The 144,179-nt window shown below is 43.4% G+C and overlaps 2 protein-coding genes and 2 long non-coding RNA genes across 4 annotated transcripts; 2 read left to right on the top strand and 2 right to left on the bottom strand.

Annotated features, from left to right (window-relative positions):
• Positions 1–18,974: 18,974 nt before the first annotated feature.
• Positions 18,975–71,829, top strand: CCDC152 (coiled-coil domain containing 152). The gene is made up of 9 exons (XM_044283202.1): positions 18,975–19,055; positions 26,516–26,621; positions 27,714–27,782; positions 29,508–29,572; positions 42,994–43,179; positions 46,304–46,406; positions 53,039–53,166; positions 56,629–56,715; positions 71,707–71,829. Exons 1-9 carry the CDS (start codon positions 18,975–18,977, stop codon positions 71,827–71,829), a joined length of 948 nt encoding a protein of 315 aa, XP_044139137.1.
• LOC122936318 lies at positions 36,827–38,746 on the bottom strand. Its single transcript, XR_006388911.1, has 2 exons — positions 38,703–38,746; positions 36,827–37,270 (listed from the first exon to the last, which is right to left on the bottom strand). It is a non-coding gene; the product is annotated as an uncharacterized LOC122936318 (long non-coding RNA).
• A 1,037-nt stretch (positions 71,830–72,866) lies between the features above and the next one.
• Positions 72,867–82,720, bottom strand: LOC122924771 (selenoprotein P). The gene is made up of 5 exons (XM_044276193.1): positions 82,574–82,720; positions 79,342–79,557; positions 78,456–78,668; positions 75,400–75,517; positions 72,867–74,540 (listed from the first exon to the last, which is right to left on the bottom strand). Exons 2-5 carry the CDS (start codon positions 79,542–79,544, stop codon positions 74,211–74,213), a joined length of 864 nt encoding a protein of 287 aa, XP_044132128.1. The 5' UTR covers positions 79,545–79,557; positions 82,574–82,720; the 3' UTR covers positions 72,867–74,210.
• Positions 82,721–102,294: 19,574 nt separating this feature from the next.
• On the top strand, positions 102,295–103,219 carry LOC122936325. The gene is made up of 3 exons (XR_006388914.1): positions 102,295–102,423; positions 102,507–102,642; positions 103,100–103,219. It is a non-coding gene; the product is annotated as an uncharacterized LOC122936325 (long non-coding RNA).
• Positions 103,220–144,179: the final 40,960 nt, after the last annotated feature.

Here is a 144,179-nt window from a genome sequence, read left to right on the forward strand (position 1 = left end):
ACTTACGAGAACCCAAAGAAATAATCACCGGTACTAATACTTTCTTATTACCCACTTCTGGGAGTACCTTAACCTTCAAGATGTCCGGCCTTGATGATCTTAGGGAGAGAGGGGTCTTATGGCATTGTCGTACCCAGTGGTCAGATTCTCAGCAAAAAAAAGCAGGCACCCCTTAAATGTCTCTGATCCTTTCTGGTCATTCCGAGCTGCATGGGTTCTATAGTATAATTCTCTAACTTGACTTCCATGTGAAAGGAGTCTGGCTTGACCACCACCTGTAGAAAGGTCAGATGTTCTCGTTGTCTTCCCTAATACGTTGGTCCAGCCTAACAGCCAGAGTCATAGTCTGCTCTAAGGTGTCAGGGCAGGGATAGCTGATCAACATATCCTTAAGGTTTTCAGAGAGCCCTGACCTAAACTGGCACTTAAGCGCTGGCTCATTCCAGAGGGAACACACCACTTCCGGAACTGAGAGCATTATTCCTTTGCCGGTCCGTCCCCCTGAGTGAGAGCCTTCAACTGAGATTCTGCCACAGTCGACTTGTCAGGTTCATCATAAAGTACCCCCAAGGCCTGAAAAAATGATTCCACAGAAGCTATACAAGGGAAGTCCGTGCAATAAAGAGATAATTATTCCTACTCTTTGCTGTTCGGAACCTGAGGAATGAGGGCGTAAACGAAAATACAACTTTCCTTAAATGTCAGAAAAACACCTGCGATCCCCGAAAAAATGGTCAGGCAGTTTAACACGAGGTTCGAGATTTTGAGCGGAGGAGGCCGCTACAGGTGGAGCCTGATGCAATTCCTGCTGCTGTAGCTTCTCCGCAAAATCCTGCACCATATGGGCGAGATTGTGTACCTGGTCGCATAGGGTCCATGGTATAGGTAAGGCCTGTGATTCTGTTACGACAGAGGGTAGGGATAAGTGCAGCCCTAAACTCCACCCCACCTCTGTCCCTGCCTACTTGCACAGCCCGTCCTAACAGATGGCGTACAACTTGGTGGTAGCCCCCCGCTTAGACACACGTGCAGGGGCCTAAGAAGATAAAGAAGTACCGTAACAGAGTCAGGAAAGCCAAGGTCAAAGCCAGGAGGTCACGCAGGTACACAGGGAGCAATATAATACCGAGGTCAAAACACAATCCGGAGTCAGAAGCCAAGAGGTCACGTCAATTCCAGGGAGGTCACAAGGTCGAGGTCAAAAACAGAGCCGAGGTCCAAACACACACAGAAAGGCGCAATACAAAATGCTGGTGAGGGTAGCAAGACCAATCACAGGCAACCCGTGGCCAGCAGGCTGCCTGTTGAAATAACCCCTACTGGTGAGTTATGTAGTGTCCCACTAGGTAGGGGTGGGCACTACACAAGGGTCAATTGGTGCGCGCGTTACTCCTACTCACAAGGAACAGAAATGTCATGTTTAATTGTGCATTTAATGTATGTTCTAATGTGTTTTTACATGCAATGTACCCCTGTATGAAGCAACAGCAGGCCTAGTTGGGTGTAGTTAGACATCCCAGACACTAGAGGGAGATAGGGAGCCCCTAGTATAAATGTCCAGGCCCAGACAGGGAAGTGTTAGTTCATTCCAGGGGACTAGAGGAGTCACTTCGTCCACCTGAAGCTCCTGAGGCTAGGATTAGCTCAGTAGAGACACCCCAGTTGCAGGACCCAACCTCCTGGGAGAAAACCCACAGTTATCCACCTTACAAGAGAAGGCGATCCAGGGTAAGCTAAGTAACCCTGATGGGCAGAGGACATTAGAAAGTGTAGCAAGAATCTAATACCTGAGGAAGAAAGTAACCAAGGATTTAAGCCACCCTTTTAGGCATCCGGGCCTTGGGAGATTAAAGCCAGAGCAGGAGTTCTAGAAAGGACAGTGTACATTGATTCTGAGGAAAGGTACAACCTGCTGCTGAGTGCTTGTGAAGTTTACCCTCTGCGTATCTTGCATGAATATTACCTGCCATTTTGTGAATAAGCCTCCTTGTGGAACTGTGTTTGAAAGACTGTACTACTACCTGCTGAACAAAGTTGGATTGTTCTGTAAAGTTACGTTTGGTTCACTATATACTTGTGTACCTCCATCATTCCAACCACCAACCGGCGTGCCACCGTCCAAAGGCACTGGCGTCACGAATACCACAGGGACCTTGCCCCAGGCACACAAAATACCTGTAACATCCAGGGCACCTCATCCACCATCAGGCCTGGTCCCTATCTACAGAGCGTGCCCCAGAGGAACCGTGTCTACCTCTCCTTCACTGCCACGCACCTGCCCAGGGTTCTTCAAAATATAGTGAGTACCCTCGATTGCCCATAACCGTGACCTCACTTCGTCATACCCTGCAGGTCTGGCGTGTTGCAGTTACATGACGTGGCCAGCGTCACGTGACTCTGATTGCTCATAACTCAGCTGAGCACTGATTCATTAACATCGGCGCTCAGATCCCCTGCTGTTGTCTATGGGACGGAGGATGTCAGCCACGTTGAGGAGGTGTGCGCGGCCAGTTCCTCCCCTCCCCCTGGTCCCAATGAAGACTAGCGTCTTCAATCCTTTGTATGCTCGGGATGCCGGCAGCACTGCGAATGAAGAGCGTGCCGGCTCGGCTCCCCATTACATTAACTATATTAATTTCCTTGCCACGGATGCAGTGCAAGTGTACCTCCCCAAAAATGGGTATATGTCACCCACCAAACTAACAGATTAACTATATTAATTTCCCTGTCACATATAAAGTGCATGTGTATCTCACTCCAAAAATGGGTATATGTCACCCACCGAACTAACAGACAGATTAACTATTATATTTTTGTGTAAGGGGTGCAAAGATGGTGTATTGCACCCACAAAAAATCACTATAGGTCACCCACAGAATAAATAGCCAGATGCAATTCCAAACACTCTCCCTCACTTCAGCTGCCTGCTTCCTGTTCCTGCACTACTCAGAGCTGATGGGCGGTGCTACATGTGATCCAGCTTGTATAGAGGCTGGATGACATGATGCACTGGCCAATCCCAGGCATGCCCTTACTAGGCATGGCTGTGATGGCTTCTAAGTGCCCACAGCTTAACCCCTTGAGGATCCTGAGATTTTCCATTTTTGCGTTTTTGTTTTTCACTCCCCACCTTCCCATAGTCCTAACTTATTTTTTGCCGGACAAGTTGTTCTTTCTAATGGCACCATTTGCAGTTGCATACCATGTAATAGGAAGCGGCAAAAAAAATCTAAATGGGGTAGAATTGGGGAAAAACGAAATTCTGCTAAAGGTATTTATTTATTTATTTTTACACTGTACACTATGCGGTAAAATTGACCTGTTATATTTATTCTCCAGGACAGTACCGTTACAACGATACCACACTTGTATACTTTTTCTTGCGTTTTAATACTGAAAAAAACGACTGGCGGACGGTGATGTTTCCAGGGCCCCTAGCCTGGCTTAGGTGGCAGTACACACAAGGATGCTGTGCCTGTACCCGCAGTGGCGCCGCCGGCGATTCTGGCTTCTGGTGAGTACCAATATGTGGGAGCATGGGGAGCGGGAGGTTTCAATGCGGGTTTAGAGTCTTTATTAAAATCGTTGCTGGATAGGTTGCCCGTGGTTTCCCCTGATCCCCCTGCGGTTTCGGTGGTCAGGCTGGCGGAGGCGCCAGTGGTGGCTTCTTCACAGGTGGCGAAGGCCTCCGCGGTTTTGGCAGGGATCCATAAGGATTCATGTTTTTGTGGTGTCAGTCCTTTGGGGGCTCATTTAGAGGAGTCAGTTAGGGAGAAAATCTGGTCCCACCAATACGTGGACATATGGTCCTTGGTGTCGGTGGATCAGCATGGGGCGGATAAAGAGAAGCGTTTTGTGGATAAGCCCTATGATAAGGGGTTTAAGGTAGCCAGAACTATGAATAATTGGTTGCAGGCTTTTGTGGATAACAGGATTGCTGATGCCCTCTCTCGTTTCCATTGGCAGGTTTTTCGGGACCTTCTTCCGGAGGCGGAGCTGGATGGAATGGCGTGCCCGGGTTTCCTGTGGCGTCTAGGGGACAACAATTGATGACGCTGGTCAGCTCTTCTGTGGCTCCGGCCACGTGGCAGGCGCATGGTAAGGCCTGGGCTGAGTGGTTGGCGCTAAGGGGTAATAGGGAAGTGGCGACACGAGATGATTTGCGTTTGGAGGTCACAGTGGAGTGGATGCTAAGGCTGCGTGGTCAAGGGGTTTCGGCTCCGGTTGCGCGGCGTAAATTGGCGGGGGTAGGCTTTTATTTTAAATTGTGCGGGTGGCCAGATGTCACTAAAAAACTTTTGGTCCGTCAGGCCATGAAGGAGTGGCAGAAGGAATATGTGGTGCGTGATAGTAGGCGGACGATTTCGTTTAGTTTGCTGGGCAGATTGGTGGAAGGGTGTCAGGTTGTGTGTTCATCGGGGTTCGAGCAGGCTTTAGTTGCGGCGTGTTTTAGCTTTGCCTTTTTCGCGGCTCTACGGGTGGGGGAGTTGGTAGCGCCTTCAGGCTCGCGTCAGGGTGGTTTGTTGGTGTCGGATGTGATTCTCAGTAATAATGCGCTGCGGGTTCGGATTTGTCGCTCAAAAACCGATCAGTTTGGGAACGGGGTGTGGCTACCTATCCACTCGGTTTCGGGTGGGGCTTGCCCTATTAGATTGGTATCTGATTACCAGGCGGTACGGATTAGTGGGGGAAATTTTTTCGCACATGCTGACAGGTCCCCCTTGACGAAATTTCAGTTTTCCTCGGTGTTGCGTAAATGTTTGGTGCATCTGGAGTTAGATCCGAGGGAATTCGGCACTCGCTCCTTTAGAATAGGCGCGGCGACAGAGGCGGCTAGGGCAGGGTTGCCGGAAGCGGATGTCATGCGGATTGGTCATTGGAGGTCGGCCTGCTTTGCGCGGTACGTAAGGCCAGATTTATTGGTGGGTTAGGTATATAAAAAAAGAAATAAAAAAAAATGGAGGTGGTTACATGTGAGACAGATTTGTTGGTGTTTTTACTAATTCTGTTTCTTTTCAGGGGTCGTTCGTCCGGTGATCTGGCTGCTTGGGCATTCCTACATCTTCTGGGCGGCGCAGAGGGCTGAATGCAGGCCTGGAGGTCGCAGCCTGGGATTCAGGGAAGTTGAGGTGTACTGGAGGGGGCTTCGGGGGCTGAGATGGTCCCAGGTGTTGCCGGAGGTGGTGGAGATTGGACGTCAATCGGTGGGACCAGTGATACTGGTCTTACACGCGGGCGGGAATGACCTGTGTTCCCAGAGGATGTTGGAATTAATGGAGTTGATGAGGTCTGATTTGGAGTGCTTCCCTGTGTTCTTCCCGGAACTGGTTATAGTGTGGTCAGAGGTAGTGCCAAGGGTAGCACAAAGTATAAAAGTTCCGTAGGCATCGCTCACCTGGTCAGTCTTGCAGTGGATGCACGGACGGTGCTTGGAAGGGGCACCAGTTGCAAACTGTATGAAAATAAGACGGGATGTCCAGCTTTCCAAAAAAGATGTTGTTCTTTATTCCAAAATAACACAGGATAAAAGACAATCCAACACGGCAGGTCTACATGTTTCGGATGCTCTAATACTGATGCTTATTCATGACACGGGTAGTTTGGCATGGCGCCAGGGACGGGGAGGCTATGGAAAAGTGCAGGAGGACACTGACTGCTCGAATGTCCCGTTTTGTGCGTTCCAAAGGAGGGGTGGTTGTCTGGCACTGGCAGTTAGAGGGCGATAATAGATCTTTGATGAGGCCTGACGGTGTGCACCTCACAGAGATTGGATTGGATATCTTTTTGTCTAGTTTGCAGGATGGCATCGAATAGGCTTTTAGTTTGCTGGGTGGTGGTCGGAGCCCCGTTTAAGATACGGTCTTCCTCCGTGGCGGCATTTGAAAAGGAAAGTTCGTGGTGAAGAATTATTGGCGTACGTACACCCTGGGGGAGCCAGGGTGGTATACCACATCGGAGGAATGGTTCGTGGAGGAGGTGGTGTTTTTGATACCGTTTTGTTAAAGGAAAAAATTAGCTGTGGCCGATCATCACCCAGTAAAGGATTGGTTGGAAAAAAAAAAAAATAAGTTGTTGGTGTCTTTTTTGTGAGTTTGAAGGGGCCCGGAGGGCCAGCAGTCCGACTTCCGCTTTCGAACTGATCAGATGCTGTGGTCACATTTGAAATGTAAGAGATCAGCCTTATTTTAAATAGCAGAGACCCGGCAGCTATGGCACCCGCTGCACATGCGAGCTGGCGCCATGTTTAGGGAGGAGGTCCTTAACCACTTCAGCCCCGCTAGGTGAAACCCCCTTCATGACCAGGCCACTTTTTACACTTCGGCACTACACTCCTTTCACCGTTTATCGCTCGGTCATGCAACTTACCACCCAAATGAATTTTACCTCCTTTTCTTCTCACTAATAGAGCTTTCATTTGGTGGTATTTTATTGCTGCTGACATTTTTACTTTTTTTGTTATTAATCAAAATGTAACGATTTTTTTGCAAAAAAATGACATTTTTCACTTTCAGCTGTGAAATTTTGCAAAAAAAACGACATCCATATATAAATTTTTCGCTAAATTTATAGTTCTACATGTCTTTGATTAAAAAAAAATGTTTGGGCAAAAAAAAAAATATGGTTTGGGTAAAAGTTATAGCGTTTACAAACTATGGTACAAAAATGTGAATTTCCGCTTTTTGAAACGGCTCTGATTTTCTGAGCACCTGTCATGTTTCCTGAGGTTCTACAATGCCCAAACAGTAGAAAAACCCCACAAATGACCCCATTTCGGAAAGAAGACACCCTAAGGTATTCGCTGATGGGCATAGTGAGTTCATAGAACTTTTTATTTTTTGTCACAAGTTAGCGGAAAATGATGATTTTAATTTTAATTTTTTTTTTTCTTACAAAGTCTCATATTCCACTAACTTGCGACAAAAAATAAAAAATTCTAGGAACTCACCATGCCCCTCACAGAATACCTTGGGGTGTCTTCTTTCCAAAATGGGGTCACTTGTGGGGTAGTTATACTGCCCTGGCAATTTAGGGGCCCAAATGTGTGAGAAGAACTTTGCAATCAAAATGTGTAAAAAATGACCGGTGAAATCCGAAAGGTGCACTTTGGAATATGTGCCCCTTTGCCCACCTTGGCAGCAAAAAAGTGTCACACATGTGGTATCGCCGTACTCAGGAGAAGTTGGGGAATGTGTTTTGGGGTGTCATTTTACATATACCCATGCTGGGTGAGAGAAATATCTTGGCAAAAGACAACTTTTCCCATTTTTTTATACAAAGTTGGCATTTGACCAAGATATTTTTCTCACCCAGCATGGGTATATGTAAAATGACACCCCAAAACACATTCCCCAACTTCTCCTGAGTACGGCGATACCACATGTGTGACACTTTATTGCAGCCTAGGTGGGCAAAGGGGCACATATTCCAAAGTGCACCTTTCGGGTTTCGCCGGTCATTTTTTACACATTTTGATTGCAAGGTACTTCTCACACATTTGGGCCCCTAAATTGCCAGGGCAGTATAACTACCCCACAAGTGACCCCATTTTGGAAAGAAGACACCCCAAGGTATTCCGTGAGGGGCACTGCGAGTTCCTAGAATTTTTTTTTTTTTGTCACAAGTTAGCGGAAAATTATGATTTTTTTTTTTTTTCTCTTTTTTCCTTACAAAGTCTCATATTCCACTAACTTGCGACAAAAAAGAAAAAATTCTAGGAACTCGCCATGCCCCTCACGGAATACCTTGGGGTGTCTTCTTTCCAAAATGGGGTCACTTGTGGCGTAGTTATACTGCCCTGGCAATTTAGGGGCCCATATGTGTGAGAAGTACTTTGCAATCAAAATCTGTAAAAAATGACCGGTGAAATCCGAAAGGTGCACTTTGGAATATGCGCCCCTTTGCCCACCTTGGCATCAAAAAAGTGTCACACATCTGGTATCGCCGTACTCAGGAGAAGTTGGGGAATGTGTTTTGTGGTGTCATTTTACATATACCCATGCTGGGTGAGAGAAATATCTTGGCAAACGACAACTTTTCCCATTTTTTTATACAAAGTTGGCATTTGACCAAGATATTTTTCTCACCCAGCATGGGTATATGTAAAATGACACCCCAAAACACATTCCCCAACTTCTCCTGAGTACGGCGATATCAGATGTGTCACACTTTTTTGCTGCCAAGGTGGGCAAAGGGGCACATATTCCAAAGTGCACCTTTCGGATTTTGGAGGCCATTTTTTACACATTTTGATTGCAAAGTTCTTCTCACACATTTGGGCCCCTAAATTGCCAGGGCAGTATAAATACCCCACAAGTGACCCCATTTTGGAAAGAAGACACCCTAAGGTATTCCGTGAGGGGCACTGCGAGTTCCTAGAATTTTTTTTTTTTTGTCACTTTGTCACAAGTTAGCGGAAAATGATGATGGTTTTTTTTTTTTTTTCTTACAAAGTCTCATATTGCACTAACTTGCGACAAAAAATAAAAAATTCTAGGAACTCGCAGTGCCCCTCACAGAATACCTTGGGGTGTCTTCTTTCCAAAATGGGGTCACTTGTGGCGTAGTTATACTGCCCTGGCAATTTAGGGGCCCATATGTGTGAGAAGTACTTTGCAATCAAAATGTGTAAAAAATGGCCTGCAAAATCCGAAAGGTGCACTTTGGAATATGTGCCCCTTTGCCCACCTTGGCATCAAAAAAGTGTGACACATCTGGTATCGCCGTACTCAGGAGAAGTTGGGGAATGTGTTTTGGGGTGCCATTTTACATATACCCATGCTGGGTGAGAGAAATATGTTGGCAAAAGACAACTTTTCCCATTTTTTTTATACAAAGTTGGCATTTGACCAAGATATTTATCTCACCCAGCATGGGTATATGTAAAATGACACCCCAAAACACATTCCCCAACTTCTCCTGAGTACGGCGATACCACATGTGTGACACTTTTTTGCAGCCTAGATGCGCAAAGGTGCCCAAATTCCTTTTAGGAGGGCATTTTTAGACATTTGGATCCCAGACTTCTTCTCACGCTTTAGGGCCCCTAAAAAGCCAGGGCAGTATAAATACCCCACATGTGACCCCACTTTGGAAAGAAGACACCCCAAGGTATCCAATGAGGGGCCTGGCAAGTTCATAGAAATTTTTATTTTTTTCGCATAAGTTAGCGGAAATTGATTTTTTTTTGTTTTTTCTCACAAAGTCTCACTTTCCGCTAACTTCGGACAAAAATTTAAATCTTTCATGGACTCAATATGCCCCTCAGCAAATACCTTGGGGTGTCTTCTTTCCAAAATGGGGTCAGTTGTGGGGTGTTTGTACTGCCCTGGCATTGGAGGGTCTCCGCAATCATTACATGTATGGCCAGCATTAGGAGTTTTTGCTATTCTCCTTATATTGAGCATACAGGTAATGAGATTTTTTTTTCCGTTTAGCCTCTGGGCTGAAAGAAAAAAATGAACGGCACAGATTTCTTCATTCGCATCGATCAATGTGGATGAAAAAATCTCTGCCAAAAAAAAAAAATGGAGGGGAAAGGCGTCTGCCAGGACATAGGAGTTCCGCCCTACATCCATACCCACTTAGCTCGTATGCCCTGGCAAACCAGATTTCTCCATTCGCATCAATCGATGTGGATGAATAAATCATTGCCGGGATTTTTTTTTTTATATATATATACAAAGTGTTTGCCAAAGCATAGGAACGCCGCCTCCTCCTCAGCTCGTGTGCCTCGGCAAACATATCTGTCACTGCAGAGGAGAAAATCCCGTCTTGCAGCGCCGCATACACCGACTTGCGTGTAATCTGACAGCAGCGCAATGCTTCTGTCAGAATGCACATCGGTGCTGCAGCTAGTAGATCGGTTGGTCCACCTGGAAGGTAAAAAAAAAAAAAAAAAAGAAAAAACCAGGCCACAACGCAATAATTTTATTAACTTTGGAACAGAACATGTAACTTTAACTTTTGGAACTAAACATTAACCTGTTTGCGTACTGGTGTTTTTTTTTGTTTTTTTTTTTGTTTTTTTACCTTTATAGAACAAACCTCTCCTTCCCCATGGGTCAATGTGCAAAGCGCAAATCGCCCAAAGATGTGGCGAAGTGCGTTATGCACTTTGTCCCATGTGAAAGGAGACGTTTGCAGCAGCTGTGAGTGAATGGGCCCTAATAGCCCTGTGTGCCTATCCTGGTGAGATGATCCCTATGCTAGGTGTACCTGTGTGTGGTACTTTCGGAAACACTCCCCTAAGCATAGGGCAGGGTGGTCGGGACAGTCAGGACAGAAATAGCGGGTGTCACGCCTTATTCCACTCCTGCTACAGACACGACATTTTTTTCGGGGTGGCGGTCGGTTTGAGGTACCAGCAACGACACTGGGGAAGTGTCGCTCGTGTAGACGGCTAACTACACTGGTGGATGGGGCCACGGAACCTCCTGGATACAGGAGGTTCGCGATGATCTCTTCCTGAAATTTGAGGAAGGATCCAGTTCTCCCAGCCTTACTGTAGAGAACAAAACTATTGTACAGAGCCAATTGAATTAAATATAAAGACACCTTCTTATACCAGCGTCTGGTGCGTCGGGAAACTAAATACGGAGCCAACATCTGGTCATTGAAGTCGACCCCTCCCATGTGGAGGTTATAGTCGTGGACTGAGAGGGGCTTTTCAATGACACGGGTTGCTCGCTCAATTTGTATTGTCGTGTCTGCGTGAATGGAGGAGAGCATGTAAACGTCACGCTTGTCTCTCCATTTCACCGCGAGCAGTTCTTCGTTACACAGTGCGGCCCTCTGCCCCCTTGCAAGACGGGTGCTAACGAGCCGTTGGGGGAAGCCCGCGCGACTAGTTCGCGCGGTACCACAGGCGCCAATCCGTTCTAGAAACAAATGCCTAAAGAGGGCCACACTTGTGTAGAAATTGTCCACATAAAGATGGTACCCCTTGCCGAATAAGGGTGACACCAAGTCCCAAACTGTCTTCCCACTGCTCCCCAGGTAGTCAGGGCAACCGACCGGCTCCAGGGTCTGATCTTTTCCCTCATAGACCCGAAATTTGTGGGTATAGCCTGTGGCCCTTTCACAGAGCTTATACAATTTGACCCCATACCGGGCGCGCTTGCTTGGGATGTATTGTTTGAAGCCAAGGCGCCCGGTAAAATGTATCAGGGACTCGTCTATGCAGATGTTTTGCTCAGGGGTATACAAATCTGCAAATTTCAGGTTGAAATGGTCTATGAGGGGCCGAATTTTGTGGAGCCGGTCAAAAGCAGGGTGGCCCCTGGGACGGGAGGCGGTGTTGTCACTAAAGTGCAGGAAACGCAGGATGACCTCAAATCGTGTCCTGGACATAGCAGCAGAGAACATGGGCATGTGATGAATCGGGTTCGTGGACCAATATGACCGCAATTCATGCTTTTTTGTCAGGCCCATGTTGAGGAGGAGGCCCAGAAAAGTTTTAAGTTCAGAAACTTGGACTGGTTTCCACCGGAAAGGCTGGGCATAAAAGCTTCCCGGGTTAGCGGTGATAAATTGTGTGGCATACCGGTTTGTCTCTGCCACGACTAAGTCTAAAAGCTCCGCAGTCAAGAACAGCTCAAAAAATCCCAGGGCCGAATCGATCTGAGCTGTCTCAACCCGAACTCCAGACTGGGCGGTGAAAGGGAAAACTACGGGTGCGGCTGAAGTTGGGGACTGCCAATCAGGGTTTGCCAGCACCTCTGGGATTCTAGGGGCTCTACGGGCACGTCTTTGCGGTGGCTGCGACGGGGTCACTACTGCACGTGCCACCGTACCAGCTTCAACTGCCCTTCTGGTGCTCGCTACTTCACCAGGTTGTACGGCAGTGCTGGTACTAGGTCCAGGAAGGGCTGGGCTGCTGGTGTATGCCTCACCACGTAATCCGACAGCACCAGCCCCACTCTGCTGCTCTTGAAGCGGATCCTGCGCAACCTGCGGTCTAGCGACACGGGGCCGGGTACGCCTGGTGCTATCAGGGACCTCAGCCTCCTCGTCCGAACTTTGGGTCAGAGAGCCACTGCTTTCTACAGGTTCGTATTCTGACCCGCTGGATTCATCAGATGAGGGTTCCCACTCCTCATCCGACTGGGTCAGAAGCCTGTAGGCCTCTTCAGAAGAATATCCCCTGTTAGACATGTGGGCAACTAAATTTAGGGGTATTCCCTGAGACTACCCAAGAAAAAAAAAAGCAAGCCTGTCTTACAAATGGGAGGCTAGCGAAGTACCGGAGGCTGCTGCGGTTGATAAAAAATATCAAAACTGATTTTTTTATCGCCGCAGTGCGTGTAAAGTGAATGTGCAGTGATCAAAAAAAAATTTTTTTTTGTCACTGCGGTGGGGCGGGCGTGGGTGAACGCACGTGTGGGCGACCGATCAGGCCTGATCGGGCAAACACTGCGTTTTGGGTGGAGGGAGAACTAAAGTGACACTAGTACTATTATAGATCTGACCGTGATCAGTTTTGATCACTTCCAGATACTATAAAAGTACAAATGCTGATTAGCGATACGCTAATCAGCGAATAACGGACTGCGGTGCGGTGGGCTGGGCGCTAACCGATCCCTAAACTACCTAACCAAGGGGCCTAAACTATACTGAAACCTAACGGTCAATACCAGTGAAAAAAAAAAGTGACAGTTTGCACTGATCACTTTTTTCCTTTCACTAGTGATTGACAGGGGCGATCAAAGGGGTGATCAAAGGGTTAATTGGGGTGATCTGGGGGCTAAGTGTGGTGTAGTGGGTACTCACAGTAATGATGTGCTCCTCTGCTCCTCTGCTGGAACCAACCGACCAAAAGAAGGAGCAGAGGAGCACAGCAGCCATATAACCCCATCATATTTACTAATATGTGGGGTTAAATGGCTGCTGATTGGATTTTTTAAAAATCAGCAACCTGCCAGCCAATGATCGTGGCCGGCAGGCTGCTGACGAAATACTGTGCTTCGAAATGCCGGCCCGCGATGCGCATGCGCGGGCCGGCTGTGACGTAATCTCGCGTCTCGCGAGATGACGCGCCGATGCGTCCAGGAGGAACAAATCAACCACCTCCCGGACGCATCGGTGCGTACAGCGGTCGGGAGGTGGTTAAGGGGTTTTAAAAGCTTGTTGATTGGCTTTCAACAAGCTTTATTAAGTTCCCGAACACCGAACTTGAACCCAAACTTTTGCGTCAAAGTTCGGGTTCGGGTCCGAGCAGCAAACTAGATGTAACATAAACAAATATGCGGGGAAAATGGACCTGCGCAGAATTTATGCTGCGGATTTCTAGTGTGTAGCAATGCGGCTTTCCTGTGAAAACATTGCAAGGGTATAAATTCACAGCATAAAATCTGCGCCATCTGGCTGTACCCTTAACCCCTTCCCGACTGCCCACTGACTATATACGTCCTATGTGCACATACCTCGTGCAGATGGCATGTATATAAACAGTCAGGCAGCGCTTTAATCCCAGCACTGCAATCTAGCAGGAGCAGGTCAGGTCCTGGCTGCCAGGCACAGCGGGGACCCTGAGGAGAAGACTGGAGCGGGTTTTGTGAGTTTGCACAGGGTCACTAAACCAGCACAAGTGCAAAATCACAAAAAAAAAATTGGACATTCAGGCCTTTTTTTAGGCCTGGTCATGAAAGGGTTAATAATAGAGAACCGACCCCTATGACATCCTCCAATAAGACATAGCGATAAGGGATATTATAAGATTTTTTAGTTTGTAAAAAATGTCATGAAATGAATGCATTTTTTTAGAAGTGTTTTTTTAGTCACACATACTTGCATTTTTAAGGCCTAGAAAAAAAAATTGCATGCTGTGATTTTTAAAAATGCCAAGGGACAGAATAATATCAGAAAACGCCACCGCAAACAAATAAAAAAGTGTTTGTAGGGCATTTTAAAATTTCCTATTGGCCAATATATAACATGTCTGTGGTGTTTTTTGCTCCTAAAAAAAGGCTGGGTTTTATTGTAAAATAACCTACATGTGCACCTGGCTTTACATCGGGATCTGTGACCCATTTTCATCCCTCTATAAATGAACCCCACACGCTGGATCCAAGGGGATCTATGGAGCATGGATTGTACCATGATATAATGAAGCGTAGGGGTGCACTGCATCTACACATGAACATGTCCTCATGTATAAATCTACTGGGTTAGCGACCAATCAGATCGCTTGTTTCATGTGTTGACTTGCAGCTGCAGTGTAAAGAGAGCTGTCCTCTGATTGGTTATCCCTTCCTTCATGTGCTAACCTGCAGGGGAAAATGAAAGCTGTTATCTGATTGGTTGCTATGGGCAACACTTCTAATTTTTCCTGTGTACTGTTTGCATGAGGAAGGCCTAGTGTCTCCTGTCAGCCTGAGGTCTGAGTACAGTTCCCTTCATACCATATATACCCCCCACCCCCAGAAGTCAATGGGGGAAAGACATAAAAACACTTGAGGGACAGGGCAAAACACTGCCTTATTTCTGGACATGTTTAACCCCTTCAAGACCATGACAATTTTGGAGGAAACATTTTTGTTTTTTCTTCTGTGCCCCACAAGAGCCATTTGACGCTTTTATATTTCCATCGACACAGCCATATGAGGGCTTTTTTTTTTTTTTTGCAGTATTTATTGGCATCATTTACCGTAATATTCTGTATAATGAGGAACGTTTAAAAAATTATTTGTGGGGTGGAATGAGAAAAATGCTATTCCAACATGGTTTTCTGGATTTCGTTCTTATGGCATTCACTGTGTGGTAAAAATGACGTAACACAGTTGTGCAGTGTATCAGATAAGGCGGGGGTCCGACTCCTGACACCCCCCGATCAGCTGATAGTGCTCGTGCAAGCGCCGCATCCTCTTCAATGTTTACGTGCGTGCCGTCTAGATTATAGCAGAATTGCAATCTAATTACAACTGCTCTGCCCGTACAAGTGTAATTACAGCGCGACACCGCTACAAGCTGCATAGTGAGCAGTTGAACATTGAAGAGGACGCAGCGCTCAGACAAGCACCGTGACCCCTACAAATGTCTGACAGACCCTCACCAATCTGATATTGATGACTTATCCTGAAACAGCACAACCCCTTTGAAGAGCATCTGTCAGCAGTTTTGTACCTATGAAACTGGTAGAAATGTTACATGTGCACTTGGCAGCTGAAGACATCTGTGGTGGTCCCATGTTCATATGTGCCCGCGTTGCTGAGAAAAATGATGTTTTAATATATGCAAATGAGCCTCTAGGAGCGCCTCCATTGCTGTACATGTACATGGCAATTCATTTACACAATAAAAGATACAGGCAGCATGAAATTGCACACACTGGATGGAGCACTTTTTTTCCATTTGCGGGCCGTTTTTTGCATTCCGTATATGTAACCATTTATTTCAATGGTTCTGCAAAAAAAACGGAATGTACTCCGTATGCATTCCGTTTCCGTATTTCAGTTTTTCCGTTCCGTTGAAAGATAGAACATGTCCTATTATTGCCCGCAAATCACGTTCCGTGGCTCCATTCAAGTCAATGGGTCAGCAAAAAATACGGAACACATACAGAATGTACTCTGTTTGTCTTCCGTATCCGTTCTGTTTTTGCGGAACCATCCATTGAAAATGTTATGCCCAGCCCAATTTTTTCTATGTAATTACTGTATACTGTATATGCCATATGGAAAAACAGAACAGAAAAATGAAACGGAAACATAATGGAAACAAAAAAAGGAACAACAGATCTGTGAAAAACGGCCCGCAAAATACTGAAAAAAGCCATACGGTAGTGTGAAAGGGGCCTTACAAACACATCACCTATTTTCAGTAAATAAAGAGATAATTGCAGTGTTGTCTAAGCCCACAGTCCAGTGCTTTTTCTCCTCAAAAGACGCTTCTGACATAGTCTCTGGGTCATGAGTGGCTTGACTCAAGGAATGTGACAGTTGTAGCCCATGTCCTGCATACGTATGTGTGTGGTGGCTCCTGAAGCACTGAATCACAGTCCACTCCTTGTGAATCTCCCCCAAATACTTGAATTATCTTTTCTTGAGAAAACTTTCAAGGCTGTGTTTATCACTGCTACTTGTGTACTCTGTGAACAGCCAGCTTAGAAATGACCTTTTGTGGCTTTTGTGGAGGGTGCCAATGACTGTCTTCTGGACAACTGTCAAGTCGGTAGTCTTCTTCATGATTGTGTAGCCTACTGAACCAAACTGAAGGACCATGCAATCCAAATTTTTACATTTTTCTGCTTTTGCACAATAAAACCATTTTTAAAGAACAACATTTTTTTGCATCCCAAGATTTATAACTTTGTATTTTTCTTTCTAAGGAGCTGTTTGATGGCTTGATTTTTGAGGGATGCCTTGTAGTCTTCATTGGTTTCATTTTGGGCTACATAACACTTTTTATTCTGTTCTTTGGTGACGAATAAGCAAAAAGCAGCAATTCTGGCATTTTTTTGTTCTTTTTACGGTGTTCACCACACGGGATAATTTACATGATATTTGTGTAGTGAAAATCATTACAGATGGTGGTGATACCATATATGAGGAGGAGATTTTATTTTTGGAAGCGTATTTTTTTATTGGAATTTTTCTTTATTTAACCACTTTCAGACCAAGCCATTTACCCCCTTCCTGATCAGGCCTAATTTTGCAAATGTGTCACTTTATGTGGTAATAACTTTGGAACTCTTTTACTTCTCCAAGCCATTCAGAAATTGTTTTCTTGTGACACATTGTACTTCATGTTAATGGTAAATATGAGTCAATACGTTTTACCTTTATTTATTAAAAGATCCAAAGGTTAACGAAAATTTGAAAAAATTCACTGTTTTCTAAATTTGAATCTCTCTGCTTTTAAGACAGATAGTGATGCCCCATAAAATATTCATTAATTAATATTCCCCATATATCTACTTTATGTGGGCATCATTTTAGCAATGTAATTTTTTTTTTTTAGGACGTTAGAAGGTTTAGAATTTTTTAAGCAATTTTTGAAATTTTTAAGAAAATTTCCAAAGTCAACTTTTTTAAGGACCAGTTTAGTTCTGAAGTCACTTTGTGGGGCTTATATAGTTGAAACTCCCCATAAATGACCCTATAGTAGAAACTACACCCCTGAAAACTGATTTTATAAACTTTGTTAACCGCTTAGGTGTTCCACAAGAATTAAAGGAAAATGGAGATGACATTTCTAAATTTTAACTTTTTTTGGCAGATTTTGCATTTTAATCCATTTTTTTTCTTTAACACATCAAGGGTTAACAGCCAAATAAAACTTAATATTTATAACCCTGATTCTGCGGTTTTCATAAACACCCCACATGTGGTTCGTAAAAACTGATGTAGGGGCACACGGCAGGGCGCAGAAGAAAAGGAATAAAATATGTTTTTTAGGATGGCAGATTTTGCTGAACTGATTTTTAGATGCCATGTCCCATTTGAAGCCCCCCTGATGCACCCTACAGTAGAAACTCCCAAAAAGTGACCCCATTTTGGAAACTAGGGGATAAGGTGCCAGTTTTATTAGTACGATTTTGGGGTACATATTATTTTTAATTACCCTATATAACTTTTTTCTTAACGTCATATTTTTTTATTTTTCTGCTGATCTTTCTGTGCAAGGGCTCGTTTTTTGCAGGAAGAGTTGACATTTTAATTGGTACCATTTTTGTGTGCATATGATTTTTTTGATCATTCATTATTACACTTATAGGGCAAGGTGACCAACCAAAAAATTGGTTGTTTTAGCACAGTTTTTATTTATTTATTTTTACAGCATTCGCCTGAGGGGTTAGGTCATGTGACATTTTTATAGAGCAGATTGTTACAGACATGGCAATACCTAATATGTATACTATATGTTTATTCCATGTGTATGTATACTAATATGTATTCCAGAACGTCCATTCAGAGATAAACAACCGCCTATAGGACGTTTATAGTCAATGGGCAGTAAGGAAGTGGTTAATAATGGTTTTTTTTTTTTACTTTGTTAATCATTTAATAGTCCCACAAGACAAGAGGATTATAAACAGGCAATCGTATGATCTCTATTAAAATACATTGCAGTATTCCTATAGTGCTGTGCATTTTAACATCAGAGCCTCTCTAACGCAGCCTGCTGGAAAGGCATCAGCACCCCGCGATCTCAATTGTGGGGTGCCGATGGAATATAGAGGGAGTCCACTCCCTCTGTAACCGCTAACATGCAGCAGGAGCCATTACCCGCTGCCTGTCAGGGTTTAAACTGCCACCATCTATGCTCCAGGCTGTTAGGGTAGTAGCATGGCACTCATGTGACAGTCAAGCCCCCGCTCTGCGCTCTGTGTCCAGTGCAGCTCTTAGATTAGGCTGCCATAAAAAGGCTGTGGCCCAGCCTAAGGCCCGTTATTGACCGCTGTAAAAAGACATATGGGTGGTCACTAGGGTTGAAGGCTTTGCAGGTGTTTTGTGAAGATTTTCTTATTAGACTATGACACCATGAGTCTATAATATTTAACTTTTTCACAATATTCTAATTTTCTGAGATACTGACTTTTGGGTTTTCATTAGCTGTAAGCCATAATCATCAACATTAAAAGAAATAAACTCTTAAAAAAGATAGCTCTGTGTGTAATGAATCTATAGAAGATATGAGTTTCACTTTCTGAATTGAATTACTGAAATAAATTAACTTTTTGATGATATTCTGATTTATTGAGATGCATCTGTATGTACTGTACAGGGATAATGGTTATAGATATAGCAATCACTCCCAGCCTCTGCCACATTAGAAGTCACCAGTATTATAAATGGGACATGGCAGGCAGAGGGCCCTGTTACTGTACATTGGGGTCCAGGTTCAAATGACCTCCCTTAGAGTGAGCACATGGGGCTACATAAGAAGTAATCTGTGCATGCTCAGATTTATGAGGCTACTTAGTCTAATATGTCTTATTTATTATCCCATATAGATAGACTTTACTGAATGAAACAATGTATGACAATGCAATCCTGAAGAAACCCTGTTGTTTGAATCTTGATAAACTTCTTGAGGATTTTTCACAGATAGAGAAGGTAAATACTGGGTAAACTCAAATTTGTCTAAACTTTTAAGGATGCTGCTTGTTTTTGGTCTCTGGATGAAGTATTCTCTTCATCTAGACAGCATAACTTCATTTTTTCATAGCTGTATGAAGTCGTATTTTCTGTGGGACAAGTTGTAGTTTTCAAGGGCACCATTTTGGGGTGGTTCAGATAATATATTAATTAACTTACAGCAGTTATATTATTATTTTGAAGGGATAAATGAAATTACAGCATTTTTATTTTATTATACAGGTCCTTACCAAATGTAAATTTGCAAAAAAAATGTGGTTTTTTTTTTCATTTTATTTTGCGCAATAAGTGTTTTTTTCATATAAATTATTTTTATTTTTATTTCATTTTTGTCTCGTTAGGACAGCATTTACTTCTATAACACATTGCAGTCTTGACAGGTAACCTTCTAGGCACATACAGTACAGACCAAAAGTTTGGACACACCTTCTCATTCAAAGAGTTTTCTTTATTTTCATGACTATGAAAATTGTAGATTCACACTGAAGGCATCAAAACTATGAATTAACACATGTGGAATTATATACATAACAAAAAAGTGTGAAACAATTGAAAATATGTCATATTCTAGGTTCTTCAAAGTAGCCACTGTGACGAACTGCGACCGCCGCGGCCACAATACGTCACGAAACCGCCACAGCGCCCCTAGTGGTCAATCCGCAAACAGGCCTCCCAGCCACTTTCAGCACACCGACAGTCTAACTTGAGTCCGTACAGTCGATAGGCTGAAAGCGCAGGGAGTGGACCGCCGACTGACCGCAAGTAAGCGTGTGACGAACTGGACCGGAACCACACATAGGGTAGTTTAACTGCCACCACCTTGCAATTTATGGGAGCAAGGAACCCACTATCTAGATAACAGAACCGAGTAGCTTTCTCTTCGGAGAGGCTAGGGTAAGTTTTTGCAGTGTTTGAAAACAGGCATATGGCTAGAGAAATGACTTGGAGGTCATTTATCATACATCTATATACAATACAAATTATCACGATGCACAGTAATTATAACACAATAATCAAGGAAAGTATAGTCCAATAAACAAAAGGGAGAAAAGAAAGAAAATACTTAGTTTCCGCAGAAAAGATGTCTGTTGGTGAAATGGTCCGTTGCAGGGATAAAGTCCAAGAAGCCGTTGTCCAGTGTAATATGCCTACAGCCCACGGGTTCTCTGGCTGAGGCCCTCTTCAGGTGTTGTTAAAAGTGGAGAACTCCTTTAGCAGATTCTAGGTCTTTGTTATAAAGGGATCCCAGAATCAAGGCGGGGAATTGAGAGTCCGCCTGCTGGGCAGGCTGTATTCCTGAGGTGAATGTCAGTTCTGAAATATGGCATGTGCCATATCGTGGGATGTCTCCGCTGTACACAAGTAACAAGCACATATTCACATTCCCCACAAAATATGGAGTTCAGGGATACCAAATCTGACTATTATAACTGGTTCTCTGATGGGGTAACACCATAACTTTATCTGGGCATCTCCTAGAGTTATATTTGTCATATGTACATATCCAGTGAATTCTGAGTGACACGATGATGTAATTTTTACGTTCGTAAGATGCATGGTCTCTCTTAAAAAAGTAAAAATCATATCTCAGATTCATGTTGCAATCTGGGAAACCTTGGTGCCGGCCTGTCTGCAGCAAGCTAGCTTACAGACCCTTATGGCAGCGACACCAAATGGCTCCCCCCAGGTGTTGTCTTCACATCTAGCTGTGATATCTCTGCAGAAAGGGGAGCTCTTTTGTCAACCTAAGGAAGCCAGCTGTAATTGCGTTATCTGCTGGGCATCTATTGACTGACTTGAACAAAAGGACTATGTTGTTCTCTGGGTACACAAAAGAAGACGCTCTGAGTAATCAAATTGTAGATTCTGGGGCCTAGGAAAATAATTACTGTTTAATAGACCTACTGCTCAATAAGGGAGACTAATATTGATAATATTGGGAGGACAGTTCAATATTCTCGCGGATCATCCGTGACAGCCACCTTTTGCTTTGATTACTGCTTTGCACACTCTTGGCATTCTCTTGATGAGCTTCAAGAGGTAGTCACCTGAAATGGTCTTCCAACAGTCTTGGAGGAGTTTCCAGAGATGCTTAGCACTTGTTGGCCCTTTTGCCTTCACTCTGCGGTCCAGCTCACCCCAAACCATCTTGATTAGGTTCAGGTCCGGTGACTGTGGAGGCCAGGTCATCTGGCGCAGCACCCCATCACTCTCCTTCATGGTCAAATAGCCCTTACACAGCCTGGATGTGTGTTTGGGGTCATTGTCCTGTTGAAAAATAAATGATGGTCCAACTAAATGCAAACCGCTGTGGTAGCCATGCTGGTTCAGTATGCCTTCAATTTTGAATAAATCCCAACAGTGTCGCCAGCAAAGCACCGCCACACCATCACACCTCCTCCTCCATGCTTCACAGGTGGGAACCAGGCATGTAGAGTCCATCCGTTCACCTTTTCTGCGTCGCACAAAGACACAGTGGTTGGAACCAAAGATCTCAAATTTGGACTCATCAGACCAAAGCACAGATTTCCACTGGTCTAATGTCCATTCCTTGTGTTCTTTAGCCAAACAAGTCTCTTCTGCTTGTTGCCTGTCCTTAGCAGTGGTTTCCTAGCAGATATTCGACCATGAAGGCCTGATTCACACAGTCTCCTCTTAACAGTTGTTCTAGAGATGTGTCTGCTGCTAGAACTCTGTGTGGCATTGACCTGGTCTCTAATCTGAGCTGCTGTTAACCTGCGATTTCTGAGGCTGGTGACTCGGATGAACTTATCCTCAGCAGCAGAGGTAACTCTTGGTCTTCCTTTCCTGGGCCGGTCCGCATGTGAGCCAGTTTCTTTGTAGCGCTTGATGGTTTTTGTGACTGCACTTAGGGACACTTTCAAAGTTTTCCCAATTTTTCGGACTGACTGACCTTCATTTCTTAAAGTAATGATGGCCACTTGTTTTTCTTTACTTAGCTGCTTTTTTCTTGCCATAATACAAATTCTAACAGTCTATTCAGTAGGACCATCAGCTGTGTATCCACCTGACTTCTCCACAACGCAACTGATGGTCCCAACCCCATTTATAAGGCAAGAAATCCCACTTATTACACCTGGCAGGGCACACCTGTGAAGTGAAAACCATTTCAGGTGACTATCTCTTGAAGCTCATCAAGAGAATGCCAAGAGTATGCAAAGCAGTAATCAAAGCAAAAGGTGGCTACTTTGAAGAACCTAGAATGACATATTTCAGTTGTTTCACACTTTTTTGTTATGTATATAATTCCACATGTGTTAATTCATAGTTTTGATGCCTTCAGTGTGAATCTACAATTTTCATAGTCGTGAAAATAAAGAAAACTTTTGGTCTGTACTGTATGCATATGGCAAGCCTAAAGACCATAGTTAGTCGCACCATGGCAGCTCATAGACACCTCAGTATCACATACAGACGTGGACAAAATTGTTGGTACCCTTTGGTCAATGAAAGAAAAAGTCACAATGGTCACAGAAATAACTTTAATCTGACAAAAGTAATAATAAATTAAAATTCTATAAATGTTAACCAATGAAAGTCAGACATTGTTTTTCAACCATGCTTCAACAGAATTATGTAAAAAAATAAACTCATGAAACAGGCATGGACAAAAATGATGGTACCCCTAACTTAATATTTTGTTGCGCAACCTTTTGAGGCAATCACTGCAATCAAACGCTTCCTGTAACTGTCAATGAGACATCTGCACCTCTCAGCAGGTATTTTGGCCCACTCCTCATGAGCAAACTGCTCCAGTTGTGTCCGGTTTGAAGGGTGCCTTTTCCAGACTGCATGTTTCAGCTCCTTCCAAAGATGCTCAATAGGATTGAGGTCAGGGCTCATAGAAGGCCACTTTAGAATAGTCCAATTTTTTCCTCTTAGCCATTCTTGGGTGTTTTTAGCGGTGTGTTTTGGGTCATTGTCCTGTTGCAAGACCCATGACCTGCGACTGAGACCAAGCTTTCTGACACTGGCTAGTACATTTCTCTCTAGAATTCCTTGATAGTCTTGAGATTTCATTGTACCCTGCACAGATTCAAGACACCCTGTGCCAGACGCAGCAAAGCAGCCCCAGAACATAACAGAGCCTCCTCCATGTTTCACAGTAGGGACAGTGTTCTTTTCTTGATATGCTTCATTTTTTCGTCTGTGAACATACAGCTGATGTGCCTTGGCAAAAACTTCGATTTTTGTCTCATCTGTCCACAGGACATTCTCCCAGAAGCTTTGTGGCTTGTCAACATGTAGTTTGGCATATTCCAGTCTTGCTTTTTTATGATTCGTTTTCAACAATGGTGTCCTCCTTGGTCGTCTCCCATGTAGTCCACTTTGGCTCAAACAACGACGGATGGTGCGATCTGACACTGATGTTCCTTGAGCATGAAGTTCACCTTGAATCTCTTTAGAAGTCTTTCTAGGCTCTTTTGTTACCATTCGGATTATCCGTCTCTTAGATTTGTCATCAATTTTCCTCCTGCGGCCACGTCCAGGGAGGTTGGCTACAGTCCCATGGATCTTAAACTTATGAATAATATGTGCAACTGTACTCACAGGAACATCTAGTTGCTTGGAGATGGTCTTATAGCCTTTACCTTTAACATGCTTGTCTATAATTTTCTTTCTGATCTCTTGAGACAGCTCTTTCCTTTGCTTCCTCTGCTTCCTCTGGTCCATGTCGAGTGTGGTACACACCATATCACCAAACAACACAGTGATTACCTGGAGCCATATATATAGGCCCAATGGCTGATTACAAGGTTGTAGACACCTGTGATGCTAATTAGTGGACACACCTTGAATTAACATGTCCCTTTGGTCACATTATGTTCTGTGTTTTCTAGGGGTACCATCATTTTTGTCCATGCCTGTTTCATGAGTTTATTTTTTTACATAATTCTGTTGAAGCATGGTTGAAAAACAATGTCTGACTTTCATTGGTTAACATTTATAGAATTTTAATTTATTATTACTTTTGTCAGATTAAAGTTATTTCTGTGACCATTGTGACTTTTTCTTTCATTGACCAAAGGGTACCAACAATTTTGTCCACGTCTGTAGCAGGCGGACCAATAGGGTGACGCTGGAAGTTCCCTCCTCCTGTCAGGTGCCACAGTGGGTATTCAGCGTAATATATTAGGAATGGAGTTATCTCTGCTCCCAAGTGTTAGAAGGGCTTGTTGACTCTTAGTTCCACCATTACAAAGATATAACAGTTTTGGCAGTATGTCATTTTTGAATTTCATATTATTATTATCATTATTATTATTTCTGCGCACCAGCCTGCAGGGGGAGGCACGGCGATGGAGAAGCTGGAGTGGAGAGTAGTATGATTCTTGGATGAATCTTCTCTTTGAAAGGGAATAAATAGATGTATGAAGGCCCACTCACATCTGGTGTTGCGTGGACTAAAAATAGATGTAAACCAATTGTAAAAAAAAAATTATATATAGGGGCACAGAGATGGACAATGTATTGTAAAAGGATAAACTTTTATTTAACAATAGTAATACTAAAATACCTATTGATCAAAAATATAATAAAATAAAATATACAATTAAAAGTATGCAAATAAGATAAGGAGGGCCCTCCTTTGATTGTATGCAGCATGTGTATATGCACTGGATGCTAAACCTTGGATGCTATGTACAAGCCATATACATAAAGTGCCTGGTGCCAGCTGATTACATGAAAGTGCTGGGTGCAAGCTGAGTACACAAAGGTATATTGCACGCTGAGTACACAGGATGTAATAATTCAATATTGCATATATCAATAAATCAAATGCTGGATATGAGCTGAGTACATGAAGTGCCAGGTGCTTGCTGAATACACAAAAGTTGAGTGCACGCTGAGTACACAAAAACTGATGTTTCAATATTTGATGCACGTTACAGTTTGATGCACGCTGAATACTCCAAAGTAAAATGCACGCAGGATACGCTATAGTTAGTATTTTAGTGCTTAGTCACTGAGTTAGTAGTTCAGTACTTAGTTACTGTGCATGTCAGGCTATGTTTCTCTCAAATGTCCATGCTGTAGGAGTATGCAGTTGGAGTGTATAGGAATTCTTACGATCATTGATACTTAAAACATTATGTTGTATCACAATTGGGGGTTCAGTACTTTACCACTCCACACTGCTTTAATCGTCCGAATCGCATGTTGTTTCTTTGCCCTGCAAGGACCTACGCGGCGTTCCACATGGTCAGTCGCACCTCCACGTGGCATCCCACGTGACAGAGGCGGGGCAGTACATCACTCACTAAAAGAGTTGTCATTCGTTCTCTAATAGTGAGTGACGTACCACCCCGCCTCTGTCACGTGGGACGCCACGTGGAGGTGCGACTGACCATGTGGGACGCCGCATAGGTCCTTGCAGGGCAAAGAAACAACTTACGATCCGGACGATAAAAGCGGCGTGGAGTAGTAAAGTACTGAGGCAACCTCTGGCACTCCAGGTGTTGTAAAAACTGCAACTCCCAGCATGCATACTTAGGCCTCATGCACACGACCGTTGTGTGCATCCGTGGCCGTTGTGCCGTTTTCCGTTTTTTTTCACTGACCCATTGACTTTCAATGGGTTCGTGGAAAAAAAATCGGAAAATGCACCGTTTGGCAGCCGCATCCGTGATCCGTGTTTCCTGGCCGTGAAAAAAATATGACCTGTCCTATTTTTTTCACGGCCAACGGTTCACGGACCCATTCAAGTCAATGGGTCCGTGAAAAATCACGGATGCACACAAGATTGTCATCCGTGTCCGTGATCCGTGTCCGTTTTTTCCTATCATGTCAATGGCAAACTTGACTTAGATTTTTTTTTCATTTTTCATGTCCGTGGATCCTCCAAAAAACAAGGAAGACCCACGGACGAAAAAACGGTCACGGATCACGGACCTATGGACCCCATTTTGCGGACCTTAAAAAAAAAACGGTCGTGTGCATGAGGCCTAACTCTGTTCTTCTCCAAACCCCCATAGAAATGAATAGAGCATGCTGGGAATTGTAGTTTCACAGCAGCTGGAGTGCCGAAGGTTGCCGACCCCTGGTTTAGGGCTACAGCAGCACACGTTAAACAGGTTTTCTCTTTGGCTTGATAGCTACAAGACTCACTAACCAAAGGGGTGGGGCCAGCCCATTATATGGAGGATAACGCTAAGAACCGCCAGTTAACTATTTCTTACCCATATGTACAGCCTTTTGGAATACATAGTGCATAGATAAGACACTTTAACCATTTGTACCATTGACAGTGTATAGTTGACATTTCAGTAAACAATCTGAAAACTTTAGAAAAGAACCATAGTGTTAACCCTTTAGCGGGGAACCAGCGGGTCACTGCATATGCATAAGCATGTGCACCAATGTCTTCTATAACAGAATGTTTTCTGTTTGGACAGAAATTTGCTGAGATTAATGGAAAGAATAACCTGCTTGAAATCCAGCTGGAGAAATGGAGTCGAATGTGGAAAATTAGTCAGACAAAACAGTTGAGCTTCAGACAAGGTTTGATGATGATCATTGAGCTGTAGTGTCCTGGAAAATTGGTGTTCCTAGTACTTTAGCAGTATTTATTTGATTAGTCTTCAACATTTAGGAGTACCCATCACATGTGCACACTAGCATGTGATTAGTCTGGGAATAAGGGGCCAGTAAATTACTTCTCAGATTTTCTGACAAATCTGTTGAACGTTGAGTACAATGTGTTTAAGTGCACATGCTCATTAGTGCACTCCCTTCTTAGAATGAGAAAATTGGCCTCTGGTACTCCTTGCCAATCTCTGGGATAAAAAGAACAATGTCTTTTTGTCTTTTATCCTGTAGTGTAGCATTCAGGTCCAACCATTGTGCATGAAACTGCAGCACAGGCCCTGTCAAAACAACTGCCTTTAAGCAACACCGGTCAATCAGGTTCACAAACTTCTAGAGATCAGCTGCTAGAGCTGGTGAAGATGTGGCTAAGTTTACATTTCCACCACTGTAACGCATGCATGGGCTTAAAGGGGTCTTCCGATATGAGTCGAATACCAATGGCAAAGAGAAGTGTGTTTAAAAAATAAAATGACACCCTCACAAACCTTTTTAAAACTCCCTTCTTTTCTGTGCCATGGCTCATGTGGTCCACCAGAAAATTGGGATGACAGCTATTGAAGGTATATAGCCACTTTTAATCTGCCAAAGAGAGAGATGCTCTGTAGTGGGGCTTGCAGCTCTGGCTAATAAAGGAGTATTGTAAACTGGAGGCCTCTTCTTACGGCATCCATACTGGATTGGAACGTGAGATGGGTGGGAGTGTTTGTCCCTCTGGCAGCCATCATGATACATTTGAGGGACTAAGGGTTTGGGAGTACATTCTAAATCTTCTGTCTTGGCCTCCAAGACAGCTTGTCCTGCTCTTGCATCCATGTGTGGTAGTAGGGCATATGGAATACCCTTTAAGACCTTGCTTGCTGAGTCATTTACATTATGTGGGAATAATGTAGGAAAACTGGAAGCTGTATACTTCAGGTTTAGTGTTTTTTAGGTTTTCTATGTGATTCATACTGAAAAATCTGACTGCATGAAATTTACGTCATAATTCTGTTTATTAACGTGCAGAGTACACCGCATTACAAGGGGTCATCAAGGGTCTGCAAGAAACTATTGAGTTACAATGTAACATGAGAGGTAATCCACTGAATTGTCTAATATTTTCTTTATCATCTAATACAGTGGTTATAGGAAAATTAATGCAATTATTCATATAATAAAATACATTATTTTATTGTGCTTCGCTATAAAACACAACATAAATCCTTTAAAGGCTATGGACACCTTAGGGGGCAATTTTTTTCATTATTTATTCATTTTTATTTATTTTATGCATTTATATAGAGCTACTATATTCAGCAGCACTTTACAGACATTAGCATCCAACTGTCCCCAATAGGGCTCACAATCTAAGGTCCCTATCAGTATGTCTTTGGAGTGTGGGAGGAAACCGGAGTACCCAGAGGAAACCCACGCAAACACGGGGAGAACATACAAACTCCATGCAGATGTTGCCCTTGGTCAGATTCAACCCTAGGACCCCAGCGCTGCTAGGCACCAATGCTAACCACTGAGCCACCATGCTGCCCTATTGTATTTTACTCATGTTGAGCTTAAAATATTTTTTCAATTTTTTTTTATTAAAAATGTTGAGCCCCTTTCTCTGTACAGCCTTGAGATTCTCTAGTAGAAGGCTCTGTTTTTTTACTGTGTTTTGTCAATTCAGCTTACGGCTTCTAATCTCTGACCTTATAAACACTCATTAAAGCTTAATTATTATTTTACTGAAAAGAATGTGACTTAAGTGTTTTTGAGTTATTAGTCATTTAGAGATTAGGGTTATTAGATGACCAACAGAAAGTATGATTCTCACAGCTAGGCAGAAATTAACCCTTTATGACAAAGCTTCTGAATATTTTTAATAAAGACCAATTGAAAAAAATATTTTAAGTTGAAAACAAATAAAATGCAGCCATAGTGAAATTGCCCTTGAAGGTGATTTTATATTGAATTATAGTAGATAATTATTTCTTAACGAATTGCAGTATTAAAGGGGTTGTCCACTCCTTTACTACTGAAGGCCTCTCTTCAGGATAGGTCATCAATATTTGATGGGGGTTTGTTCCAACACTCTACACCCCACCAATTAGTTGTTGTGCACTGGGGCTACACAATGCTGTGTAGCATTGTGCTGTGTATAGAGCTGGTTACTGTAGCACTGCTCAGTGCTCCAGCCATCAACTCTACCAAAAACATGCTGTCTTTGGGATAAAAAAAAAATGCCAGGGACAAAAAAGTCAAAAATTGACGAAGGACAGGGTTTGGAATCAGAAAAAGTATACTTCTCACTTCTATATCCACTCAGAAAACTGCATCAAACATTGCATGTTTTAGATTCGAAGAAATATATATCCGGGAGACATATCAGGCATATATTTGTTAATACCTGTGGCTTTTGGATTGCTCACAATAACTACTAAGGAGTCTGAAAGATTCCCTCCCCTAACACCACCCTCGAATGCAGAAGGCCTATCTCTTCCTCTGGACATTGTAAGATGACGGAATTATGTCAACTGGTGCACCATCCTATGCCAAAGGAAGCAGGAGCAGCATGAATGCAGAGTGATTTGGGTCCGCCCTCAGTGCACATAACTGCTCATTTGCGTATGAATTTAAATGACTTTTTCACCAGAACGAATCAATGGATTGCCAAGTGAAAATTATCATTCAGCTGAGCTGGCCCTACGATGCATTGTAACTGGTTTATCAGTGAATTTCTTGATCACAGACTCCCTTTAACACGATGCTTGATGTGTCTACATGGCAAATGTGACTCATTCGTACCTTTATGTTTGCATTTAGATGAAAATGGCAACCTTAAGAAGAAAATAAGTACCTTAGAAGAAAAGCTTCAAGATGTTACAGAGGTAACATAGTAACATAGTACATAAGGCTGAAAAAAGACATCTGTCCATCCAGTTCAGCCTGTTATCCTGCAAGTTGATCCAGAGGAAGGCAAAAAAAAAAAAACTGAGGTACAAGCCAATTTTCCTCACTTAGGGGAAAAATTTCTTTCCGACTCAAATCAGGCAATCAGAATAACTCCCTGGATCAACAACTTATCTCTAGTAGCTATAGCCCAGTGGTGGCGAACCTATGGCACGGGTGCCAGAGGCGGCACTCAGAGCCCTCTCCGTGGGCACCCTGGAAAAAGTCTATGGTGTACCGATAGATAGGGCGCACTATGAACAGCACAGGCAGCGCACTGAATGTAGGCAGGCTATTATAGCTAAATGATAAAGTACATGGAAGATATACTATAGTGGACTGTACAATTTAAAACAAAGCAGAGGTCACCTGCATGTATAAACCTCGAAGCATGGACAGATCCCGGACCCGGATGAATCAACTTGAAAAGGAAAAGTAAAGTCCAGCTTCTAAAATTATTGATCCTTTATTTAATGCGGTTAAAAAAAATCTGTTTCCAAACAACACGGGTTACGCGGTCATGAGTAAGGACCAGGATTGTAGGGTCCGAAACGCGTAGACCGCGTACTCAGTGTTGTTTGGAAACAGATTTTTTTAACCGCATTAAATAAAGGATCAATAATTTTAGAAGCTGGACTTTACTTTTCCTATACTGGACTGTAGTATTCAGGGTAAATTACTGTGTTGGCACTTTGCGATAAATAAGTGGGTTTTGGGTTGCAGTTTAGGCACTCTGCTTCTAAAAGGTTCACCATCACTGCTATAGCCTGTAATATTATTATATTCCAGAAATACATCCGTAGGAACGCGCTGTAAAACGCTCAGGTGTGAACCCAGCCTTAAAGTGGTTGTACCACCTGGGAAATGTATGGCATATCGCTAGGATATGTCATAAATGTCAAATAAATCCTGATTCTGAACAGGATTTTTAAAGTGAAAGGAGAGCAGCGGCACATGCATGACCATCTTATATTCACTGCTATAGGAATTCCAGAAATAGCTGAGCGCATAAAACCCATTCTAAATCAGTGTGTGCTCCCTTGGCTTTTTTCAGATCTCCCACAGCAGTGAATGGAGAGCAAGGCATGCATGCACATTATTCTTTAGGCCTCATGTACACGACATGTGTGCCAGCCGTGCCCATGCTACAGACCACAAATTGTGGTCCGCAATGCACGGGCACCAACCGTGTGCCCACCATCTTCAGAATCTGACCCATTCACTTGAATGGGGTCTGCGATCCGCATCCGACGGTCCGCACTGCATAAAAGTAGCGCATGTGTAACGTGCCGCCCCACAGGGCCCTATCGTGTCCCAGGTTTAGTGGAATGCCGAGTGGTGTGGTGCGGCCCTTAAGCGTCTCCCGACCGCTTAACGCACGGATGCGTCTGGGAGGCGGTTGATTCATTCCTCCTGGACGCATCAATGCGTCATCTCGCGAGACGCGAGATTTCGGACTGAGCCGGCCCGCGCATGTGCATCACGGGCCGGCAAATGAACGAGAACAATTTCGTCACCAGCCTGCCAGCCAATGATCGTGGCTGGCGGGCTGGCGATTTTTAAAATGTCAAATCAGAAGCCATCTAACACATCATATTAGTAAATATGATGTGTTAAATGGCTTCCCTGCTCCTCTGCTGGTCCTTTTGGTCGGTTGGTCTCAGCAGAGGAGCAGGCTTCACAGTGAGTAGCACCAAACACCACACATAGCCCCAGATCACCCCCCTGCACCCCAATTAACCCCTTGATCACAACCTTCTTGCCCCTGTCAATCACTAGTGAAAGGGAAAAAAGTGATCAGTGTAAACTGTCACTTTTTTTTTTCACTGTTATTGACTGTTAGGTTTTAGGATAGTTTAGGCCCCTTAGTTAGGTAGTTTAGCGATCGGTTAGCGCCCAGCCCACCGCACCGCAGTCACTTATTCGCTGATTAGCGTATCGCTAATCAGCATTTGTACTTTTATAGTATCTGTAAGTGATCAAAACTGATCAGTCAGATCTATAATAGTATTAGTGTCACCTTAGTTCGCCTTCCACCCAAAACGCAGTGTTTGCCCGATCAGGCCTGATCGGTCGCCCACACGTGCGTTCACCCACGCCCGCCCTGCCGCAGTGACAAAAAATTTTTTTTTTTTGATCACTGCACATTCACTACACAAGGGCTGCGGCGATAAAAAAAAAATCTGTTTTGATATTTTTTATCAACCGCAGCGGCCTCCGTTACTTTGCTAGCCTCCCATTTGTAAGACAGGCTTGCTTTTTTTCTTGGGTAGTCTCAGGGAATACCCCTAAATTTAGTTGCCCAAATGTCAAACAGGGGGTATTCTTCTGAAGAGGCCTACAGGCTTCTGACCCAGTCGGATGAGGAATGGGAACCCTCATCTGATGAATCTAGCGGGTCAGAATATGAACCTATAGAAAGCAGTGGCAGTCTGACTCAAAGTTCGGACGAGGAGGTTGAGGTCCCTGATAGCACCAGGCGTACCCGGCCCCGTGTCGCTAGACCACAGGTTGCGCAGGATCCGCTTCAAGGGCAGCAGAGTGAGGCTGGCGCCGTCAGATTACGTGGTGAGGCATACACCAGCAGCGCAGCCCATCCTGGACCTAGTACCAGCACTGCCGTACAACATGGTGAAGTGGCGAGCACCAGAAGGGCAGTTGAAGCTGGTACGGTGGCACGTGCATTAGTTACCCCGTCGCAGCCACCGCATAGACGGGCCCGTAGACCCCCTAGAATCCCTGAGGTGCTGGCAAACCCTGATTGGCAGTCCCCAACTTCAGCCGCACCTGTAGTTCCCCCTTTCACCGCCCAGTCTGGAGTTCGGGTTGAGACAGCTCAGATCGGTTCCGCCCTGGGATTTTTTGAGCGGTTCTTGACTGCGGAGCTCTTGGACTTAGTTGTGGCAGAAACAAATCGGCATGCCACACAATTTACAACCGCCAACCCGGGAAGCTTTTATGCCCAGCCTTTCCGGTTGGAAACCAGTCCAAGTTTCCGAAATTAAATTATTTTTGGGCCTTCTCCTCAACATGGGTCTAACTAAAAAGCATGAATTGCGGTCATATTGGTCCACGAACCCAATTCATCACATGCCCATGTTCTCTGCTGCTATGTCCAGGTCACGATTTGAGACCATCCTGCGTTTCCTGCACTTTAGCGACAACACCACCTCCCGTCCCAGAGGCCACCCAGCTTTTGACCGGCTCCACAAAATTCGGCCCCTCATAGACCACTTCAACCAGAAATTTGCAGATTTGTATACCCCAGAGCAAAACATCTGCGTAGACGAGTCCCTAATACATTTTACCGGGCGCCTTGGCTTCAAACAATACATCCCAAGCAAGCGCGCCCAGTATGGGGTCAAATTGTATAAGCTCTGTGAAAGGGCCACAGGCTATACCCACAAATTTCGTGTCTATGAGGGAAAAGATCAGACCCTGGAGCCGGTCGGTTGCCCTGACTACCTGGGGAGCAGTGGGAAGACAGTCTGGGACTTGGTGTCACCCTTATTTGGCAAGGGGTACCATCTTTATGTGGACAATTTCTACACAAGTGTGGCCCTCTTCAGGCATTTGTTTCTAGAACAGATTGGCTGCTGTGGCACCGCGCGAACTAGTCGCGCGGGCTTCCCCCAACGGCTCATTACCACCCGTCTTGCAAGGGTGGAGAGGGCTGCCTTGTGTAACCAAGAACTGCTTGCGGTGAAATGGAGAGACAAGCGTGACGTTTACATGCTCTCCTCCAATAGTTTTGTTCTCTACAGTAAGGCTGGGAGAACTGGATCCTTCCTCAAATTTCAGGAAGAGATCATTGAGAACCTCCTGTACCCAGGAGGTTCCGTGGCCCCATCCACCAGTGTAGTTAGCCGTCTACACGAGCGACATTTTCCCAATGTCGTTGCTGGTACCTCAACCCAACCGTCACCCCGAAAAAGATGTCGTGTCTGTAGCAGGAGTGGAATAAGGCGTGACACCCGCTATTTCTGTCCTGACTGCCCTGACCACCCTGCCCTATGCTTAGGGGAGTGTTTCCGGAAGTACCACACACAGGTACACCTAGCATAGGGATCACATCTCACCAGGACAGGCACACAGGGCTATTAGGGCCCATTTACACACAGAGCTGCTGCAAACCTCTCCTTTCACCTGGGATAAAGTGCATAATGTACTTCGCCACATCTTTGGGCGATTTGCGCTTTGCACATTGTCCCATGGGGAAGGAGAGGTTTGTCCTATAAAGGTGTAAAAAATAAAAATAAAAGTAAAAATCACCAGTAAGCAAAAAGGTTAACGTTCAAAAAGTTAAAGTTTATATGTTCTGTTCAAAAGTTATTATAAAGTTAATAAAATTATTGCGTTGCGGCCTGGTTTTTTATTTTTTTTATTTTTTTATTACCTTCCAGGTGGACCAACCGATCGACTATCTGCAGCACTGATGTGCATTCTGACAGAAGCATTGCGCTGCTGTCAGATTACACACAAGTTGGTGTATGCGGCGCTGCAAGACGAGATTTCTCCTCTGCAGTAAAAGATACGTTTGCCAAGGCATATGAGCTGAGGAGGTGGCGGTGTTCATATGCTTTGGCAAACACTTTGTATATAAAAATAAAAAATCCCGGCAATGATTTATTCATCCACATCGATTGATGTGAATGGAGAAATCGGGTTTGCCAGGGCATACGAGCTAAGTGGGTATGGATGTTGGGCGGAGCTCCTATGTCCTGGCAGATGCCTTTCCCCTCCTTTTTTTTTTGGTAGAGATTTTTTCATCCACATTGATTGATGTGAATGAAGAAATCTGTGCCGTTCATTTTTTTCTTTCAGCCCAGAGGCTGAACGGAAAAAAAAATTCTCATTACCCGTATGCTCAATATAAGGAGAATAGCAGAAACTCCTAATGCTGGCCATACATGTAATGATTGCGGAGACCCTCAAATGCCAGGGCAGTACAAACACCCCACAAATGACCCCATTTTGGAAAGAAGACACCCCAAGGTATTCGCTGAGGGGCATATTGAGTCCATGAAAGATTGAAATTAGTTAGTGGAAAGTGAGACTTTGTGAGAAAAAAAAAAAATAATCAATTTCCGCTAACTTATGCCCCAAAAAAAAAAAAAAAATTCTATGAACTCGCCAGGCCCCTCATTGAATACCTTGGGGTGTCTTCTTTCCAAAATGGGGTCACATGTTGGGTATTTATACTGCCCTGGTTTTTTAGGGGCCCTAAAGCGTGAGAAGAAGTCTGGGATCCAAATGTCTACAAATGCCCTCCTAAAAGGAATTTGGGCACCTTTGCGCATCTAGGCTGCAAAAAAGTGTCACACATCTGGTATCGCCGTACTCAGGAGAAGTTGGGAAATGTGTTTTGGGGTGTCATTTTACATATACCCATGCTGGGTGAGAGAAATATCTTGGCAAAAGACAACATTTCGCATTCTTTTATACAAAGTTGGCATTTGACCAAGATTTTTATCTCACCCAGCATGGGTATATGTAAAATGACACCCCAAAACACATTCCCCAACTTCTCCTGAGTACGGCGATACCACATGTGTGACACTTTTTTGCAGCCAAGGTGGGCAAAGGGGCACACATTCCAAAGAGCACCTTTCGGATTTCACAGGCCATTTTTTACACATTTTGATTGCAAACTACTTCTCACGCATGATGATTTTTTATTATTTTTTTTCCTTACAAAGTCTCATATTCCACTAACTTGTGACAAAAAATATAAACTTCCATGAACTCACTATGCCCATCATGAAATACCTTGGGGTGTCTTCTTTTTAAAATGGGGTCACTTGTGGGGTAGTTATACTGCCTTGGCATTTTAGGGGCCCATATGTGTGAGAAGTAGTTTGCAATCAAAATGTGTAAAAAATGGCCTGTGAAATCCAAAAGGTGCTCTTTGGAATGTGTGCCCCTTTGCCCACCTTGGCTGCAAAAAAGTGTCACACATGTGGTATCGCCGTACTCAGGAGAAGTTGGGGAATGTGTTTTGGGGTGTCATTTTACATATACCCATGCTGGGTGAGATAAATATCTTGGTCAAATGCCAACTTTGTATAAAAAAAATGGGAAATGTTGTCTTTTGCCAAGATATTTCTCTCACCCAGCATGGGTATATGTAAAATGACACCCCAAAACACATTCCCCAACTTCTCCTGAGTACGGTGATACCAGATGTGTGACACTGTTTTGCAGCCAAGGTGGGCAAAGGGGCACACATTCCAAAGAGCACCTTTCGGATTTCACCGGTCATTTTTTACAGATTTTGATTTCAAACTTCTTCTCACGCAGCTGGGCCCCTAAAATGCTAGGGCAGTATAACTACCCCACAAGTGACCCCATTTTAGAAAGAAGACACCCCAAGGTATTTTGTGATGGGCATAGTGAGTTCATGGAAGTTTTTATTTTTTGTCACAAGTTAGTGGAATATGAGACTTTGTAAGAAAAAAATAAAAATAAATCATCATTTTCCGCTAACTTGTGACAAAAAATAAAAAGTTCTATGAACTCACTATGCCCATCAGCGAATGCCTTAGGGTGTCTACTTTCCGAAATGGGGTCATTTGTGGGGTGTTTGTACTGTCTGGGCATTGTAGAACCTCAGGAAACATGACAGGTGCTCAGAAAGTCAGAGCTGCTTCAAAAAGCGGAAATTCAAATTTTTGTACCATAGTTTGTAAACGCTATAACTTTTACCCAAATCATTTTTTTTTGCCCAAACATTTTTTTTTTTATCAAAGACATGTAGAACAATAAATTTAGCGAAAAATTTATATATGGATGTCGTTTTTTTGCAAAATTTAACAACTGAAAGTGAAAAATGTCATTTTTTTGCCAAAAAATTGTTAAATTTCGATTAATAACAAAAAAAGTAAAAATGTCAGCAGCAATGAAATACCACCAAATGAAAGCTCTATTAGTGAGAAGAAAAGGAGGTAAAATTCATTTGGGTGGTAAGTTGCATGACCGTGCAATAAACTGTGAAAGTAGTGTAGTGCAGAAGTGTAAAAAGTGGCCTGGTCATTAAGGGTGTTTCAGCTAGGGGGGTTGAAGTGGTTAATAGTCTCTTTGTGTCACGGTGCTCCTACCTGGATACAGCGGGACTCCGGGCTTAGGCTCCAAAGCAAATAAAGGGGAATAGTTGAGTTAGAGGATGAAGAATGACTTGAGTCCAGACATTGGTAAACTTCAACAGCAGCTTTACTTGGGTAAACCGGATTCCAGACAATATTCAGGCTCTCTCAACAGGCTTTGGCATAGACTGGCAGGCAAACTTGGTAACTGTGCTTTCTCTCTTTTTCTGCTGGGCTGACAGGCTTGCTTAATAACTCTTGGGTCTGGTTACTAAACTTTTGGTCGATTCTGGTATCCTTGGATCAGGGTGCCATAGGCTGTTGTCCCCCTCCTGATAATCAGTAAAGTAAATAAGCATGGAGTCCTGGTGCTCTAAAAGCTACTTCCCTTTTACGGCTCCTGCTCCAGCCGAAGAACAATTTCCTCTGGCTGCTATTTCTTTCAGGTCTTCTCAGCTCCAATATGGAGTCTAAACTGGAATAATCTAGAACTGCTTGTGAACCAGGCATATTGCATGTACATAACAATAATATCAATACACAATGGAGAACGACCTGGAAATAAATACAAAGATGACATAAATGTTAGCAATAAAAGACAGTAGCAGAGTGAAAGAATCATAACACCACTTAGAGTGTTACACATGCACTGTTATTTTGTGGTGCGAAGGCATGGACAGAAAACCCACGGAAGCACTTTGCAGTGTGTCCATGGGCTTCCGATCTGTGCCTTCATTCCACACTGCACCATATCTTCCAGATTGCGGACCCATTCAAGTGAATGGGTCTGCATTCATGATACAGTGCGCCCACTGCTGTTTGCGGGCCACAATACGGGCATGGACCTGCTACAGTCGTGTGTATGAAGCCTTACCTTCACTTCAAGGGCTCAGTTCTGGAGATAGAAGCAAGACCTTTTCTCTATTTTCAGACTGCTAGTATTTGCTATTAAAAGTAAGCGAACTAAATTTACAATTGACCACATCTCAGAAGATTAAAATGAGGTTAATATTGTCCTAGCATTTTTTAAAGGGGTTGTTGGGGAAAAAATAGCACTGTAAATCTGATGGTCAGCGATATATAACTAATTTAAGCAAGTTTTAGGCAAAAAAAAATCTATTTCCTCATTTCCCTGGTTCTCTTCTGGCCCTTTGTTTATTTGCAATAAAAACAATCTCTGTTCCTCCCCTGCACTGCTAAAGGGAGTGAATACAAGTGCTGCCCTGAGTGACATGCCTGCCTGCTGGGAGAATCAGCAGCATCTTGTATGTGTAGAACTACAAGTCCCAGCTGTACAATGACACTGCTAAGGGAGTGAATACAAGTGCTGCCCTGAGTGACATGTCTGCCTGCTGGGAGACTCAGCAGCATGTTGTATGTGTAGAACTACAAGTCCCAGCTGTACAATGACACTGCTAAGGGAGTGAATACAAGTGCTGCCCTGAGTGACATGTCTGCCTGCTTGGAGATTCAGCAGCATGTTTTATGTGTAGAACTACAAGTCCCAGCTGTATAATGACCCTGCTAAGGGAGGGAATACAAGTGCTGCCCTGAGTGACATGTCTGCCTGCTGGGAGACTGAGCAGCATGTTGTATGTGTAGAACTACAAGTCCCAGCTGTACAATGACACTGCTAAGGAAGTAAATACAAGTGCTGCCCTGAGTGACATGTCTGCCTGCTTAGAGATTCAGCAGCATGTTGTATGTGTAGAACTACAAGTCTCAGCTGTATAATGACCCTGCTAAGGGAGTGAACACAAGTGCTGCTCTGAGTGACATGTCTGCCTGCTGGGAGACTCAGCAGCATGTTGTATGTGTAGAATTACAAGTCTCAGCTGTATAATGACACTGCTAAGGGAGTGAATACAAGTGCTGCTCTGAGTGACATGTCTGCCTGCTGGGAGACTGAGCAGCATGCTGCATGTGTAGAACTACAAGTCCTAGCTGTACAATGATACTGCTAATACACACAGGATCTTCCCCCTACCTGCAATGCTCTGCAGAACTTCTCTTTCAGCTCCTGTGCCCAGCATTTGTCTCCTCACTGCCTGCAGCTACACAGTAAACACTTCAGCCCTGAGTCTGTGCAGCTGAAGGGGTTAAGAATCCTGGGAGAGAGCAATAAGTAGCAGCTGGCAGTGCAGGGGGGCGTGGCCAGCACAGTGGTCTAGTCTACAGATTTTTCAGGCTTATGCATAAACATTATCAGAGCAGAAAAAGAAGCTGACATCACAGGTCATGTGACCCTCAGTGAAATCTGAGAAACCAGCCACTGGAGATAAAGTGAGTTAACTGGAAAGCAGTTACATTTCCCCAGTTAGAAACTTAGAAAGAACAAAAAAATAACTCGGACAACCCCTTTTAATAATAGGCACAAAACAAGCAGCTCAGTGGTTATAAGCAGCTCAGCAGTAAACAGCATTGTTCTATAAAAAGACAATACAGATATTTGTATGCTGAGCGCATTGGTGACGAGTAGATGTGGACAGCTGCATTAAGTTAGAAAATTTGGACTGACTAGAATATTACACAATACATTAATCCCCAAGAACAATGTAAATAAGAACAAATTTCATTGCGGAGGGAATGACATTGCCCCTCTGAGAGCAATTAGTGGCAAAAACAAGTCTAATGGATTTGACATTCTACACTATTTAATGGCATATTCTTTTGTGATCTCAAACCACAGAAAATATCTCTCCCGTCCAATTTTTTCTTTTGTGACAATATTGTTTTTTTGTATCCTCCCTTTTTAACTTCCACATGTGCTTAGTTAGAGTTACAACCTGGATTCTACAAGATAGCATGCTCCTGATTACTGCAAATAGAGGGACTACTACATGGACTATGTGTCGCTCCAGCCAAAACATTAAACTTAAAAATGAAGAAAGTAAGCAAGAGATAATTGTCAAGCCCCACTTACACACGCCAAGGAGAATCCAATTGTTGGGAAGGAAGCATTCCTTCCCGACAGTCGGCTGCTTGTTCAGTGGAGGTGAAGATCTGCATTTACATGCAATCACCTCCACAGTATGAGGACGAGGGATCACTATTGCGGTCGCTCACTCTCATACAGCCACGTTGTTTCTGGGCAGCAAATTGCTGTTCAGACAGCATGATCTGCTGCCCAGGACCAATAATTTAGGTGCCTGTAGAAACAATAGGATCACCTGATGAACGAGCAGATACATGAGCAGAGATTCTTGGTAATGAGCGTTTGCAGGAACATTCGTTCCCTATAATCTGCACAACTAAATCCACCTTTAATCTTTTGCTCATTTGTTAAGTTTACATCTGGGAACTGAGGATCATAGTTGAGGATTTGAGTTTATCCAACAAAGTAAGCAAGTGGCATTTATCATGTAGAGAAAGTTAATACAAGGCACTTACTAATGTATTGTTATTAGGGCTCTTTCACACTTGCGTTCTTGTCTTCCGGCATAGAGTTCCGTCGTCGGGGCTCTATGCCGGAAGAATCCTGATCAGGATTATCCTAATGCATTCTGAATGGAGTGAAATCCGTTCAGGATGCATCAGGATGTCTTCAGTTCCGGAACGGAACGTTTTTTTGGCCGGAGAAAATACTGCAACATGCTGCGCTTTTTGCTCCGGCCAAAAATCCTGAAGACTTGCCGCAAGGCCGGATCCGGAATTAATGCCCATTGAAAGGCATTGATCTGGATCCGGCCTTAAGCTAAACGTCGTTTCGGCGCATTGCCGGATCCGACGTTTAGCTTTTTTAGAGTGGTTACCATGGCTGCCGGGGCGCTAAAGTCCCGGCAACCATGGTAAACTGTAGCGGGGAGCGGGGGAGCAGCATACTTACCGTCCGTGCGGCTCCCGGGGCGCTCCAGAGTGACGTCATGGCGCCCCAAGCGCATGGATTACGTGATCGCATGGCACGTCATCCATGCGCATGGGGCGCTCTGACGTCACTCTGGAGCGCCCCGGGAGCCTCGCGGACTGTAAGTATACCGCTCCCCCGCTCCCCGCTCCTACTATGGCAACCAGGACTTTAATAGCGTCCTGGCTGCCATAGTAACACTGAAAGCATTTTGAAGACGGATCCGTCTTCAAATGCTTTCAGTACACTTGCGTTTTTCCGGATCCGGCGTGTAATACGGGGAAGTGGAGTACACGCCGGATCCGGACAACGCAAGTGTGAAAGAGGCCTTATCCATTTTGCTTCATTTGCTGGCTTGATTAGTTTTTCCATCACATTATACACTGCTTGTTTCCATGTTTATGATCACCCTGCAATCCATCAGTGGTGGTCATGCTTGCACACTATGGGAAAAAGTACTGGCCTCTCCGGTGGCCAGGACTGTGGGAACGCACATAGATTAGTCATTTCTCTATAGTGTGCAAGCACAGCCACTGCTGCTGCTCCTCTCCCCCCTTCTCCGTAGTGCCCACATGTGTGCCAGTATATAAGATAGGACCCCCATACTGCTCCCCCTCCATAGTACCCCCATGTGAGCCAGTGTATAAGATAGGGCCCCCATAGTGCTCCTTTCCCCCTTCTCCATAGTGCCCTCATGTGTGCCAGTATATAAGATAGGGACCTCATAGTGCTCCTTCCCCCCCATAGTGCCCAACATGTGTGCCAGTATACAAGATAAGGCTAGTGCTCCTCCCCTTCCATAGTGCCCACATGTGTGCCAGTTTACAAGATAGGGCCCCCATAGTTCTCGTCACACTCTATAGTGCCCCCATGTGTGCCACTATATGTGATAGGGCATTATAGTGCTCCTTCCCCTCCATAGTGCCCCCCATGTGTGCCAGTATCTAAAACAGGGCCCCCATAGTGCCCCCCACGTGTGCCAGTATATAAGATTGGGCTCCCATAGTGCTCCTCCCCCTCCATAGTGCCCCCCATGTGTGCCAGTATATAAAAGAGGGCACATACAAATATAAACACACATACTTATCTTCCGGCCTGTGTCCCACGCTGTACGGCTCAGGAGGCGAGATGACGCCGATACAGATGAATATAGAGAGATAAGCGCTTCCACAATGGAAGCGCTCATCAACTCCTGCCGCCAGTAAGAATGGGGCCCCTCCCACACTGGGCTCCTGTGCAGCCGAACCGGCTGCACAGGCGGTACATTCGCCCTTGGTATGCATCTGTTCTAAGATAAATATGAGAGGGATTCACAGCTTTCCGCTGCTCATACAGATGCTCAAGCATGTGCAATGTCGAATGCCAGAGAGTAGTGTAGTGGCGAGTCGTTCTGTAGCTGCAGATCCAGGAGAGAGTTCCTCGCCACATAAGAGTGGCTGAAGTGCTTGGACAGTCTCCTGGACTTTGCCACACCTTGCGCAAGCCAGTGTACTTATTTAGAAAGAGCTGTAGCACTAGGTTGATGACATCCGCCATGCAGGAGGCATGTGTTATTTTGCCCAGGTTAAGGGCGGCCACAATGTTGTGCCCATCGTCGCTGACCACCTAAACCAGTTGGAGTTGGCAGGGTAAGAACCAGTGGGATGTTTGCTGCTTGATGTACTTGATCAACTGCTCGCTGGTGTGGCTACTCTCTCCCAGGCTGGCAATGTGACCTGACACATGTGATAGGTAGTGCAAGCGACCCTGTGCCCAGCTGCTGTTGGGTAACGGAACGTGTCCATGGAGGAGGCAGATAAGTGCCTGTGTGGGAGCCAGGCCAACACAATCGTGGGGCAATCTAAAGGACCTGGACTCATTACCAGGGGGCTATGACATATACTTTCCCTGCCCGTAAATCTGTTCCAGGTGTCCACCGTGATGTGATGTAAACCTTGCCATACAGCGAGAAACATCGTCTGCCACTGTGAAAGAACAAAACAGGGATGGCTTTTTGGGAGAAATAATGCTTGCTAGGAATATTCTGGTGAGGCTGAATGCATGCCATTAGCTCACTGAAGGTAGCAAACTCAACTAAATGGTATGGCAGTAAATGCACCGCCAGCAACTTGGCCAAGTGGGAGTTAAGCTTGTGCACCGGCAGATTGCTAGGTGCGTAGCGTTATCGATCGCTGACAATGGAGCAGAGGGGAAAGAATCTGAGCGGGACAAGTGGAAACGGATGAGGATGATGTGAAAGACACCATACTGCTCGTGGATGCGGTTTGGCTGCCGCAAGCTGGGCTGAGAGAAGAAGGGAACTTCTGCCTCAGTGGCTGGCTACCACCTCTGTCTGCCCAGGGGATGGCAAACATGACCCACTTCACGTAGTTTAATAGAGATGTGGTGCCTATGTTTGTGTTTGCCTGCCCACAATTATGTTGCTCTTGCACAGTTTGCACAAGACAATGTTTTGTCTTCCGGCAGCGAAGAGAAAAACTGCCAGACGGGAGATACTCACGCACGGGTAGAGGCAGCTGAGCTGGACTTGGCTCTGGCACATTTTGGGGCTAACCCACTCATAACATCAGCGTCTTCACCAGATCCCAAAGCAGACATGGCCCTGGCTGATCTTTGTGAGGTACATGGCCTCTGCTCTTTATTGCTGTCGCCATCCTCCTCCTCCTCTGATGTTACCTTCTTCTCAGCACCCTGATCCGGCTCCCAGGTTCTGTCCAGCACATTCGTCATTGAATTCCTCGCCCTCCTATTCACTTCTACCAGACTGTGGGATATCATGCTGGGTTCTTTGGCCCCCCTGCTATTCCCAGACTGCTACTGTTACTGTAAGGGTCATTACTACTACCACTACCAACATGACAATGCCTGGGGTCTGCAGCCTCCTCTTCCACCTTCTCCTGAGAATAAAATCTTTTAGTCCTCACCCTGCATGGGCCCCTTCGAAGTTCAGGCACTAAAGCAGCCGCTTCCCCTGCTTCCCCCGTCCTCAGAGCAGTACAAACGCTGACTGCTCTCACGCAAGTCGTCAACAGGGAGACTGTATTGACTATCTGCCGTAGAGCATAGTGGGGTTTTCTTGCCACTTCTTAATTAAGAAAAATGAAGGTGCCACTATAGGAAGGGACAGTGAAGACTGGGAGGACTACACTGAAAGCCTTCTGTGGGGCTGCAAGGAGGAGGAGCAGGAAGAACGCTGTGTCCCCTGGCTCCACAGCACTGTGTCAGAGTCTGGAGTCACCTTCATGTCATCCCGCTGCAAATGACAGGAGGAGTGAGCCATCCAATCCACTATCTTCTCCTCCTTCCCCTCAACTATAATGTTATACCTTTATGAAGCCAGCAGGAACAACTGTGGCCTACTACTACCACTCCTGGCAGGATAGATGGTGGTGCGACTACCTACATCCTGGCACAGATTTACGTGCTCTGGGTCTTTCATTTGGAACCGTTCTGTGGCCTTGACATTTTTGGGCCTCTCAGATAATGTTGTATTAATCATGTATATATGCTGCTAGTTTGAATATAATCAACAACCCCCCAAAAATCTTTTATTAAAAACATGGGAAATAGATTTGGGCCTAAATTTGTTATCACCCCCAGATACTTTTTTGTTCCACTCTGTCTATTGGTGTAGTAATCAAGTATATATGCTGCTAATTTGAACATAATCAACAACCCCCCTGACCCCCCCCCGCGAACCCAGACTTTACATGTTTTGGGTTTGGTGTTCGGGTGGTGTAGGAATTCGGTTGTGGATTCTGTTATAATGGAATATAATGAGATTCGTAGACAGAATGCAAAACGGAAGCCTTTAAGAGGTACAGTATTCCATTTTGATCCGTCATAATAGAAGTCTATGGCCAAGCATACCGAATCCGTCTGGTTTAGGACTGAAAACAAAGTTTGATTTTAGAAATTTCTATATTCGGATAATTTTTGTGAGATTGTGCACAAAAAAAAAACTATTAAAGTGTATAGATAATCAGGAAAAAAAATAAAAATCAATCAACCAGAAATGTCCCTCTTTGACCAAAAAGTTGGGAAGTATGCTGAAGTGTGAACTACCGGTAGGTCATACAGATAAAAAAAACACCAGAGCTAAATTCATGTGTGAGGCATTGGTGTCAAACATGCGGCCCGCAATGAATATCTTTGCGGCCCGGCAGTCTAGTATCTCTGAACATGAGCGCGCTGCTATCGGCGCGCTCATGTTCTCTCAGCAGCACAGGGAGAAGGAAGCTGTCCTCCCTCCCCCTATGCTGCTGCCGCTGCCACCAATGAGAAGAGAGGGGAGGGAGGAGGGGTGGGCACACTGCGCCACCAATGAGGAGAGAGGGGCGGAGGAGGGGCGGGCGCACTGAGCCACCAATGATAGGACTATTCCCATTTCCCACACAGAGCGGCGCCCAGCGATGTCTCAGCACTCACCATTAGTCCTGGGCGCCGCTCCGTTCGCCCGCAGTGCCCCATTACTGTCTCCTCTCCTGCTCCACATGCTGCTGATTACTATCGGAGCGATGGGAGGAGACATCAGCTTCACTAGTGGGCGTTCCTTCTCCCTGGCTGTAGCGCTGTCCAATCGCAGCGCAGGGAGAAGGAACGCCCACTAGTGAAGCTGATGTCTCCTCCCATCGCTCCGATAGTAATCAGCAGCATGTGGAGCAGGAGAGGAGACAGTAATGGAGCACTGCAGGCGAACGGAGCGGCGCCCAGGACTAATGGTGAGTGCTGAGACATCGCTGGACGCCGCTCTGTGTGGCAGCAGAATCGCATTGTCAGTCTTTAACACAATACAGGAGGCGGGTGCCGGCAGCAGAATCGCATTGCCGGCACCCTGCCGCTGACAGGGAGCTGCGATCAGAGGCAGTTAACCCCTTAGGTGCCGCACCTGAGGGGTTAACTGCTGATCTGCCAGTACCAGCCTCCTGTATAAAGGGGTAATTTATCATTGGTGGTGCAGTGTGCCCCCCCCCCTCAACCCCCCATCCCATTAAAATCATTGGTGGCACAGTGCGCCAGCCCCTCTCAACCCCCCCAGTATTAAAATCATTGGTGGCAGTGGCCACAGGGACCTCTCCCCTCCCCCTCATTGGTGGTGCAGTGGCAGCTTCTGATCGGAGCCCCAGCTGTGTAAGCCTGGGGCTCCGATCAGTTACCATGGCAGCCAGGACGCTACAGAAGCCCTGGTTGCCATGGTAACATCCCTGATGCTGTGTGCACAAGGCACAGAGCAGCAGGGACAGTGTGAAGTCCTATTCACCCTGATAGAGCTGAATAGGACAAGGGATGAAAGATCCCAGGTTCTCGCCCCTAAGGCTACTTTCACACTTGCGTTCAGAGCGGATCCGTCTGAGACGGATCCGCTCATATAATGCAGACGGTGGATCCGTTCAGAACGGATCCGTCTGCATTATATTGTAAAAAAAATATTTTTTTTTTTGATGCGGCCCACATAAACTTAAATTTAGTTTTTTTGGCCCATGTTAGCCTTTGAGTTTGACATGCTTGGTGTAAGGGCTCTAAAAGTGTTAGGCCACATCTCTCCCAGTAAACCATGCCCACTTATCTTATGCTATATACAGCATAAAAAGCAAGACGTTTGCACAATTTGCACCTTTTAAAATCCTCCAAACTGCTGCAAAGATGTTTATAACTTCCAGTCTGTAGGTTTTTTTTATTTCTATTCCATAAGCTCTTATAAGGTTCTTGTAATTTGCAGTTTTAATTTAATGCACTCTTTTTAGGAATATAAGAAAAATATAGACTCACTAATGGATAACATGAGAACTAAGGAAGAAAATTTCAAGACTCAGATACAGAAGATCCAGCGTGAAATGGAGGAGAATTGTAGGTTTCACAATACTTTGCTTATACAACATAGTACAATATTAAAGGGAACCTGTCACCCAAAAATCGCCTATTAAGCTGTTTACAGTACCTTATAGTGCTGTATAGTCGTTTCCTGATGCACTTTTTGTTAGTTTGGCAGCATGTATGCTCAGTCAGAAATCGATGTTATATTCAGCTGCTGCCCCGTGCTTCAAGTCAGGCTTGAAGTCACGGGGGCAGCGGCCTCGGCGTCTTACATGGCCCTCTCCCCGCCCCCTGCCTCTGTGACTGACAGCCGAAATCCGATTCCGGGACCGCGCTCAACGGCCGCATGCGCAGTAAAGGGCGGCAGGAGCGCGGTCCCGGCTGCCGCGCGTACTACGCGCCGTCTTACTTTTGCCGCACTGCGCATGCGCCCGACATCCTGTATCAAACGCGCCCGCGCCCAGATGCCGGGCGCGGGCGCGTTTGATACAGGATGTCGGGCGCATGCGCAGTGCGGCGAAAGTAAGACGGCGCGTAGTACGCGCGGCAGTCGGGACCGCGCTCCTGCCGCCCTTTACTGCGCATGCGGCCGTTGAGCGCGGTCCCGGAATCGGATTTCGGCTGTCAGTCACAGAGGCAGGGGGCGGGGAGAGGGCCATGTAAGACGCCGAGGCCGCTGCCCCCGTGACTTCAAGCCTGACTTGAAGCACGGGGCAGCAGCTGAATATAACATCGATTTCTGACTGAGCATACATGCTGCAAAACTAACAAAAAGTGCATCAGGAAACGACTATACAGCACTATAAGGTACTGTAAACAGCTTAATAGGCGATTTTTGGGTGACAGGTTCCCTTTAAAGGGAACCTGTCACCGGGATTTTGGATATAGAGCTGAGGACATGGGTTGCTAGATGGCCGCTAGCACATCCGCAATACCCATTCCCCATAGCTCTGTGTGCTTTCATTGTGTAAAAAAAACGATTTGATACATATGCAAATTAACCTGAAATGAGTCCTGTCCCTGACTCATCTCATGGACAGGACTCATCTCAGGGTAATTTGCATATGTATCAAATAGGTTTTTTTCCACAATAAAAGCACACAGAGCTATGGGGACTGGGTATTGCGGATGTGCTAGCGGCCATCTAGCAACCCATGTCCTCAGCTCTACACTCAAAATCCTGGTGACAGGTTCCCTTTAAATGTATAATTTGAACTGCAGAAGAGACTCTATCACCAGACAGGACATCTATTACATATCTTAAAGAGGACCTTTCACCAGAATAAAACATCTAAACTAACTATACAGACATGTAGAGCGGTGCCCAAGGATCTCCCTGCACTTACTGTTATACCTGGGCGCCGCTCTGTTCTCTCGGTATAGAACGGAGCGGTGCCCAGGTATAACAGGAAGTGCAGGGGGATCCATGGGTGCCGCTCTACATGTCTGCATAGTTAGTTTAGGGCGTTTTATTCTAGTGAAAGGTCCTCTTTAATGGGGGTTTCCAGGCTCCTGAGGATAGGTCATTAATATCTGATTGGAAAGGGTCTGAAACCCAGCACCCCCACCAATCAGCTGTTCCCTGCGCTAAAGCTAGCACTTTGAATGGAGCAGAAAGCACAGCTCCATTCTAAGTGTAGTGGTCATACTGGGTTACTGCAGCTAAACTGCAGTAACCTGGCAAAGCCACTACACTTTCAACAGAGTTATGCTTCCTGTTCCATTCAAAGTGCCAGTTCTAGTACCATAGCCTGAAGGAAACAGATGAACAGTTAAACCCCTTTAACAACAGCTTGCTACAGCATCCACTGAACAGCTCCCAGAAAGTGATGGCTGCCATCTGATTGGCTGATTTGTATAAAACCACTTCGGTGGGTTCTCCTGGACAATCAACTGAGAGGGATGCACTGCGTAACATCACAGCAAGTACAGTACTCTAGATAAAGGGGTGCTTGCAAATTGTTTTTTTTATTTATGTTATGTAATTTTATGCGTTGTATCTCCAGTATGGTAATGTATGGGAACGACAGAGTTAAAGGTTTTTTTTTCTTTCACTACTGGCCAAAGTACAGAAGGGAGAGCATTAAAGGGGGCACTGCCAGAGGACATACAATTACCAGGGGCACTACTATGGGACATACAAATACCAAGGGCACTGCTGGAGGACATACAGTATGTACAAAATACAAGGGGCACTACTGGGGGCAATACAGAGAGGAGAGCATTATAAATGAAGGCTGAAGTTATAATAAAACAGGATGCACTACTGGGGAACAGTACAGAGAGGGGGCATTATAAATACAGGGGGCACTGCTTGGGGACATTTATCATACTGGGAGCATTACAGGAGGCAATTATAAATACTGGGAGCATTATAGTAATACAGGGGGAACTGATGGGATATTATAATAATACAGGGGGCACTGCTGGGGGACATTAGACTAATATATGGGACGCTGCTGGAGAACATAATACAGGGGGCACTGCTGGGGGACATAATACAAGGGGCACTACTGGGGCAGTCCATATGGGAGAGCATTATAAATAAAGGGGGCATTTCTGGGGGACATTATAATACAGGGGGCACTAACGTGGGACATTATAATAATACAGGGGGCACCAATGGGGCATTATAGTAATATATGAGGACTACTGGGGCATTATAGTAATATAGGGGGCACTGCTGAGAGGTATAATACAGGGGTCATTACTAAGGCAGTAGATAGGGGAGAGCATTATAAATAAAGGGGGCACTTCTACAGGACATTATAATAATACAGAGGGCACTACTGGGGGATGTACAGAGAGGGGGAATTATAGATACAGGGTGCACTGCTTGGGGACATTAAACATACTGGGGGCACTACAGTAGAGCAATTATAAATACAGGGGGTAATAAATACTGGTGGTACTACTGGGCTATTACATATACTGGGGGCACTACAGGGGAGCATAATAACTGCGCTATTATTACTCGGGGTACTGTGGTGGCATTGTTATTGAGAACAATATGGAGGCCATTGCACTCTTTGAGAGCATTATCACTATTAGAGCACTATAGGGGGTACTATTAATAATGGGGACACTCTGGGAGAGAATTATTACTATTGGTGGGACTTTTTGGAGCACTTTGGAGACTATGTGTATGGCCCTGTTATTTAGCGTACCATATTCTACTTCTGTGCTCCAAACTGCCACAGGCAGATAGCAGCAATTACTTTGTTTCTCTATGTCCCATGAGGAAACTGGGCAACACAGCCCAGACGTTATGCGCAGGGACGACTTTGCTTTACTTTCTGTCAACTCTGTACAGCAGGACCGGTACCACCTGGGTCAGGGTTGAGTGGAGGGTCTCCAGACCAGAGAGGGACTGTCCAGAGGGGTTGCCCCTTTCAGGGCAGGTGCTCCACTTGGCTGGATGTACAGTTTATACTAGGCCAAGTAGGGCAATTTAGGAACAGATACCGCATCCTGCTGCCTACTCAAGGGGACCCGAATTGTGACGACCTGCTGCATCGCTTTGCATACTGGAGTATCCAATACCACTGTGTGTCGACAGGATTGGTAAGACCTCTCCGATTACTATAGAGCATGGTTGAGTCACAGCACTCATTTTATTTGCTGCATTTTGTTATTGCTTCAGCAATACTTTCCCTTTTTATAATCAAGGACATTACAGGGGTTCTGCAGTTTTTTTAAACTGATGATCTATCCTCTGGATAGATCATCAGCACCTGATCGGCGGGGGTCCGACACCCTCTAGGCTCTGTTCATTTGAATGGAGCTTAGCCCCGCCCGGGCCATTGATACTAGTCGTGACGTCACTGGGCTTGCAGTAAACAGCGAGAAGGCCGCGGCGCTACTGCCAGTGCCGCTGCCTTCTCAAACAGCTGATCGGCGGAGGTGCGACACCCGGGAGGTGCTGATTATCTATCCAGAGGATAGAGCATCAGTTTAAAAAAACTGCAGAACCCCTTTAAAAGTTTTAATATGATTACCCTGCTGGCCCCTATTATTATTTTTCAGCAGAAAAGCGAGAATCTTCCCAGGGTACAGATTTCAACTGTATCTGCGTTCTGATGACACACATACATTTGTGGACAGACAGGGAGCCACTGTCCAGAATAGCGATTCCTAGCTAGCTGTCTTGATTACGGCCCCCGGAAATGCCAAGTCCACCCCTGATTATGTTTAGTAAGAGAGGTTTAGATAACCCATTTTAATTTATGAATCCCAGCATCCAAAGTCTGGAGCAGAGACTGGCTACAAAAAGTGACTCTATTGAGGACATGTGTGTATGCAGTGACTTGGAGGAAAGGCAATGATGGGAGGTAGTGGTTATGAATGTGGTAGTAGTACTCACAGTTCACGGTGGCTGTCCTCACTCCAACGTTCTCGAGGGCAGTGCAGTGAAGGAAAGGTGCACCCTTTCTTCCACTGGGGCACACCCTTGTACTGGGGCTCCTGCCTGGTAGTAGCTGGGGTGCCCTTGATGGTGGATAGTTGGCAGGGAGCAAGGCAGGATGTTAGATGCAGGGGACAGCAGACGGATGGTGCAGTCAATGACCAGGTCCAGTTTATTGATATCAAAGAACATCTTGGATGATGGAATATGAAGTACAAGCATACTGTATATCAAGCACAATTCGGAGGTATAGGCTGATGATGTATAGGCTGTGTATAGGCAGCGACAATGATGGTAGTAGTAGTCTCTGAGTCTCACTTTAAACACACATTGCAATCTTCCTAAATTGACCACAGGCATGCATAACTCTCACAATCAGTACTGACGTTCCGACTGTGGGGTGCAGATTTTCAAATGGATGGCCAATCCGTTATAGAAGCGTGTTGGCCGGGAGATGAAGAAGTATACCCTCTCCACAAGAAGCAAAGTCCCTAGCCATAAACAAGCTTTGCCATTACTAATATGCACAGTCCTAGTGATCCTTGACAGTCTATAGATTTGTTGCTTCCGTCTGTCATACATGTCCTCAGTATGTAGGGATGGAGAACCTATTGTAGTAAGTCTCACACTGCACAGGCATACTGTATGCAGCTCCTCACAAGGCACATGCAGCTCCTCACACCAGCTGCTAAGGCCAGACTCACAGGCTGATGCAATCAGACTACACTAGTTCCTCCCTCAGTGAGGGAAGGTCCAGCCTTCCCCATAGTGAGTAGGACATAATAACGAAGCTGTGCCACCTATATACAGCTCTTAAGATTACACTCAAAGCATGGAAAGAACCCTTTTAATAGTAAATGAAATCTAAGGCTACTTTCACACTGGCGTTTTGGCTTTCCATGTGTGAGATCTGTTCAGGGCTCTCACAAGCAATCCAAATGGATCAGTTTTGCCCTAATGCATTCTGAATGGGAAAGGATCCGCTCAGAATGTATCAGTTTGCCTCTCAGAATGTATCAGTTTGCCTGCAGCGTTTGGCTGTCAGCCTGACAAAGCGGAGACAAACGGATCCGTCCTGGCACACAATCTAAGTCAATGGGGACAGATCCATTTTCTATGACACAATCTGGCACAATAGAAAACGGATCCGTCCCCCATTGACTTTCAGTGATGTTCAAGACGGATCCGTCATGTCTATAGAAGACATAATACAACCGGATCTGTTCATGACGGATGCATGCGGTTGTATTATTGTAACGGAAGCATTTTGCAGATCCATGACAGATCCACAAAAAACGCTAGTGTGAAAGTAGCCTTAGCAGTGATCTACTGGGTCACTGCATGTATTACCTGGACACCCAATTAATTTTACCACATATCATTTTCCCTGTAATGTAGGTTAAGGCTCCATTCACATGTCCGCAACGTGTTTTGCGGCTCCACGGATCCGCAAAACACGGACAGCGGCAATGTGCACATTGCAGGCACTAATAGAATATGCCTGTTCTTGTCCTGCAATTGCGGACAAGAATAGGACATGTTCTATTTCTTTGTGGAACAGATGTGCGGACCCGGAAGTGCGGATCCGCAGTTCCATGTCCGGGTAGCACATCGTGCTGCCTCATAGGAATGAAAGGGTCCGCAATTCTGTTCTGCAAAATGTGGAACGAAATTGCGGACGTGTGAATGGACCCTAAAGGTGAGTTAAGCACTTGCCACTAGGTACAACCTCCTGTATATACTTTGATTAAAATAAAATATTTAGCTGCAGGGAAGAAAATGGTGTTTATATAGATGTCTTTACAGCAGATTTGCCTATAGTGATCCACCATACATACTGTAGAGGAAGTATGCAAATGCCATGTCCATCCATCACCATAGTCTCCAAGATTTGAAGTCAGGGACACAGTAGTTAATTAAAATGCAAACAACTACTTCAATATAAACCTAATTGATGACACCCAAGCCCCCTATAAATAAGCTGGTCAATTAACACCACCGCACGTCTTGTCCTTCTGCTGCATATATTTATGGTTTCTAGTAACTAATAAAGAAGTGTGTAAGCCAGGTCTTATATATAAGCACTGAGTATTATACTAGAGCGACCGCAATGTTTTCCTGTTATATAACTGAGCTTGGAAATAAATAGCCACTTGGAAGATATCCCACTGTGCTGTGAGCCTAGAGGCAAATCTGATCCATGGCTACGCTAGTGAAAGGCATAATCAGTTATCACACTAATAAGAAGTTATATTTATAGTATTGATAAAAGAAGAAGAGAAACGCAGTCTGCTGTCTACAAAGGAGAAGGAAATATCAGATCTCTGGGTACAGCTGCGAAATCAGGAGAAAGAGAAGCAAAGTGAGATGATCAGACAGCAAATAGAGGTATTGAGGAGCATTTTGTTATCATCTCAAGCATTAATAAGAATATAGGTGTTTTCCATTTTATTTGGAATAGAAATGGTCCAGGTAGTTCAACAGCTGTCACTCCCGACCCCCATCCCACCTTCCCCAAGCATGAATGTAAACGGGGAGAAAGCCACTTCCAGGCTGTGTCAAGATCGTGTCAAGTTTTCAAGTTATCCCCTATCCACATGATCTAAGTTATCTACTATCCTCACCGATCCCAAGAATGGGGATCCTGTTCCCCCGCTGGATCAGCAGACCGCACATGCGCCTTATTGCTCCATTCATTCTCTAGGGGACTACCGCATATAGCTGACCGCCGGTAGGTCATCAATATCTGATCGGTGGGGGTCCGACACCCAGGACCACCGCCAATCACCTGTTTGTGAAGGCACTGGCACTCTGTAGTGTCGCTGCCTTCTCCCTGCTCACCAAGCACAGTACTGTACATTGTATAGCGGCTGTGCTTGCCTTGGCAGCTCAGCCCCATTTACTTCTATGGGACTGAACTGCGCCTAGGCCATGTGACCAATGAACATGACGTCACTTGGTCTAGGGAAAGCTAAGAGAAGGCCACAGTGTTACTGAAGCTTCGCTATCTTCTCAAACTGCTGATTGGCAGGGGTGTCGGATCCCCATTGACAGGGCCGGTGCAAGTATTTTTGCCAACCAAGCGAAGCTACATTTTGGCGCCCCCCTCGCAGCTCACCTGGCCTTGGTCCCGTCTGCAGCAGCTGGCTTCTCCTCTGTGTGGTCCTGGTATCTTCTCTATGCTTCAGACAATTGCTGGCTTGAGGACCATATTTTTTGCCCTCTAAGACGCACCTAGGTTTTAGAGGAGGATAATAGGAAAAAAAATATTTTCCATTACACCTCAAGTCAGACCAGCAATCAGACCCCAATGTTAATCAGACCTCAGCTTACAGCCCCAATCAGACCCCCAATGTTAATCAGACCTCAGATCAGTCCCCCATGTCAGACATTAGCCCCCCATGTCAGCCATCATGCGGCCATGTCAGCCATTAGCCCCCCATGTCAGCCATCAGCCCCCATCCATCATGCCCCCATTTAAGCCATCATGGCCCTATGTAAGCCATCATGCCCCCATGTCAGCCATCAGCCCCCCATGTCACATTTCTCCCCCTCTATTTCACATTTTTCCGCCCTCCCCGAGGGTGCCCCCTAAGGCAGCCGCTTGTTCTGCCTTATGGTAGCACCGGCCCTGCCCATTGATCAGATACTGATGACCTATTCAGAGGGTAGGTCATCAGTATATAATTCTCGGAAAACCCCTTTAAGTAACTTCCTGTCTGTTCACCAACAATTCAGGTATTAAAGAGGACCTTTCACTACTCTACAAACTAAAAACTAACTAGATCAGTGGGCAGAGCGGCGCCCAGGGGTCCCCCTGCACTTACTAGTATGTCTGGGCGCCGCTCCGTTCGCCCGGTATAGGCTCCGGTGTCTGCGCTCCCTCTGACTGATTTCTTGTAGGAGGCGTGTCACTTGCTGCAGCACTGGCCAATCGCAGCGCACAGCTCATAGCCTCTGCCCACTGATCTAGTTAGTTTTTAGTTTGTAGAGTAGTGAAAGGTCCTCTTTAATATATATAATCTCTTATATAACTGTAAAATATAGCATATACTGTATAACAGTCTGTCTCAACTATGCAACTTCTGACACATTGCATATTTTGGGGTATGCTTTGCTACTTATACTGTGCCATCCTCAGTATTTATTGAATCCAAAAAGGAGAACAGCCACTCTAATAGATAAACAGGTCACACAAAAACCAACACCAATGTAGCATTAAATGCAGTTATATATTAGCTGATCATAGTAAGTGTTCAAGCTCTGATGAGAGCAGGAGATGCCAATCTCAGTTTATCCATTCATAAATCCCACTGTGTTTTCAGTGTCCCTCTTTTCAAATACCCTCCTCTCTCCAGTAGAATCATAGACTTAAGCCCCCTATACACATTAGTCTTTTGTCCGCCAAACTCACAGAGATCGGTGGGTTTCGGTCGACCATCTAGTGTGTGGGGAACTCCCAACTCTCCCCTGACATCTTCTCAATTTTCGCCCTATCGTTTTGTTCTCCTGGGAGATAATTCTCCACCAGAAGTATCTGGCAGCAGCTTTCTCTGCTCTTCCCATTGCATATACGTATACGTTGGTTTGGCCAAACTGAATGTATATGTTCATGGGGAAGCCGGGAGGGATTTGGGAGAGAGTTCAGCCTACAGCTATTGAATGTGTATGGAGGTCTTTAGACATGGTTTACAGGACCGACTAAAGCAAATACTTGGCTATCCATTTTTGAGTTAAATAGAGTATGTTAGCTATATCTAACTACATCATACCATTTTGTGGGTAAGGCTACTTTCACACTTGCATTTTGTTGCGGATCAGTCATGGATCCGTTCAGATAATACAACCGTCTACATCCGTTCAGAACGGATCCGTTTGTATTATCTTTAACATAGCCAAGACGGATCCGTCTTGAACACCATTGAAAGTCAATGGAGGACGGATCCATTTTCTATTGTGCCAGATTGTGTCAGTGAAAACAGATCCGTCCTGGCACACAATGTAAGTCAATGGGGACGGATCCGTTTTCACTGACACAATCTGGCACAATAGAAAATTGTTCAGTTTCATCAGACGGACACCAAAGTCACCAGTCTCCATTCCGTCTCCAAAGCGGAATGGAGACTGAACTGATGCAAACTGATGCATTCTGAGCGGATCCTTTTCCATTCAGAATGCATTCGAATGCAAACTGATCCGTTTTGGACCGCTTGTGCGAGCCCTAAACGGATATCATAAACAGAAAGCCAAAACGCGAGTGTGAAAGTAGCCTTAGTCTTTCATGTACCCCATGTAAATCTCAAAAGAAATGGACACCACAGCACCAAAAAATATAGAAAGTTCACAGGCAGTCATTACTTAGCTGGTGCCCAAGGTAACGGACTGCAATCTCGAAGTCTATATTACCAATTGTAGAAAAGCTGCAGATTATGGAAGCTATGTTACATCTCGTAGACTGCATATTTTGAGGGATAAGAATAAGTACACACTGAACCTGTAGATAAAAAACAGTAGCATATTTAGTCTAGGCTATTTGCAAAGTTGCTTCAATTTTCATTTTAGATGCATTAAGACATTCTTAAAAAAGTGGCTGCAAAAGTGCACATAACCTTTCAATATGTCCTAAGAACCAGGCTGACGTATCTGTGAAGCTGTGTCAGAGATGCACTGGGCCACACTTGTGTAAGTGTCTTGGACCATGATTGCAGGGAATGGTCTGATCGCTGGTACTGTGCGTATTTTATTCAGAGTAAGCCTATCCTTACCCCTCTGAACCATAATGTGTAAGACACATAGATAAAGTTATTATTTGTTATATAATTTACAGTTTAATGTATTTTATCTTTCCAGTTTAATGCCAAATTAGCAAGCATCCAGAGCAGAAATTCCAAATCATACCCAGATACCAACAGTTTACATCAGAATATCTACAGAACGGTATTACTATGCTCATTTTCTTACAATGCGCAGATGTACAGAAGTCAGTGAGGTAGGGTAGCCCTACTTCTAGTCCCTCACGTTCAGTAGGCATGATAATGCCAACAATTCAGACTTAGGCTACATGGTCCGCAAAACACGGATGCCATCTGTGTGCAGTCCTGCAATTTGCAGAACGTAACGGTCGGCCCATTATAGAAATGCCTATTCTTGTCTGCAAAATGGACAAGAATAGGACAGGTTCTATTTTTTTTCTTTTGCAGGGCCACGGAATGGAACAACAGATGTGGCTCGGTTGTGGACCCAAACAATGGTCTTGTGCATGAGGCCTTAAAGAAGTTGTCTCACTTCAGCAAGTGGCATTTATCTTGTAAAAAAAGTTAATACCAGATACTTACTAATGTATTGCGATTGTCCATATTGCCTCCTTTGCTGGCTGGATTCATTTTTCCGTCACATCATACACTGCTTGTTTCCAGGGGTTACGACCACCCTGCAATCCAGCAGCGGTGGTCGTCCTTCCAAACTATAGGAAAAAGCATCGGCCTCTCTGGTGGATGGAACTGTGGGGCTATAACCCTGTGAATTGAGCAGAATATAATGAAATGGACAAATGAATCAAACCAGCCAAGGAAGCTGTGTGGACAATTACAATACATTAGTAAGTGCCTTGTATTAACTTAGTAACTTTCTGTACATGACAAATGCCATTTGCAGACGTGAGACAACCCCTTTAAAAGGGTTTGGCACAGATGTCTAGGTTTAATTAGAGCCTGTCCTACAATATGTTTGTATACTTTACGCTCTAATTTGACATATTATTACGGCTAGATGCTAGTAATCTATCCCTTATGTTGTGTGGATCTGGACTTATTCAGAGACGATGGAAAAGTCCGTGGTCTGGTTTGGATCCTTTGTTCTATCCTTGCAGAGCTTGTGCTAGCTACAAAATAAAGCCTAATTATAACCTGCTGCACCAACAACCATCTTTATTTTGCTGCGGCGACAACTCTTTGTTCTTTAAATGCTGCATGATTTATTATCTGCCCACTTGCGTGATGCAGCAACTCTCCATAATAAATCCATTACAGATCACCAATGTTAACGTTTCATTAAAATATGAACTCGGTATTAACTTCATTGAAATATTCTTTGAAAAATGATATGTTGCAATCCTTTCAAAGGATCTGGGCGAGTCATGACAAGCAATTAATTATTCTGATTAACGGGAAGCTTGGGAGTCATGTTTTTCATAGTTTGATATGTGTTGTTTTTGATATTGTGACCACTGGGTGGCAGCGTTTTACTAACATGAGATGTGTCATCAGATGTCAGTCTACATCAGGATTGGTGTGAATATGGAATAAGGGCATATGAACATGGCAATGTAGTTCATGCTAACTTTCTACACATATTTTCATGAGGTTTTTGCTGTGTTTCTACACCAAGTCCGCCCCAAAATTCAAGTCATACTTGTGGATTTTATCAAAGATTTTGACACGGAATTGCTCTACATCTTCCCCTTTGCACTGCAAAGTGGCACAAATAATTCAAGTGCTGTGGATTTCAAAATCTGCATCACAGGTTCATTTTGCCTAGTTGAAAATTTCATACCTTTTGCATGAGATTTTGTAAATCGCATTTACTTAGCTAGTACTGTGTTAGGGTACATTCACATGGCCATGGTGTGGACCACAAACCTCGGGTCTTCAAAACACGGGCAGTAGCCATGTAAACATTGCTTTGCGGACCCATTGACGTAAGATACAGCAAAAGATATTACATATAATATTCCATGTGCTGCAGAGGCATGGACCCGGAAGCCAACAAAAGGGCTTCTGTGTGCTTCTGTTGGCATCAGGGCCCGAGCCTCAGCGCCACAAAAGATAGAACATGTTTCATGAGGATCGCAGACCCATTAAAGTCAACAGTTCTGTACTGCAATGTGGAGTTCACATGGCCGGTGCCTGTGGTTGGGAACATGGGCACAGCATCACCACGGCCATGTGAATTTACCCTTAGGCTACATGTACACGACAGTTGTTTTTTGCGTCCGTCCCAAAAAACTGATGCGGCATACGTTTTTTTTGGAGGATCCGTTTTTTTTCCACAGTTCCCTTGTAATAAATGCCTATCCTTGTCCGCAAATGTGAAAAAAGTAGGACATGCACTATTTTTTTGCTGACTGGAAACAAGGACAACGGACGCAGAACACAAACGGATGAACTATCAGCATTTTTTTGCTGACCCATTGAATCGAATGGGTCCCTATCCTATCCACAAAAAAAACGGAACAGAGGCCGAGAAAAACAACTGTCGTGTGCATGAGGCCTTATGCTGTGGAATTTCCTGCACAAAAATCTGTTCTCTGTGTAATAGGCACCATGTACAGTACAGACCAAAAGTTTGGACACACCTTTTCATTCAAAGAGTTTCTCTTTATTTTCATGACTATGAAAATTGTAGATTCACACTGAAGGCATCAAAACTATGAATTAACACATGTGGAATTATATACATAAGAAAAAAGTGTGAAACAACTGAAAATATGTCATATTCTAGGTTCTTCAAAGTAGTAACCTTTTGCTTTGATTATTGCTTTGCACACTCTTGGCATTCTCTTGATGAGCTTCAAGAGGTAGTCATCTGAAATGGTTTTACAACAGTCTTGAAGGAGTTCCCAGAGATGCTTAGCACTTGTTGGCCCTTTTGCCTTCACTCTGCGGTCCAGCTCACCCCAAACCATCTCGATTGGGTTCAGGTCCGGTGACTGTGGAGGCCAGGTCATCTGGCGCAGCACCCCATCACTTTCCTTCATGGTCAAATAGCCCTTACACAGCCTGGAGGTGTGTTTGGGGTCATTGTCCTGTTGAAAAATAAATGATGGTCCAACTAAACGCAAACCGGATGGAATAGCATGCCGCTGGAAGATGCTGTGGTAGCCATGCTGGTTCAGTATGCCTTCAATTTTGAATAAATCTCCAACAATGTCACCAGCAAAGCACCCCCACACTATCACACCTCCTCCTCCATGCCTCACGGTGGGAACCAGGCATGTAGAGTCCATCCGTTCACCTTTCTGCGTTGCACAAAGACATGGTGGTTGGAACCAAAGATCTCAAATTTGGACTCATCAGACCAAAGCACAGATTTCCACTGGTCTAATGTCCCTTCCTTGTGTTCTTTAGCCCAAACAAGTCTCTTCTGCTTGTTGCCTGTCCTTACCAGTGGTTTCCTAGCAGATATTCTACCATGAAGGCCTGATTCACACAGTCTCCTCTTAACAGTTGTTCTAGAGATGTGCCTGCTGCTAGAACTCTGTGTGGCATTGACCTGGTCTCTAATCTGAGCTGCTGTTAACCTGCGATTTCTGAGGCTGGTGACTCGGATGAACTTATCCTCCGCAGCAGAGGTGACTCTTGGTCTTCCTTTCCTGGGGCGGTCCGCATGTGAGCCAGTTTCTTTGTAGTGCTTGATGGTTTTTGTGACTGCACTTGGGGACACTTTCAAAGTTTTCCCAATTTTTCGGACTGACTGACCTTCATTTCTTAAAGTAATGATGACCACTCGTTTTTCTTTACTTAGCTGCTTTTTTCTTGCCATAATACAAATTCTAACAGTCTATTCAGTAGGACTATCCGCAGTGTATCCACCTGACTTCTCCACAACGCAACTGATGGTCCCAACCCCATTTATAAGGCAAGAAATCCCACTTATTAAACCTGACAGGGCACACCTGTGAAGTGAACACCATTTCAGGTGACTACCTCTTGAAGCTTATCAAGAGAATGCCAAGAGTGTGCAAAGCAGTATTCAAAGCAAAAGGTGGCTACTTTGAAGAACCTACAATATGACATATTTTCAGTTGTTTCACACTTTTTTGTTATGTATATAATTCCACGTGTTAATTCATAGTTTTGATGCCTTCAGTGTGAATCTACAATTTTCATAGTCATGAAAATAAAGAAAACGCTTTGAATGAGAAGGTGTGTCCAAACTTTTGGTCTGTACTTGTCATGGAACCATGAACCAGACGTACAACAAGAGATAAGTGGAAATAAGAAGGCTTTATTGAAAACCAAGCTGTAAGGCAAAAGTCCAAACGGATGGCTAAACCGAAGCAGGGTCTTGCGAAGCCAGAGGTCAGGAACCAGAAGGGTAGTCAGACGAAGCCTGGATCAGGAACCAGCAGGGTAGTCAGATGAAGCCTGGATCAGGAACCAGCAGGGTAGTCAGACGAAGCCAGGATCAGGAACCAGAAGCAGCAGCAGTCTTAGAAGCATGTGAACACAGGAGGACCAAGCAAGGAACTGAAGCCACAGACCTCCTATATATATGAGCTAGGCATCCAGCTCCTCCCAGTGGGAAGGAGAAGCCGCAGGGTGGGAGGCTACAAGAAACCCAGAAACCAAGATGGCCGCCAGCACATGTCAAACGAAGGAGAACAGCAAGAAGGTAAGACCATGACAGTACTGTACATATAACCTAAAGATGCTTTCACACAGACAGTGTTTGGTCAGAGTTTTTAATCAGTGATTGGCTACATGCCATCCGTCTTTTCTGCGGATCCATTGTAACAATGCCTAAAACGGACAAGAATAGGACATGTTCTATTTTTTCTTTTTTTTGCGGGGCTATGGATCGGACATACTGATGCGGACAGCACACGGAAAGGACACGGAAATAAATAACGTTCGTGTGCATGTAGCCATTGTGAGCCAAAAAAACAGGATTGGAGGCTGCACAGAAATATAGTACAACTTAAAGATTTGCACCTGTTCTGCACCTGGTTTTGGCTCACAATCACTGATGGAAATCACTGACCAAACACTGGCTGTGCGATAGCAGCTAAGATACAGTAGGTGCTTGGATTGGCAGTAAAAACCTTACATTTTGCTTACATTTTAATAATTGCACTAAAACTTTTTTTCTTTATGCTTTCTGATTTTCACTGTGAAGTGACCATCTGTTGAAAATAAGAGAAACTTACCAGGGCCACTAACTGGGAGGAGTGGGACCAGCCCACCACCTAGCAACTATCACTCGTTAACTAATACCCACCCATATACAGCCTTTTGGAATACAGATTGAATAGCAAATTCACATTAGCTATTGTTATCAAGGGAAGTGCATACACAATGTACATTAGCCATTTAGCAATAAATCATAGTACATTAGAACATTAACTCTTTAGAAGTGAACCACCGCCAAGTGATGGCTGATTTTTCAGTTTTGCCCAGAGTGGTCCTTTAGGAAAGGTTTTATCATTGGGATAAATGAGTGCTTTTAGGTATGTGTAACTAATTATTTCCCAACAACTCTGTCCACATCAGTGATAGGCTATTTGATATGCTGTTAGCTGCCTACTTGCATGTAGTGCAGTGTGCCACTTATGCAAGGAGTGGCGGACTGGGGGCCCAACCTTGCTCAGGAGCCCATCAGGGATTCACCAGTCCGAGCCTGACCAGATTTACATATAGAGAATAAAGAGACAACTTTTGTATTACCTCTCCCTGTGAGTCTATTGTACTGTACTCACATCATCATGTATAGTACGGTACAATAGATCCCTGACCAGATATGAACTGACTGTATCATAAAACACTATAACGCAGTCAGTTCATGTCAAGGGAGTCATGTGAATCAGCCCTTACATGTAACACTCCCAGCAGGGCCTGCTTCAGCACCCGGCAAAGCCGGGCAAGTGCCGGGGCCACTGCTCTTGGGTGGGGGGTGGGGGGCACTCAGGTCTACTGGAGGATCACTGAACAGTGGGGAATCACGAAGAGTCGGGACTCTTCCTGGCTTAGAAGTCCCTGCTCTGACTCCATATATGGATATGTCCATATATGGAATCAGTGCTATGACCAGGAAGAGGGTATCCCCAAGCATTGTCAGTATGCTTGGGGACACCCTGTGTATTTAAGTCTAATTACCCTTTATTTCTAAAATGTTCCTGCTGGGATTTGAACTCACAATCTTCTACATTAAAGGCAAAAACCTTAATCACTGAGCTATTGAGCTCAATGCTAAGCTGTAACAGAAAAACCTCATAGTAGTTTCTCATGTATTAGGTATTCCTATACAGCAGTATTTTTTTTTGTAATTGTAAAAAAAATGTATGGCACAAAATAAATGTGTACTCACTAAAAAATATATATAAAATCATACCTCTGATATATATGAATGCATATTATGTGGGAACTTCTACTGAGGTTTTTAGCCATAATATAGTTATAGCAGGTTGACATTAAACTCTATAGCCCAGTGGTTAAGGTTCTTGACTTCAACCCTTTCATGACCAAGGGTCATTGATGCCCCAGTGTCCAGGTCAAATTTTTTTGGTAATAGCTTTGGAACACTTTTACTTATCCACGCCATTCTGAGAATGTTTTCTTGTGACACATTGTACTTCATGATTCATATATTTGAGTCAATATATTTCACCTTTATTTATGAAAAAATCCCAAATTTACCAAACATTTTGAAAAATTCACAATTTTCCAAATTTCAATTTCTCTTCTTCTAAAACAGAAAGTCATACCTAATAAAATATTTATTACTTAACATTCCCCATATGTCTACTTTATGTTGGCATCATTTTGGAAATGTAATTTAATTTTTTTAGGATGTTAGAAGGCTTAGAAGTTTAGAAGCAATTCTTAAAATTTTTAAGAAAATTTCCAAAACCCACTTGTTAAGGACCAGTTCAGGTCTGAAGTCACTTTGTGGGGCTTACATAGTGGAAACCCCCATAAATGACCCCATTGTAGGAACTACACCCCTCAAGTTACTAAAAACTGATTTTACAAACTTTGTTAACCCTTTAGGCGTTCCATAAGAATTAAAGGAAAATGGAGATGATTTGGAGGCACACAAGATTGTCATCCGCGTCCGTTTTTTTCATATCATTTGCATAGCAAACTTGACTTGGAGATGAATATTTATTACCCTGATTCCGCGGTTTACATAAACACCCCATATGTGGTCGTAAACTGCTGTACGGACACACGGCAGGGCGCAGAAGGAAAGGAATGCCACACGGTTTTTGGAAGGCAGATTGTGCTGGATTGGTTTTCTGAACGCCTTATGTTTTTTATTTTTCTGCCGATCGTCTTGTGCAGGGGCTCGTTTTTTGCAGAAAGTGTTGAGGTTTTTATTGGTACAATTTTTGGGTACATAGGATTTTTTGATCATTCATTATTACACTTTATGGGGCAAGTTTTCATTTATTTATTTTTACAGCGTTCATCTGAAGAGTTAGGTCATGTGATAGTTTTATAGAGAAGATCGTTACGGACGTGGCAATACCAGATATGTATACTTTTTCTTATTTATTTAAGTTTTACACAATAATAGCATTTCTGAAACCAAAAAAATGATGTTTTAGTGTCTCTATAGTCTGAGAGCCATCGCATTTTTATTTTTTGGACGATTGTCTTAAATAGGGTATAATTTTTTGCGGGACGAGGTGACGGTTTGATTGGTACTATTTTGGGGGTCATAAGCCTTTTTGATCACTTGCTGTTGCACTTTTTGTGATGTAAGGTGACAAAAATAGCTTTTTTGGCACTGTTTTTTTAATTTTATTTTTATGGTGTTTATCGGACGGGGTCTATCATGTGAAATTTTTATAGAGACGGTCGTTACAGACGCGGTGACACCTAATATGTGTATTTTATTTTTTCATTTTTTTTATAGGAAAAGGCAATTTCTTTTTTTAATTTACATTTTTAATTAATTTATTTTTACTTTTATTATTTTCACTTTTTTTTATCAGTTCCCTCTTGGATCTTGATGATCCAGTGGGGCTGATAGTTGTACTATACTTTGCAATGCTCTTGCATTCCAAAGTATAATACTTCCAGATGTCCTGTAGGTGGCAGCACTGGACGCCTTTGCCATGGCAACCATCGGGTGCTGCAATCACAGCGCTGCAGCCCCGATGGTTGAGAGAGGGAGCTCCCTCCCTCTATTAACCGCGGCATCTATGGGGTTACAGGAGAGTGTCAGCATAGAGCTGACACACAGCAGGGAGATCGGGGGCAGCGCTGGAAAGGGGGGGATCGGGGGGTACGGCCGCCAATATTGAGGGAGGCTGGGGCAGGAGGGGCGGCTAAAGAATGAATGCATGGGGCGGGGAGGGGGCGGACCGCATCAGGGCAGCTGCCTCTAGATGAGCTGCAGGCGGACACAAGGGGGGCTTGGAGGGGCACAGATGGGGGGCACAGCCACAGATCGGGGGTACAGATCGGGGGGGGGGGGGGGGGTATTACGAGGACCCTACCTGATTTCATGGTCTGATCTGCAGAGCGCAGATCAGAGCATGAAACCGGCATTTTTTTTCACTGCCGCAATCCGATTGGTTAGTCTGCACAGACTAACCAATCGGATCGATTGTCGGCAAGGGGCCACTCTTATTGGTCCCTTGCCGGCATTACTGCACTGTATGCTGTCCGTGACAGCAGCAGGGCAGGGGCAGCAGCTTTAATCCAAGCGCTTTGCAGCGCTTGGATTAAAGAGCTGCCAGAACGTTTATATACGTGGTAGCTGCACGGGGTATGTGCAGCTATCACGTATATATACGGATTGCGGTCGGGAAGGGGTTAATGTAGAAGGTTGTGAGTTCGAATCCTAGCAGAATCATTTAAAAAATAGAGGCTAAATAAAACTTAAATAGACACACCAACCTTTTAAATTTGTGTTACTATTATTTTTTGTTGGGAAAGGTGGCAACCTTAACAGAACCCCTGCTCCCCGGTGACCCCGAGAACTCTTTTTATAGTTATGTCTACGGAGATGTGTGGGGGCTCATTTGAGGGAAATCTTTCTTTTTTGACAATACCATTTTGGGGTGTGTATGACTTGATCACTTTTGATTAAATTTTCTTGGGAGATAAAGTAATAAAAAAACGGCAATTCAGCCTTTTTTTTTCTGTTACATCCTTCACCATATGGGCATTTTTTTTTTATATTTTAATAGTATGGGTGTTTTCGCATGTGACGATGCCCATAATTTTATTCTTTTTTTGTTTATTTTTATTTTATATTTTCAAAACTTCCTTTTTGACTTAATTACTTTTCATCAGATTGCAACTTATACAGAATAATGAAAATTGCTCCATTATTCTGTATAGAAATCACTTTCACAGTTTAGTGCTGCCACCTAGTGTCCTGAACTGGGATATACTAACAATGAGCCTGGAAGCCTAGTACAGACTGCAGCTCATTTTTAGAACAGGGTGCTTTCCCTGATCTCTGCTGGGGGAAGGCGCGTCTGAGCAGGAATCCCGCGCTTCCGTTTTTTAACACTCTCAGATGCCGTTGTGACATTTGACAAATGCCACAAGGGGGCCCACTGAGATTTATCGCCCAAGGGCCCACGTGAACCTGGAGCCGGCCCTGCTCCACAGCTAAAACAGACAGAGCCACACTATCCCTCAACATATCCTCCAAACTACGTTTTACCCCAAGTTATACCGCAATACTCTCCTTCTGCCTCCAACTAGTTAGAGCAGTGCTCATTCTCATACTGGAGAGCCAGCCGTCTCCCTCTCCTAGAGGCACAGCAATGTGCTCTACTTCTTCCCTCAGTAGTCACAGAATGCTCCCTATCAAAAAGAATGTGCCATCAGAAAATAGCCTATTGTTTAAATCAGTCTGACTTTGTATGCCAAACCTCATTTTTTTTTGTGTGTGTTATTTTTAATTTTCCATCAAGTTTTCACACTAGGCACAAACACAGTGGACAGGAGGAGACCCCATTCACTTATATGGGAAAGCTTTCTAGGTATGTTCTGTGACCTGTGCAGATTTCAGGAGGAAGTAAATAAGCTGTGAGATCACCTATAGTGAATGGTGGCTATCTATATACTTGTCATTGTAATTCTGCCTGTGATGATGATGATAATAGCTACAGAAAAGTTACCTGTACTGAACAGGCAATCTTGACCTCTAATTAGCTCTAGAGGCCAGTGTGAAAATTACAGAATAGCAAATTACATTTTTTTTTAAATATACTGATATGGAAAAATATATATATTAAAGAGGACCTTTCACCAGAAAAAAGTATCTAAACTGACTATACAGACGTGTAGAGCGGCGCCCAGGGATCCCCCTGCACTTACTGTTATCCCCAGGCGCCGCTCCGTTCTCCGGTTATAGCCTCCGGTATGTTCATAGTTAGGCTCCACCCAGGGGAACCTGCCACGGTCTCCTTCTCCTATGCTGTAGCGCTGAGCGCTGCGATTGGCCAGCGCTACAGCATAGGAGAAAGAGACGCCGGCAGGTTCCCCTGGGTGGAGCCTAACTATGAACATACCGGAGGCTATAACCGGAGAACGGAGCGGCGCCCGGGGATAACAGTAAGTGCAGGGGGATCCCTGGGCGCCGCTCTACACGTCTGTATAGTCAGTTTAGATACTTTTTTCTGGTGAAAGGTCCTCTTTAATATAATAATAGGTCATTTTCTGATCACACATTCCCTTTAAGGTTATACTTATGCACATGTAGTAAATTGCTGAAAAATATCTTGCTGTATACACCAGATGTATCCACAGCCTATAATGGGATGCACTAATGCAAAAGGGGTTCCGTTGTTCCGTGATCCGTGTCCGTTTTTGTTTCCGTGTGTCTTCCTTTATTTTTGGAGGATCTCCAGACATGAAGGAAAGTAAAAAAAAAATCTAAGTCAAGTTTGCTATGCAAATGATAGGAAAAAAACGGACGCGGATGACAATCTTGTGTGCCTCCGTGTTTTTTCACGGACCCATTGACTTGAATGGGTCCGCGAACCATTGTCCGTGAAAAAAATAGGACAGGTCATATTTTTTTCACCGACTGGAAACACGGATCGCGTCCACACGGATCACGGACGCGGATGACAAACGGTGCATTAGCCGAGTTTTCCACGGACCCATTGAAAGTCAATGGGTCCGCAGAAAATCCTGGAAAACGGAACAACGGACACAACGGTCGTATGTATGAGGCCTTAGTCCTTGTGTATCAGCATACTTTTTCTAATTGTATCAAAAAGGACAACTACTCATTCTAATACAACGGCATCCCGAAAAACAAGTGCAGTATGCAGACATCTGTAACACATCCAGTTTGCAGCTGTAAAGTATACAGATCTTCCCACTCTATATGCCAGGTGTACACACCAAAGGACTTTGGACTGCTGTGGAAGAAACAGATGTAACCAAGGAAAATTCAAAATGTGATAGAAGAGGACTATATATTTACAGATTTTTCAAGAAATGTTCTTTTGAGACAACAATTTCACACTCTCTCCTTTTGTAAAATATCTGTCAGATGTCAGGGTGTCCTCAAATCAGTGTTTGGTTTTTCACCAGTTTAATGACTTTCAAGATGAAGTCAACATGTTTTCTTATAGCACTGGACTGGTTAATTATTGCTAGAAACTTATGGACACGTCTGCTGTTTTGCTGCCAGCTTTGTGTCAGCATCAGGGCGCCCTCACGCGTGGTGGAATTTGTTTTACAAAGTTGCTGCTCTGGTTAGGGTTCATGCTACGGATTTCCTAGCATATTTTTCTGCGGTAGTACAGGTCGGATAGGTTCTTTGTGAATTATGTTGTGGATTTCTGTGCGGATTGAATCTTCATTAAAATGAATGGAGACATTCAACATCATGAAAATCGCTGCAAAACTTTATTTGTGTTGTGTTCCGCTAGGGAACTAATATTCTGAAGCGGAACAGAACGCAGGTATTGACACTTTTCATCTCCATAGGCTAAAATAGGGGACGTATTTATGTGGCCGATTTCATTGCAGAAAAGTCCACAGCCTGTGAGGGCACCCGAAATGTTCTTGAGCATTCACCATCTTCACAGTAGACATGGGCCTTTGCTGCAAGTTCCATATACAGTCAGGTCCATAAATATTGGGACATAATTGTAACATTTTTGACTCTATACACCACCACAATGGATTTGAAATGAAACTAACTAGATGTGCTTTAACTGCAGAACGTCAGCTTTAATTTGAGGGTATTTACATCCAAATCAGGGGAACGGTGTAGGAATTACAACAGTTTGCATATGTGCCTCCCATTTGTTAAGGAACCAAAAGTAATGGGACAATTGGCTTCTCAGCTGTTCCATGGCCAGGTGTGTGTTATTCCCTCATTATCCCAATTACAATGAGCAGATAAAAGGTCCAGAGTTCATTTCAAGTGTGCTATTTGCATTTGGAATCTGTTGCTGTCAACTCTCAAGATGAAATCCAAAGAGCTGTCACTATCAGTGAAGCAAGCCATCATTAGGCCAAAAAACAAAACAAACCCATCAGAAAGATAGCAAAAACATTAGGCGTGGCCAAAACAACTGTTTGGAACATTCTTAAAAAGAAGGAATGCATCGGTGAGCTCAGCAACACCAAAAGACCCTGAAGACCACGGAAAACAACTGTGGTGGATGACCAAAGAATTATTTCCCTGGTAAAGAAAACACCATTCACAACAGTTGGCCAGATCAAGAACACTCTCCAGGAGGTAGGTGTATGTGTGTCAAAGTCAACAATCAAGAGAAGACTTCACCAGAGTGAATACAGAGGGTTCACCACAAGATGTAAACCATTGGTGAGACTCAAAAACAGGAAGGCCAGATTAGAGTTTGCCAAATGACATCTAAAAAAGCCTTCACAGTTCTGGAACAACATCATATGGACAGATGAGACCAAGATCAACTTGTACCAGAGTGATGGGAAGAGAAGAGAATGGAGAAGGAAATGAACTGCTCATGATCCTAAGCATACCACCTCATCAGTGACGCATGGTGGTGGTAGTGTCACGGCGTGGGCATGTATGGCCGCCAATAGAACAGGTTCTCTTGTATTTATTGATGATGTAACTGCTGACAAAAGCAGCAGGATGAATTCTGAAGTGTTTCGGGCAATATTATCTGCTCATATTCAGCCAAATGCTTCAGAACTCATTGGACGACGCTTCACAGTGCAGATGGACAATGACCCAAAGCATACTGCAAAAGAAGGGAAAAGGGAAAGAAGTGGAATATTATGCAATGGACAAGTCAATCACCTGACCTGAATCCGATTGAGCATGCATTTCACTTGCTGAAGACAAAACTGAAGGGAAAATGCCCCAAGAACAAGCAGGAACTGAAGACAGTTGCAGTAGAGGCCTGGCAGAGCATCACCAGGGATGAATCCCAGCGTCTGGTGATGTCTATGCGTTCCAGACTTCAGTCGGTAATTTGCTGCAAAGGATTTGCAACCAAGTATTAAAAAGTGAAAGTTTGATTTATGATTATTATTCTGTCCCATTACTTTTGGTTCCTTAACAAGTGGGAGGCACATATGCAAACTGTTGTAATTCCTACACCGTTCACCTGATTTGGATGTAAATACCCTCAAATTATAGCTGAGAGTCTACAGGTAAAGCACATCTTGTTTGTTTCATTTCAAATCCATTGTGGTGGTGTATAGAGCCAAAAATGTTAGAATTGTCAATGTCCCAATATTTATGGACCTGACTGTATGTTTGGTGTATACCTGCAAATAATATTTAATTTGGGCGTAGGACATAAATACAAGCCGGGTTTTACCTATGGCCACTCAAAGCTTGTGCCAATAGGAGTGTCTGGGGGAAGGATATCAACTAAAGAGAAACTTGCCAATGAATTAGGCTACATTCACATCTCCATTAGAGATGATCCGACATAAATGGCGGCTGTCAGCAGAACAACAAAACGCTGTATGTAGCGGTACTTGTCCAGACAAAACCTGCAATTTATGGCGGAAAGCAACAGATTAGTGGGATAGGGATCCAGCGGTGATCTGTTGAATCTGGCAATGCCGGATCCAATGACAGCCAGAGGAACTAGCCTTTAAATGTGATGGAAAAATGAATCCAGCCGGCAAAGGAGGCAATATGGACAGTCACAATACATTAGTAAGTGCCTTGTATTAACTTCTTCTACATGATAAATGCCATTTACCGAGACAACCCCTTAGGTGCTAAAGTGTGTGAGACAGAAAGAGGGACACCCAGGGATTGACAAGGGTAAGGCTACAGAGGGTGCTTGGTATGGAGAGAGGCTCAAGCAAATGTTTAGCTATATGTGTCTTTGGATATTGCCTACCAGGAGTCCAGGGAAAAAGACAGTATTGGGGTCATTTATTAAGGCCTGCTTTTAGACAGCGATCTTAATAACCCTGCGCTGGCGCTTGATGCGCCTAACTTATGTAGAGGTGCCGGCCTAAAACAGGAGTTGAAAATTATAAATGAGATTGGCGAGCCGTCCCGCTCCCTTCCCTGCCTACATCGCGCCCCCGTTTTTTAGAACTGGTGTACGTGGTGTGGGTGAGGAAGCAGTTGCCTACTCTGCTGCAAAACCCATTTTGTGACCAAATCTGCGACAGATATGCGCAAAAAATTGGCATATATCTATTAATAAATCTCCCCCTATGTGCCTATAGGCATTAGAGCATTAACAATAATGAGCAGAAATAAAATGCAAGGCTGTTAAATGTGCAGGCAGGTATGACAGATGTGCACTGTGCAATATTAATGAATGATTATCTGAACCTGGACTTACACGTAACCCAGTCCCCAGACAGAATAGACACCATCACACCCTCTCAACACTTGGCGCAGCAGTAATCTCCAATCTGCTCTTTACCCCTACTTGTACAGCTGTACTCTTTTTCTGTCTCCTACTAGCAACAGCAGTGCTCACCTACATAGTGGAGAGCCAAGGACTGGCAAGGCGAAGGCTGCAGAGGGTGCTTCTTCTTGAGAGGAGCACAAACGAGTGTTCAGCCATATGAACACTGGGTATTGCCTACTAGATGGGTGGAGCCCATGGCATAAGACAATTTGTGCCTATAGCTGTTAGAGCATTAAAATAATGAGAAGAAATAATATACAGGGCAGTGAAATGTTCAGGCAGGTATGACTCACGTGTGAAATATCATTAATGATTATGTTGCATCTGTTTCTGTCTTAAAGAAATTACAGCATTTGCAAGAAGAAAAGAACAAGGAAATTGAAAGTCTCCGCAACACTATTAAAGACTTAGAAAGAAGGCTCAGCTGCGGATCAGACTCCCGGCTGAAGAGGAAACGTTTCTGAAGAACCTTAAGTAGTTGGATATTGTTGCCTCTTCTAAACATGCATTTATAACTTCGTTACAGTGGTTTGAATAAGATTTCTATACAAAAGTTAACAGCTGTATACAGCATTAGTAAGCCCACGGAATTTTGAATACATTTTTTTTATGATTTAATGCTCAGGACTAACAATCCCTTCATGATCAGGTTATCTAGAAGAACTTTGAGCATAAAGAGCACCTGAGACCTGTCACTTCCTCCAGCAATGTCAGGTGCCATTATGTGGCTGCAGCTGCTGCTCTACAGATTCTTCAGAAGTTTTTATTTTCTAGGCTCACTCCTGTTCCCGAGCAATCAATGGAGGTAGTTACAGCACTCGATATGCTATTGAGTTTATGCATTCAGTGTGGACAACAGCTCTGGTTCACTCCCTGTTGAGAGTCAAGCCCCCTTGACAATGCATGGTTTCACTAGCATATTGGGAGTCCTAACTGCTGCCATAGTTTGCTCAGAGACGAGACTGGACCTAGTGATAACAAACAGCGCTGGCTAGAGCCAGTAAAAGAAGACCACCATTGTTGGAGGATGGAACATGTCCTCTTAAGGGGGTTCTACAAAACAAAGGGACCATCTAAATAAATCTCTAAGAGGTTGTCCAGTTTCAGGAGGAAACCAGATAACCTTCGGGATCTGCCTGCAATAAAGAACTGGTAAGTACTTAACAGAGTCCATGCTGCCACTTGGGTTTTCCCAGCAGGGCTCTGCCTAACCAGCTGCATTGGTTTTGTCACATCAACAACCCATGGTTGCCGCAGCCAATCACTGGCCCTTTTGGGTTCACCTTTGAGGCCAGCAATTGGCTGCAGTGGTCACATGTTGTTTAGGTGACAACACAGAATTCCTTCACAGAAGTAATTTTGGAATCTGCATTCTCAGTTGAAAGAAATGGGCGTGTTGGAAACAAAGGATCTGAGTCCCAATTTTGTTAGCTTTGGCAGGGTTTCTTGTGGTCAAACCTCTGCACTTCCTGTACATACAAACTAAGAACAAGGACACCGATGTGCATTAATCTTTTATTGCATTTGTTTTAAGACATCAGACATCTTCGTGATACATACAACATTCCTGCTTCATAGTATTGCTATAAAGGTTTGGTCAAGTTCACAAGGTGATCATTTACCTGTAAACCATCATTAATTTACAACATCTGCTATCAAAGCCGGTTACTCAACAAATACTTCTAATATCTCAAAACATCAGCCTTAATCTATACATTCTACTCTTGCACAAGTTAGAAAATTGAAAATGAGAAGTGTAGCTTAATGGTTCATGTTTGGTTGGATAGAAAGATGGAGCTAAAAGTAAAACCCTCTAGAGTTAAGAGTCTCAAGCTTACTACAGACAAAAAAATACATATATAAAAAATAGGACTCAAAAAGTTTGGTTTCTTCCCTAGCTATTCGTCCAGTCATGGTTGCGGGCATCAGACAAAAGCCCCTATTTTGTAGTTTATGCTTCAGCCTTCATGGATGCAACCACAAACTAAGGAGTTGAACAAGAGAGGCTAAATACTTGAGCTGCATTCAAAAGTTTCTACAGCATAGATGTCCTCAAGGTTAACCTGCTTAATGCTTAAGGGTCAAGCAACAAACTGCACTGCAGCCCATTGTCTAACTCTGGAGCAGAAATCAAGTTAACCATTGTGATCTTAGGAAACAGGAACCGTATAATAGCCTATGCATCCCCCTAAATCAGGCCTGGGCAACCTCGGGATCACCAAAGCACTCTGAGCTCTAACAAACCTTGCTAAATCTGATGTTCTGAAAGATCTGTGATTTCCCAACTCTGCTCTAGAATCCTACATTTATTTTGGCATTAAAATGGTCACTCTTCTGAGGAGGTCACATTACAGTGTCAGTGTTTTATAGATGACATGATATCTGGTCTTATGAGTGGAGATGCACGGCAGAGGCATTGAGGTGTCTACTTAGCAGCTTACTCGTGAACCTTGCACTGTTGCTGTCACTGTCAGTTTCCTGTTTCCTTCGATCATTCTCAGGCAACGCTGTATTCCCGTCACTGTCAGTTTCCTGTCTCTTTTGATCATTCTCATGCAACGCGGTGCTCAGTTACTGAGGGGAGCTTGGAATCAGGCTGGCCTGCACTTGCTTTTCGTCATGCAGCTGGAGGCTGACGTCACTGTCAGGATTCTGTCATGTTTTCTGACAACAGCTCATGTCACTGACATGAAGCTGGTAGAACCTCCTTACACTGTCAGGTGACTCCATTTTGTGCTGTCTCAAAGGACAGACGTCTGCAATGTCAGCATCAGCTGTTTGAAACTTTCCCTGACTCCTGTTGTAAATCTCAGAGGTACCGCTTTCGTCAGCTCTTAAGCTTCTTTCAGAGCTTATTTTCTAAAGCTTGGCCCTGTGTATCACTGTTCGGGGCAACTGCCCTATCAGGTGCACCTTCCACCCTACCCTCTGGCTCATTACGTTCTGCTACCCTATCAAGAGGGGTTTGGCAACCCTCTACCTTGTGGTGGCGGTGGTGGTGCTTTTTGTGAACATGGACATTTGGCCTGTTAGAATCTTCTGCTGCAGTCTCTTTCTGCTTGGGATGGTTATGCCTGCGATGATGGTGGAGATGCTTGGGTGCCTCTTCTTGGTCTTCATCAGTTTTTGCCTGTGTTGGTATCTCTTCTTCTTTCTTGCACACATCATTGGGAGTCTAGAATAATGCAGGTTATGATTAATTCTAGTAACACAAGGTGCAAAGAAATGCAATTATTAGCTCTTGCTCTTCCATAAGTCTTACTAAAAGGGACATGGGTCAATATGATTCCATCTTAAAAGCTGTCATTAAAACTCCTGTACCAATACCCTGTGCTCTACACCTCCATTGTAAATAACTGACCATGCCATCTATAGTATACTGTACATGTGATATATGTGGTGACCAGTAGTTGGCATTTGGGGTATTTCCCAGAAACAACGCTGCCAGGTTATAATGTTATTATGGCTGGCAGAGTCCAAGAAAGTAAAACTCTTTCGCTTTTTGCATGGAATTCAAGCTTACCAACTTAGAGTCCTGTTACACATGGTGATGCTGGCTCAATAACAAGCTCCAACCGATGATATACAAGGGCATTTCACAAGGAGGGGGTGGAGAACAATCTTTATTAGAATCATTCGTCTTCCATTCATTTTGCCTACTGTCAGCAGTAGGTGTAGATTTGCTTCAAAATGTGTGTCATAGTCTGGCTTTCATTATGAACAAATCTATCTAAAAGTTTTCATCCACACCTCTCCTGGTGGAGCAAGGAGTATGGAGCAAAATTTGAACATTTTTTTTCTTGCACAATTTGCAATTTTTTTGGCAAATTATGTCTTTTTGCGGCCTAATTGGGCCTATGAATGTAAATCTTTATCCACATCAATGTCCATATCCTAATTAGCATAAGCAACAGCATTTAGTATGTGTTTTCATATCTAACTATCTCATTCATGTACACAATTTCTCTACACATCGTGCATGCAGCAAAAAGAGTAAACTTTATAATGCACTTTCACAAAAATGTCCAAATTACCTCATATTTGCATTCTCCACAAGTGCTGCCACAGTACACCTCCTTTATTGCATTTTCAACATAGTTAAATTCCAAGAATGAAAAAGGAAGCACAATGTGTTTCACCAGTCGTCCGCACCTGAAAGGGAAAGCGATAAACATTTTCTTCTATTAAAGGGGCTCTATGCTTTGAACTACGTGTTAGAACAATAAACTTATCACACAGTGTCCCCCTGCAGGGACCTCCAGTGATCTACCATGAAACTTAGCAGTGAGTGTTCAATTTCCCTACAGCGCCACCACATGGGAATATCAATCACTACACAGTTCCCATTCAAATCAATAGACCATCTAAGTAATTTAGGCCAGGACAGGTCCTCCAGAGAAAGAGGCGCTCCTTGTAAATGCTCTCCATTGTGGCCAAGTGATGAGGAAAACTGGATATCTCCTTTAATATGAGATAGGTAATATACTTTAGATGATGGTCAAATACACAGTAAATTATTTACCTCAACATCAAAAGGACCTGATATGCCTAATAACAATTACCACGCAATATGAAATAATTCCAGCACTGAATGTGTTCTCACTTCCTATACTTTTTAATCAATGAAGCAATTGGTTATCTCTGCCAAGTCTTCTGTTCTTCTAAGTCACAGAATCAGCAGGCAATAGTGGTCTGCATATCTCTCCATACAATATAATGATCTGTTCAAAGTTAGTAAGGTTACTTAATTCTAGAGTATACACTTTTCTGGTCGGGGAAGCTGCCAGCGGTAATAATAGCTCTGGATGGTCCTTTCTGAGATTTCAATTACATATTCTATTAAAATAAATATTCCATAGTTTAAGATGACGGAGCAGTGTTCAGCTAATATATTCTCCCTCCCGGTCAGATCCGTGGACTTTCATCTCATGTTACATTGTTCACATAATTGGTAGTAAAAGAGGACAGCAAGTCTATGAAAGGCACAGTGTTCTTCAGAATTACCCACAATCCCTCCAGAACCATCTGCCGGGCAGAATTGCTTTGTATTATATGAATGTATTACGGACTTCACTATCTGTTACCTGCTGTGATCAAGGCAGAATTCTTGAATTGTGATAAATGGCAAACGTGGAAAGCATGAAAGCGGCAGGCGTCAAATAAAAAAATAACAGCACAACTGATCCGGATGAAAATTGTTCTCTAGTAATGATTATATATTATATACAAGTAAAGGCCCTTTTAAGTAGGCTGATAAATGAGCATTGATAAGAACGCTCGTTTACAATCATTGGCCCATGTAAACACAGCAGCAATTAGCCAGCAGCTAATTTTTTGTGTGATCACATTTTTTATGGAGGCTTAAAAATCATTGTTGTTGGCAGAGCTATTGTTGTGCAGCTATGGGAGCGGGGAGCCCACTGTCAGTAACAGCGGGGCTCCCCATAGAGAAGGCTATTTCTCTATGCACAGTACTCAACAAGCACTGTGTATAGAGATCAGGAAGCAGTGATGCTGCTTCCTACTCCTGTCCCAGCAATCATGTTACTGCCAGGGGGATGGGACTCTACATGAGCTGCTGGGTCTTAGCAGACCCAGGTCAGCTCTGCAGTCCTGTTCAACCTCCTTAGGGCTCGTTCACACGAACGTGTGCTGCCCATTGCCGTACTTGCCGGAACGCATTTGTGGATCCGCAATACACGGGCACCGTTCCGTGGGTATTCCGCATCTCGGATGCGGACCCATTCACTTCAATGGGTCAGCAAATCCGGAGTTTTAGAACGGAAGCCAGAACGGAACACTACGGAAGCACTACAGAGTGCTTCCTGGGGTTCCGTTCCTCCGGACCGCAAAAAGATAGAACATGCTCTATATTTTTGCAGAACGGAGGAATCGCGGACCCATTCAAGTGAATGGGTCCACGATCCCCATGGTGCTGGGCCACGGTCGGGTACGGGCTTCACACGGTCATGTGAACGAGCCCTTAGGGGCTGTATTCCCCCTGTAACTGGGGCTACCATGTCAGTCCCAGTTACAGGAGAAATCAGCAATAAATTGCAAAAAGAAAAGTTATGTTAAATGTCCCCAAAAGGTCTTGTATGGGGGCAACAAAATAAAAAATTATTATAAAAAAATTCAACCACATGCCACACCGCAGCTTCTGCCCCTGCCCCTGGTGACCATAATGCATATATCACATACCTCAAAATGGCCATCATGGAAAGGAGACAAAAAAAATAAAAAACAATCAGGTGCACTTTTTGCTTTTAACAATAAAATAATATATTTTTTTTTTTTTTAAGGAAACAGACTTTTATTTACATTTTCCTGGTTATAAAAAAATTAAAAACCAAAAATATTAAAATAAAGATTACATAAAAATTGGACCCCATGTATCACCGAAAAAAGGTATAAAAATGATTTGCATAACTGAAAGGAAAAAAAGTGGCTTTCCAAGATGGATATACTCAAAAAACAGACAATGTGGCTGGTTAGGAAGGGGGTAAATGGCCTGGTCTTAAACTGGTTAAACAAGCGCTGATCAATCTGTTAGTTGTTGAATTATATTGGAGACCACTTGGATTTTGCCTAGGTGTCTGTTGTCTTAATGGAAACTATGACGGCACTCGAACACAGCTCAAGTATACGTTGGACGGGGGCAAATTTTCTCAGGCAAATCCTACATGGATGTTTCAGAGATCTGAGGCTGAATTTCATTTCTGCAGCAATTTGCCCAGCATATTTCCATGCCTGAGGGGGCTCAAAGACCCTTGTGCCACATAAGAAGACACAGGTATTATAGAAAGTGCATGCTGGTCAAGGTACACTTCTGGCTGGAGGGAAGGGGTTAGGTCAGTAATTAGCATTGGGGGGGGGGGGGGGCGGTGTTGTTTCAATTTTTGCCTCAGGCAGCATGAAGGCTATGTGCTCCCCTGCCCCTGGCCACAAGGCACTGAGGGAAGGGGGCCCCCAAGCTGAACTCTTGGACCAGGGCCCACAAGCTTTTAGCTACGCCCCTGGGGGCATGTATGTGCAAGGAAGGAGGCCGGGGGGGGGGGGGGTGAGAGAGTGTATGGAGAGGCTTTAATACCTGTCATAAATTAAAAAATCATTTCTGTCTCCTTTCAGCAGGCTCCAGATGTCCGCCTGGCCCTCTTCTTGTTGATACACTGGAATATTCTCAGAGACCCGGATTTTCAGATCATTGTATTTTGCTCGGGCATCTTCCCCTTGGTGATTGACCACAATGAAGGACACGTTCATGTAGCTTTCATTGTCCAGTTTCAGCCGCAGTTCTTCCAAACTGAAACAGTGGTAAAAAAATATAAAAAATCTCAGAAAAAAACTTTGAATACCAGGTGTCTACCAGATACTTTATACAAGAAAGATCTGCTTGTCTAAAGGGGTTGTCCCAGATACTGCACTGTGCAATGTAAAAGGTTATACAAATGTGAAGTGACAATAAATAAGAACTGATCATAAACAATGTGATGAAGAAGAGCCTTAGATGCCCTTGGAGGCTGTAAGCCCTTGCGGACATGGTCTTCTCTCTCTCCGTACCAGTGTATCACTCATTTCATGTTTATTGTGCTTATTTTGGCATAATATTATGTATGCTGTAAACCTTTTGCATATGTACAGTACTGCTTTAAAATAAATAATAATGTGCATATGTAAGTGACTTAAAGGGGCTGTCTTAATTCCAATTTTGGGGGAAAACTGCAGGAAGGCAGTTTAAGTAACTTACCTTCTCAGGCTCCCTCCCATCCAGCACCGCTGCTGCATCATGGCTGTAGAATGGCAGCGGGTATAGAGTGGAATGGCGGCACTGGATTAGAGAGAACTCCAGAAGGTGAGTTTAATTTATTTTATTTTTTTTTATTGTTTTTACTGTCCCTACAGTCTCCCCCCCCCCCCCTCCAAAAATAAAAGCGGAACATGGACAACCCCACAAAGGAGATCAAGCTTGATCTTACCTGGTAGCCTGCAGAAGGCACAAGAATCAGCTTGGTGACAGGAGTGCCACAACTGTGACGGATCCTTCTGAATCCAACATGGGATTCTGGGTTCCAATCTTCCAGTCTGGTGGCTTTTTGCACAGTGTATGGTGACCCCGGCTCTCTGCCCCTCCCCAAGGGAGTAGACAGAGAGCCAGGGCAAGAGCAAAGCCTTTCCACATGGTTGGGCTTCACCTGCAAGATAACAAATACAGTATTAGATTTGCTCAACGAAAAAGACACAAATGGCGATTCTCATAGTAGTTCATACATTTCCAGGAGGAATAACTTTTGATTGACAGGGCAACACGGAGCTCTAAGCAAAGATACTAGAGAACTGTTGCATTGCATGAGTAATATAAGTCTTATGTCATTTGTCATTATATCAGGAGAGCAAGAGGTCTTCTTTAAACAGTGAGGCCTCTCCTGGTTCTGCATCACTGCTGTACTAGGCAAACAGCTAACAAAATCCTACAGGATTATGTGAACAACCAACACCACAAGAAGATGCCTCGCCAGTCACTTTTGGCTGAGAATGCACACCAGCTAATCCTGGATTACTACTGCTATATTGTTCCTTGCCAGGTCCCCATCGGGTAACATAATGTCCTGTTCTTTCTGTATGAGCTGCACTTCCAGAAAACAAATCTAGAACATGATAAACTCAAAATATAGGGCAGGGCTCGATTAGCCACCTGATCCATCATCTCCATCCAACTTGCTCAGAGTAATCTCCTATTGAAATCATAATTATAGGTTTTACTTCTGATAGAATTCAGGTTTTACCCCGACATAAAACTCACTGATCAGTTGATTGCAGAGCATGCAGCACAGCTCAGCACCCTATGCAGCTCAGTTCTAGTGAATAGGGAAAAGAGCTGCAGTAACAAAGCATAGTGCCTGGTTCTGGTCAGCTTTGTGCTCTCCAATCAGTTAATCGGCAAAGAAGTCAGAGGTCAGACCCCCACCGACCTGATATTGATGACCTATCCTAAGCAGGGGAGTAATAAATAACCATCGGGCCCCATAGCAAAACTTGTAACGGGCCCCATTTCACCATGACCGCTTCAAGCAACATGTTCAAAAACACTTATGATTGGTCTCCCAAATGCACAGGTCTAAGGCACATAGTGATGTCACAGTACAGGGGTAATGTACAGCATGATGTCACAGTACAAGAATAATGCACATGGTGATGTCACAGCACAGGGGTAATGTACACAATGATATAACAGTACAGGGGTAATGTATAGCATGATGTCACATACAAGAATAATGCACAGAGTGATGTCACAGTACAGGGGTAATGTATAGCATGATGTCACATACAAGAATAATGCACATGATGTCACAGTACAAGGATAATGTACACAGTGATGTCACTACAGGGATAATGCTTATAATAATGCCACAATATTGGCATAATACACAAAGTGATGTCACAGTACAGTGACTGGCATTATATGAACAGCAATGTCACGTTCAAGTATGATGCACATATGATGTCACGGCACAGGTATAATGTAATGATGTCACAGCACAAAACATGCTAAAAGTTATGTAGCACAAAGGCATAATGCAAACAAAAGAAGCAACCAAGAGACTCCATAGTAAAACTTAGAATGGGGCGGTATTACATTTTCCATGGCACCTTATAGCCATTTTACCTCTAACTGCACCTTATGTCTGAGTGGAAATGGGCCCCCTTAGTTGTTGGGCCCATGGCAGCTGCTATGCCTGCTACCCTGGTAGTTTCACCCAAGATCCTAAGAATAGGTCAATGTCATTGATATAAAAGTCCTGGAAAACCCCTTTAAATAGTACCTGGAAATATAACCACGTGAGATCTATCTAATCTGCATTAATATTCTAAAACCTGGGTGACAACCACTAATGGCCACTACTAGAGTGACAACAGAGGTGTTCATCCAGATTCCCGTAGACCCTGAAATAGATATGAATCTGAATTGTAAGGGAGTGTAACAATATAACAGTGCAGACCTCTATGACATCAGGTGGCTATAGCAAAAAAATAGGCGACAACCCCATTAGTGACTGTAATGTTCGACTAAGGCTACGTTCACATCATGTTTGCCCATTATGTTCAGTGGGACTGAAACTTTCTGCAACTGGATGCCCACGCCGTTATATGTATCTGCCATATGATTAATTAGGGGGATATCTTTATTCAGCTGTTTATATGTTACTCAACTACAGATTCTACCAGTGCAGGCTAGGTCCGTTTCCTTACCATACACACCGCCATATAGTGTCCACATAATATAGCCATACAGTGCATAAAGTATAGTGTTATATATTGAGGCACAGAGACAGTGGCTTTTTTTGCCCATACTATAATTTGACGTGAAAATTTGAATTCTAGTCACATCTAATTTCAATAATCTTCTAATCCTTTTTTAAAAATAAATTTACACTTAAAGGGAACCTGTCACCGGGTTTTGGGGTATAGAGCTGAGGACATGGGTTGCTAGATGGCCGCTAGCACATCCGCAATACCCAGTCCCCATAGCTCTGTGTGCTTTTATTGTGGAAAAAAACGATTTGATACATATGCAAATTAACATAAAAGAGTCATATCTTACTTGTGTGACCATCTCAGGTTAATTTGCATATGTATCAAATCGGTTTTTATACACAATAAAAGCACACAGAGCTATGGGGACTGGGTATTGCGGATGTGCTAGCGGCCATCTAGAAACCCATGTCCTCAGCTCTATACACAAAATCCAAGTGACAGGTTCCCTTTAATTTTAATGCAAATAGTTTGTCCAGATGCCAAAATTGTAGACAGTCCATCAATTTGCAGAAAACACCCCCCCCCCCTCTCCCCCGCTACAGATAAAGCGACTGGCTGCCTACCTTACAGACTAAGCAGAACTGAGTTTGCCAGATGTAGCAAAGCTGAGTTTACCATAGGCAACACATTGTAGCAGTTTGCCATATGTAGCAGAGCTGTGTTTTTGCAAGATGCAACAAAGCTGTTGTAGCAGGGAAGAGTTTGGCATTTGGAACAACTCCTGGGATGAGTCATCACAATGCACAAACAATGCTTCACCAAAGATTTTGTCTCCGATTTTAAGAAAAGATGTTATAGTGAGAAGAGAAGCGGCATAGCAGAGATGAGTGAGGGGCGGCAGGAGCTTTGGGCACAGATTACAAAAAATAATAATATTGAAATGCAATATCTTACTCTGCCCTTGATCGTCTGCACACTGCTCTGCCCCGCAGTCTACATCCAAGCCCTATATATACAGAGCTTGTTTACCAGCGTGAACAAAGGCTCAAAAGTCCAGGGCGGCTTAAAGGGAGGTTCCAGGAAAAAGAAATGACTTCATAAGTACAGGGGAAGATAAAGCAGAACCAAGGCACATACACTCTAGTAATACCTTGTACTAAATAATAGAATGGTAACTAAAGCATATCCCTACTCACTAGAAACCCAAAATATTTTATAGTTACAACTCCCTCCCCCCCCCCCTAATCAGAATGGTTTGCTCCATCCTGGGTAGGGAGCGCTGTGACCTTACATTCCTCTTGTGTCCAAGATTTTGAGGAAGAAGAGATTGGGAACTGCAGAGTTAGCACTTAACTTGCTAAACATATCTTCAGCTGCTTTTTTTTGTTTTGTTATATCTGTTTTTGGGAAAGCTGGGGCCTTGCAATAGGCAGGGTTGTATTTGCCAGAAGGCACTGACGGGCAAGTGCCTAGGGCAGCAGAGTTTAGGGGGCAGCACTATAATAATTGGATTGGTTCTTTTCTTTCGGAAAAAAAAAAGCAGAATATGTATATATATATATATATATATATATATATATATATAGTATTTCTGCACAAATGTATGCATATATGTATTCTGAGTTCACACATGTATTACTGTATGTAGTGAGTGTGTGTATGCCTCCTTACAGTCAATGTGCATATGAGTACATGTACAGTGGATATAAAAAGTCTACACACCCCAATTGAAAAACAAACTGAAATCTTTTAGGTAGAGGGAAGAAAAAATATAAAAATAAAATAATGGTTGCATAAGTGTGCACACCCTTAAACTAATACTTTGTTGAAGCACCTTTTCGTTTTATTACAGCACTCAGTCTTTTTGGGTATGAGTCTATCAGCATGGCACATTTTGACTTGGCAAGATTTGCCCACTTTTCTTTGCAAAAACACTCCAAATCTGTCAGATTGTGAGGGCATCTCCTGTGCACAGCCCTCTTCAGATCACCCCACAGATTTTCATTCAGATTCAGGTCTGGGCTCTGGATGGGCCATTCCAAAACTTTAATCTTCTTCTGGTGAAGCCATTCCTTTGTTGATTTGGATGTATGCTTTGGGTCGTTGTCATGCTGAAAGATGAAGTTCCTCTTCATGTTCAGCTTTCTAGCAGAAGCCTGAAGGTTTTGTGCCAATATTGACTGGTATTTGGAACTGTTCATAATTCCCTCTAGTTTAACTAAGGCCCCAGTTACAGCTGAAGAAAAACAGCCCCTTGGCATGATGCTGCCACCACCATGCTTCACTGTGGGTATGGTACTCTTTTGGTGATATGCAGTGTTGTTTTTGGGCCAAACATATCTTTTGGAATTATGGCCAAAAAGTTCAACCTTGGTTTCATCAGACCATAACACCTTTTCCCACATGCTTTTGGAAGACTTCAGATGTGTTTTTGCAAAATGAAGCCTGGCTTGGATGTTTTTCTTCGTAAGAAAAGGCCTTCGTCTTGCCACTCTACCCCATAGCCCAGACATATGAAGAATACGGGAGATTGTTGTCACATGTACCACACAGCCAGTACTTGCCAGATATTCCTGCAGCTCCTTTAATGTTGCTGTAGGCCTCTTGGTAGCCTCCCAGACCAGTTTTCTTCTTGTCTTTTCATCAATTTTGGCGGGACATCAAGTTCTTGGTAATGTTACTGTTGTGCCATATTTTCTCCACTTGATGATGACTGTCTTCACTGTGTTCCATGGTATATCTAATGCCTTGGAAATTCTTTTGTACCCTTCTCCTTACTGATACCTTTTAACAATGAGATCCCTTTGATGCTTTGGAAGTTCTCTGTGGACCATGGCTTTTGCTGTGGGATGCGACTAAAAGACCAACTAGAGCAGCTGAACTTTATTTGGATATAGATATAGAGTTCAGACCGCGCATATCATCAAGGCCAGTATACAAACGTTTTTTTCTTTCTTCCTTCTCCTTTTTGAAAGAGAACCGGGGGCTGCAAATATCCTTTATATGGATATCCTGCAACTAATAAAAGTTAAGATAGTGTAAGTCTGTACGGCTATTTAGCCTGCACTGCACAGATTATACTTACACAGCGCTATGTATGCCAAGGCGTGTATGTGGTATCCTCCGTAGCTGGTTCAATTTGTTCTGACGGAGATCCACGTTCACATGCAGTCACGCAGGGTCTAACCACGGACTTAATTCAGATCTACCCCAGGTAAATCTACTGTTATTTTCTTTTCTTAGAGGTTCCTGTGAATACAAGTGGCTCCTACAATAGTGAAGCTCCGATAGTTTCTGATTTAAAAATTTATTGACACATACTCACAAACATGCTTTTAAAATTCGCATTTAAAATCCCAGCATCTTAATCACTGCCCGACCAGGGTTTCACTCCTTGAGCTTCGTCAGGGGTTTTCCCCTCTCAGACAATGGGGGCATATCGCTAGGATATGCCCCATATTGTCTGATAGGGTCCCACACCTACACTGGGTATGGAACGTGGAAAGTTATGGAGGGCGCACTGGAACATGCAAAGCTGCCCTCCATTCATTTTGATGGGGCTGCCGAGAATAGGCCCCATAGAAATGAAAGGGAGCAGTGGCTACGCATGCGCGGTGCGCTCCCATTCACTACTATGGTGTGAGGGCTTGGTGGTGGCTGTACCCCGGTCTTCCCACCACCACCTTCCCCATTAAGTTCTTGGTGTAGGTGTGGGTCCTAGAGGTGGGACCCGCATCTATCAGACAATGGGGGCATATCCTAGAAATATGCCCCCATTGTCTCAGATGGGAATACCCCTTTTAAGTGCACACATATTAGTAAATGTGGCCCTAATTTGTTAAGAAAAGCAGCTGATTAAATAGGTGCATTCAATCTTAGTGCCTAGGGTAACATTAGATGTGGCCCTGACAATATGGCCACCTTTACAGTTCCTGCAATAGTTGTCACCCATTGCAGGAGCTGTAATGACAAAGCCAAGTGATACAGAAATGGGGATCCTGACACATACAGACGTGGACAAAATTGTTGGTACCCTTTGGTCAATGAAAGAAAAAGTCACAATGGTCACAGAAATAACTTTAATCTGACAAAAGTAATAATAAATTAAAATTCTATAAATGTTAACCAATGAAAGTCAGACATTGTTTTTCAACCATGCTTCAACAGAATTATGTAAAAAAATAAACTCATGAAACAGGCATGGACAAAAATGATGGTACCCCTAACTTAATATTTTGTTGCGCAACCTTTTGAGGCAATCACTGCAATCAAACGCTTCCTGTAACTGTCAATGAGACATCTGCACCTCTCAGCAGGTATTTTGGCCCACTCCTCATGAGCAAACTGCTCCAGTTGTGTCCGGTTTGAAGGGTGCCTTTTCCAGACTGCATGTTTCAGCTCCTTCCAAAGATGCTCAATAGGATTGAGGTCAGGGCTCATAGAAGGCCACTTTAGAATAGTCCAATTTTTTCCTCTTAGCCATTCTTGGGTGTTTTTAGCGGTGTGTTTTGGGTCATTGTCCTGTTGCAAGACCCATGACCTGCGACTGAGACCAAGCTTTCTGACACTGGCTAGTACATTTCTCTCTAGAATTCCTTGATAGTCTTGAGATTTCATTGTACCCTGCACAGATTCAAGACACCCTGTGCCAGACGCAGCAAAGCAGCCCCAGAACATAACAGAGCCTCCTCCATGTTTCACAGTAGGGACAGTGTTCTTTTCTTGATATGCTTCATTTTTTCGTCTGTGAACATACAGCTGATGTGCCTTGGCAAAAACTTCGATTTTTGTCTCATCTGTCCACAGGACATTCTCCCAGAAGCTTTGTGGCTTGTCAACATGTAGTTTGGCATATTCCAGTCTTGCTTTTTTATGATTCGTTTTCAACAATGGTGTCCTCCTTGGTCGTCTCCCATGTAGTCCACTTTGGCTCAAACAACGACGGATGGTGCGATCTGACACTGATGTTCCTTGAGCATGAAGTTCACCTTGAATCTCTTTAGAAGTCTTTCTAGGCTCTTTTGTTACCATTCGGATTATCCGTCTCTTAGATTTGTCATCAATTTTCCTCCTGCGGCCACGTCCAGGGAGGTTGGCTACAGTCCCATGGATCTTAAACTTATGAATAATATGTGCAACTGTACTCACAGGAACATCTAGTTGCTTGGAGATGGTCTTATAGCCTTTACCTTTAACATGCTTGTCTATAATTTTCTTTCTGATCTCTTGAGACAGCTCTTTCCTTTGCTTCCTCTGGTCCATGTCGAGTGTGGTACACACCATATCACCAAACAACACAGTGATTACCTGGAGCCATATATATAGGCCCAATGGCTGATTACAAGGTTGTAGACACCTGTGATGCTAATTAGTGGACACACCTTGAATTAACATGTCCCTTTGGTCACATTATGTTCTGTGTTTTCTAGGGGTACCATCATTTTTGTCCATGCCTGTTTCATGAGTTTATTTTTTTACATAATTCTGTTGAAGCATGGTTGAAAAACAATGTCTGACTTTCATTGGTTAACATTTATAGAATTTTAATTTATTATTACTTTTGTCAGATTAAAGTTATTTCTGTGACCATTGTGACTTTTTCTTTCATTGACCAAAGGGTACCAACAATTTTGTCCACGTCTGTACATACTCTATAGCTCATACAGGGTCGGACTGGTCCAGCAGAGAACCAGAAGATCTTGCGGTGAGCCCAGGCACTGACAGCATAATGGGCCTCAAAGATTCAGAGTGAAAAAAACTCCTTTGGCTACCTTTTTGAGCCAGTCAATTGCCGACAGCCTGACACCCAGGGCAGTAGCTAGCAGGGCTCAAGAGGCAGCTGCCTTGGGCCCCCCAGGAGCAACTGGGCCCAGGGCAGCTGCCCCTTTTGACCCTTGGTAAAGACGGCCCTGGACATCTGCAGTGTCCCACTCCAGAGCAGCGGTACACTGCAAAGTACAAAAGCAAGGATTGAAAATGTTACATAGTTAACATGTTTGAAAAAAGACATACGTCCATCAAGTTCCAACCAAGGAATAGGTGAGGAAGTGAATTTTAGAAAAAGGAGAGTGTGATCCAGATTTCTACATATTTTCATAAGCATTAATGTTATTTACTTTTAAGAATTCACCTATGCTCTTTTTAAAACTACCTACTGTTCCCGTCGTAATCATGTCCAGAGGTAGTCTATTCCACAGATTCACAATTCTTAATGCAAATGTTTGCTTTAACATGTATATGCTTGTATGTGCACAAGGTACTAATTGTAAAAAAAAAAAAAGGAGCAGAGAGTTTTCCTGCTGTTTGGGGGAACCGCCCTGTGGTTGCATCTCATTGCCTAAAGTGTACATCCCATTTCTGGAACCTTATGTCAGAGTCAGCTAGTGGGGTGCAGAGGAAGGAGAACTACTTTCAAGAGACACTTACTAACTATTAAAGACCCATGCAGCTGTCAAACCTGTAACATACGTGAACAGTGCTTTTGTGAACATCTGCCAGTACATTGCATGCTAAGAACAGAGTTGCCAACCAGAACTTTTTTCTGGACAACTTATCCCAAGTTCACTGACAGCCAACATTTTTTACGAACGAATTGGAAAACCATAATGAATTTTAAAAACTATTAGTAAGACATGTCTATAGGTCAATATACTGATATGAACTCATCATCAACATTTACTGTGAGCTGTAAAATGAGGCCACCAAAATAATCTAATCAAATACCACCAGCCTCAAAAAAATCAAGGAAACATCTATTTGTTTTCATGGACAAGGTAAATAGTCACCTATTTTACGGAGTGTCAAACAGCTGTATAATGCCTATAGGACGGAGGGATAAATGGAAATGTCCTTGGTAGTCTAGAGCAGTGACGATGTAAATGGTCCCTTTGAAGAAGTGCATGCTCCAGAATCAAGTTGCTCCTGGAGGTCAATTCCTTTGAGGTCCCCTAGGTGTTTACTAAAAATTCCTGAATAGTGTAAGAAAACTACGAACACACCAGACAATAGTGACCTGGAGAAGGCAGATAGGGGAGCACTTTACTACGTTTTCCATGGACGCCAAACATGCTTGCCCTAACCCTGCGATTGTGGTGCAGACAATGCAGAGGCTAAATCTCCAGAACAAAGGGGGTCGTTTAAAAAGCTGAATATATATATTAGACGTATTTCAGGCGCAATTGTTGCGCTGCAATCTGCGACTTTTCCTCACTCAATCTAGGTATAAAAAAGTGGGCGTGGGTGGGGTTTACCATTTTCGCGTAGAAAAAGGTCTGAATGTAAGACAGCAGGGAAGCTGTCTTACTTTTAGAACTGGTGGAGGATCTGCCAAAATCTGGCACCTCTTCATAACTCCGGTGGATCTAACACCAGGTATAGGGGTTGATAAAGACCAGTGTCTAAAACGCTGGTCTTAATAAATGACCCCCAAAATGTCAGTGTTTTTTGGAAACAGGAATGTTTAACAGTGACTGGTTAATTCCCTCTTCGTGCTGAGCAGATGAAAGGTCTTCAGGTCTGAAACTTTCTTCACATCCCATTAACGTGTCATTACAGCTTCAATGTAAGTAAGTGTTTATGAAAGTGTTCACAAGTGATTATAGTACTAGTTGGCGGCTCAGGGTGTGAAATATTTAAGCAATCAGTTAATTATAGTCTGCGGTTATCGGAGATTACTTAGGAGAGTTCAGAGACAGAAATGCATTCAGTTCAATCTCAGCATGCGATCTTGTGAGTTATTATGCGTTATACTTCTGTATAATATAATGCTTTTTACTTTGCGGCCCCGAGGATACAGCCACACAGGGAACATTTTCATAGTAAACTCTTTGGAGCGATGTGGCGCATTCAGCATGTGCTACGTAAGGATTTGTCACGGAGTTTGGTGTGGATTTGCTGCTGATTTCATCCTGTCCATTGGAAAGGGGTAAAACCGCAGTAGAAATTTCTTTAAATCATTAAGGGAATCTGTAATAAAACCAACCGTACATTGTACATCAGCTGTACTTCTATGGGGATGAGCTGTGCCTAGGTATGTGACCGATAAACTGTGAGAAGGCCGCGGCCCTACTGCGAGCAGCAGTACTTTCTCAAACAGCTAATCAGCAGGGGTCCCAGTTATCAGCCCCCCACTGATCAGACACTGATGACCTACCCAGAAAAGCTTTAAAAAACTTTTTTCATAATATGCAAATTAGTCCATGGGTGCACCGAAGGCGTTGCTATTCCACCTTGTTGCACCCAGAAGTTCTGCCTACTTTCCTACAGGCCGCACCCCTACCACTTTGACTGAGAGGGCAAGGTAGTGAAGATATATTCATGTCTGGCCCCGAAGTTGGTGGGGGTGCTTCTGTACTGTAGCGGTCAAGCATCTCCAGAACTGATGCAGATAGGCAAGCTCTTCATTCAACTGCATGGGGCCCCCAGTGATCAGACAATTTTTAAGTCCTTTAGGCCAATTAATATTGTGCACTTTGGTTAACCGACCCTAACAAACAATACAGTACATGGTTATAAGTCCTGGGTATTAACGATGGGAGTGCTCTCACCAATGACCTATGGCTGCCTTGTTTCTACATGCACTTTTCAGTTTGCTTTAGAAACTTATTATTTGATACTTCTTTATTAAAAATATTAATGACCTATCCCTAGTTCGGTGGGGGTCCGACACTCGTCACTCTGTACAGTCAGCTGTTTTTGGCAGCCACTGGCCCTTGAAACAATGTGGTGGATGTGCTAGTGTACTGCAGATCACTTTCACTTGAATGGGAGCTGAAATGTGTACACTGTCAGTGGAGCCTTCTGATTCCAGCTCTGTCCACTGTTTTGTTTCCAGCTTCCTGGGTGCTGCCGAATACAGCTGATCTCACAGGGTGCTGGGTGTTAGAACCCCAGCGATCTGATGTTGATGACCTCTCCTGAATATAGGTCATCAGTATCTAAAAGACGGAAAACCCCTTTAAATAACTTTGACTTCTGATGATGGTCACCGATATGTCATCAGTTAAAGAAAGAAGTGGGAAGAACAGCGGTTTCTTCTTATTGAAACAAGTATAGACTGGATGTCATAACATATCTAGGTCACAAAGATTAGAAATCCAGGTAAACATTTACTCCGATTAGTGTGACATCCTAACCCTGGATGAAATGAGAATAGCAAGTATACTGAAGGTGACGAACAACATTTTCATTTTAGAGTTGTAAGAGCACCCCTTCTTACAAATTGCATCCGTTGTTAACATTTTGCTACACGTTGCTGCTGGACCCCATTGTGGAGACCACTGCACATAAATTGAACTGTTAAATGGTTATGTGACTAGAGAATGGCAGACTAATATGCTAGTAATGCAAAAGTTATATTTTGCCAGCTGTTATATCTCCCTGTGCCATGTGAACAGCACAATGATATGCCACTTAAGCTGCTGTGAGATGTCAGCGAGGAAAAGGTGAAGTGTAGAGATGAGCAAATCAATTTAGCTCAAATGGATTTCGAACATTTTCCAAAAATTGGGGTTAAAAATTTAATTTCAATTTGTAGCAATTTAATTTGGGCAAATTTCTAAAAATTTGTTCAGAAAACAGAAGTTCTGTGAAATGATAGCAAGGAAAAGCTGAAGTGTAGAGATGAGCAAATCAATTTAACTCAAATTGATTTCGACCCAAGTTTTCCAAAAATTGGGGTTAAAAATCTAATTTCAATTTTTGGCAATTTCATTTGAGTGAATTTCTCAAAATGGGTCCAGAAGACAGAAGAGATGAAGAAGGAGAATCACATAACCCTGGGCAGAGGCATATCTACCATAGTGGCAGACCATGCGACTGCTATGGGGCCTAGGTACAAGAGGGGGACCAGTCTTAGTTGGGATTATCTCTTCTACTGGAGGTGAAAACAGAATCAGGACTCAACTCTCTAAAAGGCACACCTTTTAGCGAGTAAGGCAGTGTAAAAATAGCCCAAGGGTCATTGAAAAGGGTTTAGGCGGAAAAAACCCTTCTGTCCTGTGTGGGGGCCTGGTTTGATCCTTGTTATGGGGCCCTTACTTCTCTATGTACGCCTGGGAGGCATATGTGTATAAACACTGACAGGCATTTGCTGACAAAAAAGAAAACATTTTTGGACTATTTAAAAAAAAAAAGCAAAAAAAAAACCTTAAAAAAATTCAACAGTGCAGTGTTGTTTGTTACCACCAGCAATGTGTTCCCCTAGAGCCATAGACACTCAACATTAAAATTGCAACACCAAGCAGGACAACTTGTGGAATTATGGAAATCTCAGGATCGATACACATGAGAATGATATGCAAAATAGAAAAAAAGGAAACAAAATATTCAAAACATCTTGATTTATTCAGCGTCGGGTATGAGCGCCACTGGCAGAAATACCCACACTTCCATGCCTTGGGAAGTCAAAGAACCTAGTCTAGGTATGGTTGCCACCTGAACCTAGCTAATGTGACCTCCTCCGACTTAATGATGCTGAATACCAACGAGGACCAGGACAGCAGTGCATATGGCCCTAACCTTCCTTGGCATCCCACGTGGAGTTTTAAGTTTTCAGAACGCCAGCCACTCCCCCTCATTGGTTCAAAGGGGTTTTCCGAAAGTTCAATATTATTGGCCTGTGCTCAGGATAGATCTTCAGTAGCTGAAGTGTGAGGGATCCGACTTATGACACCCCTGTCCCCGATCAGTTGCTTGAAAAGACCACAGCACTCCCGCGTGCACTGACGCCTCCTCACAGAATAGCAAGCACAACTGTGTACTTTGCATAGTGGCTATGCTATGTTTTGCTGCCCAGATCCATTCACTGGAATAGGACTGAGCTGTACATAGTCCATGTGATCTATGATTGTGACCATACTGACTTACGAAGAGGCAGCAGCTCTCACTGGCCTCCTCAAAAAACTGAACTGCGGGGGGGCCAGGAGTCAGACCCCCACCAATCAGATATTGATGATCTATTTTGAATAGGGATGAGCGAATCGACTTCGGATGAGACATCCGAAGTCGATTTACATAATACTTAATTTGAATACTGTACGGAGCGAGCGTTCCGTACAGTATTAGAATGTATTGGCTCAGATGAGCCGAAGATATTACTTCTCAAAGTCTTGCTCCATACAGTATTCAAACAAAGTTTTATGCAAATCGACTTCGGATGTTTCATCTGAAGTCAATTGCTCATCCCTAATTTTGAGTATAGTTCTTCGATACTAAACTCCCGGAAAACCCCTTTAAATATCTTGCTGAGAGGCTCATTCTCTCCAGTTGGTGTGATATAACATATTTCCTAGAGCCAAGTTTGGAACGGAAAGATAGATATTGATAGCAGGACATTGTGATCTTGTTGTGTGGATGTGAGGAGCATTGTGCCGTTTTCCTGTTTAGATCTACTGCAAACATAATGTATCTGATGAACAAACTGCAAAGAACGGCGGTAAACTCATATACAGTTGCAAGAAAAAGTATGTGAACCCTTTGGAATGATATGGATTTCTGCACAAATTGGTCATACAATGTGATCTGATCTTCATCTAAGTCACACCAATAGACAATCACAGTCTGCTTAAACTAATAACACACAAAGAATTAAATGTTACCATGTTTTTATTAAACACACCATGTAAACATTCACAGTGCAGGTGGAAAAAGTATGTGAACCCTTGGATTTAACAACTGGTTGGAGCTCCTTTGGCAGCAATAACTTCAACCAAACGTTTCCTGTAGTTGCAGATCAGACGTGCACTACGGTCAGGATTAATTCTTGACCATTCCTCTTTACAGAACTGTTTCAGTTCAGCAATATTCTTGGGATGTCTGGTGTGAATTGCTTTCATGAGGTCATGCCACAGCATCTCAATCGGGTTGAGGTCAGGACTGACTGGGCCACTCCAGAAGGCGTATTTTCTTCTGTTTAAGACATTCGGTTGTTGATTTACTTCCATGCTTTAGGTCGTTGCCCTGTTGCAACACCCATCTTCTGTTGAGCTTCAGCTGGTGGACAGATGGCCTGAAGTTCTCCTGTAAAATGTCTTGATAAACTTGGGAATACATTTTTCCTTCGATGATAGCAATCCGTCCAGGCCCTGACGTAGCAAAGCAGCCCCAAACCATGATGCCCCCACCACCATACTTCACAGTTGGGATGAGGTTTTGATGTTGGTGTGCTGTGCCTCTTTTTCTCCACACATAGTGTTGTGTGTTGCTATCAAACAACTCAACTTTGGTTTCATCTATCCACAGAATATTTTGCCAGTACTACTGTGGAACATCCAGGTGCTCTTGTGCAAACTTAAATGTGCAGCAATGTTTTTTTTGGACAGCAGTGGCTTCCTCTATGGTATCCTCCCATAAAATCCATTCTTTTTTAGTGTTTTACATATCGTAGTCTTCGCTAACAGGGATGTTAGCATATGCCAGAGACTTTTGTAAGTCTTTAGCTGACACTCTAGGATTCTTCTTCACCTCATTGAGCAGTCTGCGCTGTGCTCTTGCAGTCATCTTTATAGGATGTGCGCTACTAGGGAGAGTAGCAGCAGTGCTCAACTTTCTCCATTTATAGACAATTTGTCTTACCGGGGACTGATGAACAGCAAGGCTTTTGGAGATACTTTTATAACCCTTTCCAGCTTTATGCAAGTGAACAATTCTTAATCGTAGGTCTTCTGAGAGCTCTTTTGTGCAAGGCATCATTCACATCAGGCAATGCTTCTTGTGAAAAGCAAACCCAGAACTGGTGTGTGTTTTTTATAGGGCAGGGCAGCTGTAACCAACACCTCCAATCTCATCTCATTGACTGGACTCCAGTTGGCTGACACCTCACTCCAATTATCTCTTGGAGATGTCATTAGTCTAGGGGTTCACATACTTTTTCCACCTGCACTGTGAATGTTTACATGGTGTGTTCAATAAAAACATGGTAATATTTAATTCTTTGTGTGTTATTAGTTTAGGCAGACTGTGATTGTCTATTGTTGTTACTTAGATAAAGATCAGATCACATTTTATGACCAATTTGTGCAGAAATTAATATAATTCCAAAGGGTTTATATACTTTTTCTTGCAACTGTATAAGGCTCCAGACGTTTGCGGGTTGAGCAGCAACATGTTTTTATACGATAATTTCATAAAATAATAAATAAAAAAAAGAAACTTTCTATCATAATGCACATTTATAGACTGATGATCTATGGAAAGCTGAGAAGCATTCCCCATCGTTCCGATGTCACCCATTGTGTTAGCCATCTGCACTCCTAACGTAACTCAGAAAAGTCCCACAGTAGAATTTTTGGTAAAGCTAGATTTGTGGTGGGCCTGGCCACTGGAACCTCCATAAGTCACCAGAATAGAGGTGTCCTGTCTCCATTTCCATGCACTGATGTTCTCCAGATCAGATGGTCCTAGAAGTTGAACTGGTCAGATGTATACTGCCAGTGGTTTGAACTAATTTGAGCAAACATGAAGGGGGTGATGATAACTGTCTATGTTGCGTATAACAACCAATCATAGCGCATCTTTCATTTCTCAAGTAACATAGAAACATAGAATGTGTCGGCAGATAAGAACCATTTGGCCCATCTAGTCTGCCCAATATATCTGAATCCTATGAATAGTCCCTGGCCCTATCTTATATGAAGGATAGCCTTATGCCTATCCCATGCATGCTTAAACTCCTTCACTGTATTTGCAGCTACTACTTCTGCAAGAAGGCTATTCCATGCATCCACTACTCTCTCAGTAAAGTAATACTTCCTGATATTACTTTTAAACCTTTGCCCCTCTAATTTAAAACTGTGTCCTCTTGTGGTAGTTTTTCTTCTTTTAAATATGCTCTCCTCCTTTACCGAGTTGATTCCCTTTATGTATTTAAAAGTTTCTATCATATCCCCTCTGTCTCTTCTTTCTTCCAAGCTATACATATTAAGGTCTTTTAACCTTTCCTGGTAAGTTTTATCCTGCAATCCATGTACCAGTTTAGTAGCTCTTCTCTGAACTCTCTCCAAAGTATCAATGTCCTTCTGGAGATATGGCCTCCAGTACTGCGCACAATACTCCAAGTGAGGTCTCACCAGTGTTCTGTACAGCGGCATAAGCACTTCACTCTTTCTACTGCTTATACCTCTCCCTATACATCCAAGCATTCTGCTGGCATTTCGTGCTGCTTTATTACATTGTCTTCCCACCTTTAAGTCTTCAAGTGCACTATAAAAAATTAAAGCTGCAATGTGATTGGTTGTTATCTGCCACAAAGACAGATTTTAATCTTCCCAATTTCAATAGTTGACAAATGCCATTTACAGACTATTGGGGGTCATTTATTAAGACGAGCGTTTTAGACGCTAGTCTTAATACCCCTGCGCTAGCGCTTGATACACCTAATTATGTAGAGGCGCTGGTCTCTACATAACTTAGGCGCAACCATCGCTGGTGCCTAACAGCCTTAAAGTTATGCCAGCTCCCTGACGGGTCTGCCTGCCCGCCCTCTTCCCTGCCCACGCCACACTCCTTTTTTTTAGAACTGACGTACGTGGCGTGGAAGGGGAAGAAGTCACAGGTACAGTCGCCAATCCCCTTGGCGAATGAATATGTGACACATATGGGCAACACAGTGGCTCAGTGGTTAGTCCTAGGTTCCAATCTGATCAAGGACATCTGCATGGAGTTTGTATGTTCTCCCCGTGTTTGAGTGGGTTTCCTCTGGGTAATTCGGTTTCCTCCCACACTCCAAAGATATACTGATAGGGACCTTAGATTGTAAGCCCCATTGGGGACAGAGTATATATATATATATATATATATATATATATATATATATGTATAAAATAAATATAGGTTTATAGCTAATCATAAATCACATGCCCATTTCCTTAACCCTGTTACAGAGCAAAATGTTACGTCCAGGGGTGGGATTCAAATTTGTAACAACAGGTTCCCTACTCAATTGCGGACATACGGTGTCACGACACATGTTTACATATACATACACCATATATACACTACACACATACCACCAAACTTTTAGAAAGCCTAAGGAGCTAAACTATGGAATGGAAGCGCTCATCTCCAGCTGCTGCCACAAGAGCACCGGATCGGGATTCAGCCGGTAACACGGTTCTCCGATCCAGCTGCAATTTTTAAATAACCGGATCTGGAGAACCTGAGAGAACTGCCTGAATGCCTGGTTATGTCTGAGATAACTTTATTTAAGCACGGGGGAGATTTATCAAAGCTTTGATGCCGCTTTTGATGCAAACAGTCACAAATTATGGAGCACATCATATTTGCGTCATAATTTAAGACTAACTGTGCTCCTTGGCACTTTTCTAAAGTGGCATAAAAAAGGGCAGGGCTCAAGAGGAGGGGCCCACCAGATTTTCTATAATTTATGGGAGAAGCTGGGCATCTGTTATAGCTCAAGCCTACATCCAGTGTCAGACGGAGGTGCCTGGGGCCAACCAATAAAATTCATTCTGGGGGCCCACATTAAAGCTAATGCAAATTTAGATGATACAAGGTGATTATTGGGGCCCCTGCAGAGACTTTTAGAGGGAAGGTCCCTGGGGAAAGAGGATATTGGCTGGTATGGCTCTGTGGTAAAGCAAGTGATGTTTGGTGTGAAAAACTAGACCAAGCAGCGGTGCCCTTGATAGGGTAGGTTCAATCTCCTTAATGTAAAATAGAAAGTTGTATACGGGAACCGCGCTATATTGTTAGCAGTTTATGAAAGTGGTTAGAAAAAAACGTAAACACAGAGAACCAAGTTCTTATTCAGCTGTAAGAAGTGTCAACTGCAGGTCCGTACTTCACATGTAATGAACCTGCTATCCACCTCCAGCCTGTTGTCAGTTCTCACTTTGAGCCACCAACCGCTCCCTCCAGCCGGATCGGGATTACCTTCACAAAAAGGACAGAGAGATGGTGCAATACCCTCAGCACTCAGAGGTAACCAAATTTTATTTTACTCACATATTCCAGGGTTTTCACATGCATATATGTTTGCCCGACCCGGGTTTCGCTATTAGCTTCGTCAGGGGCTAGCGAAATCCCTAGCGTCGCTCCTTTTTTCCCCCCTCAGGCCACTCCCTGTAGTTGGAGCTCCTGTCTAATGATTTGGTGCTTGTTTGCCTATAATTTCTATGGTCCTAGGGTTTATTCCCATCTCCTTTATTTGCCATTTTTGAGATTTTATTTTTGCTATTTTTTTTTCATTGAAAAGCATTTTTCTGCGGAAAAGATATTTCTTAATTGGAATTTTGTAAATTTAAAAAAGTTTTTTTAAACTTTTTTTAAATATTTAATAGTTTCACAAGAGGATTATAATTGGCAATATTTTGATCGCTTCTAAAAGACAATACAAAATTTCTGTAGTGCATCAAGTGAAAAATTAAGAAATTTAGCCAGCCTGGTTTGAATCCCCTCTCTCCAGGTCCCCATTGCAGCTGCATGGTCTTCTTCCAAGGAACGCACAGTCCTTTCTATTCAAAGACTGTAAGATGGTGTGTAGGTGAAATATTATATGAGGCAGATTGTAATTTGAGGGTTCAGTGAACTTGCGGCATGCACCCACTGTGGTTACTGTCACATAAAATCTCTAAAAACAGTATCACATAGGAGGGAACGTGAACACATTGCCTTACAACCTGCACGCGCCTGTTTACAAGGTTCATCTGACGAGAAACTGCTGGTTATCAGGATATGGCCTAATCTGGCTGGAACAGATAATTGCAGGCTCTCGAGTCCATGTCACGTCTGCGGGGTGCAGTTATCACAAATACAGAAAATAACGCTGACCTGATCTCTGCCATTAATAGATTTTTTCATTATTTTCTAACATAAAAAGGACATGCAGTTTTTTTTTTTTTTTTTTTTTTTTTTTTTTTTAACAAAGAACGGACAACAGTGGGAAATGCGGTAACAAAAGCAGTGTTACTCACTAGATCCAGTGCTACCTCCCCGATTCTTCCCGCCAGTCTTGATGTCGCATCCACATCACGTGTTGACTTCAGCGGTACACCTCTGTGGTAAACAATGTCAGGATCTGATCACTGATCTGTTGTTCCGTATCTGAGCAATATGGGCTGGGCATAGCATTTCTACAGTATGGATCCGCTAAATACGGATGACATACGGATGTGTTCCGTGTACGTTCCGTATTTTTTGTGGACCCATTGACTTAAATGGGTCCTCGGATCGTGATTTGCGGACAATAATAGGACATGCACTACTTTTTTGCGGAATGGCCATGCGGACAAACAGGAAAAAAGACAAAAGACAATGCAGCAGCACCCTGCAAATTATCAGATAAATGCGGACAAACAGAAACGGAATGCACAAGGAGTAACTTCTGTATTTTCTACAGCCCCATTGAAGTGAATGGTTCCGCATAGGGTCCTAAAAAAAAATGGAACATAGTAACATAGTACATAAGGCCGAAAAAAGACATCTGTCCATCCAGTTGGGAAAAGATGTCTTTTTTCGGCCTTATGTACTATGTTACTATGTACTATGTTTGATGACTTCAATATTGAACGGAAACGGAAAGAAAATACGTTCGCGTGCATGAGCCCTAACTATGTATTACACATCATATAAGTGTCTGAGCTTTGATGACTTCATTATTGATTTTGCTATCATAACCGCTTGATCAGAGGACTTCCTACAGCTGATCCACAGGTATGGCAAACTGTTATCTATAAAACATTGCTGGCCAATGTACAGTATATTGAGTGGTGATAAAGGGGTTAAAATGACATTTGCTTGCCTCCTATCTTGCTGGGCACAGACTGAGAATGGAGTCAATAATATGGTGTGATCCCGTGGTATCTCATGATAGCGACGGGCAGCGGAGGTCACATGATGACGGTGTTGGTCAAAACAACCGGAAAAGCAGAACATAATTTGCTGAGTGTGCACAGTGCAATCTGTCCTCATAAATGCTGAGGCTACGGAGACAGAAAGACACGACTTTTCACCTTTGCTCCAATGCTGTTAGTGAAGACAGGACCTGCTGCTCTTTTGCACTAGTCATAAAGTAGACCCCGGGCTGTAATCTTATATATACGTCTATTATATGAACTTACCGTACTGTTTTTTAAAAAATGTTCATTTTAGCAGAAATGTTTTTAAAAATCCCTACCGTAAATAAGACATGACATGACTGCTTTCTGGTATCTGAAGTCTGGGATTAGATCAGAGCATCTGTCCAGTCAAACCCGTCCCCCATGTACCCCAACAGACCAGGGGCGGACTGGGAACTCAAAGTGGCCCTGGAGAAAAAACGAAAAGTGGCCCCATGTTGTAGGCGCGTCCAAATTGACAAAAGTTTGTAAATGGGGTATTCTGAACTAATGTTAACTACATGTAATCATTATATAATTAAATAATTCTGCATTTATCTAATATACTTGTTTCAAGTCCACACTCCATTCATGATCACTGCTTGCTGTCTGTGAATGCACACCTTCAGGTTAACCTCCAGAGATGGAGAGCAAGTTCTGATCAATTTATTGCACAGGGATATGGCTAATTACCAGGGATCTGATCAGGCCCGGTCTGCACATGCTTACAGCCCCTAGATGTAAACAAGAATTTATATTCACTGACAGCAAGCAATTAAAAGCCAAAGTATATTAGAAAGTTGCAAAATTGGATAGGTGATAAACGCTAGCTTAGTGGAAGTTTGACCGCTGGGATATCCACAGGTCACAAAAATACGGCAAAAAGGAGTTTGAATAAAGCGGCAGTCAAGCATGTCAAACTATGGGAGTGATGGAAACAGATGAACACAGTGGTAGGGGGCCGGGGGTTCCCTGTTCTAGTGATCAAAAATGTATCATCATGGCTGCTTTAGACTTGGCATCTGGGTCCTTTAGCGGCGGCACCTTTCCTGAGGATGCAGACAGTTGAAAACTAGGAGGAGCAGGGAACTGGTAATAAGTAATAAGCGGTGCAATGCTGTGATGGAGTCACACTGCCCGTACTGGTCTGCTGACAGCACAATAAATTGAGGGTCCATCATAAGTTATGGGGGAACACAAAATTGGGTATTGATTCTGTATGTTGGGGCATAAATGGTGTATTATTGCTGGGTGGTGCACACTACTGTGTTAGGTCTAAAGAGGGTCACTTTGTGTGGAGCACCTCAAGGGTATGCTTATTGTGTGGGGCATTATTACCGTCTAGGCTACAATTACTGTTTGGATCGCCATCAGCTATTACTGTGGGGCACTATTAAGTCATGGCTAGAAGTCACTATGGTGGTCTGGGCTGGAAAGAGAGGAAAAGGGAGAGCTAAAGAATCCAGTCACAGAAGATATGACCTGTGAGTCCAACTCTTTCCTATTAATTTGTGTAAGAAATTCGAAGTTGACTGTGTAAGAATTGATATAGTTGCTCTTATAGTATATTCACATGCAGTGGTTATATTATGTTTTTTCTATTTGCTGCAATTTTGCGAAAGCAGTGGCAGCCACAACCTGTGACATGACTGCTACGTCTGAATATACGCTTCTGACATTAAATTGAAAGTGCAGATATCATCAATTAATGATGTTGGTAAGGGAGCCATTCATGAAACCTGTGCGCTGGGCTTACCAATATGTTAAAACGGCCCTGCTTATCATATATCCAGTGGATCGGTAATAAAATTCTTGCTGGAATTCCTCTTTAATTTACATAAAATTGGATAACCCCTTAAGAGGAGCTCATCAGTATGGAACATAGAATAAGTGACTAAAACAAGGAATTACCGGCTAGTGGATCACACCTAAAATAATCACAGAATTTTCGTTTTTCCCTGGGTCAGAGACGGGTTCATCACATAGCACACAAGCCTCCTGATCAGCAATCTTCACATTCCCTGTAATTCTACTCCAAATAAACCAATAATTAACCTTTATTTCTGCTTTATTGGAAGTAAAGTTCAGCTTACAAAGTGCAGACTCTCGTCAACCTTCCTGAACTTAGTGATCGTATACAGTACAGCAACAATTCACTGCCGTGTCAAGCCCAACGTGCCTCATGGTGGAGCGCAGAGATTCTAGCCATTGTATTATCGTTGGAGCTGCTCTGAATTATTGCTGTCTTTGCTGTAGCTGCAGTTTGTATGGTCAAGTTGCATAGTGAACCAAATACAGCTCCCTCTAGTGGTGGCTGGAGGCAGTCAAATTTTCTCATTTAAAGAAATTTGTCGGCTACGTTATTCTGTCCTCTTGGAGGGCTACATAATGTAATGACACACCTGATTATTTTAGAGGTTGATCACTGGTGCGTTAAAAAGAAGCAGTTTTATAGAACCTGCATATTAAGCCTTTCATCCGACTCCTCTCTGTCAGTGCTAGCATTCATTGACCAGTTTCAAAGTTACGTTCTATAAAATGGCTTCACCCGAAAGAGAACCAGTCACCTCTCCTGACATGCCTATTTTAGTAACTACACCAAACGAACAAGACCACGCTTAAATTACAAATACATTTGTCGTGTGCGGCCTCATATGCAAATTTATTCCTGGAACTGTGGGAGAGGGAGATCCTCCAGACGTAATCCCCTGCCAGGGACTAATAGGGTACAATACTGGGGACGATACATAGATGACATCCTCATCATCTGGCAGGGGACTGAGAAGGAATTTGGATCATTTATACAGCAACTTAACAAGAACAACAAAATTACTTTCAAAACAGGTCGAAAAAGGATGGAATTTTTGGATGTTTGTTTTCACGTGGATGGAGAGGGCGAGATCACTTCAGACCTATTTAGAAAACACACTTCGGTCAATACCCTGTTGCACGCTGAATCATCACATCCAGGTAAACTAATTAAAAGTATACCTACGGGTCAGTTCCTGAGGGTCAGGAGGATATGTTCCACTGAGCAGTCTTTTGAATTTCAGGCTCAGGAACTGCGACAGAGAGGTTATGGCGCATGATGCATTGAAGCAGGATACCAAAGGGTGCGTCAACCCAATAGATCAGACCTACTCTATAAAAATGAAAGGATCACTGGCTATTAATACACGTTGGAAGGAGGTACGTAGAGCACTGTTGAAATATTAGGATGTATTACGGATGGACCCACAACTAATAAAATTGGTACCCTCATATGTCCAGATCACGTACCGAAGGGCAAAGAACCTTAGGGATTACCTAGTTAGAAGCCATTATGTTAAACCGATAAACTCTGATCTATTTGGCACAAAAGGGTCCCCCTGGGAAAATAAGGAATGTGGGAAATGTGTGGCCTGTGTAAACATGGACAGGGCGGAGAACGTCTGGGCCGAAAAAAGACATTTGTCCATCCAGTTCGGCTTGTCATCCACCAACTCTTCTGTGGTGGTTGTTGTCTGGTCCGGACCGTCGCCTATAGGTAATTTAGGTTTTAATCGTTTTTAACAGGAGTATATTAATGTCTACGTGTGATTTTAACTGATAATAAATTACATAATGTCTGTTCTAACTTTTCTCATTATGCTTGTGTTTTTTTTAGAAGGCTACAACAGGGATCGCTGGGTGTCTCTCATTCATGGAGGCCGATGACGGTTGGCGATATCAAAGACATGGGGATCCAGGGTTTAGTGTACAGGTGTATAATAGCATTATAATATGGACACTGATATGTTTTGATATTGGTGTAGGTTTATTGATATTCAGCTCTTAGTAATGATCTATCACTTTATGATGTCTGAGCATATTATACAAGTTTTATGAATGATGGCAAATTTTATTGTCACGATTTTACTGTCACCAGTTGTTTTTCCTATTAATATTTTTTTACAGATTTTTGAGTATGGTTATTATTTAGGCCTCCAATATGGTCGTTCACATAAATGTGCAAGCATGTGCATTGTTCTTTGTCAGCCAAGCCAGATATTCTAGAGGCACCGTCTGCGTCTGTAGCATCAACAGCTGATTACGGAAAAGCCAAGGACAGATTTTTTGCGCTGTTCTACAATCTAAAGACCCAAAGTCTAGTCAGACTGACTGACCAAAATGTGGATGCGTAGGTTTGCTGTCAGTCAGTCTGAACAGAAAGAAGGCCTTACACCAGTCTCACATAGGACTTGAGCTGCGCTTCGTCACACAACCTGCCCGCGTACAACATTTGTCTCCCTGATATTTACTAAATACTTAAAACTTAAAGGGGTTCTACACTTGTTTCTTGGGCGTGGCTCAGCCCCATCCACTTCAATGGGACTGAGCCGCTCACCGATCAGTGAAATAGTTGTGAAGTCACTGGACTGCGGGAAACCAGCAAGAAGGCCGTAATGCTAATGTGAGTGCCGCTGACCAGCAGGGGTCTCGGCTGTCAGACCCCCACCTATCAGGTGCTGATAAACTATCCAAAGGATCGATCATCAGTAAGAAACAAGTGTAGAACACCTTTATTGATACGCTAAAATATGAGACAAACCAAGCAGTTGGTAATTTATGTATATATTTTTATTTGCTGCACTTATATAGTCAACAATTATCTTTATCGATCAATTACAAAGGCGCATGGATATCAAGATGGATCATTCTGAAGCAGATACTGTATCATCATCATGTGGGGATCAGCACGACTAATGATTATTTATGATGCAATGGATAACTATAGCATTATTGGCAACAGTATTCTAGTGTAAGGTCGCAGTTTTTTGTCAAAGTCAGTATTTGCACAGACATTTGAGGCTTTCTACTGTTCTATGTCCTGTGTCTATGACACTTTTAAAAATGTGGGTAGGGTTTAGCATGATGGGCGAGGTCTCAAGAGGTTTTTATGAATCGCGTAAAGACAAAGCCCGTTGTCATCTTATTGTTAATATTGGGAGGACGTGGAGGGGAGAGTCTCATCAGCCAATCTGGGGACAGTAGGCAGGAAACCGTCTATGTTGAACCAACAGAAGCACCATAGTGTGTACAGTTTAAATGTGTCTGGCAGTGTCCGACAAAAAAACTATTACAGTCACAAGCAACTATTTTAGTGTGATAGGGACACTAGGGAAAGAATAGAAAGATATATCGTAATTGTGTAGATTTTAGGGAATCTGATCAGGGAAAGCTTTGAGGGAGTGAGGGGGCTAGTCACACAGTGCTTGCTGCTGCAGCAACTCAGACTAGTGGTTCTGCATTACAAAAGCAACTGCCTGCAAAAAAAAATAATAATAATTTTTTCTTAATATGAACAAAGACAGCTTTTTTCACAACTTCAAGTTTCTACAGTTCATTATTGCCAGCACAGCACCCAAATGCCATTCTCCTGCAAAGCTCAGCAATTGCACATTTTTTCTGTGTATTATATTATATATATATATATTCAATGCATTAAATCCGCATTATTAAATGTGTTGCATTATAGCAAAAGCATTTTACAGCAATGATGCCATTTTTATACATGTGTTATTAAATGCCTAGTTGAAAGAAAATGCACCGCGAACACCGTATTATTGTATTAGTATTAGTGGATGTCTCAGAGAACATCCCATGTTTTTCATAGACATTTTAGTACAATAAGTTAATTGTTGAACAAGTGATATTACACACCTACTTGAAATACATTTCACGGCAAAAAATGTCGTTATTTTATGTAAACCGTAAAATGTCAATTCCAGTGTGCAGTGTGTTTGTAGAAGGGAAGCGACATTTAATTGCACCTTTGTCTTTAAATGACAGAAAACACACTTGCAATTTTGCTAGTACCATTTAATAATCTAAAACCTGTGACTTTTCATTAACAGAAAACCCATGATGTAATTTATGGAAAACCCACGACTTTTAATTATAGGCTACATAACAAAATGTCTGGAAAACTTAAGAGTGCAAAATGTGGGTAGCAGCACCAGCCATGCAGCCAGAAGTAGTAGGCCACAGTTCTCCCTGGCTTTTGAAAGGTGCAATATTATTATTGTGGACAAAGAGGATGACATTGTGTACCGGACAGCTCACACCTCCTTTTAGTCACAACAGGATGACATGGATGTCACTTCTGAGTGTGACAATACACCTTGGAGCCAGAGGTCAGAGCATTCCTCCTGTTCTTCCCAGTTGCAACCGTAGAGAAGCTTTTTAGTTACATCCTCTGTCTTGCCTGTCCCATCCTAGCGGGGTGCCTTTTCCCCCTAAGAACAGGAAACAAAACCGTACCACACACTGTGAAAGCTACCCAAAAGAGTCTCCCTGTGGAGGAGTTCTGAGAACAGACAGTGTTTAGATTTCCATTAGGAAGCGGCTCAGGGGAGGTGGGGGACCCAACGCATAGCTGTGTTGGTGTTAGCAGTGGTACCTGTAGCAGTGGTGGCAGTCGGGCCACAGTGGCATTTGGGCAAATACAGAGCAGAGAATCTGGAGAGGGGCCAAGGAGCCCACAATGACATATAACAGTCTGATAAAAGTGGCGGGGTGGGTAAGGACTTGGACGTGTTGGACCTGGGAGTCGGATCTGGGTGCTGAGCAGGAGCTAACTTCAGAAGAGGAGGGTGGTGGCAGCAGCAATAAAGAGCAAAGGTAACATACAGCCAGAACCTTCCAAAAACTGTCAGGGCCAGATATGATATGTGTTGAAACTGTGGGCGCAGGCTCAAAATGTGCCAGACCTAGGCCAAGCTCAACTGCCGCTAGCTCTGTGAATTTACCATCTGGCAGGTTTTCGCCACAGTGCCAGAAGACAAAAGCATTGCTGTGTGCAAGGTACAAAGTTTTAAAATAAGCCATGGGCATTCAAACACAAACATAGGCACCAGGGCCCCAATGAATGACATGAAGCGGCATCACCAGTTAGTGTGGGAAAACAGAAGTGGCTGGAAGATAGTGCAGCAGGAGAGTCCTTCTTCTCCCAGTCTACTTCTGGTAAGGCAGATTGGAACAGTGGCCTGAACTGGCCCAGTATGCTCTCTCTGTTCGGTCTTCTACAGCCTATAGTGTCATGTCAGAGATGGTTTTTAACATGGTAGGTGGCGTCATCATACCAAATGGAATAAGTTGTCCTCCAACATTGTAAAAAACATTATTGTCAAAATAAACAAGGCTTGGATCCGTGAGGATTTTCACACTCCTCCAGATAAGGCCAATGAATAGATCTGCCCTTGCTATTGGTGCCCCATCATGTCACAACTGCTGTCTGCCTGCCATCACATTCTGTACCGTATGGCTGCTGCTGCCACCATTTTGCCACTGCCTGCCATCATGTTCCTTAGCATATGGCTGCTGCCACCAACATCATGCCACTGTCTGCCTACCATCAGGTTCTGTACCGTATGGCTCCTCTGGCGATTAGCAGAGAGGAGCAAGAGCAGGAAAGGTGCTTACTTAAGACATTGTTCTCCTGCTTGTGCCCATTCTGCTAAAGCATAGCTCATATGCCAGGCTTTAGCAGATCAGTGCTGGTACAGGCAAGATAGCACATTGCAAATGAAGCTCCTGGCTGTACAGCGCTCAGTGCCGCTGCAGGGGAATCCTTGCTCCCATACAAAGCAGTGTACGGGAGTAAGGATTCTAAAGCGCAATAGGCACCTGAACTTCAGGTCCCTATTCTGCTAGGAAAACACAACAAAATTAATGAAAGCATATTATAAAAATTATTTTCAGCACATTTAGAACAAGATTAAATATAGTTATTATGAACGTTTAGGTACACTTTAACCCCCATCTGCCCCCGCTAAGGAAGAGTGTTTTGAAGTTTCCCAATATGAAAAAAACACATTTTAAACATTCTGTTTGTTTAAACTGCTACTCATGTGTTTACCCACAGCTATGTATCTCAGCGTCACCCTGACATTATTTGCTATTGCAGTCATTACGTTGCAGAGCATAAAAGTGGATGGGGTGAGGAGAGAAAGAGCAAAAAGAGATAACATTTTTCTATTTAAAAAATCTGATACCTAGGAGACTAGGGGTTGTTATATACCAATTTCCAGGGCAATTGGAGCATATTCATGTACAAATCAAGCTTTAAAAAAAAAAAAATCACTGTATCGGGCACAAAACAAGTTTCAAGAAGTTCTCTCATTTGTAGTGTACGGGCAGCCTAAAACAGAACAGAATCTTGGGCTTAAAGGACAGACATGCACACAAGGGAGTTATCCAATGACGAATATAGACATGAAAACATATGGCACACGACAATCTCTTTCTAACAAAGCTAGAACCAGCCCTGTACCTCACATGGATCCAGAGATCTCCCCATTCATTACTCCTATTGTTCTGCTAGATGTATTTCACTGCATGTACATGTACCAATTTAAATGGAGCATGTCTCAGTCCCACAGGTCAGTCCCCAAGGAGGCAGGTAGCTGGTAATTTGTGGAAAGAGGTGCTCAGAAAGCCTGCTATGATGGAACATATATTGGTCCAGAATGTGCTAACAAATGGACATGCCCACCAGATATGGTACATTGAGCCTACTGAATCACATCCTCGAAAACAGAGAAGTGAGACCGAGGGGTAAAATCGGTGTAATTGTTTGGGAACCATGTACGTCCTATGAAGGACTTTAAGTTAGTTTTCAACTAGAGAGACCTGCCAAGTTTCCCTACTTATAGTCTCACAGCAAGTATGCCATTTAGATAGAGGCAATGTCCAATGGATGTCCTCCTCCTACCTGGTCATAAAAGGTAACTTACAGTCACTTATCAGGGTATTTAGTAAGTTGTATAGTCTAGAAACCAACCCTACCCTTTTTAAATTTATATAGGATAAAACGCTCAAAAGGAGAGGACTGGGTGTCCTGAGTGGTTCTCGTCGTGGTCCGCCAGAATGAGAAGATTTGCAATAACCAATATTCCTCGGATTGTGGTGGAGAATACTTGGTTCACACTTGTTCAGAGGACATCACCTTCCCCCTACTTAGTAAATAATGTAGGCCTTTGGCAGACCACCAGGAGAATGCCCTGGCATTCACACACGGGGGAAATTCTAGGTTATGTAGCAGCTAGATAAAGGGGGACGGTTTAGATTGAAGTCCAAACTTAAAGCGTACCGATCTCCACAGCTGAATAATATAGGAGGTTAGGAGGCCCTAGTTTTGAGGTCAGTTGGGAGTGTGCTTGAAACCCAAAGTAACATGGGCCAAGTGTGAGGTGCTATGAGGGTAGCCTCGACATTTACCCAGATAGGGGGTGTATGACGACTATGAATAAGAAAGAGCTGAGCTAAATGGGACGCTCTATAGTATTTTATTAAGTTATGCAGGAGAGGACTCCACTGCATAACGGAAACCGTTTTGCAGCCCATAGACTTCTAATATGATGGAATGAATTCCGTCATAGAATTGCGTTATGGTTCCTGGTAAGGGAATCCATAACGCTATTCACCTTTTACCAGTAAATGAAGCAAGAATTAATCAATAGGTCATTTTCTGACTCATTCCCCGGGGCATAGCTAAAGTCTCATGGGCCCTGGTTCAAGAGTTCAAGTGCTTCGTGGCCAGGGGTAAGGAAGCCCTGAGGAAAAAATTTAAATGCCACCCCCAGTACCAAATTCTTTACCTAACCCCTTCCCTCCAGCAAGAAGTGTAACTTGACCAGCATGCACTTTCTTGTGGCACAAGCGTCTTTGGGCCCCCTCAGGCTCCTGTGCCCGGTAGCGAATGCTACCTCTGCACCCCCTATAGCTACGCCCCTGCTCATTCCCTTCAACCGCCTAACAGTCACGTTAAAATTGGAAAAACCCTACCAAAAATTTCACTTCTTTATTGTAGATATGGGTCTGAAGTAAATTGTTTTTTTACCGCACAACTCAGGGGACACTATTGCACTTTTAACCCCTTAGTGACATAATTAATTTTAGCCTCAAGGAACAGCAATATTGTGTTCTAGCAGTCATAACTTTTACTTTTTTTTCCTCCTATTTTTTATTTTTTTTTGCAAAATTAGTTGTAGTTTTTTTAGGAACCATTTTGGGGTATACCGTATTTTTTGTCATATAAGATGCACCGGCCCATAAGAAGCAACTACCAATGTAGTAGAGTTAACACGCATGCTTTCTGAGATGTGCTATCTAAACTAAGCAAACACCTTCAAATGATAACATGATGCAGGGGCGTAGCTATAGAGGGTGCAGAGGTAGCAGTCGCTACCGGGCCCAGGAGCCTGAGGGGGCCCAAAGACACCGGTCTTATGGAAAGTGCATGCTGAAAATTTTTCAATTTTTGCCTCCCTGGCCACAAAGCACTGAGGGAAGGGGGGCCCAAGCTGAAATCTTGCACCAGGGCCCATGAGCCTTTAGCTACGCCCCTGACACGATGATTTAAGACATTTGAGTTAAGAGTTTGAGTGCTAACCCTGCTACATCTGTAGGTTTTAGAGGAGGACAATAATTAAAAAAACACCAATCAGACCCCAAAGTTAATCAGACCCCAGCTGACATTCCCAATCAGACTTACAATGTTAATAAGACCCCATTAAGACCTCAGATCTGACCCCCATTCAGACCTCAGCTCAGACCCCAAAGTGAATGACCCCCAACCAGACCTCAGATAAGAGCCCCATGCCTCTCATCAGCATCCATTTCCTCATATCAGCCCCCAGCAGCCTTTCATCATCCCCCATTGCCTCAGATCAGCTGCCCGCAGCCCCCTTTGCCTCATGCTTGATAAATAAAATAAAAAAACACTTACCTCTCCTGATCCGGACGCCACCGCTTCTCTCCTCCAGCGCTCTTCTTCCTCCGTCGGCTGTGCTGTTACCTGACGCGTACAGAGCGAGGTCACAGAGTGCCCTCATGCTGTGCTGAGCCACAGCACAGCCGATGACCAGGAAGATGTGAGTACAGAGCCTTCACCACTTCCTGGAAGCGCTCATTAGTATCCTCCCCAAAAGACGCTGGGGCATTTCCTCCCCACTTTTGGGGGGAAAAATGCATCTTATGGGGGTCAAAAATATAGTATGTAGTGTATTAAATAACTTATTTTATTTTTAGGGGGAAAGATAAAAAAAACTGCAATTTTTACATTATTTTGTGGAATTTATTTATGGTGTTCACTGTGTGGTAAAAATAAGTTTATTATGTGTGAGGAGAGAAAACATAGTAAAAAAAAATATATAGAAATTTGTTATTATCAGTGTGATGACAATAACTAATTTCTATATATTTTTTTTACTATGTTTTCTCTCCTCCTGCAGGCAGTCAGCTCTGCAACTGTTTCCTCATCCTCCTCCAGACTCAAGGGGAGTGGCGCGGCTGCTTTAGCTGCTCATATCTCTGCTTTGGTACCAGCTAGAGATATGGGCCTTGTATTGTTTGAAAGCTGGCATTCCAAGATTTCAAACAATACCAGAATTCACGACATGGGAAGATATCACTGTTATCGGGATGCAGTGAATACAGCTGAAAGTGAAAGTAAACGCAGGCTTTACCTGCCATTATTCCCGACTTGATTTCTAACAGTGATATCTCCTCTGTTGCTGGAATGCCAGCTTTCAAACAAGTCCAGTTCCATGCTACCTGCTACCATTCAAGAGATATCAGTAGCTAAAGCAGCTCTCTCCCCTCCACTTCCTCCTGAGCTCAGCCGGGACAGAACAGTTAAGTACTTTTCCCACAGGCCAAGCTAAACTGAGGTAGAACAGTTAGGTGGTTAAAAACCACTTATCTAAGGCTACTTTCACACTTGCATTGTGCTGTCTGGTTTTGAGTTCTGGCACAGGGTCTCAAAACCACAGCACAATGCTTCAGTTTTGACCCACTTCATTGTCAATGGGGAAAAAACTGAACAAACCGGAACGGAGTGCACCAGAATACATTCCGTTCTGGTTTGTTGAATTCCTATGCCGGACACAAAATCGCTGCAAGCAGTGTTTTTGTGTGCAGCATAGGAAGCTGAAGAAGCTAGATCCGCCACCAAAAACCATATAAGTCAATGGTGCCAGCAGCAACTGACTTACAATGGTTTTAGTGCCGGTTTCTTCATTTTCGATATAATGCTACCAGATCCATTCAAAAGGGATGCAGCTGGTTGTATTATTATAAAGGAAGCGTTTTGCACCAAAAACGCAGATGTGAAAGTAGCCTAACATTATGATCATGATCAGGTATAAAGTATTCCTTTTTGCCTTTAATTTATTTTATTTAAATCATGCCAAATTACATATTTATACAACAACAAGACCCGAAACCTAACCCACCCCCTTCCACTACCGTATGATTGAAAGAAAAGAAAAAAGAAGCATTTATTAAGTTCAAAATCAACACATCAAATTTGCAGTACCTCACGATTTTGTATAGATATCTAATTTATCAAACAATGAATGACAATTCTATTTCCAAATTATGACATTAGAGATACATATGGTATATACACGTCACGTCCACCTGGGTAGAACTGCTGGATGTCATCGGCTTTCTACTCTGGTTTATAGATGGGGGATCAGTCCACTATGATGTCCATATGCCCCACTAGGGCAAATTTAAAGGGCTTGCCTTTGTGAGACAACCCTTTCAAGAGGATGAATCTTACTACCTTGACTTTTGACTCTTGGGCTAAGGCCTAGTTCAAATAGTCAGCATTTGGTTTGTATTTTGCAACTGTATTTGTAAGCCAAAATCAAGAGGTGAGCCTACAAAGGAAAAGTATAATGGAAAGATGTGCACCTCTTCTGGCCCCACTCCCGGTTTTGGCTTTACAATACTGATGAAAAATGCTGATCAAACATTGACGACGTGAGTCTGGCACTGGCTGTGTTGCAGACCTAAGGTCGATTTAGTCCTTTTTATCAAGACATTATTATAATGTGCCAATCAACCACAGTGATAGTTGTCTCTCTCTCACGCTTCTTGCTCATGAGCACAAACATGTATCATCTTGGCGAGAGAGAAATATCGCTTATCTCAGTTACTGGAGGTCAACTTTTATTGTTAGTGATAGGACAGTTTATTTTCTTATGGCTCTAAATGTTGATTTTCATGATGCTGGATAAAGATATCAGAAAAGTAATAAAACCCCATGACCGCTATCTCATAATTTATAATTATCAGCAAGTACAGTATATAGAGTGCTTATTATATACTGCAATTCTGATTATGGAAACTGTCCACTAGTTATTCAATTGAATAGGAAGGAGCCGTCCCATTGAAATGAATAGAATGGCTGAGATGTAATTACACCTGCTCACCGCAGGTAAACAGTACGAGCGCGCCCTTCAAACAGCTGCTCGGCGTTGGTAGTGGGAGCTGGACCCCCGTCTATCCAATATTGATGACTTATCCTAAGCAGTTTGTCACTTGGGAGAACAAAAAGATCAGGCAAAAAAAAAAAATTCAGTTAGCCTAATCCTTCTCTCCCTCGACTAAAGATGGGAGTTGGGAGCTTCCCATGCACATTAGATTGCTTCCAAACTCGCCATTATTGACAGGTTCAGCTAACAATACCCTAATGTTTATGGGGGGCCATTAGGATGAAATAGTCAATATGCCACTTCAGAAGGATGTTTACAACCCGGAGAACATACAGTAGATATCCTATTTGTGGTTCTCATAAAGAGCATTTGCGTTACGCAAAAACTTGAATTTCTACAGTGAGATACTAATCCTTGCTTATATAAATTTTATCTAATGGACTAGCAATTTGCACAAATAATTCCTCTAAAACTGAATATAGCGGTTGTGTGTGGTCAATTAGTCCCTTTGAGAACCTTGAGGTTGGAGAACATCGTTCAGGAAACCCTTCTTGCCCATTACTGTACTTCTATTTGCTTGTATTTACTGTAATTTATCTTGTTAATAGTCCAGACTTTCTGCAATCTGGGTCTCTATAATTAGAAGCAGCGATGAAGGTTAGGAGCACATACAACAGTGATACAACACAGCAGGCAGGGCTATTACCCATTCATACGAAGAGGACTTCCTGTAGTCATTTTCAATGGAATGTGAATCATCAATGACATTTTCCATCAAAAGGTTTTTAGAGATTTGGTCAAGCAGCGTTACATAGTAACATAGTTTATAAGGCGGAAAAGAGACATCTGTCCATCCAGTTCTGCCTGTTATCCTCCAGAGGAAGGCAAAAAAAAAAACTGAGGTAGAAGACAATTTTCCCCACTTTGGGGGAATAAAAAAATTCCTTCCCGACTCCAATCAGGCAATCAGAATAACTGCCTGGATCAACGACTCCTCTCTAGTAGCTATAGCCTGTAATATTGTTACGCTTATTACAGAGGATGTCCCCTCGTCACAGTCCTGGGGATAAATAGATGATGGGATAGATCTCTGTACTGACCCCTGATATATTTATACATAGTAATTAGATCTCCCCTCAGTCGTCTTTTTTTTTTTTTTTTAAGTGAATAACCCTAATTTTGATAATCTTTCAGGGTACTGTAGTCCCCCTATCTCAGTTATAACTTTAGTTGCCCTCCTCTGAACCATCTCCAGCTCTGCTATGTCTGCCTTGTACACAGGATCCCAGAACTTTACACAGTACTCCATGTGTGGTCTGACTAGTGATTTGTAAAGTGGTAGGACTATGTTCTCATCACGGGCATTTATGCCCCTTTTGATGCAACCCAATATTGTATTGGCCTTGGCAGGAGCTGCCTGACATTGGTTTCTACAGCTTAGTTTGCGGTTCACTAAAATTCCTAAGTCCTTTCCCATGTCAGTGTTACCCAGTGTATTACCATTTAGTATGTACGGGTGACTTGCATTATTCCTCCCCATGTGCATAACCCTACATTTGGCAGTGTTAATCCTCATCTGCCACTTCTCCGCCTAAGCCTCCAATCTATCCATTTGTAGCAGTATACTGTCTTCTTTAGTGTTAATTAACCGCCTCCGGACCGCCTAACGCAGGATCACGTTCCAGAGGTGGCTCACTCAGGCAGAGTCACGCATATACGCGTCATCTCGCGAGACTCGAGATTACGCTCACAGCCGGCCCGCGCATGCGCATCGCGGGCCGGCAAAAGTTAGAGTATAAGTTCGTCATCAGCCTGCCAGCCAATGATCGTCGCTGGCAGGCTGATGATTTTCAAAAAAAACTAAATCAGAAGCCATCTAACACATTCTATTTATAAATATAATGTGTTAAATGGCTTCTCTGCTCCTCTGCTGGTCCTTTTCGTCAGTTGGTCTCAGCAGAGGAGCAGGCATCACAGTGAGTACACCCAACACAACACTTAGCCCCCAGATCACCCCCCATCACCCCAATTAACCCCTTGATTGCCCCTGTCAATCACTAGTGAAAGGGAAAAAAGTGATCAGTGTAAACTGTCACTTTTTTTTTTCACTGGTATTGACTGTTAGGTTTTAGGATAGTTTAGGCCCCTTGGTTAGGTAGTTAGCGATAGTTTAGCGCCCAGCCCACCGCACCGCAGTCACTGATTCGCTGATTAGCATTTGTACTTTTATAGTATCTGTAAGTGATCAGAACTGATCACAGTCAGATCTATAATAGTATTAGTGCCACCTTAGCTCGCCCTCCGCCCAAAACGCAGTGTTGGCTCGATCATTGCACAATCACTTTACAAGCGCTGCGGTGATAAAAAAATATCAAAATTGATTATTTTTTTATCAATCGCAGCGGCCTCCGGTACTTCGCTAGCCTCCCATTTGTAAGACAGGCTTGCTTTTTTTCTTGGGTAGTCTCAGGGAATACCCCCTAAATTTAGTTGCCCAAATGGCAAATAAGGGGTATTCTTCTGAAGAGGCCTACAGGCTTCTGACCCAGTCGGATGAGGAATGGGAACCCTCATCTGACGAATCCAGCGGGTCAGAATATGAACCTGTAGAAAGCAGTGGCAGTCTGACCCAAAGTTCGGACGAGGAGGTTGAGGTCCCTGATACCACCAGGCGTACCCGGCCCCGTGTTGCTAGACCACAGGTTGCGCAGGATCCACTTCAAGGGCAGCAGAGTGGGGCTGGCGCTGTTGGATTACGTGGTGAGGCATATACCAGCAGCGCAGCCCATCCTGGACCTAGTACCAGCACTGCCGTAGAACATGGTGAAGTGGCAAGCACCAGAAGGGCAGTTGAAGCTGGTACGGTGGCACGTACAGTAGTTCCCCCATCGCAGCCACCGCACAGACAGGCCCGTAGAGTCCCTGAGGTGCTGGCAAACCCTGATTGGCAGCCCCCCAACTTCAGCCGCACCAGTAGTTCCCCCTTTCACCGCCCCAGTCTGGAGTTCGGGTTGAGACAGCTCAGATCGGTTTGGCACTGGGATTTTTTGAGCTGTTCTTGACCGCGGAGCTCTTGGACTTAGTCATGGCAGAAACAAATTGGTATGCCACTCAATTTATAGCCGCCAACCCGGGAAGCTATTGTGCCCAGTCTTTTCGGTGGAAACCTGTCCAAGTTTCCGAATTAAAAAAAATTCTGGGCCTTCTCCTCAACATGGGCCTAACCAAAAAGCATAAATTGCGGTCATATTGGTCCACGAACCCAATTCATCACATGCCCATGTTCTCTGCTGCCATGTCCAGGACACGATTTGAGACCATCATGCATTTCCTGCACTTTAGTGACAACAGCACCTCCCGTCCCAGGGGCCACCCAGCTTTTAACCGGCTCCACAAAATTCGGCCCCTCATAGACCACTTTAACAGCAAATTTGTAGATTTATATACCCCTAAAGCAAAACATCTGCGTAGACGAGTCCCTTATACATTTTACCTGGCGCCTTGGCTTCAAACAATACATCCCAAGCAAGCGCGCCCGGTATGGGGTCAAATTGTATAAGCTCTGTGAAAGGGCAACAGGCTATACCAAAAAATCTATGAGGGTAAAGATCAGACCCTGGAGCTGGTCGGTTGCCCTGACTACCTGGGGAGCAGTGGGAAGACAGTCTGGGACTTGGTGTCACCCTTATTTGGCAAGGGGTACCATCTTTATGTGGACAATTTTTACACAAAAGTGTGCCCCTCTTCAGGCATTTGTTCCTAAAACAGATTGGCTGCTGTGGCACCGCGACCTAGTCGTCGGGGCTTCCCCCAACGGCTCGTTACCACCCGTCTTGCAAGGGGGGAGAGGGCTGCCTTGTGTAACAAAGAACTGCTTGTGGTGAAATGGAGAGACAAGCATGACGTTTACATGCTCTCCTCCATTCACGCAGACACGACAATACAAATTGAACGAGCAACAGTGTCATTGAAAAGCCCCTCTCAGGCCACGACTATAATTCACTCATGGGAGGGGTGGACTTTAATGACCAGATGTTGGCTCCTTATTTAGTGTTCCTGCCGCACCAGACGCTGGTATAAGAAGGTGTCTGTATATTTGATTCAATTGCCACTGTATAATAGTTTTATTCTCTATAGTATGGCTGGGAGAACAAGATCCTTCCTCAAATTTCAGGAAGAGATCATCGAGAACCTCCTGTATCCAGGAGGTTCCGTGGCCCCATCCACCAGTGTAGTGAGCCGTCTACACGAGCGACATTTCCCCAATGTCGTTGCTGGTACCTCAACCCAAGCGTCACCTCGAAAAAGATGACGTGTCTGTAGCAGGAGTGGAATAAGGCGTGACACCTGCTCTTTCTGTCCTGACTGCCCTGACCACCCTGCCCTATGCTTAGGGGAGTGTTTCCGGAAGTACCACTCACAGGTACACTATTAGCATAGGGATTGCATCTCACAGGACAGGCACACAGGGCTGCTGCAAACCTCTCCTTTCACCTGCGACAAAGTGCATAATGTACTTCGCCACATCTCTGGGCGATCTGCGCTTTGCACATTGTCCCATGGGGAAGGAGAGGTTTGTCCTAAAAAAAAAGGTAGAAAAAAAATAAATAAATAAATAAATCACCGGTAAGCAAAAAAGTTAATGTTCTGTTCAAATAGTTAAATAAAGTTTAGAAAAGTTAATGTTCCGTTCAAATGTTATTATAATGTTAATAAATTTATTGCGTTGCGGCCTGTTTTTTTCTTTTTTGTTTATTTTTTTTTACCTTCTAGGTGGACCAAACGATGAACCAGCTGCAGCACTGATGTGCATTCTGACAGAAGCATTGCGCTGCTGTCAGATTACACAAAAGTCGGCGTATGCGGCGCTGCAAGACGAGTGTTCTCCTCTGCAGTAAAAGATATGTTTGCCGAGGCTTATGAGCTGAGGGGGCGGTGGTGTTCATATGCTTTGGCAAACACTTTGTATATAAAAAAAACAAAAAAAAAACACAACGGCAATGATTTATTCATCCACATCGATTGATGTAAATGGAGAAATCGGGTTTGCCAGGGCATACGAGCTAAGTGGGTATGGATGTTGGGCGGAGCTCCTATGTCCTGGCAGACGCCTTTCCCCTCTTTTTTTTTTTGGGCAGACATTTTTTCTTCTACATTGATCGATGCGAATGAAGAAATCTGTGCCGTTCATTTTTTTCTTTCAGCGCAGAGGCTGAACGGAAAAAAAAAATCTCATTACCCGTATGCTCAATATAAGGAGAATAGCAGAAACTCCTAATGCTGGCCATACATGTAATGATTGCGGAGACCCTCAAATGCCAGGGCAGTACAAACACCCCACAAATTACCCCATTTTGGAAAGAAGACACCCCAAGGTATTCGCTGAGGGGCATATTGAGTCCATGAAAGATTGAAATTTTTGTCCCAAGTTAGCAGAAAGGGAGACTTTGTAAGAAAAAAACAAAAAAAGAAAATCAATTTCTGCTAACTTGTGCAAAAAAAAATAAAAAATCTTCTATGAACTCGCCATGCCCCTCATGGAATACCTTGGGGTGTCTTCTTTCCAAAATGGGGTCACATGTGGGGTATTTATACGGCCCTGGCATTTTAGGGGTCCTAAAGCGTCAGAAGAAGTCTGGAATCCAAAATGTCTTTTTTTTTGTCACAAGTTAGCGGAAAATGATGATTTATTTATTTTTTTCTTACAAAGTCTCATATTCCACTAACTTGTGACAAAAAATAAAAACTTCCATGAACTCACTATGCCCATCACGAAATACCTTGGGGTGCCTTCTTTCCAAAATGGGGTCACTTGTGGGGTAGTTATACTGCCCTGGCATTTTAGGGGCCCTAATGTGTGAAAAGTAATTTGAAATCAAACTGCGTAAAAAATGCCCTGTGAAATCCTAAAGGTGCTCTTTGTAATGTGGGCCCATTTGCCCACCTAGGCTGCAAAAAAGTGTCACACATGTGGTATCGCCGTACTCAGGAGAAGTAGGGCAACGTGTTTTGGGGTGTATTTTTACATATATTTCTCTGACCCAGCATGGGTATATGTAAAAATACACCCCATAACACATTGCCCAACTTCTCCTGAGTACGGCGATACCACATGTGTGACACTTTTTTGAAGCCTAGGTGGACAAAGGGGCACAAATTCCAAAGAGCGGGCACAAATTCCAAAGAGCACCTTTAGGATTTCACAGGGCATTTTTTACACATTTTGATTTCAAACTACTTCTCACGCATTAGGGCCCCTAAAATGCCAGGGCAGTATAACTACCCCACAAGTGACCCCATTTTGGAAAGAAGACACCCCAAGGTATTTCGTGATGGGCATAGTGAGTTCATGGAAGTTTTTATTTTTTGTCACAAGTTAGTGGAATATGAGACTTTGTAAGAAAAATAATAAGAAAAAAAATCATCATTTTCCGCTAACTTGTGACAAAAAATAAAAAGTTCTATGAACTCACTATGCCCATCAGCGAATACCTTAGGGCAGTGGTTCTCAACCTTTCTAAAGCCGTGACCCCTTAATACAGTTCCTCATGTTGTAGTGACCCCCAACCATTAAATTTTTTTCCTTGCTACGTCATAACTAATTTTGCTACTGTATTGAATTGTAATATATAGCATAAATACAAAATATTTGTAAACCAAATAAATAACTTTAAAATAAATAAACAATAAATACCCCCTAAAAAATAAATCAGTGGTGCGCACAGTACCCCTCAAATAAATAACTCAGTGGTGCTCACAGTACCCCCCCCCCCCCCAAAAATAAATAAATAAATCAGAAGTGCTCAGGGTCCCCCAAATAAATAAATCAGCGGGGCTTCAGGTCTCCCCCAAATAAATAAATCAGCGGTGTTCAGGGTACCCCCAAATAAATCAGTGGTGCATCAGGTTTCCCCCAAATAAATAAATCAATGGTGCTCAGGGTCCCCCAAATAAATAAATCAGAAGTGCTCAGGGTCCCCCAAATAAATAAATCAGCGAAGCTTCATGTCCCACCAAATAAATTAAGCCTTGCTCAGCCAAATAATTAAAATAAAATCAGCCAGGCTCAATTAAATCATTGGTGGCAGTGGTGCTCAGCGGCGGTGTCATTAACGAAAAAACTCGGACCTCAGCAGACAGGCGGCCCGACTTACCCGTCCAGACGTCAGGCTCCTTCAGCACAGGCAGTGATAGGACATCACTTCCTGTGCGCGAGGATAAGGGGCCGCTGCCGTTGTGCGGGCGACCCACAATAAGAAGCCTCAGGCGACCCCACGGAAAGGGCCGATCGACCCCCAAAGGGGTCGCGACCCCTAGTTTGAGAACTGCTGCCTTAGGGTGTCTACTTTCCGAAAAAAATGCGGAAATTCACATTTTTGTACCATAGTTTGTAAATGCTATACCTTTTACCCAAACCATTTTTTTTTTATCAGACATGTAGAACAATAAATTTAGAGAAAAATTTATATAGAAATGTAGTTTTATTTAAAAAATGTTACAACTGAAAGTGAAAAATGTCATTTTTTTGCAAAAATTTCGGTCAATTTCGATTAATAACAAAAAAAGTAAAAATGTCAGCAGCAATGAAATACCACCAAATGAAAGTTCTATTAGTGAGAAGAAAAGGAGGTAAAATTAATTTGGGTGGTAAGTTGTATGACCGAGCAATAAACTGTGAAAGTAGTGTAGTGCAGAAGTGTAAAAAGTGGCCTGGTCATTAAGGGTGTTTAAGCTAGGGGGGCTGAGGTGGTTAATTTACACAGTTTAGCGTCTTCTGCAAAAATAGATATTTTACTATGCAAACCTTCGACAAGATCATTAATAAATATATTGAAGAGAATAGTGCCCAATACTGACCCCTGAGGTACCCCACTAGTGACAGTGATCTCTCCAATACTGACCCCTGTAGTGCCCCACTAGTGACAGTGACCCCTCCATTACTGACCCCTGAGGTTCCCCACTAGTGACAGTGACCCAATCTGAGTGTGCACTGTGTACCATTAATAACCACCCACTGTTTTCTATCACTGAGCCAGTTGGTCCATAAAGGTCAACCAAGTGCCATAAAACGCTGTGATTACCCTCACCTCTGAAGCTTTTTTACAGAGAGAGAGTTGGACCCTCTAAATTACTATGCCTGCGACTCTGTAGTATCACCCTTGGTTAGGCCATTCAGAAGGGCTGACAACACTGGAGAGATATCTTCATACGTTTAAACTTTACGGCACCATGTTCAATGCTAATTATTGCTAAACCATCATTTGTGGCAAATGCAGTGTATAAGACTCGCTATAATTGTCTGGAGCTGTTCTTCTTGGCTCACGTTCATCACTCATAGCTTGCCAAGGCTGTCCAGAAAAATTGATCTTTATATGCACAGCTGCTCAAGCTTAGATGAACACAGTCTAAAGCGGAGATGCATAAATAAAGGACCCTTCACACAGGGCTATGCGGCAGGCAATTAATCGGGAATTAACCATTTTTTTCCCTGATAATTGCCTGCTCGTCAGCGGTGAGAGCTGCATTTACATGTAGACAGCACCTCCGCTGTATGAGGACGAGCAATTGCTGCTATGATTTCTCGTCCTCGTAGATATCTGCTACCCAAAAACAATGATTTTGGTGGCTGCACCAGTGATGAACAAGCACCTCTACACCGGGCAGTTATCAGGAACAAAGTTCCCAGGAATGCTTCTTCCCGATCAATGCTCTGATCATCAGCCCATGTAAAGGGGTCTTAAGTGCAACTGATATTGCAAGGGTTCAGAGCTTTGCTGCCAATTTATTCCGTAATAACTATCTCCTCTAAAGAAGTCATACATGCAGAATACAATATGTAAAAAAAAACTTTAAAAAAAAAAAGGCCATACAGATCTGTACTATTATTTGCCAACAAATTGTTGGGTCTATGTAATATATTCCTATAACTCACGACTCTTAAAGGAATCTGTCAGCATGATTCTGGCCGTAGGGCCGCTGCATGTGGACGCGGACCCATTCACTTGAATGCACTACTTTTTTGCTGTGTGGAGGGATGGACAGAAATCTCATGGAAGCACTCTGTGGTGCTTCCGTTCCATTGAAGTGAATGGGTCCGCATATGTGATGCGGGGTGCACACGGCCGGTGCCCTTGTATTGCGGACCCGCTATTGGGGCCGCAATACGGGCACGGCCAGGTGCATGAGCCCTTATCTGCAGTAATATAATACATGGGCAGTATTACAGATAAGGAGTCCATTTTTTATTTTCCTAATGCTCTCTGCCCCCGTTCCCCCGCTGTCAGTTCTCATAGCTGATCTGAAATACAGAATCCGGACTGCTGCGCTGTGATAACATGATGGAGAGGAGTCCTGTGCTCATGGACACCAGTCCTGACCATGTATTTCAGCGCAGCTTTAAACACACTGACAGCAGTGGAAGCAGGGCAGTAGGAAAATAAAAAGTAGTGATCTGGACTCCTTATCTGCAGCTCTACTCATAATAGTCCGTGATTGCGGTGACAGATTCTCTGTAAAGAGGTTTGTTTGTGACCTGTTCTGTTACATATCAGCTGCCACATTAACCCTAGAAACATTGTCATCTGGCTCAAGTGAGGCCAAATGCAGACAATCAAATGAAACAAAGTCATGAACACCCATATATTGGGTGCCATGTAAGATTACATGATCCTGCATGTCAAGAAAGGTGCACTGGTCATGTCTAGAAAGCGTGCGATCTGGTGAACTTCTGATCATGGGTTCACGTGAACGCACAATATCTACATGGAAATGCAGTGTGACTAGCTGGTTTCCTGTCTAAATGATTACTGGAGTACATAATTAGCATTTGTGTTTTAACTTTGTCCTCATGTAAGGTTAATCATTCATCATGGATGTACTTGTAATATCTAATCTACACCTGCTGCCTCTAGTACAGAGGGAAATCTAATGAACTGATACTGTAATGTTCTGAAATAACACATTCAATTTGCCAACAGTCCCGGATTGGTAGGGATTGTCTCTGATTATTAGGTCTTGAACCGAAAATGGGTGGGGTGGGGCTTCTGGAAGCCCCGTCCAGAAGTGGTCACTCTCAGGCAGTTCTGGGCATCCTTTGGATGGCTTAAGTGGCCCACAAGAATGTTAATTAAGTATGCATTCTGTATGAGCAAAATCTCCAGCTACCACCTTCTTCCACAAACCACAGTGGTGCACCTTCAAAGGAGGCCAGTGTGATGGTCGCCCGTTGCTGGTCGTCTTCTCTTCCCAACAAGAACACATTGCATTTTCATGCAGCCACTACTAGGATGAGCCATGGGCAAAGAGATTATTACAGCTTCCATTCCAGTAAGTGATAACTGTATAAATTTCTATGCACTGAGCTCCCCCTAGTGGTGGCTGCAGCCAGGTTTGTAATATATTATCTGAAAGGAAGCAGTGATTTAGAGCTGTATTTATCAATGCATATGCATTTATGCCAGTTGTCTGTTGTAAATACACAGAAAAATATGGTTGAAGTCAGAGAAAGTGGGTGAGGCCAAGGGCCTCTGTTTTATTACATTTTTTTAATTAAAATTTCTTCTGCTTGATATAAAAAAATAAGTTCATCAGAAATCTGGGTCTTTAAGCTTTGTGTACTGCATTGCCTGTAAGTCATTGACACATGCATACTGGGAAAACTGGGTGTGGGGGGGGGGGGGGGGGGGTTCCATACCGTACCATATGCCTCTGATTTCATACAATGCAAAATAAGTTAGTCAGTGCCCCCTAACAAAAGTGAAAAATGTGCAACGTTTCTGAACGTTGTATCTTTGATTCAGATTTCACACAGACATCTTTTCTGTTAGATTCCTTATTACAGTGGTATTATCCGCCTGGGAAACATGCTTTGTAAACAGGATTTACAACTGCACAAAGTCCCTACGGTCACCCCATATACGGCCATATGGGTTTCCTGAGGTCTTAAGGTCAAGTGGAATGAAATACCCTAAAAAAACTGAGCTATATATAATGAAAATACAAGTTAAGCACATCCTATAGGATTTTTACAAGAAGTGCTAACTTTGTTTTTGCATTATGCATATGGTGATGGGGCTGCCTCCATTTTGTTCTTGTGCCCTATCAACTCATCTGTCCAAGGCTGTTTTTAATTAAACAGAATCTACTGTAGGCAAATTTTACTTTCCCTGAATTTTGAGGTCTAGGACCAATTAGTTTTAGTGTAGGGTCCCATCTATAAGAGGTCACCTTGCCCAGGTAAATGGGCTCATTTATTTTGACAAAAATTATTTCTAATCACCTTATTATATAGTAAATATAGAATACAGGATATGAGCCACCTCATGTGCACTCTCACACTGTTGGGGGTAAGCACTAAATCAAGGCCTGCCGCAGCAGCTGTTGTAGTAGGTTAAAGGACCACCAGTCCAAGTAGGGGGAGAAGGTGACCCCTTGCAAATGGACTACACACATTTCTGCACAAATTCCTTTATGAGGGTGCACCAAAGAAAGGACAACAGACCAGGGCCCGTAAAGGTGATGTTGCAGACTAAAACATAGTCCATAGCAAGGAACATGGAGTAGGGGTGATTGCAGTTGTCATGACCCAATGAGGCCACACGTGAGTGATGAATGAAGCTTGCAGAAAGGCATGTGCTTGCTGCCAAACAGCTCTAGATGAATGAACGAATATTAATTTGTAGAAACTTCTGCACCCTCAGTATGACTACTGGTATGAAATATATTGAGAAGAAACTTACTGAGCCCCACAGTAAGGTGAATCTAAAGATCTACAGGATACCAGAAGCAAACAGAAAAGTGGAATCCTCTGAGGTCAGGCGCATGCTTGAGTTAGTGGTCATTGAGGAATCTACCAGTGAGTGGTCAAGCCCAAAAGGAAGGGCGAAAGAAAAGGCGAAAGAAAGAAAGGGCGAAAGAAACTAAGGGCGAAAGTAAGGGCGAAAGAAACTAAGGGCGAAAGTAATGGCGAAAGAAACTAAGGGCGAAAGTAATGGCAAAAGAAACTAAGGGCGAAAGTAATGGCAAAAGAAACTAAGGGCGAAAGTAATGGCAAAAGAAACTAAGGGCGAAAGTAATGGCAAAAGAAACTAAGGGCGAAAGTAATGGCAAAAGAAACTAAGGGCGAAAGTAATGGCAAAAGAAACTAAGGGCGAAAGTAATGGCAAAAGAAACTAAGGGCGAAAGTAATGGCAAAAGAAACTAAGGGCGAAAGTAAGAAACTAAGGGCGAAAGTAAGAAACTAAGGGCGAAAGTAAGAAACTAAGGGCGAAACTAAGGGCGAAAGAAAGGAACTAAGGGCGAAACTAAGGGTGAAAGTAAGGGCAAAAGAAACTAAGGGCGAACGTAAGAAACTGAGGGCAAAAGTAAGGGCGAAAGAAAGAAACTAAGGGCGAAAGAAAGAAAGTAAGAGTGAAAGAAAGAAACTAGGGGGGCGAAAGTAAGGGCGAAAGAAACTAAGGGCGAAAGTAAGGGCAAAAGAAAGAAATTGGTGATGCTAATAATTTTTATTTTTTTTCAAAGGTTTTTATTTTTTGTTAGTTCACAAACAAATTTGTGGTACATTAAGCAATTTTAAGTACAAAGTTCAGTTTGTGGCACCAGATGAGGAGGTATGGTGGGTGGTTGGATGTCAATTTAATGGCACTAGAAGGCACTTGTGGATTAAGGGTGTCCACTGTGAGCTTGATGTTAGTCTGACCTATAATTAATACCACAAGTAACATGTAAATTTCACCCTCAGTTTCTTTTTTTCGCCCTTACTTTCGCCCTTAGTTTCTTTCTTTCGCCCTTACTTACTTTCTTTCACACAGGAGCCTGACAACCATAAAACAATGTATTAACAAGAGGGTCCAATGGTTGCACCCCAGCTTCAGTCATTGGTGGCCCCTAAGAAACGGCTGCTCTGGGAAACTGCCCACTATGGGCTGTATTAGACAAGTAGATTTAATACCGATGGCAATGGACGATAAAATAGTTAGCGACTCTGTAGCGTTCGCGCTCACATTACATTAAGCAATGGTTACTGTAGTAATCGATCGTTATAAACGCAATAATCATTAGTCAATGCATATATTACACACAAAGATCATAGCTCATGGAGGTGGACTTGGTATGCCTACAACAGTACACCACATCTTCAGTCTGATCTTCTAACGAGCGGGTGGCGACTTATTACACGCTCAGATATGCACTCAATGAACAAGAAGGCTTAAAGGGAACCTGTCACTGGGATTTTGTGTATAGAGCTGAGGACATAGGTTGCTAGATGGCCGCTAGCACATCCACAATATCCAGTCCCCATAGCCCAGTGTGCTTTTATTGTGGGGAAAAAACTGATTTGATACATATTCAAATTAACCTGAGATGAGTCCTGTACGTGAGATGAGTCAGGGACAGGACTCATCTCAGGTTAATTTGCATATGTATTAAATAGTTTTTTCCCCACAATAAAAGCACACAGAGCTATGGGGGACTGGATATTGTGGATGTGCTAGCGGCCATCTAGCAAGCCATGTCCTCAGCTGTATACACAAAATCCCGGTGACATGTTCCCTTTAAGCCTGCTGAAAGATCACGATCAGAGAGAATTGAACGATTTTGCGATTGCTGGAAACTATCACACAGTGCAAAGATCGCTCTTTTGCAAACGATATTACAATTTTTTGTTTGATTCTCGCAACATCTAATACAGGCATAAAAGGATTTTCCGCTTTATTTATATATATATATATATGACCTAGTGTCAGGATAGGTCATTAATATGAATAAAGTGGACAACCCCTTTAAGACCAGCTCTGCCTTTATGCAGTTGAATTCAGACTATGTTTGTGCCTTATACTAAAGACATTGATTGTAAGGCTATTTTTAGACTGTGTGATTTGCTGGTGATCACATTACATAATATATATTTTTTTTATATTACAATCATACAAGAAATATTAGCATCATCTATGAGGAAGAAATTAAGCTATAGCCATAAAAAAACCTTGAAAAAAGTAAAAAAAAAAATGAACATACGAAGTGTGGAGTTAGACTGCAGGCAGCACGTTACTGACACTGTGACTGGTAAAAGTTATTTGAGCGGCTCTCAGCTACCTGGGATTCCAATATTGAGGCACGGAACAGCTCCTTCACCCGGATTAGGAGCAAGCGAAGATAATGTGGAGAAAAGAGGTTTGTTCAGCCTGTCTTGATGGTAATCCAAAAGCACTTTATTCAATATTCAATGTAAAAACATCCAGGTACAGAATGCAAGGTCTACGCGTTTCGGGCAGAAAACAATTCAGCAGTCATGAGTAAGGGCTAAATTGTTTTCTGCCCGAAACGCGTAGACCTTGCATGCTGTACCTGGATGTTTTTACATTGAATACTGAATAAAGTGCTTTTGGATTACCATCAAGACAGGCTGAACAAACCTCTTTTCTCCACATTATGACACTGTGACTGTATTAGTGGGAGTGAAGCTTTTCAGGTCATGAACGTCTTTTCTTTTTCTGCTCTTCTCAGAAGAAGCGTATCAAAGTATTGGAGAAAAACAAAGTTCACGCTTCATCATTAAGAGGATCTCAAGACTTGATAGCTAAACCACTTCATTAGCTGCAGCAGTCACATAATAGCCCAAGTAAAACACTAATTTCTGTATCAGTTACATTACTGTATGCTGATTGTACTGTAATAATATTTAGGATTGCAAGACAATAAGGTTGGGGCTGGTCATGTAGCAAGACAGATCGTTGAATATTTAGAAATTTTAGGCCACGGCTACCAGGGGCGGATTGGCAATAAACCTTACAAGGAGATTTCCAGGGGGGCTGCCTGAGGCCTCCTCACGGCCAGCCAGTGGAAGTTTTTGGGGATGCATTTTGTGCTGCTGGCGGCATGGACTGTGGTATTTGGCTCTGTTGGGGTGGTATAATGTGCCACAATATGGTACTGCTGGCCCTGCCGTCCATCAATTTGGACCAGACTACAAAATGGGGCAACTTTTAGTATTTTTTTTCCAGGGCCACTTTAAGTTCCCAGTCTGCCCCTGACGGCTACTTGCGAGTCACGCTGTGACCACATTGAGTTCCATTTTGAGGTTGCACTGCAACACAGAGACCTTTGTTCACACAATGCTAGTCACAGTCAAAGTCGCCATGTAGCCCCAGCCTAAATGGCTCATCACGTTGCTGCAGGACCCATCCTAAAGTAAAAATTTTTCGAGACTTTCTAACTGATGACCTATGCTCTGGATGGGTCATCAGTATCTGATCGTTGGGGTCCGACACCAGGGACCTCCGCCGATCAGCTGTTTGAGAAGCCTTCTCTGCTTTTCCTAGGCCGAGTGACAAAACATTCATGTGTCACGTGGCCAAGGAGCAGCTCAGCCATAGAAGTGAATGGGGCTGAGCGCAATACCAAGCACAGCTGCTGTACAATTTACGGCACTGTGCTTAGTAAGCTAGGAGAAGGCAGTGTCACTCACAGGAGCACTGGTGCCTTCTCAAACAGCTGATCGGCGGGGGTCCCAGGTGTCTGCCCTGAGGATAGGTCATCAGTATGAAAACCTCGGAAAACCCTTCTAATTTAATAGTGGATGGTGAAACGATGTTCGCTTATTCTGGAAATGCCCTCCAGGCTCGCTAACGTACACCACACAGGTGTATAGATATCTATAGGATCAGTGCATCTAAAGCCCTATTCACATTGAGTTTGCATGGACAGCTGGGGTAAGTGATGGGAATCGCTCCCGTCGGATATGTCAAACACATCCTCCGTCTTCTCTGGACTCAATGTATACCAGCAGAGGTTTTTTTGACGCACATCTGGCCGGTGTGCATCCGTATATATCTTTGTTGTTTAACTGTACTTAAGGCAAATGTACAGTGCAGATGCAGTGTGAACAGAGCCCAAGTGCTGGTGTGACATAGATCCAAAATGCGGCACTCAGATTCTTCATTTGCACTTATTGGTAGTTTATTGATACAAAGTTCATGATCCAGTTACATAACTCATCACAGGTAATGATAGGAACCACTCTTTTGGTAATGACTATGACCAGCCCCTCAATAACTTCCATTGCCAAAACAGACAACTGACCACTAAAGAAGGTCCAAAAGGACCAGAACATCCGGTCATTACCAAAAGGGTGGTTCCTATCATTACCTGTGATGAGTTATGTAACTGGATCAGGAACTTTGTATCAATAAACTACCAATAAGAGCAAATGAACAAGCTGAGTGTCGCAATTTAATATTATTTATTGCTACTGTACAGCAGCCATATTGTGCGGTACTCCACCTTCTACAACAGGGATCAGCAACCTTCGGCACTCCAGCTGTAGTGAAACTACAATTCCCAGCATGCTCCATTCATTTATATGGGAGTTCTAAGAAGAAATGAGCAAGTAGGCATGTTGGGAGTTGTAGTTTCACAACAGCTGGAGTGCCGGAGGTTGCCTACCCCTGTTCTACAACATAGATCCAAAATACGGCAGGTACCATACTGTGTCCAGTTTAACATGGCGGAAGTTTCTCTCATGGAACCAACAAGAAGACAAATTGTGATGTGTTCCATTTCTTGGCACGTTAGGGAGGTATTCATATAGGGGCTGTGTGGCACCACACACATGGACTGTAAATAAAATAATTAGCAATGCAAATGGCATGGAAAAAAAAGACCCTTTTCATGCTTTGTACATTAGTATGGCAACACAGAACTAAAAATAAAGACAATACCATAAACTGATAATATCATAATTCACCCAGAATTAGCCAGGCGACAAATTCACACAAGCTTCCCCTCCACCCCCTCAAAAACAGCATTGCAGCCATTTTTCTACTAAACTGAATATAGCTAAACCAATGTCCGCAGAGATGGATGTTGTGAAATCTGTGGAGCCTGTGGTAAAACCCTCTAGGTCCACATGCCTCTAGCTAAACCCTCCTAAAACAGGAAGATATTTAAAAAAAGGCTCTATTAACCCTCTCCCTAAAAAATGTAAAAAGCCTTTTATTTTTTTTTGCTGGCCCAAACTACCCTTGGGACAAGCTCTGAATAAAACTAACATGGCATCTGAAAACAAACATTTAAGCAGTGAAAAATCCCTTTTCATTTTCCATAACAAATCCCTGTCCTAATCCTCCCAATGTCATTACCTCCAGCATGTAAAATAAGAACCTGACCGATTAGCCATTTCATATCAACTTTTTAAAAGGGATTCTGTCACCAGACTTAACCCTATTAAGCTAGCTGACATTAGCGATGTGCTAATGTCAGCTAAACCTAACCAGCCTATTCCTACTTTTATCTTTTATCTATGCCCCCGTTACGCCAGAAATCGAACCTTTATAATATGCTAATTAGCCTGTAGGAGCAGGAACAAACCCCCCCCCCCCCCCGTGCTCCTAGAGACTCCGTTCTCCCACCTTTGTCGCCTCCCTCCAAGTCCTGATTGACAGGGCCAGGCAGCGCTTGCATCTGTCTGCTAGCCCTGTGCTCTGGAGAAATCTTGCGCCGTTCAGTATTCGGCGCAGGCGCAGTGAGGAAGCTGGCATCTGCGAGCGTCTTTCCCTCACCGCGCCTGCCCCGAATGCCAAACAGCGCACGAGATTTCTTCAGAGCACAGGGCTGGCAGACAGATGCAAGCGCTGCCTGGCCCTTTCAATCAGGACTTGGAGGGAGGCAACAAAGGTAGGAAAGTGGAGCCTCTAGGAGCAGGAACAACGCCCCCCCGCTCCTAGAGGCTAATTAGCATATTATAAAAGTTAGATTTCTGGCGTAACGGGGGCATAGGTAAAAGTAGGAATAGGCTAGTTAGGTTTAGCTGACATTAGCACATCACTAATATCAGCTAGCTTAATAGGGTTAAATCTGGTGACAGAATCCCTTTAATTTCATGTAACATTGCTCTCCATTGAAGACTTCTAATACCCATCCAAAGAATATGGAGAGCATTATCAAAGGATACATTTTCAGTATAACTCCTTTCCCACTCTCTTTTGCGACCAAAAAAAAAACAACTGAATGGCCAATTAATCATACTACTAACTGAGAACCTCAAAAGAATAAACGAAAGTAGTCCAACAACAAAATCAGGCCAAACATACAAAGCAAACCTATTAGAACTCCATCGGCCTATTCTCTTAGTTATAGGATCTTCTAAACCTAGCCTAGGCTGCCCCAATTCGAAATGGATGTGATGAGATCTTGAAATGACCTAAATCCAACAAACACCTTCTCACAACTGAACTAAACTGAAACTTAACGGGGACAAGACCCTGTGCGGCAAAAATGTACCCCAAATGCCAGGTCTAACCAAAAGAAACTTTTCGTAGCATTAAATGGACATCAAAAAGACAACCTAATATATTATAATAATTATAATAATAAAAAATTAAATAAAATAAAATAAAAAAGACAACCTAACAAAACAAACTCAACCAAACTGGTCAGTTTTGGAACGTTTTAAAAATAGTTCAATCACCGGAACACCAAACCTATACATCTGCTCCATCTAAACCAGGACCTATTAGACAAAACTAATTCACCAATTCTGAGAGCAGCAAAAAATGCTGTTAAAAAAGCAGTCCTAAACAACACTATTTTTAAATCGTCTAAGTAAATTTTAAGGTTACAAACCCCATAATTTATCCAACGGCTATACAGAAATGGGACGTCTCATTACAAAAAGATTTACAATAACCTTTTAAAGACATGACAAGGGCTGTGTACCATAAAGTTTCCAGAAAAACTTTCAGCTAAAGTTTTGAATATAAACACAATACTTTCTTATTCATTAAACTAGAAACAAACAATAACCCAAATATTAACATTATCAGCTAAATAATGAGCATTGACAGTGTTACAAAAAAGTAATAAATCCCTCCCATGCAGTGGCGTCGCCAGGGGGGGCCACGGCCCCCCCTACATCACGCTGTGCCCCCCCATGTGCCCCCCCAACTAAAATGCCCCCCTCCCAAGTGAGCCACCACCGCACTGCTGCAGCCGGGCACAGGGAGATGAGAGCTTACATTGCGCTCATCTCCATTGTAATCTGCCTGTGCCAGCGGAGGTGCAGGGGAGGGAGAGGCGTGTCCCTTCCCCTTCCTCTGATAGGCTGCAGGCACTAGGCCGGCAGCCTATCAGAGGCCGGTGCAGGCGGCGCGATGACGTCATCACGCCGCCTGAGCCATACAGAGCAGGACACAGGCCGGAAGAGGCTGCATCGCATCGCTGACATGGAGGTATATATAATTATTATTTTTTTTATTTTTTTTTACAATATTGTTACAGGCACAATAAGGGGGGCTCTTGTTACAGGCACAATAAGGGGGGCTCTTGTTACAGGCACAATAAGGGGGGCTCATTACTGGCACAATAAGGGGGGCTCATTACTGGCACAATAAGGGGGGCTCATTACTGGCACAATTAAGGGGGGCTCATTACTGGCACAATAAGGGGGGCTCATTACTGGCACAATAAGGGGGGCTCATTACTGGCACAATAAGGGGGGCTCATTACTGGCACAATAAGGGGGGCTCATTACTGGCACAATAAGGGGGGCTCATTACTGGCACATTGGGGGGCTCATTACTGGCACATTGGGGGGGCATTACTGGCACATGATGGGGGCTTATTACAATACTGGCACATGATGGGGGGCTCTTGTTACTAGAACATTGGGGGGCTCTTATTACTGGCACGTGATGAGGGGCTGGGCTCTTATTACTGGCACGTTATTGGTGGGCACTATAGGGGCATCTACTGAGACCACAAAGACGTATTTTATATGGGGGGCTCTGTACAGTAGCATTTTATACTGGGACACATGGTGGGTACTATAGGGAAGGGGGAGAGGAGTACTATGGAGTCATCTACGGGGGGGACTAAGAAGGGGAATTTTATACTTGCAAATTATGGGGGCACATTAGCTCAATTGGGGGAATTACAAGGGGGTATTTTTTGCAATGTCACATTATAAGGAGAATTATTTCTACTGGGGGGGCATAATGGTGGGCTTTATTACTCCCCCATGGTATGACCCCCTAGTAGCAGCACCAGCCTCTCCCTGCTCTGCTATCCCTCTGCCCCTTCTCCAAATCCTTATTATAAAAATCTTTCTCATTAGGATAAAACACAACATCAGCTCCGCCGAGCCCCCGGCCAAAGTGTGTAAGTGGCGTCCGAGATCCCCAAGGGCCAAGCCAAGTAACTGTAAGTTTTCATGTGAAATATGTTTGTTATACACATATAGCCTACACTGTGCCCCACAATATACAGTATACCGCTACACTGTGCCACACAATGTACAGTATACCTCTACACTGTGCCACACAATACACAGTATACCTCTATACTGTGCCCCACAATGTACAGTATACCGCTAGACTGTGCCACACAATATACAGTATACCTCTACACTGTGCCACACAATATACAGTATACCTCTACACTGTGCCACACAATATACAGTATACCGCTACACTGTGCCCCACAATATAAAGTATACCTCTACACTGTGCCACACAGTATACCGCTACACTGTGCCACACAATATACAGTATACCTCTACACTGTGCCACACAATATACAGTATACCTCTACACTGTGCCCCACAATATACAGTATACCTCTACACTGTGTAGTCTGTTCTATAAGCACCCTTGTTCTGTGGCGGCGGACAGAAAACAATCTGGAAGTGCCCCTCCCGAGACCAGGCTCTGGATCCGCCACAGTTTAGAAATGTCAAATGTACACTCCTGTGAGAGGCGGGGAGGGAGATCTGTGGATGACACTGTTATAGAGGGGGAAATGGGGATGACACTGTCATGGGGTGGATCTGTGGATGACACATATAGCATAAGATGGTATATACGGTATGTGGCATCCACAGATCCTCCCCCCCCCCCATAGCAGTGTCATCCACAGATCCCCCTCCCTATAAAAGTGTCATCCACAGGCAGCTAGGACATGTTGAAATCTGAGTGATTTTTTTTTTAAACCACAGACAGCAGGACTTTTCTTCCCTGTTGCGGTTTTAGGTATTGGGTAAAGTATCGCAGCATTTCTAAGCGTACTTGTGTAAATGTATCATTGTTATAGCTGCCCCCCTACTTTTGTCCTGGCCCCCAGTGTGCCCCCCCAAAATTTGAAAGCTAGAGACGCCACTGCTCCCATGTTCTTGGTGCAACTGAAATCTTAAAGGGAGTCTGTCACCTCCATATGGCCATACACAGCGCTTACATGGCTCTGTAGCACACCTATACAGAATTGTAATGGTACCTTTGTTCTTTTCTGTAGACTTGCACCAGCAGGAAAAACTAAGTTTAATTCATATGCAAATGAGCACTCGCAAGTGCCCAGGGGAGGAGTTCAGTGTGTAGGTGCCCAGGGGAGGAGTTCAGTGTGTAGGTGCCCAGGGGCGACGTTCAGTGTGTAGGTGCCCAGGCTGCTCTGCCTTCTTTTCACTTTACTCCTCCCCAGTCTCTGCCTTTGCCTGCCCTCCAAGTCCAGACTTATCAATGAGGCAAGAGACTTGGAGGGCAGGCAAAGACAGAGACTGGGGAGGAGTAAAGTGAAAAGAAGGCAGAAGCTATCAATCCCAACGCTGATCCCATAAATGAGGAGGACCTCAACCACTGGGAACGAGACAAAGCATCAGCTACATTATTACCTATACCCGCGACAAATATTAAAAGTCATACAAAAGAGGACAAGGTGTCTCAGAAACAATTTTGAGGACAAGGTATTGACCGCAAAAACAACACCTTTGTAACCAGTGTGCAAAAGAATCCTTTTAGGCTTAAAATTAGAACCACAAAAAACTATAAAGACTAAAACCTGAAATAAGCCCAAAAAGCATGATATTCTTAGTAAATTTATTTTTAATCCAAGATGCCGCCATTCACTTACCATTCCAAAAGGCACCGTAACCAATGCTAGCGTCTGCATCTGTAAGTAACCCTAAAGAATCGGTGTCCTAATATTCTTCTTGCTAGCAACTGCAACTGTTAAACTAACTCTAGACCTATTGACATATGTTTTTTCAGAGGCCTAGTCAATCTAACGTGAGCTCTAGGAGAACAGAGCCCCCTTGTGGAAAAATAAAGGCGCTTTGAAAAACCATTACCGACAGGAATAATCCTACTAGCAAAACGTAAGGAGCCCAATAGCACGCAAAGAAATCAATAATTTTATTCAGTTTACTCTCAGACAATATAACTCCATCCCATCAGAATCTAACACGATACTTAGAAACCCCAAAGACAAACAAGGAGATACAGGGGATACCAAACAAACTAGCCATGTCTGCAAACTTACCTAACAATTCAGAACACAGAACGCAGACTCTGCAAAACCAACAAATGAGACCTTTTCTAAATAATATAAAGTTCCTACTTTCTGTAGAACCCAATGAATGAAAGTACAAAAGGCCTCAAAATAGTTACAAGACATTGAATATCCCATAAGCGGTCATTTGTCAAAATAATATTGATTATGACATTGGAAGCCTAAAGAGTTGAAACCGCAAGGGTTCACAGGCAGCACCCCAAAAGCCGATATCAGCCGATTAATATCAGCTTTAGCCACTAAGGCCCTAAGGCCAAAATGTCTCCGCAAAGTTAAAGAAGCATAACTAACCTACGCCTCAGCCTTATCCACTTCATCAATGAGGGTATGATCAGCTGGATAACAGGTAGTGTAGAAATCTATGGCTACATTCACAAGTGAAAAACAGCCTTGTTCCTATTTTTTGACCATTTCCGTGGCCAGACAGACCCCATTGAAAATCAATGGGACTGCTCTTAACAGCCGCTTAAGAGTGCATCTGTCCAACCACTGTTAATAATGGGTACACTAGTAAAAAATGGCCTTTCAAGAGCTGAAATCATAGAAAAATAAATAAATTAATAAATTTACTCCCTTATTCAATTGTGGGACAGGATGAGGTTTTTTTTTCCAGCATAAAAAAAAATGCTGCATATTATTACTGCTGGGGACGACTATGGGGGACATTATTAATGCTGGCTGCCCCTATGGGGTGCTTTGTATACTGCAGGAATTGGGATTTAAGTAAACAAAACAAAAAAAAGCCAATGAAAATCATCCATTCTGAATGGCCATTTTTAACAGTGTTAAAAATAGATGTAACAACGGCCATTTTTTTTATTGTCGTGTGATTGTAGCTAAACTCCCCCAAATCCTTTTTAGGAACCACGCCTCATGCACACAACCATTGGTGTTTTTGCGGTCTGCAAACTACGGATCTGCAAATCACAGATACCGGCTGTGTGTGTTCTGCATTTTGCAGCCCGGAATGTCCTGCCCTCTATAGAACTGCTCTATCCTTGCCTGGAAAATAGACAAGAACAGGACATGTTCAATTTTTTTGTGGGGCCATGGAATGGACATACAGATGCGGACAGCACATGGTTTGCTGTCCGCATCTTTTGCAAACCCACTGAAGTGAATGGGTCTGCATCTGGTCCGCAAAAAATGTGGATCGGATGCGGACAAAAAACACGGTCGTGTGCATGAGCCATAGAGGTGATAACTTAAAGGTAGCAGGAGGAACAAAAAACAGGGCCCTCAATCTTCCCTAGCTCCTTTACCAATCTTCTTCCGTACCACATCCATATGCATAGTAACGAATTTTGGATTGTCGACCAGCAGCAACCATGACCTTTCAAATTCAGGGACTAAAAATCTTTTATTAAAAATCAGATCAGCTTTCACCCGGTCTGGAAATTGTCTTACTCAGGGCAGCATTTCGATTAATCTTACTGCCATCCAGGCTTGAAATGCAGTTGCTGCTACTTTGACTTTTTTTTTTTTTTTTTTAAATCATCTGGACATTGGATGGGCTCATCATATTGATACAAAGCCCTACCACAGAAGTTGCGGTACGCTTCTAAAATGATATCAATGTGCTGGAATAAACATTTCTCTAGATGTTTCTTTCCCAAAACAGCAGAAAAAAAATGCAGAAATCTTGTAGCCAATTATTAAAGGATCTCAGCTGCAAACACTTTCTATCACCCTCTAATTTATCCTCAGTTTTCTTAGAATGCACAATATACTGCTTAACTGAAGGCACCAAGGTCAATAACCACAAACTTCTTACGTCAAATACATTCTTTATCCCCTTAGTCACCACCCATACGCGTTTTTACGACGGTCACTAAGGGCCATTAGGCTGGGCCGCCGTTTTTTTACGGAGGCCCAGTCTAAGCGCTGCATGGGTCCCCGCCTCTAACAGCTCGGAGCGGCAGGGGTGCTGATCCGGGCTATTTAACACTTTACATGCCACGGGCAATGGCGCCCGCCACACGTGAAGTGCTGACAAGGGAGCGGACTCCCTCTGTCTCCCATCGGCACCCCGCAAATGCGATTACTGGGTGCCGATGTGTGTGTAGGCTGGCTGGGGTCTCATGTAGGCCCCAGACCAGCCTTGAGTGATTTCCAGCAGGCTGCACCTCTCTGGCGCAGCCTGCCAGTCAATGTCAGAATAGCATTGCCATTAAAATGCAATGCACTATAGGGATAGTTATTGCATTTTAAAAGCAACCAAAATATTGTCTGTTATAGTAGTACCCTTGTGGGACTATTAAGTGGTAAAAAACAAAACATAAAAAAACAATCCATAGAAAATAAATACACTTTTTTTCCATATTTTTGGTATTGCCGCTTCCGTAACAACCTCGACTACATAAATATCACGTAAATGATACCCTACGGTGAACGCCATAAAAAGACAGAATTGCTAATTTATTCTTAGTTGCCACAAAAATTTTTTTAGAACAAGCGATCAAAAACAGTCATTTACTCCAAAATGATTCCAATGAAAAATACAAGTTGTCCCGCAAAAATCAAGCCCTCACACATCCCTATAGAAAGAAAAAAAAAAAAAAAAAAAGTTATGGGTCTTGGGAAGCAGCGATGCAAAACCTTTTTTTTCCCTTTAACAAAAGAAGGTTTTATTGCAAAAAACTATATGTATTTGGTATCACTGTAATTGTACTGACCCAGAGAATAAAGATATTATTTTAAACTGAAAAATGAACACTGTAAAATTTTATAACGTATAAACGCAGTGGCAAAATTGCTGTTTTTCCCTTTTCTCTCCCAGAAAGAGTTAATAACAGTTCATTTGAAAATTGTTTTCCCCAAAATGGCGCCATTAAAAACTAAACATTTTTGCCCGCAAAGAAACAAGCCCTCATAAAGCTATATAGATGGAAAAATAAAAAAAAGTTATAATTCTTGGAACGCGACAATGAAAAAAGGAAGTAAAACACTTAGTAAGGCCAAAAACAGACTGGTCACTGAGGGGTTAAAGGGAATCAGCTCTGATACACTATACACCGCTTACTGGGAGTGTAACACCAAGTCCGTTTATGTAACTTTTATCTCCATACTTACCTGCATTCTGACACTGTGCTCCAACAAATCAGCAGTAAAATGCACTGTGCATAAAAGAGCATAAAGTTTTAAATAAAAATATCGCAGAAACCTTTAGATTAGCCTCAGCGTTCACATTTGTTAGGGTCCTAAAAAAAATAGATTCTGTAAAAAATAAAATAAATGCCAGATAAAACCTGATGGAACCCATTATAGTCACTACAGTCCATCAGGTGCCATTGGTGTTAGTCATCTGAGGGATCTTGCATTACGTTTTTCTAAACCTATGACGGAACATAATGGAATGCCGGAAAGACATGTGAACAAAGCCTTTTCCTGTATTCGGTGAATGAAGGGCAATGTTCACATCTGCATTGGAGGCTCAGTTCGAGGTCCCCGATGCAGATTCCATCAAAAAGACCAGACAAAAAAGAGCCCTGCATGCAGTACGGTAAAAAAAACAGGATCCCAAACGGAAAATGAACGGACTCCATTGTAGTCAATGTAGTTTGTCTCAGTTATGTGCTGAATCCATTATTTTCGTTGTTCTGCTCCTCTAACGGATCAGAACAAAGGAAATAAATAGAGGCGGTGTGAACACTGGCAGAGTATGCCACATCCCTTGTGAGACATCTTGTGGCTTCGTTTGAGAACTGCAGGCTGAGCTGTGCATCTCCAAAACCTCTGACACAGAAAATAACCAATATTTTGTTCTACATAGTTAGTACATAATTAGTACTTGGTTTAGTTTGGGGAATCCAGTCATGGAGGAACAGAAGTCTCTATCTGAGGCCAGGCTGCAAGGAGAGGGGAACACATACAGCTCATGGAGATGGCAGGTAAGTGAAACCAATAACACACTTACCTGCCACAGACACACTAACCGGAACCAGTGCACTAATGCTGCCGTCCACACCAACATTAAAGGACACAGCACACACACAAACCACATAGGAACCCAGGACACCATAACTGCAATAACATGAGTCAGGGGAATGTCTAGTAAACATGCTGGACACCAAACACCACCAGACATGTAACACCAAACTAGACATACAAACAGCCTGAACATAACCCACTCCATACAAATAAGGACAGGAAGGGAAGGAGACACCGGGATAACATTGATGACCACAAGGGTGGCCCTAACTGGACAGAAGGAACACCCTGGACTGGAGCAAAGCTCCAGCACCAACTACAGCTGAAGTACAACTGACCCCAGCCAGGAAACCACAGAAAAAAAAAAGCCAAGTGACCATACCCAGACAGGAAGTTAAACCTTACAGCACCAGACAGAGGGAGGCTACAACTAAAAGGGGAAGTGCACACACAAGCATACCAAATATGTAACCACCGGCAACAGCATGCGTGGCAACCATGTCACGGCAATCAGCCAGAAGGCCGAGACACTGCCATCGCATGCTCTCACAGCAACACGTTGCCGCGGGCAACCGCAAGTGTGGCAATAGTGTCACAGCGTACACCATAGGCCGTGACACCTATTCACTACAATTGAGCTGAACTGCAACACTAGACACAATCCATGAATACAATCGTGTTCAGCGGCTCACCCTGCCTCTTCACAAGGACCCGGTGCTCACTCAACGGATTCACCCAAATCCGGTACAAAAAAAGTGCAAATTAATATAACTGGAGGGCACTTAAATACCAGAGAACATCAAGGCAGGATGTCAGTAATCCCAATTTATTACCTAAAATAGTGTCTGGGTCAAAAAAAGTTTTTAAAAAAAGTGAAAAACAGTAAAGATTAAAAAAAAATACATTTATCACTGAATAAAATAAATATATAAATAAATAAATACACTACACATATTAGGTATCGCTGCGTCCGTAACGACCTGCTCTATAAAACGGTCATGTTCCTTTCCCTGCACGGTGAACGCCATAAAAATAAAAAAATTAAAAAATGAGGACATTTTGCCCACCTTACTTCCCAAAAAAAAGGTAATAAAAGTGATCAAAAAAGTCGCATGTACGCCAAAATAGTACCAATCAAACCGTCATCTCATCCTGCAAAAATCATACCCTACCCAAGATAATCGCCCAAAAACTGAAAAAACTATGGCTCTTAGACTATATGGAAACACTAAAACATGAATTTTTTTGTTTCAAAAATGAAATCATTGTGTAAAACTTACATAAATAAAAAAATGGTATACATATTAGGTATCGCCGCATCCGTGACAACCTGCTCTATAAAAATACAACATGATCTAACCTGTCAGATGAATGTTGTAAATTAAAAAAGCTATTTCTTGTTACCTTGCCTCACAAAAAGTGTAATATAGAGCAACCAAAAATCAAATGTACCCTGAACTAGTACCAACAAAACCTCCACCCTCTCTCGTAGTTTCTAAAATGGGATCACTTTTTTGGAGTTTCTACTCTAGGGGTGCATCAGGGGGGCTTCAAATGGGACATTGGGTCCAAAAAAACTGTCTGCATTCCGTATGGCATTCCATTCCTTCTGCGCCCTGCCATGTGCCCGTACAGCAGTTTACGACCACATATGGGATGTTTCTGTAAACTACAGAATCAGGGCCATAAATAATGAGTTTTGTTTGGCTTTTAACCCTTGCTTTGTAACTGGAAAAAATAAAAATAAAAAATGTAAAATATATAAAAAAAATAAAAATAAAAAAAATTATAAAAATCATGGGCATCACCGCGTCCAAAAATGCCCATTGTGCTGTTCCAGCCTTTATTCTTGTATTCTACAATTTGTGTTTGCATTGTATTATCATTACCATGTTGTGTAACGCTGCCACCCTGTGGTTATTCTTATAATTCATTTATGTGTGTTATGTAAATTCCCATTACAATGCTCTCCTCCCTCTTTTGTGACATCACATCCTCTGAAAGGTCCTTCATACTTCCTCTTTGTCGCAGACCTTCATGATGGTGAGAGCTATTCTTTTTGACCTCTAATATCCTCTAGATTACCCTCATTTCCCTGCATTTGTTTTCAAGACAAATCAATAAATGATCAAAGCTTCACCATTGTATTCTCCTCACTGGATCATCACATGCAACTGGTGCCTATACCTGGAGATATTAGTGAGTTCAGCTATCTACCATTGCTTGTACAGGGGCTATCACTCACAACCAATCAGGGGATAATCTCTAACGTACATCTGTGGCAGAATAGTCAAAAAGAAGCTTAAATCTACAGTCTTGCATGTCTACACACAGTCTGCCTGCGAGCTTAGAGCTGTCCGCCATCTTATACGCACGTGGCTTCATAAGCACAGTGCACAAGCTGGAATACCCTCTTAAAGGGACAGTACCGCTTAAATAGGAATAACATGTCCACAAGAGGCTTAGTGGATCTCTTGGTAACTGAACATACAGAAAGTCACCCTGCTCCCAAAAACTCAGATATGCAGGAAGCAGAGTCCATGTTAACTGAAGAACAAGCAGTACGATCTAAACGTGTTATCAAGCCAACACAAAAGATCAGAGAGAACTTTGAGGCGACCAAAGAAGAGTTCAGTGACAATTTAAACGATTTATGGCAGAGAACTGAACACTATATAGCAGCTCTTTTACGATATAACAACGACCCAACAAAGTTAACCACAACGTTGAATCGCTTGACTAACTCCTATGTCCGCTATCAGCGACTCTCTGCTAAGTACATCACTTTCCTGAGCGACTCTGATTTTGACGAAGCCTCTGACGAGCTGAGTGAGAGAAAGAATCTCCTTGAAGAGAAGGATGCCATAGTACAAGATGCTAAGAGCAAGGCAGAACTCCGCATCGCACACTTACAGGAGGCGAGATCCCATCGATCAACTTCAAGTAAACATACAAAATATACCCTTTCATCTTCCAAAACCTCTCGTTCCGGAAGGTCAGCATTGCATGACAAGCTTATAGAAGTCCGGGCAGAAGCAGAGGAAGCTAGCATAAGAAGTTCCTTTGCTAAGAAGGAGGCGGAGATTACGAAGAAGAAAGCAGAAATGGAGGCTAAGAAAGCAGAAATGGAGGCTAAAATGGAGGCTAAGAAAGCAGAAATGGAGGCTAAGAAAGCAGAAATGGAGGCTAAGAAAGCAGAAATGGAGGCTAAGATGGCAGAAATGGAGGCTGAGACAGAAGCCCAGCTAAAGATCCTCCCGACAGAAAGGGAAGAAGCAGCTACCTTAGCTAAACTAAAGGTCCTCGAGCAAGCATTAGGCCAAGGTACTGACCCAGACTGTTTCGTCCCAGGAGAAGAGGAAGACCCAGCCGACCGCACTGCCAGGTATGTGCTAAGGCAACCATCGCCTACTCCTCCTGCTAAATCGCATGCACCAACGCCACTTCTAACTCACCAACTGGGCGAACCCCCAGAGTACCAGAAATCATCACAGCCCAGTAATAAGGTAATATCTAGCACCAAGCAGGCTGATCATCCAGAGACTAAACTGCAGCTTAATCCTTATGCCACATCATTCCATCCTGATCAATCTCAACCTTATCTGCCAGGGCCCCCACATGCTCTAGAGACACCACAACACAACACAGCAATATGGAGTGGGAGATCAGACATGTCAGACTTTGCCAGATACATGATGCGCAGGGAGCTGATTAACGTTAGTCTCTCAAGGTTTGATGACCGTGCAGAAAACTACAGGGCCTGGAAATCGACCTTTAAAGCAGTAATCGGTGACATAAACCTCACTGCCATGGGGGAACTTGACTTGCTCATCAAATGGTTAGGCCCAGAATCTGCAGAACGCATAAAGACATTAAGAGTGGTTCATGCAGGCCACTCAGAGCAAGGTCTCGCTGCAGCATGGGAGAGACTTGAACAGACCTATGGCAGTCCAGAAGCTATAGAAAGTGCCCTATTCAGAAGACTTCAAGCCTTCCCAAGGTTAACTGCCAAAGACAATCGCAAACTCCAGGATCTAAGCGACCTACTAAAAGAACTTGAATTGGCAAAAATGGACCCACGTCTGCCAGGACTGAGTTACCTTGATACCGCCCATGGCGTCAATCCAATAGTGTCAAAACTACCACATGGCATGCAAGAGAAATGGGCAGACCAGGGCTCCAGATACAAGAGAGAACACAATGTGTCTTTTCCCCTCTTTCTCTTATTTTACCAGATTCATCAGTGACCAAGCTCGAAAGAAGAATGACCCCAGCTTTGACTTCACTGAATCCACTCTACCTGCTTCATCCTCATGTTCAAGGTATGACAACACCACAAATAAACGTAGAGACTTAAGGGGGACAGTATCAGTTAGGAAAACCAATGTTCCACTCATTTCAACCTGCACTACTAGGAAGGAATACCCTGTCCTCAAAGAAAAGGACCCTAACCGCATGTGCCCCATCCATAAAAGACCTCATCCTTTAAAGGAGTGTCGTGGGCTCAGGGCAAAGACCTTGCAAGAACGCAGAGAGATACTCAAAGAGCTTGGAGTGTGTTACAAGTGTTGTGCCTTATCTAATCATATGGCGAAAGACTGTAAGGTTATTATCAAGTGTGCAGAATGCAGCAGTGACAAGCACGTTACAGCAATGCATCCTACCTTGCCTTCAGACAACGCACCGGCTCAAGCTGCGACCAATGCCGTCGCACTTCATGGCGGGGAGCCACCGGCTCAAGAATTAGCTACAACTACTATTTCCTCTTCCTGTATGGCGATATGTGGCAAGGAGGCTGATTCTAAGTGCTGTGCAAAGGTGTGTTTGGTCAATGTCTACCCAGAAGGGCAATCTGAAAGAGCCATCAGAATGTACGCAATTATTGATGAACAAAGTAATAGGTCTCTGGCAAAACCTAAATTCTTTAAGATTTTCGGCATAGCAGGAGAAGCAACACCATATACCCTCAACACTTGTTCAGGTCGTGTAGAGACTTATGGCAGAAGAGCCACTGGATACCTTATCTCCTCCATAAAAGGGAACGTTCATATACCCTTGCCAACGTTAATTGAATGCGACCAAATACCAGATGAAAGAGATGAAATTCCTACTCCAGAAGCTGCATATCATCATTCCCACTTGAAACATCTAGCTAGTGAGATCCTCCCTATGGACATGAATGCTGACATCCTACTTCTGCTCGGGAGAGACATTCTG

This window comes from Bufo gargarizans, chromosome 1 (assembly GCF_014858855.1).
Source record: "Bufo gargarizans isolate SCDJY-AF-19 chromosome 1, ASM1485885v1, whole genome shotgun sequence".
NCBI lineage: Eukaryota > Metazoa > Chordata > Amphibia > Anura > Bufonidae > Bufo > Bufo gargarizans.

What these genes read in the sequence shown, in the direction of transcription:
- CCDC152 (XM_044283202.1), top strand. Translation starts at nt 18,975, where the DNA reads ATGTATGACAATGCAATCCTGAAGAAACCCTGTTGTTTGAATCTTGAT. An exon ending in ATTTTTCACAGATAGAGAAG is followed by an intron (nt 19,056 to 26,515) that starts GTAAATACTGGG and finishes CTGTTTGGACAG; the next exon opens with AAATTTGCTGAGATTAATGG. An exon ending in CCCTGGCTGATCTTTGTGAG is followed by an intron (nt 43,180 to 46,303) that starts GTACATGGCCTC and finishes CACTCTTTTTAG; the next exon opens with GAATATAAGAAAAATATAGA.